The sequence below is a fragment of the Caenorhabditis remanei genome, chromosome II (genome assembly GCF_010183535.1).
Source record: "Caenorhabditis remanei strain PX506 chromosome II, whole genome shotgun sequence".
NCBI lineage: Eukaryota > Metazoa > Nematoda > Chromadorea > Rhabditida > Rhabditidae > Caenorhabditis > Caenorhabditis remanei.
Genome location: NC_071329.1, coordinates 6334379 through 6469561, shown reverse-complemented (window position 1 = coordinate 6469561; position 135183 = coordinate 6334379). Strand labels below are relative to the sequence as shown.

Genomic DNA, 135183 nt, shown 5'->3' with positions numbered 1-135183 from the left:
CAGTATCGGCTTTTTCCAGGAATACTCGCATTTATACGCCATCTGGAATCTCTGCTTGTTTTCTGGTCTACTCGAGCTGTGGCTGATGTGGAATCGAGGAGTAGAGAATAGTTCCTTCTATGATATTGCTAACAAACTTAAGAGTAGTGAAATGATCGAAGCGTGAGAGTTAATCAGTTAATATTTTGGAAACTAATAAAACATTTTTTATTGTTCTGATTGTCTGGAAACCGTAAAGTGCAAATAATTCACATCGATGACCGAAATTTCACAGTTGTCAGTCGCAAATACAGACAGTAAAAGCTCACAATTTTGTTATGAAATAGATCGACTCAAAGGGGAAATGACTTTGTCCATCCAAAACTTTCTTTGTTGTAAAGTGCGTAGAAAAAACTATTAATTACAGTACCGGTCAAAAAAGGCTGTTGATTTCTGTAGTTTTCAGTGGATAATAATCTACTTTGAGAATGTGTCTCGGCCTCACTTCTTCTCCCATGTTTAATAAGGTTGACGTGCGTGGTGTGGAATTATTCCTTATCCTTCCTCTTACTTAAATCCAACTCTCTAGAGAGTTATGGTTATTTTAAGAACACATCTCAAAAATCACTCTATTTTGCACGATTTGAGAAAGTAATTAATTTGTCAGTACGTAACTTGCTAGAGAGATCCCGTTCAAAAAAGTTGTCCATAAGAAAAATGAAGCTCTACTTTTGATCTGTATAATTCATTAAAAATCTTCTTGATGGGACAATCAGTATTATCATGACTCACTCTTAGAGTTGGACAATTTCAACTGAAAACGGCCAAAGTTTACAGCATGAAAATAGGAAAAAGTGAATAAAACCATAAGTTTTGGTAACTGAAAAATATGGAGCACATTTGCTGAATGTTGCCTAGGTGATGCTGGAGAGCAGCGGGTCTGCTGTTGCATCCTAGTTGCTGCACACGTGCTGCCGACACGTTTCAGAAAACGAAACGCGTTTGAATGATGCGTTCCTAATGCTGCAGTGCTGCGCGCCTATTGCTCCACGGGTAAATGTTGCGTGCCTGATTAGCGGTCATACAGTATTGACCATGAATAATGCGGCACTTACATTTTTTATTTATCAAAATGTGCTCAACTGAAAATTTCTCATATACAACTGAACACGATCCACATTTGCGAGAAATCAGTTTGACGATCGATAACTCTCTTATGGGTGTTCTTATAAAAATGTTCTTAACTGGAAAAATAAAGCTCTACTGTATACACAAATAGTTAGACAATCAGTGAGGCCACGGCCTCACTTACAAAGTTGATCAGTCTCATTCTATTCTTATGGCCTTGGCGATCTTCCTCTCTCTAGTTGTTCGCAAAGTTTTTTTTTCATATTTTTTTCCCACTTCTTGTTTCATTATCGGTGACCCTTTATATTTATGTTTTATCTTTGAAATTATTCCTCGATTTTCCTTCTCTTCTTGGATATGTATAGTAGCTTTAACTTGGATTTTCAGTTTCCCTGTAAAATGAATTAATCTCATTTCCTTTTCTCTCTAAATCTACAAACCGTATAGTATAGATGGAATAGAACAAATAAATTAATGAAACGAGAAGAGGAGAAATAAAATAATTATCTGTTTTAGGGAGCAAAAGAAAAGAGCACATTCATTTCCATTGAGAGCATTCAGAAAGGAGAAAATAATGCAATTGGTATAAGCAGGGGCACCATATTGCCGTTTTCACTAAATGGATTATTGGGAAGCCAGGGGAAGAAAGGGAGAAGACGATAAGCGGATGGATGATGGGCGTTGTCGAGAGCCATGGTTTTGTATTCGGAGGATTCTGAATTCTTTTTCATTCCCGAATCTGACTGGCAAGTTTCCCAATTGATTGTTAGTGGCGGAACCGGAGATGTTGCAGACTTGCCAAAAATCGGGCCGGTCAGGTCGGATTCAAAAGTGGGTACAAATTTTTTCACAAAATATTTTGAAATTTTTCGAAAATTTAGAGTAATAGTGGTTAAATTATCATACATACTTACCTTCTGATTGAATTTTTCAATTTTTTGTCGAAAAATATTAGCTCTGTAAAGTTCTTACAACTGCGCTCCACCGAAATCCCCCTTGAAAAATGTCTATTTTTTTCTTACCCCTCAATTTCGCACACTATTTTCTTTGGTTTCGGTGGAGCGCGGTTGTAAGAAGCGTGCTGTGCTAATAATTATTCGGACTGAAGTCAAATTTTTTTTAAATTTCAGATTATGATTTATTATACTTCAGACAATTCAAAGTAACTTTAATCATTGGAGTATATGCTGAAAATCGCTCTAAACGCTAAAACTCCCGTTCTCCTGACTCAAAAGGAGCTTTGGTGGAAGAGTTCTTCCACGCGGCCGTGTAGTTCTCTTCTGACAAGATTTCTGCTCAATTCCTCGTTTTTTGCTTTTCGTGTTTTCTCAATTTATATTTCAAAAAAAAAGAAGAACAAATTTGAGAACTTGTTGAAAAAAGCGAGGAAGAGATGAATTGAACATACATTCTGACTACACGGCCGCGTAGAAAAACTTTTCCACGAAGGCTTATTTTGAGCCAGGAGAACGATTATTGAAGCGATTTTTAGCATATGCGTCAATAATAAGTTTCTTAGAATTGTCTGAAGTATTGGAATCTGAAATAAAAAATATGGCTCCTCTAAATACAGTTTTTAAAATTTTCTTTGTCGCCCTTAGAAATTTTAATTTTTCCTTCCGTTTTCATCAAAGCCGACACCAGATATTTTCGTAAATGATTCCCCATGAGATGCTTTGTTATTCGATACGCGATATTTTGAAGATTTCCAAATTTCGTTCGTGTCAGTAGATAGTTGGTACCATTTTAGATAGTCAGACAGCTGAACTCATGATAGTTGAAATTTAGTTGAAGTCAGGAAAATATTCAGAAAGCTGTTCCCTATGGGTTCACATAAAACTCAAGCGTGCATAGGATATTTGACTATTTTCGAAAAAAATTTCAAAAATTTTGTGAAAAAATTGTGCACAGTTTTGACTCCGGGCCGAGCCGAGATTTTGCAAGTCTGACAGCTCCTACACTAACAAAAACTTAATCATTTTTGTAGCCTCCGTATCATTCTTGGTTTTTTGTTCATTCTTATCACAAAAAACACATTAAACTGACCCTCTGCCAGTCAACACCCATCTATTTCCAGCTCGTTCTAACAATTCCCTTCCTCTTCTCTCTCTCTTCTTCTCTTCCATTTAAAATCCTCCAGAGGTTAGAAAAGAGTTAAAACTAAATGAATTTGTTTCTCTTTTTCCATGTCATTTCCGTCTCTTTTTGTGAAGTCATTCAGTGATGAAGAGAGAAAACAAAAAAGGGTCCCCTATCCATCCATTTCAATTTTATCCATTTCCATCCATTTCTCTGAGAGAAAGAGGTTAAAAGTAAATGAATAGATAGATCGAAAATTGGAAGAAAACGGGGGGCTCGTTGCAATTTCCCGTTGTGACTCCAAATTGGTGAGAGAGTGTTGTGAAGTGAGAGACGCAGAGAGATACGAAAACAGACAGAGAGAGAGAGAGAAACGAATTAACATTTTGATAGGCGAGTAGTAGTGGTCCCCGAGATGCTCCGCCCACTTTTCCCCGCCATAATGAAGGAGTTGAAATCAGGCCACGCCCACTTTTGATGAGGGAGGGGGAGCAGGGGAGGGGGCAGCTAACAACAAGTTTAATGAAATTGTCATTTTCGTTTCTCGCTTTTCTTCCCTTTTTCTATCTCTTGGTTCCAATATGAGAAGGATGATGATACACTCGATTTGAGACTTGGGAGGATTCTGGAGCACTGAGATTCTGAAGGTGTCGTCAGATTCCGAGAAGGTGAGATTTGAAAAAAAAAAATTAAATCTTAGAAACTGTTGTGTCTTCTAGAATGGAGATTTCTGGATTTCGTGAATTTTTAATTTCAGAATTGTTCGAATTTTTGAATCCAGATGGCGACAAGTGGAATTTGAATCTTGGAACTCAATTCTATAAATTTGAGAATCTATTCAATCCCTTAACTTGAGTTTTGGAAAAATGAAATACCCTTGATTTATGGTTTTCATAAATTTAAGATTATCAAATCTTCGGATTTTAAATTTCTTGACTATAATATTCAGAAGATTTAAATTTCTGAGACTATGTGTTTTTTAAACCACTAAAGTTTAGGTTCCCAACATCAGAATTTATTGATCTTGGGGTTTTGGAATTTACAAAATTTATGTTTTTCGGATTTTTAAGTTTTAACAGATTTTCTAGTTTCTTGGATTTCTATTCTTCCGAATTTTCAAATTTCGGAATTTTTCAATTTCTAAATTCCAAGGTTTCCAAAGTTTTCGAGTTTCAAATTTTCTAAATTTCAGAATAATTAGAACACCATACTCTTTGGTTCCCAGTTTACCAAATTTCAACAATTTTTACGTTCTTAAATTTCAAAAACACTGGAACAGGTGTTATCCAGATGTTTTATATTTTCCAATTTTTCTCATATTAAGAATTTAGAACTTCGAAGTTCTGACGAACATTATTCGTATTTCAAGGAATCTTTCAAAGTTAAGGAATTTCAATTTCCCGCCGTGATAGTCTTTGTACAATAGAGCGTATTTTCCAACCGACATTCTCCAAAGAGTAACCTACTGTAAACCAAATTTTATGTTACTTCAAATTTCGGCTTCTCCATTTCTTCAGATTCCATATCCTTCGAAATCCCAACTATTTTCAATTAGTTCCTCCGCCTCCCCCTCCTTTCTCCGTCCAGATTTGACATTTCAGCTGTTTCATGATTTATTATGGAAGGTTGAATTAGAATTTGAGATTAAATGGAAAAGAAGACGGAGAAGAAGAAGAAGCAGATGGAAATTTAATCATCAAGAGTTTTAGGGTAGCCTAGGTTGGGGTTTCCTTAGTGGTATGTGTTTTGAGACAAATGCGCTCCACTGTACTCATTGTGTACCACCGAGCGCATTTGCTGTAAGAGCTAGAGTTTGAGTTTGAACTGTAAGTCACGTAAGATACCAAATATTTTCGAATCTTTACGATTTCCATGAGCACCATACTTGTCACGGGCCGGGCCGGGCCGATTTCCAAATTTTCACCGGCCCGGCCCGGCCCGGTCAATCCGGTCGGCCCGGGTGAAGTGACTTTTTTTTCGAAAAACATGTTTTTTTCAGCGTTAATTTTTGAAAAAGTGGTTTTTGGGGCATTTTCTGCAAAAATTCGACTGAATTGATGATTTTTATTAGTTCTAGAGTGAATTTAGTGATAAAAAAGCACTTGAAAATTATTTTTGGGGTGCAAAAATTTTAAAAAATTTTCCACCCGGGCTGGGCCGACAAAAAAAAAGAAAAAAAAAATTTTTCGGCTCAATTTAGAATGAAAAAACTCCTGAAAAATGGATTCCACCTGTCACACTTTGTCATATTTTTCTTAAGATTCATTTGAAATTTCATGCTGCTCTGAATTTGAGTCGTCCCCGGTGTAAATACTAAACTCAAATCAGATTCCTTCTCCTTCCTTTCCCAAATCGCTGATTCTTGTCATTGAGACGTTTCTTTGCATCCTTCCTTCTCCTCCTGCTTACCAAACTGAGATGTCAAACCGAGAGGAACAAATAAAGAAGGAAGTGCCAGGTCAGATTTCGTTTGATTTCGTATTTAGGAGGAGTCGTGTGTGTTGGGAGGAGCATGAACTTTTCTTTTCTTTTAGATATTGGTTTTGGAAATTCGCTTCAAAAAGTTCGCTCAAAAATATAAAGAAGTGGGCTCTATTAATAATAAAAAACTATAACCTGTAAGTTTTGATCTTTTTGAAATTGATATTAGCCCAAAACGGGATTTACAACTGTGCTCTACCGGAAGTTTAAAAATGAATCATACAGATCAAAAACAGAGCTTCATTTTTGTAGTTGACAATCTTTTTGTACGAGCACTCCCTAGGGAGTTACATATCGACAAAGTAATTTCTTCCTCAAATCGACCAATTTCAGTGCAAAATAATGTGATTATTGAGTTGTCGTCTTAAAATGAACATAACTCTGTGGAGGGTGCTCGTACAAAAAAGTTGTCAACTACAAAAATGAAGCTCTGTTTTTGACCTGTATAATTCATTAAAAATCTACTTGATGGGACAATCAGTATTACCATGACACACTCTCAAAGTTGGACAATTTCAACTGAAAACGGCCAAAGTTTACAACCTTTTGACCGATACTGTAAATATCCTTCAACCTTAGTTTTTTCACTTTCAACGGAAAGTTGGTCCTAATCTGTTCCATTGTTTTAGGTTTAAGTTTTTCAGGCTTAACAAATTAAGATCTTCATTTCTGTAGTTGACAACTGTGAATCCACCTTAGTGAGATCACCCTAAGTGGCCCATAGCTTTTAGGGTGCCTCTTCTTCAACCAACAGTAAGTGAGTAGGAAGGAACAGTACAAAAAAGTGGTCGACCACAAAAATGTAGATCTTGTCTTGTTCTATAACATACGTAAAAATCAAAATTTGTAATCACGGCACACTTTCAAACATGGTCAATTTCTGTCTAAATCCAATCTTTCAAAGTTTTAGAGTTCTGTTCTTAGAGTTTCAATTTCTATTTCACATTCAAAAAGTTAACTTATTAAAACTCTATCGTTTTGTGAGCTTCTAATATGCTTAACAACGCGCCAACGGCGCGCCAGTCTCAAAGTCTAGAAGTCTTCACAGCATGCACCTGTTCAGGATTACTTTATTTATTATCAATCTTTACAAAATTAGTGCCATAGAGCACTCTTTCAAATCTTACGACTTTCCAAATATCGGGAACCTTCTGTGCCCTTATAAAAGAAAGTCGAACAAAAAACGCTCCGAAAATTAGATGATGACACCACCACATAGTTCTTCTTCTTATTCGATTGCATGCAATAGTCTCATTAAATTATAGAGAGAGACGTGTCTTCTTCTCTTCTTTCCCCCTCTTTATATATGTCACCCCCACCCTATTATGGACTCTTTTCCATCTGATGCCATCTTCTCTTCTTTTACTCGAAAAATTTTGCGAATTTTTAATTTTTTTCTCTTTTCTTCCATTCCCCTCTGGAGCTGAACTCAAATTGAGCGAATATGTATTATAATTGCTCATTTTATGATGCTATACATTTATATCTAGATGGAAAAAGGGGTATTCGGAGAATGTTGGGAGAAAGTGGGCGGGGTTTGATCAATGAAAATGGAGTCAGAAGAATTAGAATTTTGGAATGGTGCAAATCTACTGGACTTTCAGTTTGTCAATATTCTGCTATGCTTATTCTCTATATTCCGATGAATGGTAAGTGGTGAACCAAGCTCAAACGGTATTCGACGGTGAATAATAAAAATGACATTGCGACTCGTTCTATTATTGCTCGAGAATACCCTTTGACACGGTTCACCTTTTTTTGTATTTGTCATTTTCAGAGTTTTGGGTCTAAAGTCAGACATAAAATGATACGAGATATTTCAGATGTGATTTGCCTAGTAGGAGTACGGTGTTTTTTGGCACCGTGCCAATTCTCCATCAGCTCTTCTTTGAGATCTCAAACAGGTTTTAATTAGAGCCACCTACATATCGTATTTTGATTGTCTGGATACCTGAAAGTTGGAATCACTCGAATATAGGAGACTTATTAATGCCCTACTGTGCATATACAAATCCCTCATATCTGCACTTATATTAATCTTCGCACGTATTATTTCGATGTCGACAAACTTACGAAGGCTCAAATTTTACATTCGGTGCTTCTTAAACAATGACATCTGATCAACGCTAGCAATTCATTGGAAATCGTACATTGCTGGAATGAACTTCCTGAACATGTTTTCCTCGTTAAAATTTCTTCCCGGTGTTTTAAATCTAATATTGCCAAACTAAATTTTACTAAATACCTTACCCTCAATGCCCATACCATCTAATTCTGTGACCCGGTCCAACTAAAATCTCACTAAATTTCTTTTCTGAATGTAACATGTCAGTGACTTGTTCCTTCGTTTCAAATAAATAAATAAATTTTTAAACCTACGGCTACGTCAGGAGATAATCATTAGAAACGGTTAAAGTACAAATGGTTGAGTTTGATCAAGCAAAACTCGGCGGAACAGGGGTGTAATAACAGAGTGGGTGATTTTAGTCTACCTATGAAGCAAGGAGAGGAAACATTGGCTCGTCTCCGATCTCTTTTCACCACCGATCTCCACAAAAAGTCAACTTCTACAATTGGTGACCCAGGCAGGCTTCAAACCTGCAATCTTCTGATTAGAACCAATTGTCAAGTATAGGATGATTGAAGATAAAATAATATTTTTTTTCTAAATATTTCATTTTGCATGTTTCCAATTGATTCTTATTTTATTTCTTGATTTTATTGTATCTTCATAGATACTTATTTAGTCTTATTTTTACTCAACTTGATCGGAAGATAAAATCATTTCAAAAGTAGTTCTGGCTTCATAAAGTTGAAGATGATCTGAAAAATTAGATCAACTTTGGAGGTTTCCGAGTGTGTATTGTTGTCCCGGAGACAATGAGAAGGATACGTACTATTTAGGGCAAAAATATTGGCGGTCCTGACGAAAATTCACCAAAACTGATTTTTTAAAACTTTTTAATCTTTTTTTTTTACTTTTTAAAAGCACTTTTTATCACAAAACTACTTTTTATCACAGATAAGAATGGTGGGGGAAGTCAATAGAAAAGAAATTATCCCATTTTTCGAAAGTTTTGATTATAAATTCCGTTTTTTTTGGAGTTTTGATTATAAATTCCGTTTTTTTGGAGTTTTGATTATAAATTCGTTATTTCTAACCCGGGAGGATTCAAACCCGCGTCTACTGAAGTAAACCTCAGCCCGGATAAGTATAGACTATTACAGCGCCATGCTCGATCAGTCTAACCGGAACCGACACAGATAAGAATGGTGGGGGAAGTCAATAAAAAAGAAATTATCTCATTTTTTGAAAGTTTTGATTATAAATTCCGTTTTTTGGAGTTTTGATTATAAATTCCGTTTTTTTGGAGTTTTGATTATAAATTCGTTATTTCTAACCCGGGAGGATTCAAACCCGCGTCTACTGAAGTAAACCTCAGCCCGGATAAGTATAGACTATTACAGCGCCATGCTCGATCAGTCTAACCGGAACCGACACAGATAAGAATGGTGGGGGAAGTCAATAGAAAAGAAATTATCCCATTTTTCGAAAGTTTTGATTATAAATTCCGTTTTTGGAAGTTTTGTATATAAATTCGGTTTTTTTGGAGTTTTGATTATAAATTCGTTATTTCTAACCCGGGAGGATTCAAACCCGCGTCTACTGAAGTAAACCTCAGCCCGGATAAGTATAGACTATTACAGCGCCATGCTCGATCAGTCTAACCGGAACCGACACAGATAAGAATGGTGGGGGAAGTCAATAGAAAAGAAATTATCCCATTTTTCGAAAGTTTTGATTATAAATTCCGTTTTTTGGAGTTTTGATTATAAATTCCGTTTTTTGGAGTTTTGATTATAAATTCGTTATTTCTAACCCGGGAGGATTCAAACCCGCGTCTACTGAAGGAAACCTCAGCCCGGATAAGTATAGACTATTACAGCGCCATGCTCGATCAGTCTAACCGGAACCGACACAGATAAGAATGGTGGGGGAAGTCAATAGAAAAGAAATTATCCCATTTTTCGAAAGTTTTGATTATAAATTCCGTTTTTTTGGAGTTTTGATTATAAATTTGTTATTTCTAACCCGGGAGGATTCAAACCCGCGTCTACTGAAGTAAACCTCAGCCCGGACAAGTATAGACTATTACAGCGCCATGCTCGATCAGTCTAACCGGAACCGACACAGATAAGAATGGTGGGGGAAGTCAATAAAAAAGAAATTATCTCATTTTTTGAAAGTTTTGATTATAAATTCCGTTTTTTGGAGTTTTGATTATAAATTCCGTTTTTTTGGAGTTTTGATTATAAATTCGTTATTTCTAACCCGGGAGGATTCAAACCCGCGTCTACTGAAGTAAACCTCAGCCCGGATAAGTATAGACTATTACAGCGCCATGCTCGATCAGTCTAACCGGAACCGACACAGATAAGAATGGTGGGGGAAGTCAATAGAAAAGAAATTATCCCATTTTTCGAAAGTTTTGATTATAAATTCCGTTTTTGGAAGTTTTGATTATAAATTCCGTTTTTTTGGAGTTTTGATTATAAATTCGTTATTTCTAACCCGGGAGGATTCAAACCCGCGTCTACTGAAGGAAACCTCAGCCCGGATAAGTATAGACTATTACAGCGCCATGCTCGATCAGTCTAACCGGAACCGAGACAGATAAGAATGGTGGGGGAAGTCAATAAAAAAGAAATTATCTCATTTTTTGAAAGTTTTGATTATAAATTCCGTTTTTTGGAGTTTTGATTATAAATTCCGTTTTTTTGGAGTTTTGATTATAAATTCGTTATTTCTAACCCGGGAGGATTCAAACCCGCGTCTACTGAAGTAAACCTCAGCCCGGATAAGTATAGACTATTACAGCGCCATGCTCGATCAGTCTAACCGGAACCGACACAGATAAGAATGGTGGGGGAAGTCAATAGAAAAGAAATTATCCCATTTTTCGAAAGTTTTGATTATAAATTCCGTTTTTGGAAGTTTTGATTATAAATTCCGTTTTTTTGGAGTTTTGATTATAAATTCGTTATTTCTAACCCGGGAGGATTCAAACCCGCGTCTACTGAAGGAAACCTCAGCCCGGATAAGTATAGACTATTACAGCGCCATGCTCGATCAGTCTAACCGGAACCGAGACAGATAAGAATGGTGGGGGAAGTCAATAAAAAAGAAATTATCTCATTTTTTGAAAGTTTTGATTATAAATTCCGTTTTTGGAAGTTTTGATTATAAATTCCGTTTTTTTGGAGTTTTGATTATAAATTCGTTATTTCTAACCCGGGAGGATTCAAACCCGCGTCTACTGAAGTAAACCTCAGCCCGGATAAGTATAGACTATTACAGCGCCATGCTCGATCAGTCTAACCGGAACCGACACAGATAAGAATGGTGGGGGAAGTCAATAAAAAAGAAATTATCTCATTTTTTGAAAGTTTTGATTATAAATTCCGTTTTTTGGAGTTTTGATTATAAATTCGGTTTTTTTGGAGTTTTGATTATAAATTCGTTGTTTCTAACCCGGGAGGATTCAAACCCGCGTCTACTGAAGTAAACCTCAGCCCGGATAAGTATAGACTATTACAGCGCCATGCTCGATCAGTCTAACCGGAACCGAGACAGATAAGAATGGTGGGGGAAGTCAATAAAAAAGAAATTATCTCATTTTTTGAAAGTTTTGATTATAAATTCCGTTTTTTGGAGTTTTGATTATAAATTCCGTTTTTTTGGAGTTTTGATTATAAATTCGTTATTTCTAACCCGGGAGGATTCAAACCCGCGTCTACTGAAGTAAACCTCAGCCCGGATAAGTATAGACTATTACAGCGCCATGCTCGATCAGTCTAACCGGAACCGACACAGATAAGAATGGTGGGGGAAGTCAATAGAAAAGAAATTATCCCATTTTTCGAAAGTTTTGATTATAAATTCCGTTTTTGGAAGTTTTGATTATAAATTCCGTTTTTTTGGAGTTTTGATTATAAATTCGTTATTTCTAACCCGGGAGGATTCAAACCCGCGTCTACTGAAGGAAACCTCAGCCCGGATAAGTATAGACTATTACAGCGCCATGCTCGATCAGTCTAACCGGAACCGAGACAGATAAGAATGGTGGGGGAAGTCAATAAAAAAGAAATTATCTCATTTTTTGAAAGTTTTGATTATAAATTCCGTTTTTTGGAGTTTTGATTATAAATTCCGTTTTTTTGGAGTTTTGATTATAAATTCGTTATTTCTAACCCGGGAGGATTCAAACCCGCGTCTACTGAAGTAAACCTCAGCCCGGATAAGTATAGACTATTACAGCGCCATGCTCGATCAGTCTAACCGGAACCGACACAGATAAGAATGGTGGGGGAAGTCAATAGAAAAGAAATTATCCCATTTTTCGAAAGTTTTGATTATAAATTCCGTTTTTGGAAGTTTTGATTATAAATTCCGTTTTTTTGGAGTTTTGATTATAAATTCGTTATTTCTAACCCGGGAGGATTCAAACCCGCGTCTACTGAAGGAAACCTCAGCCCGGATAAGTATAGACTATTACAGCGCCATGCTCGATCAGTCTAACCGGAACCGAGACAGATAAGAATGGTGGGGGAAGTCAATAAAAAAGAAATTATCTCATTTTTTGAAAGTTTTGATTATAAATTCCGTTTTTGGAAGTTTTGATTATAAATTCCGTTTTTTTGGAGTTTTGATTATAAATTCGTTATTTCTAACCCGGGAGGATTCAAACCCGCGTCTACTGAAGTAAACCTCAGCCCGGATAAGTATAGACTATTACAGCGCCATGCTCGATCAGTCTAACCGGAACCGACACAGATAAGAATGGTGGGGGAAGTCAATAAAAAAGAAATTATCTCATTTTTTGAAAGTTTTGATTATAAATTCCGTTTTTTGGAGTTTTGATTATAAATTCGGTTTTTTTGGAGTTTTGATTATAAATTCGTTGTTTCTAACCCGGGAGGATTCAAACCCGCGTCTACTGAAGGAAACCTCAGCCCGGATAAGTATAGACTATTACAGCGCCATGCTCGATCAGTCTAACCGGAACCGAGACAGATAAGAATGGTGGGGGAAGTCAATAAAAAAGAAATTATCTCATTTTTTGAAAGTTTTGATTATAAATTCCGTTTTTGGAAGTTTTGATTATAAATTCCGTTTTTTTTGGAGTTTTGATTATAAATTCGTTATTTCTAACCCGGGAGGATTCAAACCCGCGTCTACTGAAGTAAACCTCAGCCCGGATAAGTATAGACTATTACAGCGCCATGCTCGATCAGTCTAACCGGAACCGAGACAGATAAGAATGGTGGGGGAAGTCAATAAAAAAGAAATTATCTCATTTTTTGAAAGTTTTGATTATAAATTCCGTTTTTTGGAGTTTTGATTATAAATTCGGTTTTTTTGGAGTTTTGATTATAAATTCGTTATTTCTAACCCGGGAGGATTCAAACCCGCGTCTACTGAAGGAAACCTCAGCCCGGATAAGTATAGACTATTACAGCGCCATGCTCGATCAGTCTAACCGGAACCGAGACAGATAAGAATGGTGGGGGAAGTCAATAAAAAAGAAATTATCTCATTTTTTGAAAGTTTTGATTATAAATTCCGTTTTTGGAAGTTTTGATTATAAATTCCGTTTTTTTGGAGTTTTGATTATAAATTCGTTATTTCTAACCCGGGAGGATTCAAACCCGCGTCTACTGAAGTAAACCTCAGCCCGGATAAGTATAGACTATTACAGCGCCATGCTCGATCAGTCTAACCGGAACCGAGACAGATAAGAATGGTGGGGGAAGTCAATAAAAAAGAAATTATCTCATTTTTTGAAAGTTTTGATTATAAATTCCGTTTTTTGGAGTTTTGATTATAAATTCGGTTTTTTTGGAGTTTTGATTATAAATTCGTTGTTTCTAACCCGGGAGGATTCAAACCCGCGTCTACTGAAGTAAACCTCAGCCCGGATAAGTATAGACTATTACAGCGCCATGCTCGATCAGTCTAACCGGAACCGACACAGATAAGAATGGTGGGGGAAGTCAATAAAAAAGAAATTATCTCATTTTTTGAAAGTTTTGATTATAAATTCCGTTTTTTGGAGTTTTGATTATAAATTCGGTTTTTTTGGAGTTTTGATTATAAATTCGTTATTTCTAACCCGGGAGGATTCAAACCCGCGTCTACTGAAGTAAACCTCAGCCCGGATAAGTATAGACTATTACAGCGCCATGCTCGATCAGTCTAACCGGAACCGAGACAGATAAGAATGGTGGGGGAAGTCAATAGAAAAGAAATTATCCCATTTTTCGAAAGTTTTGATTATAAATTCCGTTTTTGGAAGTTTTGATTATAAATTCCGTTTTTTTGGAGTTTTGATTATAAATTCGTTATTTCTAACCCGGGAGGATTCAAACCCGCGTCTACTGAAGGAAACCTCAGCCCGGATAAGTATAGACTATTACAGCGCCATGCTCGATCAGTCTAACCGGAACCGAGACAGATAAGAATGGTGGGGGAAGTCAATAAAAAAGAAATTATCTCATTTTTTGAAAGTTTTGATTATAAATTCCGTTTTTGGAAGTTTTGATTATAAATTCCGTTTTTTTGGAGTTTTGATTATAAATTCGTTATTTCTAACCCGGGAGGATTCAAACCCGCGTCTACTGAAGTAAACCTCAGCCCGGATAAGTATAGACTATTACAGCGCCATGCTCGATCAGTCTAACCGGAACCGAGACAGATAAGAATGGTGGGGGAAGTCAATAAAAAAGAAATTATCCCATTTTTCGAAAGTTTTGATTATAAATTCCGTTTTTTGGAGTTTTGATTATAAATTCCGTTTTTTTGGAGTTTTGATTATAAATTCGTTATTTCTAACCCGGGAGGATTCAAACCCGCGTCTACTGAAGGAAACCTCAGCCCGGATAAGTATAGACTATTACAGCGCCATGCTCGATCAGTCTAACCGGAACCGACACAGATAAGAATGGTGAGGGAAGTCAATAGAAAAGAAATTATCCCATTTTTCGAAAGTTTTGATTATAAATTCCGTTTTTTTGGAGTTTTGATTATAAATTTGTTATTTCTAACCCGGGAGGATTCAAACCCGCGTCTACTGAAGTAAACCTCAGCCCGGATAAGTATAGACTATTACAGCGCCATGCTCGATCAGTCTAACCGGAACCGAGACAGATAAGAATGGTGGGGGAAGTCAATAGAAAAGAAATTATCCCATTTTTCGAAAGTTTTGATTATAAATTCCGTTTTTGGAAGTTTTGATTATAAATTCCGTTTTTTTGGAGTTTTGATTATAAATTTGTTATTTCTAACCCGGGAGGATTCAAACCCGCGTCTACTGAAGGAAACCTCAGCCCGGACAAGTATAGACTATTACAGCGCCATGCTCGATCAGTCTAACCGGAACCGACACAGATAAGAATGGTGGGGGAAGTCAATAAAAAAGAAATTATCTCATTTTTTGAAAGTTTTGATTATAAATTCCGTTTTTTGGAGTTTTGATTATAAATTCCGTTTTTTTGGAGTTTTGATTATAAATTTGTTATTTCTAACCCGGGAGGATTCAAACCCGCGTCTACTGAAGTAAACCTCAGCCCGGATAAGTATAGACTATTACAGCGCCATGCTCGATCAGTCTAACCGGAACCGAGACAGATAAGAATGGTGGGGGAAGTCAATAGAAAAGAAATTATCCCATTTTTCGAAAGTTTTGATTATAAATTCCGTTTTTGGAAGTTTTGATTATAAATTCCGTTTTTTTGGAGTTTTGATTATAAATTTGTTATTTCTAACCCGGGAGGATTCAAACCCGCGTCTACTGAAGTAAACCTCAGCCCGGACAAGTATAGACTATTACAGCGCCATGCTCGATCAGTCTAACCGGAACCGACACAGATAAGAATGGTGGGGGAAGTCAATAAAAAAGAAATTATCTCATTTTTTGAAAGTTTTGATTATAAATTCCGTTTTTTGGAGTTTTGATTATAAATTCCGTTTTTTTGGAGTTTTGATTATAAATTCGTTATTTCTAACCCGGGAGGATTCAAACCCGCGTCTACTGAAGTAAACCTCAGCCCGGATAAGTATAGACTATTACAGCGCCATGCTCGATCAGTCTAACCGGAACCGAGACAGATAAGAATGGTGGGGGAAGTCAATAGAAAAGAAATTATCCCATTTTTCGAAAGTTTTGATTATAAATTCCGTTTTTTGGAGTTTTGATTATAAATTCGTTATTTCTAACCCGGGAGGATTCAAACCCGCGTCTACTGAAGTAAACCTCAGCCCGGATAAGTATAGACTATTACAGCGCCATGCTCGATCAGTCTAACCGGAACCGAGACAGATAAGAATGGTGGGGGAAGTCAATAGAAAAGAAATTATCCCATTTTTCGAAAGTTTTGATTATAAATTCCGTTTTTTTGGAGTTTTGATTATAAATTCGTTATTTCTAACCCGGGAGGATTCAAACCCGCGTCTACTGAAGTAAACCTCAGCCCGGATAAGTATAGACTATTACAGCGCCATGCTCGATCAGTCTAACCGGAACCGACACAGATAAGAATGGTGGGGGAAGTCAATAGAAAAGAAATTATCCCATTTTTCGAAAGTTTTGATTATAAATTCCGTTTTTTGGAGTTTTGATTATAAATTCCGTTTTTTTGGAGTTTTGATTATAAATTTGTTATTTCTAACCCGGGAGGATTCAAACCCGCGTCTACTGAAGTAAACCTCAGCCCGGATAAGTATAGACTATTACAGCGCCATGCTCGATCAGTCTAACCGGAACCGACACAGATAAGAATGGTGGGGGAAGTCAATAGAAAAGAAATTATCCCATTTTTCGAAAGTTTTGATTATAAATTCCGTTTTTTGGAGTTTTGATTATAAATTCCGTTTTTTTGGAGTTTTGATTATAAATTCGTTATTTCTAACCCGGGAGGATTCAAACCCGCGTCTACTGAAGTAAACCTCAGCCCGGATAAGTATAGACTATTACAGCGCCATGCTCGATCAGTCTAACCGGAACCGACACAGATAAGAATGGTGGGGGAAGTCAATAGAAAAGAAATTATCCCATTTTTCGAAAGTTTTGATTATAAATTCCGTTTTTTGGAGTTTTGATTATAAATTCCGTTTTTTTGGAGTTTTGATTATAAATTTGTTATTTCTAACCCGGGAGGATTCAAACCCGCGTCTACTGAAGTAAACCTCAGCCCGGATAAGTATAGACTATTACAGCGCCATGCTCGATCAGTCTAACCGGAACCGACACAGATAAGAATGGTGGGGGAAGTCAATAAAAAGAAATTATCTCATTTTTTGAAAGTTTTGATTATAAATTCCGTTTTTTGGAGTTTTGATTATAAATTCCGTTTTTTTGGAGTTTTGATTATAAATTCGTTATTTCTAACCCGGGAGGATTCAAACCCGCGTCTACTGAAGTAAACCTCAGCCCGGATAAGTATAGACTATTACAGCGCCATGCTCGATCAGTCTAACCGGAACCGACATAGATAAGAATGGTGGGGGAAGTCAATAGAAAAGAAATTATCCCATTTTTTGAAAGTTTTGATTATAAATTCCGTTTTTTTGGAGTTTTGATTATAAATTCCGTTTTTTTGGAGTTTTGATTATAAATTCGTTATTTCTAACCCGGGAGGATTCAAACCCGCGTCTACTGAAGTAAACCTCAGCCCGGATAAGAATAGACTATTACAGCGCCATGCTCGATCAGTCTAACCGGAACCGACACAGATAAGAATGGTGGGGGAAGTCAATAGAAAAGAAATTATCCCATTTTTCGAAAGTTTTGATTATAAATTCCGTTTTTGGAAGTTTTGTATATAAATTCCGTTTTTTTGGAGTTTTGATTATAAATTCGTTATTTCTAACCCGGGAGGATTCAAACCCGCGTCTACTGAAGTAAACCTCAGCCCGGATGAGTATAGACTATTACAGCGCCATGCTCGATCAGTCTAACCGGAACCGACACAGATAAGAATGGTGGGGGAAGTCAATAGAAAAGAAATTATCCCATTTTTCGAAAGTTTTGATTATAAATTCCGTTTTTGGAAGTTTTGTATATAAATTCCGTTTTTTTTGGAGTTTTGATTATAAATTCGTTATTTCTAACCCGGGAGGATTCAAACCCGCGTCTACTGAAGTAAACCTCAGCCCGGACAAGTATAGACTATTACAGCGCCATGCTCGATCAGTCTAACCGGAACCGACACAGATAAGAATGGTGGGGGAAGTCAATAAAAAAGAAATTATCTCATTTTTTGAAAGTTTTGATTATAAATTCCGTTTTTTGGAGTTTTGATTATAAATTCCGTTTTTTTGGAGTTTTGATTATAAATTCGTTATTTCTAACCCGGGAGGATTCAAACCCGCGTCTACTGAAGTAAACCTCAGCCCGGATAAGTATAGACTATTACAGCGCCATGCTCGATCAGTCTAACCGGAACCGACACAGATAAGAATGGTGGGGGAAGTCAATAAAAAAGAAATTATCTCATTTTTTGAAAGTTTTGATTATAAATTCCGTTTTTTGGAGTTTTGATTATAAATTCCGTTTTTTTGGAGTTTTGATTATAAATTCGTTATTTCTAACCCGGGAGGATTCAAACCCGCGTCTACTGAAGTAAACCTCAGCCCGGACAAGTATAGACTATTACAGCGCCATGCTCGATCAGTCTAACCGGAACCGACACAGATAAGAATGGTGGGGGAAGTCAATAAAAAAGAAATTATCTCATTTTTTGAAAGTTTTGATTATAAATTCCGTTTTTGGAAGTTTTGTATATAAATTCCGTTTTTTTGGAGTTTTGATTATAAATTCGTTATTTCTAACCCGGGAGGATTCAAACCCGCGTCTACTGAAGTAAACCTCAGCCCGGACAAGTATAGACTATTACAGCGCCATGCTCGATCAGTCTAACCGGAACCGACACAGATAAGAATGGTGGGGGAAGTCAATAAAAAAGAAATTATCTCATTTTTTGAAAGTTTTGATTATAAATTCCGTTTTTTGGAGTTTTGATTATAAATTCCGTTTTTTTGGAGTTTTGATTATAAATTCGTTATTTCTAACCCGGGAGGATTCAAACCCGCGTCTACTGAAGTAAACCTCAGCCCGGACAAGTATAGACTATTACAGCGCCATGCTCGATCAGTCTAACCGGAACCGACACAGATAAGAATGGTGGGGGAAGTCAATAAAAAAAAAATTATCTCATTTTTTGAAAGTTTTGATTATAAATTCCGTTTTTGGAAGTTTTGTATATAAATTCCGTTTTTTTTGGAGTTTTGATTATAAATTCGTTATTTCTAACCCGGGAGGATTCAAACCCGCGTCTACTGAAGTAAACCTCAGCCCGGATAAGTATAGACTATTACAGCGCCATGCTCGATCAGTCTAACCGGAACCGACACAGATAAGAATGGTGGGGGAAGTCAATAAAAAAGAAATTATCTCATTTTTTGAAAGTTTTGATTATAAATTCCGTTTTTTGGAGTTTTGATTATAAATTCCGTTTTTTTGGAGTTTTGATTATAAATTCGTTATTTCTAACCCGGGAGGATTCAAACCCGCGTCTACTGAAGTAAACCTCAGCCCGGACAAGTATAGACTATTACAGCGCCATGCTCGATCAGTCTAACCGGAACCGACACAGATAAGAATGGTGGGGGAAGTCAATAAAAAAAAATTATCTCATTTTTTGAAAGTTTTGATTATAAATTCCGTTTTTTGGAGTTTTGATTATAAATTCCGTTTTTTTTGGAGTTTTGATTATAAATTCGTTATTTCTAACCCGGGAGGATTCAAACCCGCGTCTACTGAAGTAAACCTCAGCCCGGATAAGTATAGACTATTACAGCGCCATGCTCGATCAGTCTAACCGGAACCGACACAGATAAGAATGGTGGGGGAAGTCAATAAAAAGAAATTATCTCATTTTTGAAAGTTTTGATTATAAATTCCGTTTTTTGGAGTTTTGATTATAAATTCCGTTTTTTTGGAGTTTTGATTATAAATTCGTTATTTCTAACCCGGGAGGATTCAAACCCGCGTCTACTGAAGTAAACCTCAGCCCGGATAAGTATAGACTATTACAGCGCCATGCTCGATCAGTCTAACCGGAACCGACACAGATAAGAATGGTGGGGGAAGTCAATAGAAAAGAAATTATCCCATTTTTAGAAAGTTTTGATTATAAATTCCGTTTTTTTTGAAGTTTTGATTATAAATTCCGTTTTTTGGAGTTTTGATTATAAATTCCGTTTTTTTTGGAGTTTTGATTATAAATTCGTTATTTCTAACCCGGGAGGATTCAAACCCGCGTCTACTGAAGTAAACCTCAGCCCGGATAAGTATAGACTATTACAGCGCCATGCTCGATCAGTCTAACCGGAACCGACACAGATAAGAATGGTGGGGGAAGTCAATAAAAAAGAAATTATCTCATTTTTTGAAAGTTTTGATTATAAATTCCGTTTTTTGGAGTTTTGATTATAAATTCCGTTTTTTTGGAGTTTTGATTATAAATTCGTTATTTCTAACCCGGGAGGATTCAAACCCGCGTCTACTGAAGTAAACCTCAGCCCGGATAAGTATAGACTATTACAGCGCCATGCTCGATCAGTCTAACCGGAACCGACACAGATAAGAATGGTGGGGGAAGTCAATAAAAAAAAATTATCTCATTTTTTGAAAGTTTTGATTATAAATTCCGTTCTGGAAGTTTTGTATATAAATTCCGTTTTTTTTGGAGTTTTGATTATAAATTCGTTATTTCTAACCCGGGAGGATTCAAACCCGCGTCTACTGAAGTAAACCTCAGCCCGGATAAGTATAGACTATTACAGCGCCATGCTCGATCAGTCTAACCGGAACCGACACAGATAAGAATGGTGGGGGAAGTCAATAGAAAAGAAATTATCCCATTTTTTGAAAGTTTTGATTATAAATTCCGTTTTTTGGAGTTTTGATTATAAATTCCGTTTTTTTGGAGTTTTGATTATAAATTCGTTATTTCTAACCCGGGAGGATTCAAACCCGCGTCTACTGAAGTAAACCTCAGCCCGGACAAGTATAGACTATTACAGCGCCATGCTCGATCAGTCTAACCGGAACCGACACAGATAAGAATGGTGGGGGAAGTCAATAAAAAAAAATTATCTCATTTTTTGAAAGTTTTGATTATAAATTCCGTTTTTGGAAGTTTTGTATATAAATTCCGTTTTTTTGGAGTTTTGATTATAAATTCGTTATTTCTAACCCGGGAGGATTCAAACCCGCGTCTACTGAAGTAAACCTCAGCCCGGATAAGTATAGACTATTACAGCGCCATGCTCGATCAGTCTAACCGGAACCGACACAGATAAGAATGGTGGGGGAAGTCAATAAAAAGAAATTATCTCATTTTTTGAAAGTTTTGATTATAAATTCCGTTTTTTGGAGTTTTGATTATAAATTCCGTTTTTTTGGAGTTTTGATTATAAATTCGTTATTTCTAACCCGGGAGGATTCAAACCCGCGTCTACTGAAGTAAACCTCAGCCCGGATAAGTATAGACTATTACAGCGCCATGCTCGATCAGTCTAACCGGAACCGACACAGATAAGAATGGTGGGGGAAGTCAATAGAAAAGAAATTATCCCATTTTTAGAAAGTTTTGATTATAAATTCCGTTTTTTTTGAAAGTTTTGATTATAAATTCCGTTTTTTGGAGTTTTGATTATAAATTCCGTTTTTTTGGAGTTTTGATTATAAATTCGTTATTTCTAACCCGGGAGGATTCAAACCCGCGTCTACTGAAGTAAACCTCAGCCCGGATAAGTATAGACTATTACAGCGCCATGCTCGATCAGTCTAACCGGAACCGACACAGATAAGAATGGTGGGGGAAGTCAATAAAAAAAAAATTATCTCATTTTTTGAAAGTTTTGATTATAAATTCCGTTCTGGAAGTTTTGTATATAAATTCCGTTTTTTTGGAGTTTTGATTATAAATTCGTTATTTCTAACCCGGGAGGATTCAAACCCGCGTCTACTGAAGTAAACCTCAGCCCGGATAAGTATAGACTATTACAGCGCCATGCTCGATCAGTCTAACCGGAACCGACACAGATAAGAATGGTGGGGGAAGTCAATAGAAAAGAAATTATCCCATTTTTCGAAAGTTTTGATTATAAATTCCGTTTTTTGGAGTTTTGATTATAAATTCCGTTTTTTTGGAGTTTTGATTATAAATTCGTTATTTCTGACCCGGGAGGATTCAAACCCGCGTCTACTGAAGTAAACCTCAGCCCGGATAAGTATAGACTATTACAGCGCCATGCTCGATCAGTCTAACCGGAACCGACACAGATAAGAATGGTGGGGGAAGTCAATAAAAAAGAAATTATCTCATTTTTTGAAAGTTTTGATTATAAATTCCGTTTTTTGGAGTTTTGATTATAAATTCCGTTTTTTTGGAGTTTTGATTATAAATTCGTTATTTCTAACCCGGGAGGATTCAAACCCGCGTCTACTGAAGTAAACCTCAGCCCGGATAAGTATAGACTATTACAGCGCCATGCTCGATCAGTCTAACCGGAACCGACACAGATAAGAATGGTGGGGGAAGTCAATAAAAAAAAAATTATCTCATTTTTTGAAAGTTTTGATTATAAATTCCGTTCTGGAAGTTTTGTATATAAATTCCGTTTTTTTGGAGTTTTGATTATAAATTCGTTATTTCTAACCCGGGAGGATTCAAACCCGCGTCTACTGAAGTAAACCTCAGCCCGGATAAGTATAGACTATTACAGCGCCATGCTCGATCAGTCTAACCGGAACCGACACAGATAAGAATGGTGGGGGAAGTCAATAGAAAAGAAATTATCCCATTTTTCGAAAGTTTTGATTATAAATTCCGTTTTTTGGAGTTTTGATTATAAATTCCGTTTTTTTGGAGTTTTGATTATAAATTTGTTATTTCTAACCCGGGAGGATTCAAACCCGCGTCTACTGAAGTAAACCTCAGCCCGGATAAGTATAGACTATTACAGCGCCATGCTCGATCAGTCTAACCGGAACCGACACAGATAAGAATGGTGGGGGAAGTCAATAGAAAAGAAATTATCCCATTTTTCGAAAGTTTTGATTATAAATTCCGTTTTTTTGGAGTTTTGATTATAAATTCCGTTTTTTTGGAGTTTTGATTATAAATTCGTTATTTCTAACCCGGGAGGATTCAAACCCGCGTCTACTGAAGTAAACCTCAGCCCGGATAAGTATAGACTATTACAGCGCCATGCTCGATCAGTCTAACCGGAACCGACACAGATAAGAATGGTGGGGGAAGTCAATAGAAAAGAGGGATAAAGTGTTTTAATTCTAGCGGTCATAACTCACGTCTATCAAAGCGACCGTCGTTCCTGAATGATGAATCTTCTTGTTCCATTGCATATCTTCCACTGGTCTGTATCTCACTCTTCACGAAGGTTGGTTTCTTCTCTATTCGATCAGCACTGAAAAAGAAAAAAATAATTTGTGAACGCAGTGAACAATTACAAAATACAATTACGAGATAAATCATGGTCATTGGGATATCTCAATGATGGTCGTGAAAGAGAAGATAGAAAAGCCACCATCCAGTACGAAGAGATGGTGGACGACTGAGCTAAGAAGATGAGGTGAGGAGACTGGGGGTCAGTGGGCGGAGTCTAGTAGAAAGCAAGTGGTCTAATAGGATAGGTTATAAATAGTGATTTCTCATGAAGATAAGTGAGCAGGTGGTTTGTGTTAACAGTAATGAGACAATAGGAAAATTCAAACAAAGGATGAAATAGGATGGAATGAGACGACTGTCATCTGGAGAAGGACAGGTGCGTCCTTTAATCCGACCGTTCAAGGTTCCAAGTTTCCCACAAAGACCGATTTCCCAAGAAGATAATGAGGTAGATGGTAATATGTGAAGAAGAATGAGTTCGACAATAGACCGAGATAGAGAGAGAAAGAGATGTGTGAATTAGTTGAAATGTTTACCATAGTTGTACGGAATGCCATTTTCCGAAAAACCGGAATCCGGAATCCGGAACCGGAATCACATTTTTAATTTTCCGGAATCCGGAATCCGGAACCGGAATCAAATTTTTAATTTTCCGGAATCCGGAATCCGGAACCGGAATCACATTTTTCATTTTCCGGAATCCGGAACCGGAACCGGAATCAAATTTTTAATTTTCCGGAATCCGGAATCCGGAACCGGAATCACATTTTTCATTTTCCGGAATCCGGAACCGGAACCGGAATGTCAAAAAAACCCGGAATTCCGGAATCCGGAACTTCCGGAATCCGGATTCCGGACAACTATGATGTTTACGTTGGAATGATTAAAGGGGTCAGGAAAAACTTAAGTTATGTAAGACTATGTGGGTAACTAAAACAGAACTAAGACAATCGATTAGTTGTGAAATTTGATGCCGCGATTTGTAATGTTGAACATACCAGACCTAGACCGTCAGTCTCAAAATCTAAAAAATCGCGTAATTTTTTTTCTAGAAGAGTTATCGACAAACGGTAAAGCGTATCAGATTCTGCGTATTATAATCTATCTTTCTGCCAATTTTCAGAAAAAAAGTTACGAGAAATTAACAAAGATTCCTTAAAAGCGAAATTGACAAAAATAGCGACGAGAAATGTGCGCGCGCTCGTAGGTCAACGCGCGCAACACAGCGACATACAGAGTGAGTCTAGAAACTCAACCGAGTTTATGTTCAGCGACTAGAAAAGCTTGTTTAAGATTCAGAAAAGTTTGAAATAAAGAATCAGGTGCAGCATACCGGAAGACCTGTATTAGGAGCGCCCTTTTAATTGTGACGCTTCTTGACTAGTAGCTTTGAAAGATTGGCGCGCACCAACTGGTCTGAATTGAGGATTTCACAGTTATTTGCTCCGAGAAAATGTCATGGTACAAAACTGAAAACTTGAGAGGTTTCAAACACGTTTCTTCTTTTTCCCTATTTTTTCTCCCCTGGCCCCTATTAGTAATTAGAACAAACAAACAATAGATGTCGTAAGGAGCTATTGTCTGGGTCAATTTTCATCACAAACAAATACCACCTGTCATGTTATCTTCTTGAGAAATCCGGCCGTATACAGTGATTTTGCCACGCCCCCTGAATTATATGAGATTGGATGGATGGAATACATCAGTTGTCCCTTTCACTCACTCACCGATCAGTCCTCTCATTTTGGGCTCTCTCTGGCGCTACCATTTGACCTATCGGGGCTACCAGGCAATTTCTTTTCAAGTTTTCTTAAGTCTGAGTAGAAAATCCGTGGGAGAGATTACACTCGTATTCTTTAAAGTCGGTTGAGTTTCTAGACTCACTCTGTATGTCGCTGTGTTGCCGCGTTGACCTACGGGCGCGCGCACATTTTTCGTCGCTATTTATGTCAATTTCGCTTTTTAGGAATCTTTGTTAATTTCTCATAACTTTTTCTGAAAGTTGGCAGAAAGATAGATTAAAATACGCAGAATCTTATACGCTTTACCGTTGGTCGATCTCTCTTCTAGAAAAAAAAATTACGCGATTTTTTAGATTTTGAGACTGACGGTCTAGGTCTGGTATGTTCTATCTTTCAAACCGCGGCATCAAATTTCACAACTAATCGATTTTCTTAGTTCTGTTTTAGTTACCCACATAGTCTTACATAACTCAAGTTTTCCCTGACCCCTGTAATTATTCCAACTGCGATAGTTTCAGTAAATAGCAGATTTCTTTATCCAACGTAAACATGCCAACTAATTCACACATTATCTCTCTGTCTCTCTCTCTCTCTCTCTCTAGGCATATTGTCGAACTCATTCTTCTTCACATATTACCATCTACCTCCTTATCTTCTTGAGAAATCGGTCTTTGTGGGAAACTTGGAACCTTAAACGGTCGGATTAAAGGAAACACCTGTCCTCATTCAGATGACTGTCGTCTCATTCCATCCTATTTCATCCTTTGTTTGAATTTTCCTATTGTCTCATTACTGTTAACACAAACCACCTACTCACTTATCTTCATGAGAAATCACAATTTATAACCTATCCTATTAGACCACCTGCTTTCTACTAGACTCCGCCCACTGACCCCCAGTCTCCTCACCTCATCTTCTTGGCTCAGTCGTCCATCATTTTTCCGTACAGGATGGTGAATCTTCTATCTTCTCTTTTACGGCCATCATTGAGATATCCCCATGACCATGATTTATCTCGTACTTATATTCTCTAATTGTACACTGCGTTTACAAATTAGTGTTTTCTTTTTCAGTGCTGATCGAATAGAGAAGAAACCAACCTTCGTGAAGAGTGAGATTCGGTCGAGTGGAAGATATGCAATGGCACAAGAAGATTCATCATTCAGGAATGACGATCGGTTTAATAGACGTGAGTTATCACCCATAGAATTAAAATACTTTATCCCTCTTTTCTGTTGACTTCCCCCACCATTCTTATCTGTGTCGGTTCCGGTTAGACTGATCGAGCATGGCGCTGTAATAGTCTATACTTATCCGGGCTGAGGTTTACTTCAGTAGACGCGGGTTTGAATCCTCCCGGGTTAGAAATAACGAATTTATAATCAAAACTCCAAAAAAACGGAATTTATAATCAAAACTCCAAAAAAACGGAATTTATATTCAAAACTTTCAAAAAATGGGATAATTTCTTTTCTATTGACTTCCCCCACCATTCTTATCTGTGTCGGTTCCGGTTAGACTGATCGAGCATGGCGCTGTAATAGTCTATACTTATCCGGGCTGAGGTTTACTTCAGTAGACGCGGGTTTGAATCCTCCCGGGTTAGAAATAATGAATTTATAATCAAAACTCCAAAAAAACGGAATTTATAATCAAAACTCCAAAAAAACGGAATTTATAATCAAAACTCCAAAAAAAACGGAATTTATAATCAAAACTTTCTAAAAATGGGATAATTTCTTTTCTATTGACTTCCCCCACCATTCTTATCTGTGTCGGTTCCGGTTAGACTGATCGAGCATGGCGCTGTAATAGTCTATACTTATCCGGGCTGAGGTTTACTTCAGTAGACGCGGGTTTGAATCCTCCCGGGTTAGAAATAATGAATTTATAATCAAAACTCCAAAAAAACGGAATTTATAATCAAAACTTTCGAAAAATGGGATAATTTCTTTTCTATTGACTTCCCCCACCATTCTTATCTGTGTCGGTTCCGGTTAGACTGATCGAGCATGGCGCTGTAATAGTCTATACTTATCCGGGCTGAGGTTTACTTCAGTAGACGCGGGTTTGAATCCTCCCGGGTTAGAAATAACAAATTTATAATCAAAACTCCAAAAAAACGGAATTTATAATCAAAACTCCAAAAAAAAAACGGAATTTATATTCAAAACTCCAAAAAAACGGAATTTATAATCAAAACTTTCTAAAAATGGGATAATTTCTTTTCTATTGACTTCCCCCACCATTCTTATCTGTGTCGGTTCCGGTTAGACTGATCGAGCATGGCGCTGTAATAGTCTATACTTATCCGGGCTGAGGTTTACTTCAGTAGACGCGGGTTTGAATCCTCCCGATCTAGAATTTGAAGAATTTATTATCAAAACTCGATTCGAGGAATTCTGTGGTTAAAAATAGTTTTTTTTTTAAAATTCAAATCTTTATTGGCAATCTCATTAGGTGAGGAAAGATTTAGAAATTAACATGTTTTGTTGTGTTAAAAATGCAACTGCCCGTGTTTTTCAATTGGTAAGTAAAGGTTTTCAAGGCAGAGTTTGTTCAGAAAAAATTAATTTACAGTAACCATAATTAGTCATTAAAAATCTTAAAAATCAGTGGGTTGAGCCGAATTCGGACGAGTTGTCGCCGCGGATTTGTCGAAAAGTGGAGAACGAACGGAGGCCACTTCGACTGAGTTGGCTCGTTGGACGAGAGTTTTCGCGCCAGGATTCGGATGGGATTTGAGTGTTCCTTGACGGGTCGAGATGCCGGAATAGGAGACTCTGGAAATGGGAAAGAGTTAGTGACGATTCGGGATTGATTGAAGTATGGAAGCCATCTACACAATCAGATCCATAGGCAGACAAAATTGGAATTTGATATGTACCAGGGAAGTTGAATTCTTTAATTTCAGAGTCTTTTTTAGGTTTGGACGGTGATTTCTGTGTAGGTTTGTTTGTCCCGATGTCCAGATGTATGTCTGTCTGTCCCGATGTCCCTTTCAAATATCTTACCTTGTCAATGGCAACAAACTGAACAACGTCTGTCGATATCTGGACGATGTGAAACTGTACACCAAGAATGCCACGTAGCAATTGATAAGCGACAAAAGGTCCAAAACATCGGCGAGATTCAGATACACCATTTGATGGAATTGAGTGGTGAACAGTGCTGAAATTTGAATATTTCGAATTCTAAGAAGAATTCTTCAAATTTTTCGTGACCTACCATTCAATATAGCCATAATTCCTTGCGGGAGTTCTGTGAACAAGAATACAGTAACCATGAGGAGAAGCATGTAAGTGGTGAAGTCTCCACGCTTCTTGGCACGCTCCTCTTTGATTAGAATCTTTCGTTTTTCGTTATTCTCTCGGAGACGGTGGATGAGGGCGATGGTGAAGGTGAGCAGGAGGAGACACGGGACCGCCTGGAAATTATTTCATTGTATGTAAATGAGGAAGGTGGGATTTGTGATGAAGGAATATGTGGATAAAGAGATAAACAGACAGAAAAACAGGTGCTCAAGATGGGAAAACAGTTATGTAGCTTTAAAATTGTTTGCTGGATTGCTAGGTGATGAGTTCTAGGTTATTATAAGCGTTCGAAGCCAAAAGTCAATGAATTTTGTTGGTTTAGTATATCTGGACATTGGGACTACTAGACACATAAACTATACTTGCAAACCGGGTCAAAACGGGCAGGCACGTAACTCGCTAAAAACGCAATATTACGAGCTGAAAAATATACAAAAATGTAGATCTCGGCGAGTTCAATGTCTGTGGCCTTCTACGGGCCGGATGGCTATTCGTTAATGTGCCGCGGACCGGGGTATAATGATTTTTGATCGTTTTTACGTTTTTTAGTGGTTTTTCCCGGCCTGCGACACATTAACGAATAGCCATTAGACCACATACATAGAATTCGCCGAGATCTACATTTTGTTATATTTTTCAGCTCATAATATTGAGTTTGAAGCGAGTTACGCGCCGGCCCATATCGGCCCGGTTTGTATGATTTTAATGAGTCCTAGATACCTTCTAAGTTCCTCTGGACACTCGGAAACACGGACACACTGACAGACAGATAACGTCTCTCCTCTTTTCCACACAACTCTCATCTGCTTACCTTCAAACAAATCCCGGTCAACCACAAGTTGGCTTTCATCAACAAACATCCATTTTGCATCATCAGCGTCGAGAATCCAACACTATACTTGTAGTACATTCCGTTCACAGTCAATTCCCTGTTTGTTTCATCAATTTGATGGGCGAGAAGTGTTGGGACACACATTACAAAGACGAATAGGGCAATGAATATGGCTGATGTTCTGGAAACGAAAAAGGGGTTGGAGGTCAATGAATACAGGAAACTTACAATGCCCTTGTATGATCCAACCATCTTGACGTGGTTAGTTTCATCGCTGACAATCTGATAAACGCCATCAAAACTACCAAATAGAGTGTAATCGCGTGTAGAGCAATGGAAAGCATCGCATGACACTTTAGGAACAACGCCCAGAAATATGAGTAGCCCTCTTTATCGGTCATAAATTCGAATCGTGTTATGTACATCTGAAATTACAGAAATAAGTTGGGACTTAGTTGAAGGAACTGACCAAATAAGAAGTCATCGTTCCCATGTCTGAAATTGCGATGCATACTAGTACGGTATGTACAGAGGAGTGTCGCATTCGGGGACGGGTTAGCACTAGAATATGAACTCCATTGGCGAGAAGTCCCAGGACGCAGAGGATGAACGAGAGGAAGGGGTGGACGTTGGAGTAGAGGCTGGAAAATTTTTCTGCACATTCTAATAAAAATAGTTAGTGTTCCTATCCAAGAGAAACTGATTTTCCCTGATGGCCTAGAAACCGTGATTCGGGAAAGTTAGGCCAGCTTAGCTGGAGTTGGTTACACTGTGGTTTCATGACGTATTGAGGTTTACTAGACAGATTTTCGGACAGCTTAAAACCATTGGACACCTTGACACACAGATCTACGACGCCTAGCTTGAGTTTAGTTTCACTGGCCTAGAAAAACCTAGGCCACATAAAGCTCTTGACTAACAAATAGCTGGTGATACGGTGCTTTTCCGAAGAGATGAAAAAACAGCTGAAAAAGACATCCGAACTTCTAAACGCACTTTTGGACATCTGTACTACCTGACACAGCGACAGACCTAACCTTCTTGCCATGGCCTAACTTTCCTGGCCTAGAAAAACCTAGGTCACCACCTAAACTCACTATCGGAATCGATAAAACTGCTCGATAACAAAGTAGGTGACATTGTTCGTCGTGTCAAATAATCGGGAGTCGTTGCATTCCATATCTGCAAAAAATAATGAAAAATGAGTTTCTTTTGAAAGAACAAAGAGAAAAAAGATGAGACGGAGCAGAAAAAAGTGCAAAATAATTGATATAATACTGGGCAATTAGAGGAAAAGTGAGAAAAGTGTGACTTTTTTTGAGGATAATTTTTGAAAAGAATCCAGAATCTAGAATCCACTCGCGGACTGTGAGTAATTGAAAAATGAGAAAAAAACAGGGAGAGAAAGAAGCAAGAACTGTCAAAAAAACGTGCTCGGAGTGGGTGCTGGCGACACTTTTTTCTTTCGAAATGATGTGACATGGTCAGGAAAAAAATGAAGAAAAAGGGAATAGAGAAATTATAACAAAAAACAGGAACACTGGGGAAGAAATGACAAAAAATATTGTGGAATTGGAGAATTTGGAAAATTTTGGGGGAGGATTTTTGGGGATTTTTTGAATGGTTTTGACAGTTGGTGATCAATGGTTGAAATAGGGTGGGGACATCTGGACAGACATAAATACAGACAGGCACATACAGAGGCTGGATAATAGACAACATGAAAATCTGAGGAATCTTCTCAAGCTCTTTCGAAAGTTTCTTGTCTCACGGACATCTGGACATCTCGACACACAGACGGAATGACATCTGAATATCTGGGCTTATAGACCGCCACAAGATGATTTCAGAAGAGAGACATCCGGACATTAGGACACATAGAAAGACTGTGGAAATTGTAAAATCTGGATGATTGGGCACCGAGTCATCTGATCTAACTGTACAATTGGTAATAAGTTGTATATCCGGAGATACCGACACACAGACATACATACGAAAACCAAAAAACTAGCTGTCGGACATCTGGACATCCTGATATACAGATATACATAAGCTTTAGGTTTCTGAATACCGGAGGGTTCAGCTACGACGTTTGGTACTTCCCTCTGTGAATCTGTGTGTCCGGATGTCTCAGAAATGATGGTGTGTTAGAAGTTGCAGCTAGAGGACATTCATCATTTTCCGGATACATCTTCCATTAGACTTTTTAGTTATACACTTTTTTCACTTTTTAGTTATAAGAATGATTTTAACGATCCCTACAGTAATCCAGAACTTCCGGACATCCATAAAGACAAATAATTTAAACTAGACAACGAATACCTAGAATAAAGTTCAGGACATTCCAATATTTTGGGAGACACGAATTCTCTCACGAATGAAAATATGAAACCCTTTCTTAAAGCAAACACACGAACCGAAAAAGTTTATGAGTTCCATGAAATTGAATCTCACAGAAAATCATATGTATATATAGAAGAAGGGGAAGGAGAAGAAGTTCAATGAGTTCTGGGAAATTGAGTCTGAAAGTTGGAAGGAAGGGGGAAGTGGAAGTTGAAGTTTCAAAACACAAAGTTTATAAAGGGATTTATGTAGGAAAGGAGGATGGGGCATCTGGACAGAAAGACACACAGATAGACCTGGATATTCGAAATTCCAGACATTCGGACTTACAGACATACAACAATCCATTCGTCTGGAAATAGCGTTTATGTGATTTTCTGTATGAATGGACATCTGGACATTCGGATTCACAGACAGACAAAAAAAGAAAGAATTGTAAAAATGGCATGGGCAAATACTCAAGAATTTAATTTGAATCTTTGGACGTCATCTGGACATCCAAACAAAAAGACAGTGAAAAACTTCATGAATTTACAGAATAGAAGCAACTTTCCTATTTCAACTTTTTGACATCCGGATTCCGGACAAACAGAAATACAGACAGAGTTTTTTTGCTGCAAAATGTTCCTGGAATCCTCTAACCATCTGAAGTCATCATGAAAAAATGATGTAGGCGTCAGAAGACGGCGCTCTTCTTTATTTAAACAAGACGACTATTCCTCGACTCGTGTTGGAAAAGACAAAGAATTGAAGCGTGGCGTCAAGGCGGGACCCCGAGGTTGTTGAATAATTCCAAGTGAAAATATGAAATATTCCTCCTCTAGACTAAGGATTTTCAGGAGGAGAGGAAGTGACTATTCAACTGGAATAGAAAAGAAGAGTTGTTGAAAAGGAGCAAGCAAGACGAGAATAAGTGGTTAGCAGGAGGAGGAGGAGCACAAAATGTTTCGAAATTTTTTTAAAAGAATTATTTGGCTTTCGGTTTTTTGAAGGGGCCAGGGACGAAGTACGTCAGGTCTGGTTTGTCTGTGTGTCTGGCAGGTCCGAATGTCTTTAGTTTTGGTTGCTGGAGATTTTGTCTCTTCAGTAATCCTGAAGATGTCTGTCTGTCCCAATGTCTGAATCCACAAAGTTTCATGAATCGAGATGGTCTGTCTGTATATCTACATGTCCGGATGTCTGGGTGTAACAACTTCCAGATGTCCATTATTCGATCTACGCAGATTTAGACAACTGTATAGCCGGATGATTGTCTGTCTGTCTGTCTGTCTGTCTGTCTGTCTGTCTGTCCGTCTGTCTGTCTGTCCGCCTATCTGCCTGTCAGCCTGTCTGTCCGGATGTTCAGATACCCGTAATCTTTAAAATTAGATTCGTTTGTCCGAATGTCCAGTATCGAAAAAAATGACAATTTTAAAGAAGACTAATACACAGCTTTAGAAGTTAATAAACTCAAAATGAGCTCCGCTCACTTTTCTGCTTTTAATTCGAAAACCAAAATAAATTAACATACCAAGAAAAATGTGTTTAGGATAACGCAATGAGGAAAATATGCCAAAAAAGGTGTTTGGCTAAAAATGTGGGCTGAGTCTAAATGAGGAATCTCGAGTATGATAGAAACGCATTCCTGCAAGAAGGGGTGGAGTCAGAATTTCAAAATCAACTTTTTGAAAGTTCTGACAGAGAGAACTCAGCAAATGTGCGTCAAAGTAGCAAAAAGGGGCGGGCTAGAAAAACGATTGCACACGTTCTTCTGCAAAGACTTCCTTAGTACTTTAGCAGTTTCTTTGCCTTTTTCGAGATATCAAATTCCTCAAAAACAACTCCTATTAGACGGAATAAAAAATTTTAAAAATATGAAATCTGCAAATCAAAAAAATATACCAAATAGTTTGTTTTCCCCAATCCCTAATCTACTTATATACATCGTTTTTCTCTTTTTTTTTGGGAAATATCTAATCCATCATTACGTCGTTCCTTCTCCCTAATATCCGCTCGTTTTTAAGAGATGAATGAGAACAAAAGAGGAGAAAAAAGTGAAAAGTCTGAAAGGATCGAACGGACTGAGTCATGTTTTGGTATGTCACTTCGGTCGGAGATTGATCAAGAAATATTTTAGGTGAGAACTAACATGGTTGTGGTCTGAAAGACTGTCTAGAAATTTCAGCACAGTCTCGGCTCCCCCCTTTCAGCCCTCCTAGTCATTTTCCTATAACATTTATCTGAAATCACGTGACTTCTGACCATTTGAAAAACCAAAAGTATTAAAGAAAAACAAAAATATGGACAAATGAGAAAAAAGGCGAACGAACGGGGTCAGAGTAATGGGATGAGAAAAATTGGGCTTAGTTGAAGACGAAGGAAAAAAAAAGAATGAAAGACAAATATTTGCGTTTCGCTTGGTATTTTTTGTTTGAAAAAATAGAAAAATGGACATTTTTCAGAGAAGGAAGGTGTTAGTCTGTCTGTGTGTTCAGGTGTCCATGTGTCCGTCTGTACGGTATCTTCAGTTTCGTTGATATTCTATCTGTCTGTTTGTCTAGTTATCCGGATGTCCGGATGACAGGATTTTCACATGTATGAAAGAGACGTGTACATATGAATGTTGTATGTGTATCTGTTTGCCTGGATGTCCGCAATTTTCTATTAACTTTGAAAATTTGAACATTTGGCAAAAATGTTTAGTTTTAACGTATTTTTAAGAGAAAAATAATCAAATTCCTACTATTTTTGCTATAAATCAGAACTAGAATACATAAATGAAATTCATTTCAGGGGTAGTCAATAAATTTATCTTTCAAAAAAACAAGTTCTCGGAATATAAATGGAGAGATTTATAGTTCACCTTCATAAATCAGATTCGGAAAATATCCTGATTAGCTGAAGTTTTTCTCCAATTTTGTGATTATTTAAAGAGATCTAATAAGTCGGAGAACATGAATGGTGATCCTAAGCATTATAAGTTTCTTATGATTTGCATTAGAGCGCAGTTGCAGATATCAGACAAACATAGTAGAAGCAAAAAGAGATAAAAATGCGCTCTATTGTAATTAGCAATAGAGCGCGATAACCATACATGAACTTTCAAAATATAACCACCGAAAAGAGTTCAAGAAGTTTCCGATGTAATTTAGCCCCCTTCCTACAAGGCGTGGGAGTCTTGAGTAGTTTGTAAATAGAGTAAACAACTCGGTAGACCAACTACATGGAGGGCATGCAAACAGAACGCGGAAATTGGAAAAAGGGATTAAAACACAGTCAAAAAAATAGACAAAAACATGTGAAATTGGAGGTAAAAGGTGTGGAAAATAGAGAGGTGACAAGCACTTTTTGATTATGGGTGAACTTTGGTCTGTTTTTTTGTACCTGCGGGATATAAGAAAAACAAAAAATATACAATTAACATCTGCACGACTGAATATCTCGTAACCACCCGTGAGAGTGCATATTGTGACGCAATAATAATAAGAAGGGGATCAAGACAGACTGAGAGAAGAATACAATGATCCTAGTGGATGATCGAGGATTTGGGAGAGCAGGTGTGACGTTCTAGAAGGATTCTGCGGATGTAGAGAGGTTAGGGGTGGAGATGAGGAAAAGTTTGATGTTACAGGAAAGTGCAGGAGCTGAAAATAAGCACAATTCGCTGAGCATCGACTCCAAATAGTTAATACTATATTTCTTATGTTAGGAAATTTTAGATCCGGTACATACGGTATCAGAGATGACTGTGGTATATAAATACTAGCCAAATTATGAAAAATCATCAAAAATGTTAGCGTTTTCGATTAAAAAAATTTTAAAAATTCAAAAAAAAAATTTGAAAAAAACTGGTACAAGTATGGGTATATAGTGGATTTCGGTAGAGCGAGTCTGCCAAAGTCGCGACTTCGCAAATTTTTCTGGTTTCGCTTTTTTTCGATTTTATACCTGTCTCCTGAGAATTCACACGTTTTTTGCACTTGCATAGCTATCTACGGGTTTCGAATTTTTGTTTGGATTTTAGGCTCCACCCCCAAAAAAAAACTGAAATGAACGGTACACACCTTCAGCCCAATTCTAGAGACTCTGCGTTTTTGTTTTGGGGAGCGGAACCTAAAATTTGAATAAAAATATAAAGTCAGCAAACGATTTGCAGAACTGATATCCACCGTCATCTGCGGACGGAAATCTGGAACGATTCCCTAAACCGGATTGATCAAAAGTTCAAAAGAACATTCAATTTTTTTTTAAGTAAGGGCTCGTTCATTTTGAAATCAATCTGTCATCTCCTTGCAATTTTCAGAAATAGGGAGATATTCGACTTAACAATATATAATCTATGTTAAAACTATAATAACAGAGAACAATATCGGGTTGATCTGGAAATTTGGAAGCGAGTCAAGTACGTCAAGAGCAGATTTATTAGTAAGAAGGGGATGAGCGCCACGTGTATCTAGAAAAGAGAGAGAGAGAAAGTGGGGCTAAAAATGGATTGTGAGTCACTGATAAAACTTTGTCGGGAATGTAACAGTAACCTATGCAGAAGTACGGTAGCTAATAGCTACAGTATCCCAAAATCCAAACAATAACAAGTAGAAAAGAACTTCAAGTGTCCAAAAGTTTAAAAAATCTAACAACTGTTTACTCTATTTTTTTCTTCTAGACTCGTTTCTAGATTCTAGGTAAGTTACGGCAATTTTGCGTGCTAAACCCGTAAATTGGTCGTGAGAGAATCTCAGAAAAATCCAAAAGATCAAGAAAAGCAATCTTCATAAATTCCTAGACTGCTCTTCACAAATCTCGGCTCTTGACATACTATTACTCATATGTCAAAGTCTGCATGTATATGTAGTCAAGGGGTTAATCAGAAACGTACAATTCTCTGGAGGAAGTCGCTGTTGCTAGCCGGATTTCAGAGGATTTTACGACATACCTGACAAGGGGAGTGTTTGGAGACGCGGCTTTCAAACGATCTATAAATTTGGTTATAGGTACTTTCGACTACGGGGAGTCCATTTCTGCCAACAAAACCTGCTAAATGTCTCTGAGAGCCGAGTTAAGAGCCCTGAAACATTTCATTTGGTCAAGCTTTTTCACATGCAATTTCAAATCAGCCGCATTTACGCCACCACGCTGTTCCCCAGCGATTTACCTGTGCTCGTACACTGCAAAAATGAATATATCTTTCGTATACTATTCGCCGATTCGGAATTCCATGTGAAAAAGTTTAGCCATATGAAAAGTTTCAGGGCTCTTAACTCGGCTCTCAGAGACATTTAGCAGGTTTTGATGGCAGAAATGGACTCGCCGTGGCAGAAAGTATCTATTACCAAGTTTATAGAAACCTGTAGGGATCAAGTTGTTTCAGCCAGCGTCACTAACTCAGAGACAGAAGAAATATGATTACTTTCAGCAGGCGTGAATGAGTTCTTGTCCCCAACGGCCCCTCCCCCACCTTCTCGACCACAAACAAAAAACAACCAACAGGAGAAAAATAAGACAAAAACACAATGAGAAGTTGCATAGACGCAGCGATATTTTATGAGGTTTTCACACTGATAATTTATTGGTTCACCGAGCTGTTTGTGGTGTCATAATAGCAAAAGAGAGAGGTGATAAGGGGAAGAGGTTAATGGTAATGGAGAGATGATTGACGGATAAGTACCCACTTAAATGTAGGTTTTGGAGTTTGGATGGGGCAAAGTTTCAGAGGATTCTGATGTTTGTCGGCTAGAGATTACTGTAGATAAACGATCACTAGTTCAAATTTACATAAATATTGTAGGTCAAACATAGAGCTCCATTTTTTAGTTGACAAATGTTTGATATCTCATGAAGCTTCTGAGATATGCTTACTTGAAGACTAAAAACGAGAGAGTGAGAGAGCGCAGAGAAACTAGAGTGCCTGACTTCTCTGCGCCTCTCCCTATTAATTTAAAATCGTTGAAACGGAGAGACGCAACTCTCTCGCTATTCCGATACCTATCTTTGAAGCTTCATATCTCCAAAATTAGAAGAGCTATCAAAAAGTTGTCAACTACAAAAACTAGAAAGTCATTTCAAAATTCGACTAAAAGTGACTAAAATGACTCAACTAAACGTTCCACAAAAAAAAACGAAGGTGTTGAGTATCCGGTAACATGATACATATGGGCGGTACCAGACACTTCCTCAGGTGTCATACAATCCCGATGGGAACATTTTTGAAATAGTTACAAAACATTCAAAACGTCTAGTCCCGACTAATAGATGAATAACAGATCTATAATTATTTTTGTTACTTCTTGTTATTTTTTGTCCTTCTGAAAGCAAAAATATGTATATCATATTTTATAGCCATCGATGATTAAGTTTCCAGCATTATCATTAAAAATGTTTCATGAGACCTCTAAGAGATCAGAACGGAAAATGGCTTCTTATGGAGAAGAGTACAACAAGAAGTGAGGGAGATATTGTCTACTGGAAAAGGAAGTGAAAGCGGAAATGAATGAAACAGAAAAGGTTATGAATGAATTCTCATGAAAAAAAGTTTCTGCAATTAGAGGAGCCGGGATGGAAGTTTTTTTTTTGCAAAATGAAAAAAAGTTGGGTCGATGGACATTTTGAAACTGCCTCTTTATACGTTTAGGGAAATTTTTGTAATTTGAAAACTGGCTGGGGCGCCTGAGGCGCTTTCTAATGCACCTAGAACAGTTGCCACTGATTTTGAATTTCAGGACTGGAATCGATACCAAAATCCTATTTTCAAGACAGCAAGAGCATGGAATCCAGGGTACTGGGTAAATATAAAGATGGCTGGGGCGCCTGCGACGCTTCCAAACAGTAAAGAAGTTACACATCTTCATTTTCAGACCATATTCAGCGATTTCAAGCTAATAGGGAGAGAGACGCAGAGAGGTCAGAGGCTCTAACTTCTTTGCTCTCTCTCACTCTCTCGTTTACAGTATGATATCTTAAAAATACACATATCTCAAAACCCAGAAAAGATAGAACAAAGTTGTCAACTACAGAAATGAAGATCTAGGTTTGATCTACAAGAAAAGTTTGAATTTGAAAACAAAAACTGTTCTGTGACCCTGTTATAAGATCTCAAAGTTAATCGATGTTTCGAAAAATTTGCAAAATTTAAGTTAGCCAGTTTGTCTTGATGTCCAAAGTAACAACTTTTGCAACTAAAAATTACTAAAGTTTTTGCAAAAATAAGACATAGAGGAATATATCCAGTTAATTGAAAAAGAGTCTCCCAACACATGTCATTGGAAATGAAAAGATCAAGTCTAGGCGAAAAAAGAGAGATAGAAAGTAGAAACTTCTCGGAGAAATAGAGACAAGAAAAGTTCTTTCTTTACTCTAAAAGAGAAAAAAGGACGTGTTTTGTCTTCTCAATATCCTTTTCCAATAGATATATATTGAATATAAATGTATTCTATAAGATGTATTTCTTCGAGTAAATAGAGAGAAAAGAGACTTATGTTTGCTAATAATAATTGGAGCAAAAAGGACATGCATTTGACAAGAGAAAATAATAGAGAGGAAGACTAGGAGGGATTCAGATGAATTGGATGACGGAAATGACAGAAAAATGGAGGATGATTCTCTTACTTTTTAAGTCTCAGACACTAGCAGGCTCCGCCCACTCTTGCATTTTATGAGTACTCTGGTAAGAAGTTGGTACGCATTCGGATATTCCTAAAAGAGTGTGACTGGGATTTGAAAGATAACAAAGCCCCACCCACTTTTGCAGTTTTGCCGCATGACTGAGTTCAGTCGTATGTCTAAAAAGTAGAGAATCCCTGTGCCCAAGTGTCCGGATGTCCCCAAACAAAAAATTCGGGTTTAGAAGACACGCTCCGCCCATTTTAGTCCTAAATTAGCATTTTTAGACAAAAGTTTTATGATAAGAAGGCTGAGGATTCAGAACTTTTATTTGAATGTTTTCTAACACAAAAGCTAATAGGGTTACAGTATTTTCAGTTTGAATTTTTTTTAATTCGAAGAAAAGACTGACAATACTTTGACACTGAACAAAATTTTGAACCTGATTCAGAATCTTCTTTTTTTCAGCTATCTAGCCGTATCTAACTGCCTGGATGTGCGAATGTCCAGATGTCCGCAAAACTCTCCCAAAAAATGTCCAATATAGGTAGGATAGGAAGTGACTTTACACACGGAAGTTAAAATTTCATAAAAAAAAACGTCAAAAAATTCCAGCAATATTTCAAAATATGAGTAAAAGTGGGTGTCCCCCCCACTCATGTCTAAAAAACAAGTTAGGACATGCTTCATAAATTTTATTTTTGAAATGTGTTTCCATAATTTCCAGGAGGGGAGAAATTTATTACTCATGCTACTTCTCAGTTTCAAGTTAGAAGAAATTTAGCTGCGAGGGTCATGTGCTTGGATAGAAATAGAAAGATACGGATAAGAACCGATGGCTATAGAACTGAAACTAAAGCTATAGGCTCCGAATTCCTATAGTACCCTATCCTCGTATTTGTCTCAATCCAAAGGATCCTGAATGCGAATAGAAAAGAGACTAAATCGAAAGGACTAAACACATTCATTCTCATGTCACTCGTGCCCCTGAACTCCCCTCCACTTGAGACTTTTTTGACATGAAAATTATGGGAATCGGGAGAGAGTTTGACAGTGGAAAGAAGGAGGGAAGCACGTGAAACAAGGGGATGAATAGTTTGACATAGTGGGTTTAGACACGTGTCATCAGATAGATTCCAAAGGATACTTGAATAAATGGAGAATAAAGGAAAATTGTAGATTTTAAAAGTGTTCTTGAGGAAAGTAGGAAGTTTGGGAAATTAGGCCACAAGAAAGCTAGGTCATCAGAGTGATGCAGAGAGAGTGGCACGGAAGTTCGACCACCGAAAGAAAACCTAGGTCATCAAAATTTGGGTGGTCTGAAGTGCGGTAGTGAGAACTAGTTACAGTAAAGCTGCTGTTATCAAATATTGTGTCTTAGAAAGCTAGGCCATAATAAACTCTGTCATCAAAAAATCGGCCACGACAAAGTTAGGTCATAAAATTTTCAGACAGGAAGAGAAGTTAGGTCACAAAAGATCTAGGCCATCGAAACCTAGACACCAAAATTTGGGACGTTGAAATTCCAGTGGTAAAAGATTCTTACAAAAGAAGTACATTGGATTCTGGACAGTTAGGGCATATTCAAGTCATGGAAAAAGCTAGGTCATAGAAGTCAGGCCACTGCAAAGTGTTATGATCAAGTTAGGCGGCCAAGCTTTTGTTCATTAAAATCTGCATCACTTGATTTTGGAAGATCCAGTAGAAAACCTACTTGAAAGCTTGAACAGTCGCCTCAGAGAGCTACTAATATTTCAATCACAAATATTCCTTGCGTTGGCCTAACCATCCCAAGATTTCTCGGCCACCTCATTCTACAATAGATTTTTTTTCCGAATTTCCAGAATCATTGTAATGCCTTCTCCAGCACAGAAACCCCTTTCTGATCCAGGATCCACTAAACAAGTACAAAATATGTTCCATACTCAAGGAAGAACAAAATCGGAGCCAGACACACTCTACTCTACTAACAACGTTCCGTTTTCAAGTGGGGGTGAACATGTTTGACTTCCTTTTATTCTCCAGTCACCCAAAAAACCGAAAAACGAAATTTAATTCAATTTGCAATTAGAGAATGCGTAGGAGAGAAAAAGCGAAGAAGAAGAAGAAGACATCGAAAATTCAACTTTTTTGAAGAGCAGAAAAAAGTGATGTGGGTTAAGGATGTGGCCTTGCTTTGGATTCTAGGCCACCGAAACAATAAAAACTGGGCCATCACAAGGACTCACGTGAGGTTTTTGATTATCTCCTCCCTCTTAACCCACATTTAATCGAAAAACAGATATATAAAAAGCGGATTGATACCTGGGGGAGGGCGGGATGACAAGAGGTGTGGGGTCCCAATAAAAACGTGATTCAGATGAGGAAAAGCAATAAACCGTGGCGACACCTGACAAAACAAATGAGTTTCGAATGACTGGCTGGGGGTGGGGGACTTGAGGGACCGGGAGGGGGAATCTGTGTGTCCGAGGTGTCCGGATGTCCAAAATGCTCCATTTGGAAACAGTCGGTCTTTCAAATGCACAAGTAACCAGATTACTAGATTCACAGCTTTGTGACAAAACTTCGAAAAAAGTGAAAAACTTCAAAAAAAAAAAATTCAAAAAATTCCAAAAATTTTCAAAGGTCGGGCCTTGCCGGGCCGGGCCGGGTTTTGACTGATATGCGAAATTTGAATGCACAATCTTCCAGGTCAAGTCACTTCAAAAAAAGTCATTAGACTTAAATTTCCAAAATTTTCAAAAATGTGTCTTCTGTGTGTCCGAAAGCCCGGATATCTTGTTTTTTCACAATTTTAGGTTAAGAACACTATGCCACTGGTTCATGAACAGATTGAGAATGACAGATTCGCAAAATGTCTGTTAATCCGTCTGTACGTCCGGAATCCGGATGTCGACACATTGAAGGCCTAGAAACCCTAATCAAATCCACTACGACAATCCACACGATTTTTAATCTCTTCGTAACAGAAAAGCATTAGGGAAGTATTTCTCTGAAAAAAGTTGAATTCCCAGAGAGAGAGAAATAGAAAAAGAATGAACAGTGATGTACACATAGATGTACATTTTAAAAACAAGTTAGTCTCTCTCTTTGGAATTTCCAGAATTTTCAGACAAACTCATGTTTTCAGAGCCCAATTTATATTTCAAATTCATCATTTCCTTGATGGCAAATTATGGGGTTTCGAATAAGTTTATTTATTTAAAGTTTGAGGGTAATTAGGGGGTCTAGTGGCTGAAGAGTTTAGTTTATGATTAGAAGTATCAAAAATCACTACTTTCAGGGGGAAAATAATTGGAAGAATTAGAAAATGGGATACCAAATAGTCACACAGAATAGAAGAATCAGGATAAATCATACTTGTCAAATGACGGGCCGGCCCGGCCCGTCTTGTCAGGGATATGGGATTTTTGAGAAAAATTTTCAAATTTTTTTTCAATTTTCAACTTTTCATGCGGAAAAATTGACAAAAAGACACTCATATTATTCTATGAGAAAAGTCTGAGTTCATCTTAGTACACCTTTAATCAAATTTGGAAAAAAAATTGAAAAAAAAAATCTCTCCAAAAAGACGGGCCTGACGGGCCGGGCCGGGCTGGCCCGGGCTGGGCCGGACCTGAAGTTTTGAAAAAAAAGCCCGGCCCGGCCCTTTACAAGTATGGGATAAATCAGGGCGGTGCGAAAATTTGAAAAAAATCAGGAAAAATAGAAAAATCACGATTTTTGTTACCTAATTTTTGAAAATTTCAGCAGTAATTTCCGAAATGTTTCAAATTTTTTCAAATGTTGGTCGTTGACAATTGTTTTGTACGGGTATTCTAGTTAAATAAACGGGCAAAGGCGACACAGTGATACATGCTTAAAGCAGACTTGCAACGGGCCGACCATTTTTTCTTGAGACTAATTTTTGTAGATTTCGAAAGTTTTTGAGGAATATGTTTAAGAAAAAGTATGAAAATAAAGTTTCAGAAAAGGAATTTTGCAAAAAAAAGTTGTACCCGGAAGAGACCGGGAATTTTGCAAGTCTGCTTAAGAGTCTTTTAGTAAAAAACGCATATTTGTTTTTCACAAAATCTAAGTTCCAAATCTCTTCCCAGAAGATAACATCTATCCATTAGAGGTGTCCTTCCAGTACAAGATTCCCAAAATTTCCGACACGAACATGTTTACCCTAACCAACGAAGAAAAAGATAAACAAGGAAGAAGAAAAATTTAACTGAAAAGACATATTTTCAGATATCCAAACAAGAAAAAAACGAGAACTAACCCTCTCTCTCTGTCAACCAGCTAAACCCTCTTTTTTTTATCGCACTTTTACTTTTTTTTCTCTGGAAAAAAAGAGAGAAAAAGAAGGAGGTGCCAGAATATTTTTGGGGATAGGAAAAAAACTGAGAGAAAATAAAACTAAATGAAAATTTATCCGAGTTCAGTCTGGAAATTTCTATCTGGAGATTCTGGGAACTATTTTTGTTTTTTGGGGAAGTTCCATTCATTAAAATTTCTGTTTTCTGAGATAAGAAAGTTTCGATAAACAGAAGACAGCAGATGAATAATTGAAAAGTGTGGGGACTTTGGAATAGAGGAAATCTGGACAAACAGATAGACAGATAGACAGACAAAAAATGAGTAAAAATCTGATTCTGAGGATAGCTGGACACTTGGACACACAGACAGAACTAAGAGACATTCGGAAAAAGACAGACAGACAGACACAAATGTAGTAGATTTTTAGGTCTAAAAGTTCAGAAATGTGTCAGATGATGTGGACATCCAGACATCCAGACACACAGACAGACATACAAATGACTTTTAACTAAAATTATTTCAAATCTTGTGTGGAAATCAGGACATCCTAGCAAACAGACAGACCAAAAGAGCGAATCCGAGGACATCTGGACTCACAGACACCTAGATGAACCAAAAAGTACCGAAAAGGACTCATCCATGTCTTTTTTGACCAAAATACAAACAAGAAGGCGTGTGAAATGCACTCGAAATGTCTGAAAGGGCCAAGACAGAGGGGAAAGGCGTCGAATTTCAAATCACTGTGAGAATTCGAAACAGGAAGTGTCGTCGTTTGTAGATGAGGAGGATCCCTGAAAAATAACAGAATGATGATGTATGAGCAAACAGAGAGAACTGGAATGACTGGAAAGAATTTGAATTGAGAATTTATTTTTTGTTAGGTAAATAGAGAGAGAGATGAATCGATGGTACATGAAGTTTCTGGGGGAGAAGAGGGAATTTATGGAAATAGAGAATATGAAAAAAAAATGAGGGACTTTGAGAAGTAAAATCATAGAAATTAAAAAGTTGGAATGGTAAATGGTCATGGAACGGGTGACTGTAATTTAAGGAATTCGAAAAATCAGATCCCGGTCATCAGGAATCAAGAATCAAGCAAAAAACAAGAACGACTGTAAAAACTGAGATGGGTAGGGAAATTAGAAAAGATGGAATTCAGGCACTTCTCAAGGTAATGTGTCTATCATGGTTTTTTTTTGAAATTCGAAATGGATAGTGCGTCAAAAGTGCACTAGACGTGCCAAACTATCCATAATCTGAAAAATAGGGTTTACGGACACAACGGCAGACAAAATGCTATCAATTGTTACAGAATTGTTCTTCTAAACGCATTTTCAAAGAAATTCCAAACGCGTCAAAGTCACGCCAGACTTCACCGTGTTTCTAATCGCCCTAACATGTATACTTTTACGGACAGATTGTTCGTAATATCGAGAAGTCCGAAACATCCAGAATCTTTTAAACTACGAAAGAGGGAGAGAGAATTAATGAGACCGTGACACACTTTTAAAGTCAACTTTTTTGAGTGTTTTTTAGTTAATCTTGAAAACCTAGAAGGGACCTTATTGTCAGTAAATCACAGACTATTTTCCGACTTTCTTTCCCAAAAAATTGAGCAAAAAGACAAGTGGACAAGTAAGAGGAAGTTGTGAAAAAGAGAGATGGACCGGATATTGAGGCACTCGTAAAACAACCCAAAAAGTTTGTGGAACAAGAAAATAGAAGGGGAGAAGATAAGGAATGAAAGACCGGAAAAGAGTCGTAAATATAGAAAATTGAGAGAAAGAGAGAGAGGGGAGAGAGGGTACCAGGAAGGAGTTGATGGGGCTGAAAATTAGTTTTGGGAATGGATATGGATTACGGTATACGTATGAGCGAATAGAGATCAGAAGATATAGTGGTAGGGGGATACATAAAATACTGAAAATCTGTGTATCCATATTTCCAGATTTCCCCATAATTGCAAGAATAGGCGTGGCTTCAACTACTATCTATCCAAATCTAGCAAAAGTTCAGTGACCACGAAGTGTCGAAGAGTCCGTAAAAAGGGGGTGGAGCCTAATGAGGGATCTCCGAAAAAAGCTTGTTCAGAGATCATCGAAGGGTTTCTGATGTTCTGAGAATTTCTAGAAGGTAAATAGAAAATTGGGATTTTATAATAGTCTGTGGTATGATGAATAATTGAAAAATAGTTAAAATTTTAGTCGGTTTAGCTAGGTCAGCTATGATCTAAAATTTTCAAACATTAGGAAGCTCAGTAGAACGAACATAGATCTTCAATTTTGTAGTTGACAACTTTTCGATAGCTTCGCTAGATTTTGAAATATGCGGTTTTCAAGACAAGCTTCTGTACAGCGAGAGAGTACGAGAGGACAGAGAAGCTAGAGTGTCAGACTTCTCTGCGTCTCTCTCCATGCACTCTCTCACTCTCTCGTTTGCAGTATGATGTCTGAAAAAGACGCATATCTCGAAACCCAGAAAAGATAGAAAAAATTTGTAAACTACAAAAATGAAAATCTAGGTTTGATCTACCAGAAAAGTTTAAATTTTAAAACAAAAACTCTTCTGTGACTCTGTTATAAACGCTAACAGTTAATCTATGTTTCCTGAAAGTCTCTCCATCTCACTTTCAGTAAGTTGTCTTTAACGGTGCATATCTCAAAATCTTAAACAGATTAATAAAAGTTGTCAACTTCAAAATGAAGATCAAAGCTTGATCTACAATAATCTATAAAATTGTCAGTAATTTTAGCAATACCTGGCACCAGGACAGTCTCTTAAAATAAACACAATCTCTAAAAAACGTTCCGCTCAAACCAAAAAAAGTGCTAAAACAAAAAAAGGCCAAAAGATGAAAAGAGCAAAAATAGCCGTAACTTTTTATGGTGCATTTCAAACTTTTTCTTCTCGGCTTCCGTCTTTTTTTAGGCTTACTTCTTATCCTTTTCGTAAAAAAAGACTGAAGAAAATGATTCAAACCTGTTTTTCTTCTTGAAATTTAGTCTTAAAATGAGTTCCCTAAAATGAGAAAACTATGAACTTCTGACCTCAAAACATTTTTGTTGCTCTCTCTCTCTCTGAAACCCTTGTCTACCTCTAAATTTCTGTTACACTCACTTCTATTCGTTTTCTGTGTGTTTTCTTATGAGAAACGAATAAAAATGTTTGCAATAAAATGTATGTAATGTTTAGGTGTTGAACACATGTCTCAACCTAACAGAAAAGCAATTTCGAGCATTTTAGAAGGAGGGGGAGGCGAATGTGTCTAGGAATATAGAAGAGGTATTTTATAGTGGCAGAGGGTTTTGGGATTTTGGATTTTGTGTTTTGATTGTATCCGTGAACAAGAATATAAGATATTTTGAGGGATGAAATTTCTCGGTTAAAAGAGATATTCGGTAGTCGAAAATCGATGAGTTCTTGCTATTTTGAGTTACAGAAGGGATAACTGACAAACAGACAGATCGACAAAAGTTGGGGCATCCTAATCGAATAGGCCAAGATTCACGCATCTGGATATCTGGATAAACAGATATACAGAAAGACATGCAGGTTAGCGAATTGATTTACAGACAGCCAACTAGACATAAACCCAATAAATTTGACAACTTCAAAGAGCGAAATTGGGAAAAAAGCAAATTGTATTGATCTAACTAACTAGGGATGGAGTCCGTTTTGAGATATGGACGTGACCTATATCATTGGAAAGCTGAGAAAACGTTGATACCAAATATAAATTCAATTTTTGCGCTTGTGGCTGGGTGTTCGAGGGAAGGTCAAAGTTCAGAAAAATAGTGAGCGAACTTTGACCTTGTTTTTCTCGAATACCAGGTATCTACGGCAGAAACTGAATAAATATTCAGAAACAGAGTTTTCTCAGCATTCCGATGATAGGTGATGTGCAATATTTCCACACTGGCTCCATGTCCTTCCTTAGTAAGTCAAGATCCTTCTGAAAACTATGAAAAATACCGAAAAAACAGATACCTGGCTATCAGGACATCCGGACAAACAGACGGACAGAGAAACACACATGCGTACAGAAGAACGTTTAACTCACACTTTTATCGCATTTCATTGACTGTACTTTTTGGACTTCTGGACAAACAGACACACAGACAAACATCTAAACACCAAGGCATACTGAAAAACCGACACATTTACCAATGCCAATCCACCATCCCCCCAATAATAAAAATGCGAAAAGCTCACGTAGACTCTACCATAGTCCATATCTGTTTTTAGATGAGAAAAAGGATATCTCATCCTCAAGTTGAAGAAAAATGCTCAAAAATGCTCATATGTTGTGCTTTTGAGCAGGCTCAAGGGGCTTCACTTTTTCTCGTTGAACTTGGTTTCAAGGGAGAGAGTGAGAAACGAGATCAAATCGAGATGGAGATGCACAAAATTGTCGCCGCAGGCGTTAGTAGAAATAGAACTCTTGAGATTTTGAGATTGGAGGAAGTGATTCACAAATTGGAAGAGGGTTGTGAAGTAAGGAGAGGGACTGGAATAGGGAGAAATCTCTGTGTGTAGGAATGTCCGGATGTACAGTTCTCAGATGTCCGAAAATCTGTTCGTCCAGGTCAGGTGTATGAGCTAGTGTTTATGAATATCTGTCTGTCTATCCGGATGTCCACACTAACCACAAAATTCTTTTCAAGAATATGAAGACTAACTACCTGCTCATCAATTACAAAACAATAAGACGAGTGCCCGAGATCCTTCCGAAGGTAACTTGAGACATTTCAACTGAACAGAAATGGGCGGAGCCAGACACCTTTCGGATGTCAGGTGTTTAGACAAAGTATTTCTGATAGTAACTAAAGGATCATACATTAAACATTTAATTACAGAAAGTCTGAAGCATCTTAGCCGCGTTTTTCAGAAATTTCAAGCTTTTAAGATTGCGTCAAAGGCACGCCAGGTATCTGTTGACTAGGGAAGGTCATGGAGTCAGTTTAGAGTTATGGTACGTGACCTATATCATTGGAAAGCTGAGAAAACGCTGATTCTAAATATATATTTAGTTTTTGTCCTGAATTTATATTTGGAATCAGAGTTTTCTCAGTTTTCCAATGGTCACGTCCCATAGCTCCAGACTGACTCCATGACCTTTCACAGTGAGTTTGAAAGATTCAGAAATGATTTCGGTCATTTGGACATTTCAACACACAGACAGACAGCATAAAAACTTAATTTCTGAATTTCTGACGCTCGCGTTTTTGTATCAGAAAACTGGTAACAGGGAGAAAACTCTCAATAGGACATCTGGACACACACAGACAGACAAAAATTTGGCACACCAGTAGAAATTTGGTTACGGTAGCTTCAAAATTTGGGACCTAACAATACAAATTTTGGATTTCTAGGCTTGTTTTCCTGATTTTTCACTTTCTTTTTTAGCAAAAGCATATTTTGAAACACTTCCGAAACTTCAAAAAACTAAAAATGAGCACAAATGTTTATAACGAAAATAAACATAGACTTTTAACTACTGCTCTTCTAGAAAAATGTTTCAAAATCTGTCTCTTCTCAACAAAAAAGTGAAAGAAATCATAAGACACACAACAAAAAAGTAAACATAAATCCACTTTCTTCTCTATTGTCCCCATCGTTTTGGCGCCTTCTGATCCAATTTTAAAGCGTAAGACGTCTTCTCACAGAGCATGACATATTAGGAAGGTGCTGCTCAGCTACACAATACAGAGGCTTAGACGGGGGTCAAAAAATCAAAAAAATTGTGAAAAATGGAGACTAAAAGAAACAAAAAAAGGAGTAAGTTCTCGACTTGTCTTTTTCTAGACACACGAAGCCAATTGGATGAATAAGGGAACAATGGGAAATGAGGGGAGAGGGAGAAGTTATGAATGAATTGGGGAAAAGAGAAAACAATTTTTTGGAGGAATGAGAGAAACGAGAATTTAAAATGAGACGTTGAACTTTAGATCAACCTCGAATTTTTTTTTGGGAGGAAGTGAGTTGGCATTTCATTGTCCAGAAGAAGAGTTGGGGGGAGGGAATGAACTTATAGAGGAAAAAAACCTGCAGACTGGAAGCTTTATGTTATAAAAGAAAGATATCTCCATAATTAGTAGACTAGGGAGTTATTGAAAACACGGTTTTTTGAGAAATATTTGGAAAAAATGAAAGAAAAACTGAAAAGTTTCCAACTCAGTTCTATCGGCGAAATTGCAGAGTCTCCTAATATTAGCAGCCCACGCCTTCTTACAACAACGCCCCACCGCAAACGAGAGAATATCGGCGAGAGACGCAGAGTTTTTTCTCGCGCCGAAACAGATTTTCACAGTTTTTGACCTATTTCCGCTATTTTTCATAGTAATTCACATCAAATACTATGAAAAATAGCGAAAATGGATTAAAAACTGTGAAAATCTGTGTTGGCGCGAGGAAAAACTCTGCGTCTCTCGCCAATACTCTCTCGTTTGCGGTGGAGCGCAGTTGTAAGAAAAATGATATGCTAATAGTTGAACGTTATGAAAAGACCAAAACAACTGAATTTCCAATACAAACGTCCTCGGACAGAACGGTGTTGTCAAAAATCAGGATTATATTGACTCATACATTCTGAATATTTTGGCTCTTGAACAGTTTGAAGTTGTAATTTTTTTTTGATGAGCAGAACAAAAAGGCTAGGAGTCTCTAAATTGTTGATTTCGAGAAGTTTCAGTTTTAAAATATTCCGTTGCCACAAATTTTGAGACTTGATCGTCGGAAACCCATGTGTCTCAAAACATAGTTACTGTTACGTAGCTTCAAAAAAGCAAAGGATCTTAAGTTCTAGCATGATCCATAAAATAGAAACTCTAAGATTGGTTTTCTGGAATTCATAAAACTTCCGTTCAAGTGTTTCTTGTCCGGATGTCCAAAGTTGTGTTACTAAGGCGGAATTGAAAACCTCTTTAGTCGGAAATTTCGGAACCAAGATAGCTCTAAAACGGATAAATTTGAGTGAACCCCGGGAAAAGAATTATCACCAGAAATGAATGAAAAGCTGTTTGAAAATGAAGTTTGACCCATTTCAACATCACTTCGTAATCACGGTCAGCTTGGATTTGAACATTTTTTAAAGCTTACCAATTTTCACGATGGCTTTTTTTCACGGTAACAAAATGAAGAGAATTTGCAGATCTCAAAAGAAAAATTCTCTCTCAAATTCCAAACTTTGAACTAGTCAATCCCAAAAAAACTCACATGAAAAACATGGCTCCTATCTTCCCGAAATTTCTCTTTCTGAAACTCCATACACTGCTTTCATAAATAATTAATGACTGTTCCGATGTCATCCCACTCAAAATGTTTCAATTTTAATAGAACATTGAATCGAGATATTTCAAATGACTCACCCAACTTTTATTCCAAAAAAGCAAAGGAGTAAACTAGAACAGAAAAGGGAATAGAAATAGGATAATGAGCAGGAAAGAAAGTAGCAGAATAAGGAGGATGACAATAAATCAGACGGCTCGTTAGCATTCATGGATCGGAAATTGTCTGGGGGGTTTTTTTTGTTTTGCTTCTTAAACTGATGAGGGAGCTGGAATGGATAGGGAAATGTGGAAGTGGAAGGGATGGAGGAAATGGATAATGGATAGTAGAAGGAAGAGGTCTGGTGAGTTAGAAAAATGTTATAAACTGTGTTTTGGAAGTGGCTAGATACTGAATTTGGGTGAAACAGAGATTACGTAAATGTGGGGGATGGGAGTTTGCGGACTTCTGGGAACGCGGACAGGCCGCGTAGAAACACCGAAAAATGAAACTTTCAGACTATATTGTGTATGAAACATTGAAAACAGTAGAAACAGAGAATACTAAAATGTCCGATAAACTCCGTTTTGTATGGGTTGAGCAGAACAAAAATAGCACATCATTTTTGTAGTTGACCATTTTTTGTAGGGGCATTATCTTGAAAGTTACAGGTTGCCAAAGTAAAAAATCCAAATATTCGCTAATTTGCACTGAAATTAATCGCTTTCAGGGAGACATGGCTTTGATTACCTATAACTTTCAAGATATCGTCCCTACAAAAAAATGGTCAACTACAAAAAAGATATGCTATTTTTGCTCTGTTCAATCCATATAAAATTGATTTTATCTGACAATCAGGTGACACCGAAATATCCTGTCAAAGTTGGTCATTTTCCACTGAAAACAGCCAAAGTTGATAACATTTTGAGCAGTACTGTAAGCACATCATAAGCTTGTGAACGGCAATTTAAAAACATGAACACATTTTAAAGACCCTTTTGAAAAATAAAAGGCAATAGGTTTACAGACAAGTGACCTTCTAGAAAAATGAGATGTGATCCTATATTGAAACACTTTTACAACAACTGAATGTCTAGATATTCGGACACCTGGACAGGATCACTTCGCAGTCCCGTCTTACGTTTTTAGTTTCCAGTTTTTATTTCTATTCCTTCTATTATTTGTTCCACTTCATTCACTTCTTATCCATAATCCTCAATCAAAAAGAGTCAGTCATTCTTTATTTTTGTCTGTTCTAAATATTTTTGAATTGAAAAAATATCTACTACGATACCACGTCAAGATTTCTGGTCTGACAAGGGAATTGACTTTTGGTATGCGTTCAGAATTTTCTATAAATTTGTGAGTATTTTTTTTGAATCAGGGGATTACTTACAAACGCGCTCCACCGAAATTGCAAAATTAGTGTGTTGCGTTTGCGGGAAATGGAAATTGAATGAACGATTTAGAAAATTTTAAGAAAACAACGATCCCGTGATATTTCCAAATGTTTTTTCAAAGTGAAATTTGACCTCCCTTCGCGGAAATTGATAGGATCCACCAAATTTCTTCCATGAGCGGAGAAGAGAAAAGAATTTTCGAAGCTAAACGAAATTTGAGAAGGTGTTAAGAAATTTTGAGTAAAATAACAGGATCTTGTGTTTTGATGATACAACTTTTTAAAGAAGAAAACGCGGAAAAAATGAAGAGACAAAGTGGAAGAGAGGAGGACTCAATAATAAGATTTTTTGGGAAAAAGATATAAAAGGAAGGAGAATAAAAAAAGGAAAAAAAGAGAAATTAATTCATTCCTTGTAGTTAGCTTTCAGAATGAACTTTTTGAGCTCATTTTTGTGACGTTTTGAAGAAATGAATTATTATTCTTTGGAAGAGTTCCAAGATCTAGATGACGTTAAAGGTAAAATGGTCATCTGGAGGAGTGGAGGAACAGACAGATGGATTTGGACAAAAAGACAAATGGACCGACAAGTGAAGCTTAATAAAAGTGTGAATTTCCCTAGTAACACAGACAGATATCCCCGGAAAGATTTTTTCGAAATAAACTGAAAATACGTGGAAATTCGGAATATTAGCACGACACGCTTCTCACTACCGTGCTCTATCGAAACCGAAGAAAATTGTGTGCGAAATTAAGAGTCTCAGAGAAAAAAAGACATTTTTCAAAGGCATTTCGGTGAAGCGCAGTTGTAAGACCTGAACCGAGATAATAGATTTTCAAATTTTTAAAATATTGGGAGAAATCTGAAAAAAACACTATCAGAGGAGGATTTCCAAAACTTTTTCACTCAAAAATCCAAAGATACAGACATTCAGACAGACAGATACACATGAAACTTCTGGGAGACATTCGGACTTTCGGACTTGCGGACACACAGACAGACGTTCTTGACAGATGTTCATCACAAGGTGGCCAGAACCTAAATATACGTTAGAATAATCTTGGCCAACCGGACATATGGGTGCACAGAAAGAAATTTGGACAAACAGATACACAGACAGAATTATCATAATTTTACTGAAGATTTATTAGCTGGGCACAGTTCTTACCACTGCGCTCCACCGAAATGCTCTTAAAGTGTCGACATCCTTTACAAACAGGCTCGAGATATCTGGACATCCGGAGAGACAGATGCACAGACAGACAGAGTATCAGACGGACTCTCAAACTTTATGAAATTTTGAGATTTACATATCGGTTTTAATAATATTTTTGAGAATTCAAAAAAAAAATCAGCGGTGGAAGAAAAAGTCACCATAAATCACTGGAGTATGCAGAATGTTCTCTTCTCGAATTAAGAAAGAACCAGCACGATAAAAAGCAAGAAATTGATGCATCAAACACTCCTCTCACCCCACAAATATGAATGTCACAATTTTTTTTTGCGTGTCGAGGAGACTTGAAAAAAATATAATCTAATTCGATTAGAAAAAAATAAACTGAAGAAAAATAGACATATGTAGTAGTGGTAGTAGTGGAGTTAAAGAGAGGGCAAAGAATATGTGAGGAGATGACGTGGACATCTGGATGTGTGGAGGTACAGACAGATTTCTGGACATTTGGACACACGGATAAACAGACAGACATATGAATGAGCTGATACTCATGAGTTTACAGTAAGATTTACATACACACAGACAGATTTCTGGACATCTGGAAATCCGGAAAAACGGACAGACATACTCAGATATCTCCTTTTAACCCCTGACGGTTAACTCTCTCAACCAGAAAATAATAAATCTTTCACCTGATTGAAATCGACTAGACATGTTTTATGGGGGGTCTTAGTATTAGCACCGCCCATGTCTCCTAGAAATCTCAAAATAGAATTTAGATTAAAAGAGTATTGAGGGAGTGTTCCCCATAATTGAACATTTGATTGACACATTTATTCCGGTCTGTCTCTATTTCTATTTTCCCCACTATTTTTGGCCGCATACCGGGAAGAAAGGAATAAATAAAAAGCTCCGCCCCTTTTTGCAAGTTGCCGCACGAATCGCAAGAAAAGAGGCGTGGTTTAAACTATCGAACCCAGAAAATTACTCTTTGATCTCTTGATTTTCCTAATCTGCTTAAATTTTATTTTCAGCCGATTCGAATGACGTGTGAATTTCAGGGAGAGTGGGACACTAACATAAGGAAAATAGGGTTAATAGGAATAGAGAGGATGAGTACATTGAGAAGAATGGAGTAGGTCAGATGATTCTGGTTTTGAGAAAAAGGGAATGATGATGACGTTATTGTTGAAACAAACAAGGAAAAGGTAGTGTGAATATAAGGACATCTGGAAGCACAGGTTATCAAGAACATACTATCTGTACAATGTTGGGACATCCGGACACTCGTGCAGACAGACAGGTGACAGAATGAAAAGATGACTGCATTTTCCGGCCACCTATTAGCTCGGCACAGTTCTTACAACTGCGCTCCACCGAAATCCCCTTGAGAAATGTCTCTTTTTCTTCAAGTCTCTCTATTTTGTACACAATTTCCTTCGGTTTTCGGTAGAGCGCGGTTGTAAGATGTGTGCTGTGCTAATAAGAACGGGATATATTCATGCACAATAAATCTGTAGGCAAGCGGACATCTCGATACACGGAAGCACAGACAGACATAGAGATATCGAAAAGACTGAAAGTAGTTCAGGCACTCCTTAAATATCCTAATTGGTTGGCCTAGAATTCCAACATTCAAGAATCTCGGTCATCATCACAAACCCCCTAATTCTATGATTATATTGCATTCTTTATTGTTTTTCTCTTTACAAATGTATCCTGTTTCAGGATATTGAGACATCCGGATTCACAAACAGACAGAGAAGAATCTGGAAAACTGGACAAACAGAAACTCAGACAGACTGGATTCTGAAATGAATATCAGTGAACAAAAAGCATCTAGACATTCGGATGCACTGAAATCGGGAAAGTTTGAAAGTTAGGACATCCGGACTTGTGGACACACATACAGGTAATCATGACTGAACACAAGTGTACTGTCAAAAATCAAAAATCAAAAAAAAAAATCAGTTCGAAAAAAAAAATAATAATTCAGTTACTTAGAATGAGAAATCCGTCCGATCGCCTAGAATCGCAAAACTACTCTCTGCACCTCATTCAGCTTGTTGAGAGCTTTCAGAAAAGTACCCACACGCCTAGGTTTGATGGAAATCGGGTACTGACGCGAAAAATACAGTAACCCAAATTATCACTGGTGACTGTAGTATTCGCGTCGAGACCCCAATTGTTCAGAACCTAGGCTTGTGGGTTCTTTTCTGAAAGCTCTCACCTCACTGATTCTGAAAAGAACAAGAAATTGTGGAAAAAATGAATGTCGACACAGAAAACCTTGCGAAAATACAGACAAATATTTAAAACTGAAATGTATTTTGTCTGGAGTTCTGGACATCTGGACAAACGGATATACGGACAGTCAGAGAGACATGGAAATCGGGAGCCATGGATCTACAGTCATGCATTCAGAAATGTTAAACCCCCGGACATGAAGACATATTTCTAAACAAGCAGATGGACATTCGGACACACAGACAGAAATTCTGACAATCGGACGTGTAAATTTTCGCCTCAAAATTGTTCGAAAACCACCGAAAAAACCGAAAAAATTTTTCGTCCGAAAAATTTTTCGCACAGCCCTGATTCGGACATCCGGACACATAGACCAGAATCAGGATATTAGGAAAGGCAGTCATCCGGACATTTGGACACACAGACAGGCTTTCAGATTGTCAAAAGTTACGACAAGAAGTCTAAACTACCAAAATATTTGCAAATTTAGGACATCCGGACATTCCGGACACACAGACCGATACTCATCCATTCTAGTCTTTGCAAAACCAAGTCCAAAAGATCACTTTCCATCTGAACAACCAAAAAAACATTGAAAATGGATCAGCTTTCATTTTAACGTGTTTCGCCACACAAGCTCCGCCCACTTTTCTCTCCAAGTTTAGTAGAGTATGGAGGGAACAACTCGCCAAAATTTCATCTGTTTTTTTTTCAGCCCCACCGGAATGGGGGTATAGAAATGGGAGAGTATAGGAATGGGGGTCCTAAAACCAGATTGAATTGACGAATTGATGAAAATGTAGTGACCTAGAAAAACACTGGTTTAGTGTCGTGTTTTTTTTTGGAAGAAGAAAGAGAAGAAGTGGGAGCGGAATCTAGTATTCTGGAGCTGCTGAAAAGAGAAAACAGAAGCGCATTTGACTAATCAATCTGGTGGTGAGAGGGGGGCTCTCTGTGGAGAAGAAGGGACCGCCCGTTTTCAATTATAAAACATCTGAGCCGCCCCTTTTAGTAGCAGTAACTGGATAGGGGAATGATAGAGAAGGAGGAAATGGATTAGGGTAGGGGGGATTTGTGCAAAAAATATTCGGAAAAAATTTTGGAATGAAAATTGGTGGTTTGAGATTGGGATTCTGATACAGGGTTGACTTTATAATGGTAAATTCCTATACGTGTCAAGGTCCGGATAATTGGCGCTTGGTGTCTTTTTTTTACATCTTTTTGTACTTTTTCAATATTTTCATTATGAAATTTGAATTTAGCTCGTCGAGACGCTTTGAATGAGTATAATCATGACTAGGTTTACTTCAAGTTGGGTCTCATCCCGAAAAAACAACAGTAACTACAGTAACCCAGGTGTTTTCGTGGTGAGACCCAACTATCATCAAAACCTTGGCATGATTATATGCATTCGAAGCGTCTTGATGAGCTGAATTCGAATATTTGCAATTTTTGAATTTTTTTGTGAAATATTGGCTTAGTTACGGTAGTTTCAATAATTTAAATTCTTCGAAAATTTACGAAAATCTGTAACTTTGTTTATTTTTGTGCTATTTTCTTGGTTTTTGGCTTAAAATGGAGCTGGAAATCTGGACAAATCGTGAAACTGATTCCTTTCTTTCTTAACTCCGCCCATTTTCGCCAAAACCTTTTTTCCAAATTTCTTTCAAAAATACAATAAAATCCCCTTCGATATACAAAAAGTACTTTGACGTCGGCGGCATTCCTTCATAAATATCTCCCTTGGGTATCATCTCATTCAGATTTTTTCCAAAAGTGTTCGTTTATAGTTCGCTTTGATTGGTTTTCACCAAGATGAAATATGATTATTTTTTCCAGAAATAAATCATGAAAAGTGGAAAAGTTACAAAAGAAAGGCAATAAACTCGAATCAAAAGAGAAAATACACGTAACCAATACAACCTTTACAAAATGAATAAATCACCACCTAAAAGACAAAACAGGCTTATAGACAACTTTGATGGCTCCTTTTCGGAGAGTTCCTTGTTTGTCAGAGGAGTATTCTTCTGGCATCCAAGTACCGGATGGTCCACTGTAGATGACGGGGAGGTGGAGAATATAGTATCTGAAAATAAGGGGAAGGTTAGAGAAGTGAGTGTACATATGTCTGAATTTCCAGATATACGAATGTCCAGAACCCCCAATATCGAAATATCTGAATTTTCCTACTTAAAAAACCTGAATTTTCCCATACTGGGATATCCAGATACCGTAAATACTGTATTATAACGGCACATGTAATAGAGCGGCACCTGTATTATAACGGCACCCCATCTATACTCAGAATCCATGAATATGATTATTCGGCCAGTTGAAAAATAAAACTGCATGCCGTTATAATACAGTATTTACGGTAAGTAGAATTCCCAATACCCTTATTATCAGATTTATAGATGTTCAGACATTGAATGTCCGGATGTTCAGACTTCAAAAATTTTAAAATTGTAGATTCAAAACTTTTCTGATTTTCAGATATCGATTTCGGTATTCAAAGTTCCTACTATTCCAACTATAAGTGTCAGTTATTCGTCTGCCTGTATTTCTAAATCAGGATGTCCAGATTTAGGAATATCTGAAATTCCAAAACTTAATTTCCGATTTCCAGATTCCAGATAGCTAGACTTTCTTATATGCTTATTGTCAGATTTCTGGATTTTCAGACATTGAGTGTCCTGATATTCGGATGTCCAGATTTCCAAATTTTCAGGATTTTCAGATTCAAAAATTTTCAGATTACCAGATATCCCAATGTCCAGCTGTTTTACATTTCGAGATTCAAAGATTCCCAGATATGTAAGCATTAGTTTGTCCTATCATTCCAACTATAAGTGTCAGTTATATATGTCTGTCTGTATTTCCAACTATCCAGATGTCTAGATTTAGGAATAATCCAAATTTGTGATCTCCAAATTTCTAGATTTTCAAATTTCCAGATTTCCGATTTCCAGATTTCCAGATATCTGAGCATCAGATTGCCCGATTTTCATACAATTTAGGATATTTTCTGTCTGTATTTCTAGATATCCAGATGTCCAGACAACCTATCTATTCGTCTGTCTATCCAGATGTCCGCCCTCTTCCAACTACCCACTTTGAATGATGAAGTTCCAGTGGCTCCTGTCCAGTTCCATAAACTCCCTCGTGTCCCGGTACCAGCATTTTCGGATTAATACTGATATGAACCGGGGCTTTCGGCGTCACCACATGAATCTTCTGAAGCTGTGCCGATTTCAACGGCAGCTTCCGACAAGTACACGGTCGACGAAGAGGTAGATCAGAATCGAGAACGTCACCAAGTGATGCACGATGAGTGGATTCTCGAATGATGCTCGATCCTTTCGAATAAATAATCGGTTCTCCTCGATGATCGACAAAGAATCGATGACCACGAGAGCATTCGTATTCGAAACCAACAAACAATTTCACTCGTGGCACATCGTCCTTCTGCTCTTTTCCACACTTTCGACTCGAGTCTTCGCTTCGCATTTTGTTCACGTCACGGGCCCACACGTCGGGGTTCACCTGGAAAAAAAAGAGAAAATTGGAGTTTTGTTTGTGGATTTTCATTTATATCAGCACAGCACGGTTTTTCCAGTTTCAGTAGAGCGCGATTGTTAAAACCAGGATGTGCTAACTAATAACAAATACACTCAGAAGTCTCAAACTTATGAATTTTTTACATTCAGAAGTCATGTATGTATGTCTCTCTAAGATTCCAGATCTTTGTATGTCCGTCGAAAAAAAGTAACAAAAATGGTGATTTTTCGATTTTTTGATTTTTTTTTCTAATTTTATACTCAAAAACAGGTTTCTAAGGGTCTGTCCTTGAAATACGTACAGTTTTCATAAAAATTCAACATTTTGGCCTCCGAAAAACTCATTTTTTCAGACAGCTTTCCTGACTTTTTTTTTCGAATCTTTCGGTTTTTTCGGTTAAAATTTTTTCAATTTTTTTGTGTCTCGATGTCCGCATGTTCGAAAACAGTATTTTTTCTAATTTTTATCAATTACAGTCCTTTTTTTATCCAAAAGCAGAGTTTTTAACAACATTTTCTCGAAAAACGCTTCATCTTTAGTTCTAGAGGAATATTAAATTTTCAGCGCTATATTCACATTCAGGTCTATCTGTGTGTCTGTTTTTCCAAAAATTATGTGTGTCCAGATGTCCCCATTCCCTCCAAAACTCCCTTACATCCAAAAACACAACGGCCGGACTCAAATACTCTCCTCCCATTTTGAAATTCGGTTGATCTTTCAGTCCTCCGGCGTGTTTATAAATACTCGAATCACCGAGACAAGTCAAGAAAAACGACGGAAAAATCGGCAGTTTTCCAGCCGTCAACGAGTTGGGGACACCCATCAAGAACTCGTCCATTTTTCCCGATTTCTCCAGTTTTTGCATTCGTTTCGCGTGTTCCACCGCCAGATCTCTTTCAGTTTTCGCAGAAGACGTCAACTCTTCACGACGCGAATTCGGGCGAATGAATGAATCCGTGTCGGAGAGAGAATCAGATGCACTCTGCACTCGAATGTCTTCATCTTCATCAGAATCTGTGAATTCTGAAGAGGATTCTGATTCTCGGAGACTTTCAGGTATATCCAGATCATCTATCGTCTCTTCGGCCAATTCGTCTTCTCGTTGAGCCATTTTCTTGGCGGCTCGGAGGGAATTCGATTCACGGTCCGCCCACATTATGTCATCTTTCTCCTCGGCATCCTCCTGATACAACTGGAATTGATATCTCCACAAACGTTTGCAACACTTGAATTCTGGATTCTCATAAAAGTCGCAATTCGCTTCTTTTACTGAAAACGGCTCCTGTCGAACCATTTGTTTCTTTCCACAAATACACGTGCCAACTGAAGTATTCGATGCGTCGTGTGACGTCCATCTGGATTCTGGAGCAGTTTGATCACCGTACGTCGGATGGACTTTCTTGATACACGGATGACCCATCATTGAGATTGATTCGCACGCACGGAGGTCCGATTGCCACATTTCATTGCATTGGGCTTGCATTTCGGACAGAACTTGGGAAGAGTTCACTCCGACGACTGATTCGATGTAGAGAGTCGCTTCGTTGAACTGAAAAAAAAAGGAAAGTTTGAGGGATTTTGAAGCTTTTTGAAAAGAAAAATTTAAAATTTCGCTTAAAAGCCAGCGGAGTTATTTCTAGATTCCGTCCACTTTTCTGTTAAGGAGTCTATCTGTATGTCCCGATGTCCAGAAATAATGATTTTTAATAGGAAAGTGGGCGGAGCCTGTTTTAACAGGTCTGCACTTCTTCTTTTCTTTGTGATTCTCCGGTGTTTCTGGGGCAGAAACTTTCTGGCGTGCTTTTGACGCGTTTTAAACTTCAAAAAAGGAAATTTTCAGAAAAAATCTTATATTTTTGAGAAATTGTGAATGTAAAAAAGACGTGGATCTCATAAGAAAATGCGTCGAAGGTGCGCCAGGAAGTTCAGAAACATGTTGATATGAATCGAATGTTTTCTGGCGAGACTTCGACGCGTTTTTTGAAAACACAGATTTTTCTCTCAATTTTTACTGAAATTGTTTTTTTTATTAGGACGATGTCCAAGTATCTGTCTGCATGTCTCGATGCCCAGTATCTGGGGTGCTTTTGACGCGTTTGAGACTTCAAAAAAGGAGATTTTTAGAGACAAAAATCGATTAATATTTTCGTTGTTTTTCGAGAAATTTGGATGGAAAAATACGTGGATCTCATAAGAAAATGCGCAAAAGGTGCGCCAGTTTTCTCAATTTTCACTGGTTTCTCCCTACTCACCCTCATCTGATGCTCCTCCTTACTACGTATTCTAACCGGTTCCGTCACTTCCATATCAGTCATCCTGAATCCTCTTCTCTCACCAGATATCGGTCGTTTCTCATTCGTATAGAGCCTTCGTGCTTCTTCCAAATGATCCGTTTGGATTCTTTTGATGAAACTTTGCATTTGGGTTACTGTAGCATCGGGTTTCTCTTCGAGTGATCCATCAAGAACACATTGAAGTGTTGTCATCACTTTTATCACATTTTCCAATGTGATCTCATTTCGTTCCGATCGGAAATTGTCCTCGAGAAACTTGACAAATGAGTTATTACTCGCCAGTTTATGATTATTTCCAGTCAATTTCGTGTTTTCAGCTTCTGCCATGAAGATCTCAAACATCTCCGATACAATATCTCTTTTCACAATATTTGGATTCAGAAGATGAACGATTGGAATGGTTTCATTCAGTTGACACAAAGAATTCGCTCCACAATCTATCAGATCGTACAGTTTCAGAATATCCGTCAGCTGATTATCCAGATTCTTTTCCAGCTTTTCGTAGAGTTCTTGCTTAAATAACTTGGCGAAATTGCGAGCGGATCTCTTACTAATACCTTTTTATTAACATTAACATCCGGTCGAATATTATTCCTTTGGAATGCAACCAGAAGACGTGGAATCACCATTCGACCTTCGGATTCTGAATTTGTCATCGTCCGATTATTGAATGAGACATCACGAAGACCAGAGGAGACGAGCAGTTTGTTCACTTTTTTGCGAAGTTGAAGTCTGGAAAATCGAGAATTTTTGAGATTTAAAGGGGGAAAATTGGGGATTTTCGAGAAAAAATGTTTTCGAACAGTTTTTGAAGCAATTTTAGCAAGAATAGTGCATTTTTAAGCCAAAAGACTGAAATTTTGAGTGTGGAAACCAGGTTTTTGCTCCGCAAACTCGGATTTTTTTTTGATTTTTAGTTATTTTTTCTAGAAAACAATTTTATAAACTTGATTATCAACCTGATATTGTGATTTTTCAATAAAAACTCGGTTTGCATGCAAATTTGCAGCCATTTTTTTTTCGTATTTTCTCGCGAAAATAACTGGAAATTTTGATAGAATTCGACAGAAAAGTTATTCGTTTTGGTGAAAAATACAGTTTTTTAATCTTTAGAACAGATTTTTTCGATCATAAAACCGATTTCCAGCAGGGAATTATAATTCTGGTTAAAATTATTATTTTCAATCTGATGTCTTCTGTCTTTTCACATGTTCCGACTCTTAAATATATTCACCTCAACGAATTGACTTTCCTCAAAAATCGCATAAATTCCAAATCAATTCTCGACGTCTGCTCGAAAATGATGATAAAATGACAAGAAATGAACAAAAAATGCAACATTCTCATTTCTTGTGATTCACTTTCAGCCATCGCATCAAAGTAATTCGTCGTTTTTCGATTTTCTGAATTCAGGCATTTCCGAATATTTGCCACGTCATCAGCACCGTTCATAACCAGGAAAAGGATTTGCTCGTCGTCGGAAAAGTGGGCGGAGATCTGAAAAATATTTCTGTGAATTTTTGAAACAAAAAAGTCAATTTCTTACCGTGCAAGTCTCGTTTTCACCAGTAGTAACTGGAAACACATTCTCCCGCAAATAACAATTAATATTATCGCCTTTTCCGTGATCTGGATAATCTTTTCCTATCTGAAATTAATTATTTAATGAAGTTTTCCATCAAGTTTTGTTTTTAAACTTACAATTCCAATTACTTTGATTTTGGTGTCAAGTTGAGCTTTGTAAACAGTTTTTGATTGTTCGAGCCATTCCGATATATTCATTTTTTGCTGAAATATGAAGGGAAACTGGTTTATTTCGAGTGGAAAACAAGTGAAAAAAAAAGAAAAATTGTATTAAAAATAATAATGTAACTGCGCTCTATCTGCACGCATTAGAGAGCGGAGACGCAGAAAAATAGGAAGAAAAAATGCGCGGCAGTTTGAATTTAGAAAATTTGCTCATGCTAAAATTTGATTTTTTTAATTAGAAAGCATTTTTTCTAATAGTTTTCACAGTTCTTGACTTATTTTCTGTCGGTGCAGTTAAAAAATTTCTCAATTTCTATTCGCTTCTCAAATGTTTCCTGTTTTCTCGTGTTTTCCTTTTTCCCGTTCCTATTCCAACTTTCATATTTTTTCCAACTTTCCTCCAAACTGTTTCGAATGATGTTTCTCGCCTCCTCCACTCCGCTCACCTCTATTTTGCCAACGCATCTCTCTCGATTAAAAACGAGAGAAGGAACGGAGCGAAATAGTGTGTCGATTCGAGAGAGCGCGCAGAGAAAACAGGCGACGCGGAGGAAGGACGGAAAAACGAAGCGATTTGTTTCGTTTTCGAAAGGCGAAGGGCGAAGCGACGACCCACTCGTAGAGACACACACATTTCTTTCCTTCCATCCATCCCGTATCTTCTTCCGTAATATATGTGGGTTGATTGGGGCGCATGTCCCCTCGAAATTCGTTGCAAGACCCAAATGGTATCAAAAATAGACTAATTACCAAGTTGAAGAATCTTAATTAACAGTTTACTTGAAAAGAACAACGATACCATCTATGCTCCGCCTACTTTTACTGTAGTTAAAATTTTTTTAAAGTGCGGTGTAACGTTGAGAAATTTGTCAGTTTTCTGAAACTTTTTTGTTCTTCTTCATTTCTTTTCGGAATCCACGTCACTTTCTAGCATTACCCGGATTGAATAAGATGATCCCACCCCACGGAACATTGGGATTATTGGTGGGTGGAGCGTTCGGAAAGAGCAGGAAAACTAAACTTTCCTGCAAGAACTGACTAAAAGTGTCGTGGTTTTTCCAGTTTCTTGTCCCGTAGCTCGTGAAACTCCTCTTATCCTAGCCCCATCGTTTGACTACAGTAACCTCCAGAGAAATAGTAAAGCTTCTAAACTCGGGTTTAAAATGAACTGTGAATCAACCGGATTGCAAAAAATAGGTCTTGGTCTAGACGAACCCAGAGTTCATTAGTAGCTTAATTGGTTTTCGAATTCTTATTGACCTAGACTGATTTAGATTCACCTATCCAATTCTATAATAACCCATCTCATTATGACTTTTAATGCCGTGTCAACAAACAAACCTTTTTTGGTTTTTTGGTGGTTAGGGCATGCGCAATCGTTCGGCCGTTGCGCAACAACTTCTCTGCAAACATTCGATCAAGGAACGCGTTGGCTTTGATTGAAGAAAACCAACCTAGAAGGCACTTTCCTTGTGCGGTAATAGCGAAATGTCATGTTCTGTAAGAAAACTGTGACGTTGTACTATGGGTTCCGTTGCCGATTTCAACTTTTTTGTGATCGGACACCCGGTCAGCAATATCTACAGATATCATCTGATGATCCGACGCCCAAAAAGTCGCTTCATCGATCCATATCTTCTTTGTCGAAAATGAATTAATCGAAACCATTTCTTGTAGCTCCATTAAGTTTTTTTTTTCTGATGAGACCTTATTGAAGACTTAAGTGATCTTCAACAGCTAATCTGCCTTCAGACCCTTGGTGTTCATAGAGTATAACCTCATAACAGGGTCATGTTTTCATCTCTGTTCCATTCTGATTGTTTTTTGAAGACACCCTTAATCCCCTCTTCATATCCTCATCAATTTCCGCAATCTTATACATACTCCTAACTCATAAATAACAATATTTATGTTTTTTCCTTATTTTAGTGTCCCATATACTCTTCTCCTTCCCATTTTTAGTAATGCTCATCAATTTTTGGTTCCTCCAACTCGTTGACAACCCTCACTTGTTTTCTCATTTTTCAATCTGGTAGTTTTCTGTAGGGAGCATCCAGCTGCCTGCTCAAAAAGTTCGTCAATCAAAACCTCAACTTTTTAGTTGTCACCATGTTCGTACACACGGAGTTCGTTAATCAAAGGCTTGAACATGTAGGACTAAAAATATATATTAGTTTTTTTGCAGCTGCCTAGTACGGACTCTGTGTGTGAGTGACAGATCATTTGTAAAAAATTGGTGGTTGCAAGGAGGCGGAGTCGGGAGGTGCCTAAATAGTAGATATAAAGGCAATGGTAGAGAAACTTAGCTCATAGCTCATAAATGTTCTGAACATGCTGAGAGCCACGTCAAGGACCATAAAGTTTGAGAAAATAAGAGATAGTTTTCTCCGGTTCTTTGTCGACATTTTCATTTTGCAGAACCTCACGCGTTCGAATGTAGTGAGCTAGCAAGATGGTGGACTAGGATTCCAATTCCTGAGTTCGTAGGCCATAATCAGCTAAGCAGTTAGATGCGTAGATCTTTACTTCTGAATTTGGTACTTACACTTATCAGTCCCAGTTCTGACGAAACCTCTGAAAACTTTCATTTTGCAATCAGATCAAAGTAATGCAGGACTCCATTTCCTGAATAGGATACTTTTTTCTACGATTCTCACCTAGACACCTAGACCTGGGTCGTAATATATTGGAGTTACATTCTACAAAAAAGGTGTCAACAAAAAAATTGGTGCTCTCGATTTCATCGGATCTCTATCCACGACACCTTGCCACTTTTTTAAAGTTAGGTATCACAGGGTTGCCTTGTCCCTGTTTGTACTGTACTAGTACGCTACCTGAAATCATATAAGAATCTTTGTTTTCTAGACCATTTTAGAATCCAACTTTAATTTCTGAAAGTGGGCTAACTGCGACCCATTCATTATACCAGTACCAATAACTTTGGGATTACTAATCCTTCAAATTATTTCTATACCTCGGTGTCTAGCACCTGCCCACCAGATACCTTTCTTCAGACCTTCATACTCTACCTAACAAAAAGAAAGGCGGTGCCTAATTAGAACCACCACCTCCGCTCCGCCTCCCGTTTACTCATCACCAATTTTTCCTCCACCCAATAATTCCCGAAATTTCACATGTAATAATACATAATACACTCCCTCTCATTGCCCCTCTCTCTCTGTCTCTCCACCCAGCCATCCCGACCAATTCGTATACACACAAGTACCCCCCTAGACCCCCCTGTTATCAGTGCCTTCTCCTCTACTTTCGGTCCCGCGCTTGCCGCTTGCCGCCGCTCATCGTCCGCATCGCTCTCTCTTCCTTCTCTCGTTTTCTCCTCTCCTCTTCCCACATATCGGTATTTGCATTCATTCATATCGACCACACCAATCTGTGTCACCCTCTTCATTTGCATCATGTCCCATGTGTATCCCTCGTCCCTCTAGACGTCTGCGTCTCTGCAACGTGTGCGTCTCACTCGATTGTTTATACGCATCGTCGTGTCCACCCGGCGCGTCGTTTTGGACCCCCTCTCGCACTCTCTCATTTTCTCGTTTTCTCTCCTCAGCTATTGCCACGTCTTCCAGATGCTTACAGTTTAATTATCCTAAAATTGATTATTTTACAATTGTTCCAGGTCAAGACATGCAGCTGGATTGTCGCAGTGTCGCTTCTCGTCGCAATGAAAAATATCAGCATCAAATTCAGAAGAATCGAGAGGCAGCGGATCGAAGTCGGAATTCGTATCGATTTGAGCGTATGGTTAGTTGTGTCATAGCATATATTTTCAGTTTCCCTTTCTCTCTTATCATATTCTCCATCTTTTTCCCGCACAGTGCCGCCGTCTGCCCGCGCGCCTCCTTCGTCTTGCATTCCGCATTCCATTCATGCTTTTCTGTCTCTCTATCTCTCCTTTAGTAGCCACGCCTGTAAATGAGACATATGTTTAAGGAAAGTGGGGGAGGAGGTGATGAAAACTTGGATAGATAGGTGAATTGAATAGAGAAAAAAGTGACAGAATCCGATAGTTATTGCGCATGTTGCGCCGCGCGATCTGTGAGGAGAAGAAGGGAAAGGATCAGCTGATATGAACTTAGAAGGGATGAAAGGTGAATGAAGCTTCGATGGGAATCATAGTCTATCGACTTGCAATTTGATGTTTTCATTATCAATATCCAGGAGATTATAACCGGAAAATTGTGAGCTTTACTAAAATTACAGTTCCTCGGCTATCCTATTATCAGTTTTTGAGCTGATTAATGGAGTTTCAAAGGGGTACTTACTCCCTGTGTCAGCGCACCGTATTACCAAAGCAAATAGGAGTTCGCAACATGTATTAATCAAGTAGAAGCTACTGATTCCCGATTTAATCAGTTCACGGACCAAATTCGAAATTCACACCAAATGACATCATATTAGAATGATCCCAAAGAATTTCACTGTAAACGATAGTTCTAGAAAATGCCTCTTACTGCATCCTAAACCTTTCGGATTCTATAGTTCCCAAGGATGCTGCACATTCCAAAATCTTCCCTATCTCGTCTTCTGAAGTGTTCCAGCTTATCCTTAATGAAATCCAGTTCATCCATTCATCAACCTCAAAACAAAACAATTAGAAAGCCCACAGTTGCTCACTGAGCACACACTTGTTTGTCATAAGACCATCCCCTGTCTCTCTCTCCCTCTCTTTTCCCCTCACCAAAACCACCTATTATCGAGATAACAGTCCCCCTAACCGACCTTCTCTCTCTCTCTCTTCTTTTCCGGTAGCCGCCTCTCTCTGTGCCCACCTACCTCTCATCATCAATCTGTTCTTGTTATAATGTTCTATCTATGTACAAAAAGGAAAAAGGGGATTAGTGACACCGATCGGATAATGAAGAGGAAGATGGTCTCTCTTCACTCAACCTCTGGTTTTCTCTTCTCGAGATAATTGGTCAAGGGGATTAAGGGAAAGAGGGTGGACTAGTAGTACTGGTTGATTTCATTCTGATGAGGTGGAGACTACTGCAGGTGAAACATTGAAAGAAGGACGACGTAATGCCGACTAATTATATGTTTTTCGAATGTTCGATGTGGAGCAGGAACAGCTCATTAGGAAGAGCAAGGTGGACACGTGAGCGGACTAATTGAAAACTAATTGAAAACAAAGGTGGATTAAGCTTTGACGTTGGATATCATTAGTCGGAGGTCTACGTAGCTGATCCGGGCTCATTTTTGTAATTTCACTTACGGTTGAGCATTGGAGCCCGAAAAGAAAATCTGACCGCCCGTTTTCGTCAAAAATCTAGCAAAAAGCTCAGAAAAGTCTAAGGCCACACTCACATTGCAATTCTGCCGCACGGTTCACACACTTAGAAAGCTTCAACATTTGAGAGCTCACCTCATTGAGAATTTGTTCAATCTGATATGCATTGCGTTGCAAATTTACGAAGTGGGCAGATCCTATTTTTCCTTACCATAGAGTTTTTCTTGATTAAATAATGTTAGCTTGTAGCAATTTTCAGGCTACATTTCTTTATATTGTCTGCTTGTCCAGCTCGTTTAGCAAATAACGAAATCCTAGATCCCTTCCATCCCATGCCTCAGTACTCAACGTTCTCAGCTCTAGGCGCCAACGAGACTACTCCTTTCCATTTTTATGTCTATTCTCGAGCTCATCCATTCATTTTCACCGATTCACACTGCCTGTCACCAAGTCATAAATCTTGTCTCAACGTCTTCTAAAACGAGGAGTTGAAACGAGGAGACGAAACGAAGAGTCGAAATCCATGACAATTGCGCCGTAGCCTAGTTTCCATTCGGCGGCACATCTGCTCCTCGTTCCCCTTTAGATACACACTTTTTTGTCCTTCCCATTCCCATTTCCATTTCTACCTCACTATACTAAAAAGTATATTTTTCCAGATGAGCAATCGCCTGAAATCAATCGACGAAACGCTTCGCTCAATCGAATCTCGTATCAGTGCAGAAGTCGAACAACGTGTCGTCACTGCCGTCCAAGAGATCATTAACAGTGATCTGATCAGAGATGTGATCGATCAACGTGTTCGGGAAATCATTGGAACCAACACTCCAGCGACACCCGCCCCATCCCCATCATCGTCTTCTTCTGCCTCGTCATCCACGTCATCCAGCAACACATCCGGCACGTCATCAGATTCCGAGGAGTCTTCTTCCACGATATCGTGTGCTTCTTCAACATGCGCAGAGCCACCAACCAGCACTGTCGCCGAGGATGATACTGCATCTTGCTCGGGTATCGCTGAGCCAATTCCCAGTGTGAATGCACCACATTACCCGAGCAAATGGGAGTTCGTAACGTGTCTTAATCAAGGAGAAGTCACTGATTTCCGATTAGATCAGTTCACGGACCCAGTTCGAAATTCACTCAAAATGACATCGGATCAGGATATATTCCCGAGGATGTCACTGGAAGAAATGATTGAACGAGACCATCCAACGACGTCAGACAGCTCACTTTTCGACGAGAAGAAGATTTCATGCAAGAACCGTCCACAAGGAAAGACGCTGACAGACGAAGAATTCTTCTGTCTGGCTCCATGTTGCAGTGACATGAGACTATTCCAAGCAGCCTCGTGTCCGTTTCTACCAGCATTCGTCAGAAATCGGTTGAATAAGACAGAGGACTGCAAGGTGATTGTGCAGAGAACGGCGAATGGAGTGGAATTGATCACACCGATGAAATGGCAGAGACCGAAACCGATAGTGCCGGATCTGTGTGATTTGATGGCTGGAGTTTCGATGGAAGAGGAGGAGGCAGTGGATGAGACAGAGGAAGAGGAAGATCCGTTGTCGAACAGAGACGTTGTGGAGCAGTGTGAGTTCCAAAAAGGGCATCGGGATGTACAGGCGGACGGACTGCATCTAACTGAAAAATTCAGGACACTTTATATCCGGGTACATAGACACACAGACAGACTCTTCTGCCCTAATAGCCAATTCTAATAATAAACAAACACACATCCCCGCCAAAAACACATAAATCATAGACATCTCGTCCGTCCACTTCTCGTCAAGCTTTTAGTAGTCATAGTGACATTTTTCTCTTTACATATACGTCTCTAAAGTGTACGGTAGCCTTTAAATTCAACTTTCCATTTTCCAGTAATGCACGAGTACTTCATCCCGACACCGTCTGTTCCACTCGATGACTTCGTCTTTGGTCCGTATCTCGAACGAGTTCGAGACACCTCCGAAACTGTGCCGAAGAATTTGCTACATGATCTTGTGCGACGCGTCAACTGTGAGTTTGTCTCGTCTGTTACCTGCTACAGTAATCCTTAGTCAGCTTAGAGTAGGTGGTGATACAGTAATCCATGGTTAGTATCACAGTTAAAGCAAAATTTACAAAAATCGTTGCATTTTTTCATCTGAATTCAATTTTTCCCATTTTCAGCAAACTTGGACAACAGCTACAAAAGCCATCATGAGCTGGAGTTGTTCGCCGAATTGGATAAAGTGCCGATCGACGAGAAGTACGGTCGACTACCATTCGATTCGATGGGCAACTGAAAACCATATATTTAGACCTCCCCCCCCCCAAATTATTTTATATTCACTTTCTACCTCACTCACTTCATATACCCACCCCTGCCTCTCTTTCTCAAAGAAAAATCGAAAAAAACTCAAAAATTCTGAAAATCAAAAAAATAAGCAAAAAACTAAATACCAATAATTGAAACCTTCTCCAATCTGCTTTCTCCACTTTTTCTCTTTTCTTATAATTTCAGATTTTTATTTTTCTAATTCCCTTTTCATTAAGCTCATTTTTTCTGTCCGTTCAAAACCATTCTTCCCTGTAATTCTTCTCTTTTTGAAATCTGTGAAAACTAAAATCCCAAAAAAATCTTTCTTCTCTTTGTCCTCCCCCAAAAAAACATTCATCGGTTACTTTTTCTATTATTTGCTCCGGAAGTTTCTCCCTTCTTTTATTGTCAACCCCCCATAATTCCCTTTTAAAAAGGTTATTCTTTTATTTGCACCCCTGACTTTTGAAGTTTTAAGGTCCGAATTTTTTCTCTTCATTCATTCAAAATCCCGACTGATTCAAAGCTTCATAAGTGATCCATTTTTTGTTAAACACAATTAAAATTGTCCCCCATGTTCCCCTTCCCTCAAAAAAAACAATGTTGTGTAACTAATTACTGAAACTGGATATGACTGGAATTGACATTTCAATTCCAGCCAATTTGAAATCAGTAATAAAAAAGAAGTGAAAAAACGAACAAATAAATAGTTCACAACAAAAAAACCGTGTTTTTTTCTTTTCTTTTCAGATACAATAATCGAGAAAGTTATTAAACGATTGGATAAATCATAGAATATGATTAGTCTTGGAAGTTTTAGGTAGAAGTTCTCTAGATTCAACAGTATTTTTCTATAATAGATGTAACATTCGTAAAATTGAATATGGTAATGTTTGTTGAACCAATACTTTGATTTGACCGCTACCAAAGTTGAAAGGAAGAATGCCAGTAAACCAATCTATGTAACATCTGGGAAATCTTTAATCCAGCCAAAGTTTCAAAAGCAAAAAAAAATATTTGGACACAGTAGATACAGTACCGCTCAAAAATATCTTAAGTTTTGGTTTTTTTTTAGTTGAAATTGTCCAACTTTGAAAGTTTGTCATAGTAATACTGATAGTCCCATTAACTAGGTTTTTAATGGATCGTACAGATCAAAAATAGAGCTTCATTTTTGTAGTTGACAACTTTTTTGTAAAGGCACTCCCTAAAGAGTTATGCTCATTTTTAGACGACAGCTCAAAAATTGCACTATTTTGCACTGAAATTGGTCGATTTGAGAGAGATATTGCTTTGACGATATGTAACTTGCTAGGAAGTGCTCGCACAAAAAAGTTACCAACTACAAAAATAGAGTTCTACTCTTGGTCTGTTTCATCCATAAAAATTTGTTTTGTGGGACAGACAGTTTTACTTTGGCACACTCTCAAAGTTGGGTGGGGCGCTTTCAACTGAAAAATGCAAAACTTAATATACTTTTGAGCTGTACTGTATGTACATTAACGCGTATTGTATAATAGAGTTAAAATGCTGAACTTTGAGAGTGTGTTATAGTGTAATTAACAGTCCGACAGACTAATTTTTTGTGGATCGAGCAGACCAAAAGTAGAACTTTCTTTTTGTAGTTTTCAACGGTTTTGTACGGATGTTCCTTAGCAAGTTACCACTCGATAAAGTGTTTTTTCCTTTAAATCGACCCATTTCAGTGCAAAATAGTTCGATTTTCGAGATTTCGTCTTAAAATGACCATAACCCCATAACCCTCTGGGAAGTGTCCGTACAAAAAATTGTCAACTACAAAAATAGAACTCTACTTTTGATCTGTTTAATTCATAAAAAAGTTATTTTGTGAAATTGTTAAAATTGTTTTACTATGACACACTCTCAAAGTTTGGCATTTTCAACTGAAAAAGGCAAAATATGATATCATTTTGACCGGCACTGTAGTTAGTAGAATTTATAGATTAAATCGACTTCCTGATTCAGAGTTTCTTGTTCATTTTTGATTGTATGATACGCTAATAGTAAATCTGGAATCTAATTTTTCTCACCAGAACTCAACTGTACTAACTGACAGCTCACTCTTCCGACACGTCGTTAAGACCACTGCCCATTGTCAACTCAATATCAACTGCAACCTTCTGTGGGACCACGGTCATTAATTTCTTTTTTCTTTCAGATAGCGCTATCACCAGCTCATCCCTTAATGACCTTTTCCCTCCCTTATCATCCAATCCCCCTTATCACCACGGACCACCACTCACCCCGCCATCAACAGTTTCCCTCATACCTTCACTCTCCATTACCGGTCTATTACCTAACTAAACGTCTCCCAAATGATTTGTTATACCAGAAGTGACACATGCCTCTATAGTCGCCACCCCAGACCAATTGCCGTCGATTAAAGTAGCCAAATCGGGTTAGGAAGGCGAGTCCTGGCCATCCAGATGACCAGATTGGTGGAAATGATATATTGAAGGAGGCTGGTAGCAGGCAGGAAGAGGGCACAAACAATGTATGTGTCCGCAAAAATGCGCCAGATTGGTTTTGGATGAAGAAGGAGAAGAAGAAGGAGAAGGCTTCCTCTTATTTAATTGACGTATTTTGAGTAAAAGCCCTTCTCCACCCATTTCTCGTTTCACTTTGGCATTAAGGAGACAGTTATTAGCCAGATTTCCTCCTTTCTTCCTGCCAGTATTACTGTTTCAAGTGGGTTTAGTTTCACTTAAGTGTGACTGTTACCGCTTGAGAAAACTAATCTTCCTTGTTAGGAATTGGACACAGAATCAGAATCAATTCAGTTACCGTAACTGTTACCCCACCGTGCTGATGTATGTCCGGATGTCCCCCCTTGTCACTTCCACACTATTTCGTTTTTTGTTCTTCCATCAACATCTTCTTAGTATACATCTATATATTTTCGTTTTCTGTCTTCCGCCGACGACGCTCATCATCATGTACATGCCATCGCCAACATGCACACAGAAGACGGAAAAAAGGAGAAGGAGTCATAATTAGATTCATCTCTTGCCTTCTTTCACTCAATTGTGCTTAAAAACTAAAACACTATTCTTTTTCTCCTTTCCGCTTCTTTCTGTACCTTTATAGTTGGTATTCAGGTTACTGCTGGTTGTTGAATGGAGCTTGAGCTTGATCCCCTAGGAAAAATTAGTACATTTTAATCACTTTGTTCTTTATGAAGTTTTGCAGTGGATCATGAATAATAGCACTGGTTTTGCAGCATTAAGTGCTCTATACTAAAGTTGATAAATTCCAGATGGCGAAATGTAGCATTTGCAGAACACCGAACTTTTAGACTGTTTCCGTGTGGTCTGAAGTTTTGGAATTTAAAAATATTTCCATAAAAGGGGTGTCTTTGAAACTTTGGCTATCACACAATCTATAAATTTGGGCGTACACAATCGCGACTACATAAATCCCATTTTGTATTAAAAATCAGCGTGTTCTTTCGGTGAGAACAGAAAACGGTATCTACGTAATCAAAAACGCTCATTACCAAACAACTTATAGATAGTTTGAAAGCCATGCCCCTAAAAGTTCTTTCGGAGATCTTATGAATTCTGATTTCTTAAAATCTTAATTTTGGAAAACGTACAAGTCTATCAGTATTCCAAGACCAATAAATTTTGACGTTAGAATTCAGAAGACTTTTGTTGCTTACTGAATTTCACTTGTATTATCATTTTGAATGTCTAGTTTATGTCTAGTTAGATGTCTAGTTTGTAGTTTTAAAAGCTTTTCTCAGAAATGTAAAGCGAGCTTATGCATAGAAGCTCTGGCAAAATTTGAGTTGAAAAATTTATCTTTTACAGTTTCGAATCACAAGGCTATTCTATTTTCTCATTTTCATGTTTGTATCCCTTAAAACTTTTTACCATAGGTTTCCCTACGATAGCAAAATGGAAAATTGTAGTCTCATGGTTGTTCAACAAAAAATCATTCGTTACAAAATTGCCTCAAAGCCTGGAAGCTAGAGTTGCATGAGTTGCAAACCAGGTTCAAAATTTTCTTACTCACAAAATTAATTATTTGCGAAAGACAATCAGAATACTTACTTTCGGTTGATGTATCACTGAAACAGGGACACATAATAAATTAAATCGTCGTAAACCAGGAACTCAGTAGCAATGTACTGTATTCGAGTTTGTTTTAGATTTTTTTTTAAATTTAAAGACCACACAGAATTCCCACATTTTCATTCCTTTCAAGTTCCTCAATTATTGTATGAACTGAATATTGATCAGTAAAACTTTTCCATCTCAAAAGTTTCTCGAATCATTCCTTCAATTCCTCTCATTTGTCTTTGAACTCCCTCCCGTTCCATAGCAATTCATCTTAACAAACTCCCTCTCTCTCATTTCTGTTCCAACATTCTCGTACTTCTCTCCTCCTCTTTTCTTCAAGCATCCGTTAAGATTGAATGAAGAAGCTAATGAGATTCGGGTCGTTGATTGGAACAAATATTCCTCTCCTGCACCATTATGTTCCTCAAATGTTCCAAAAGTAATACACAAGAAATAAAAGTCTTATTGCCTCTCTGATGAATGATATACACGTTGACATAACATTTGACACCCTGGTGAGATGAGGGACGGACCGGGAGGGATGGGGTCGTAAAAGTGGCGCCGACAAGGTTTCATCTCTCTCTTTCCGTTCTCGTGTTGAATATAAACCTAGAAAGATTAACATCAATTTTTACCGTTTTTGGTATTATGTTATTTCACTTTGGATAGTCAGTTTAGTAGTCAGTTTCGTTTTCGAAATGGGAAAATTCTAGGTTTCTGGGGGTTCGATCGTTCTCTTCTGTTGTCTGTCTGTAAGTCTATGTGTCCAGATTACCGAAAGTTTTAATACCAGAAAATCTGGCTTTTCAAAGCATGAATTTCTGAGTTCTGTTGAATTCAGCTTTTGGGTGTTTGAAAACTTTTGCCCGTCTGTATCCCTGTGTGTCCGGATTTTCGAATATTCATATTTTCCATTTTGAAATTTAGAAATGAAAATTAGAAAATTGCGTTTTTTTTTCAAAAGAATCTGAGCATTTCAGCCAGATTCCCAGTTTTTCATACTTCCCATTTATTTGATCATACTGTAGATTTTTTTCGGTTATGGAATTCCTAAGTTTTAAAAAGATTTTAGTATTGGTTTTTTAGACATTAAACTAAAACAAAATTGTTTTCCATAATAATTAGTAGCACTCCTAAACTTTTTCTGTCAGTTTGTGTGTCTGTCGGTATTTCCTAATGACCGGATGTCCATTCTTGTTAAGATATTGATCTTCTGATTGTAGGTAGAAACTGTGAGATTTCATACTGTTTGCAAAGAGACAACCGACCCGGGTAGAATGTTAAAGTTTCCAGATTTCTAGACTTTTCCTTTCCAGTCTTACCAATATTTTCCAAAAACTTACTCTAGAAACGCTTCTTCTCCTCGTCATGTTTTCCAAAACCGCCGTATCTTCTTGTGTCACATCCGGTTACCATTCCTCATCCCTGACACCCCTTCGTCTTTTTAGAGAGGCTCTCCCATATGTCATTTTCTTTTACTAATATCACCCCTCCTTCGTCTTGAGCCCTGAAGATCCCTTTCACTCCAGAAGTGCCATCGTAAAACCAAAATCATCATTTTGGTGTTTAGAAGAATGGAAGAGGATGGATAAGAGATGAAATTGAACACATGATCCTTTTCTGGGAGACCGCTTCCTTTCAATTTCAAATAAAATTCGACGTCATTCAATACTCTTGTCAGTGTAGGAGTTCAATTAAACACTCGAAGTTTATAGGGCTTGGAGTCTGAGAGCTTGTCTGAGAGTCCGTGTGTCCGAACGTCCGGATGCCCGACTGGCTAGACGCTTAGCTTGTCAAGGGCCGAGTTCCAGATGTCAAGATGTCCGGATGCCCAAGGTGTTTGTGGGTTTCCGTGAATCTGTGCTTGGATGCAAGGATCAACTTTGAGGTATTTTTCTGAATTGAGTACGAGGATTCAGAAATTTCAAAAAAGTAGCGGACTTGCGGACAAACAAACGCGCTGACAGACATATAAAAATACAGGGAGAACACCACCTGCCTGCCAACCTAAATTTCTATGAGCAGGTCTGTATGGACATCCGGACAGACATGCCTACAGACAAATGGACAGAAAACTGGTCTTCCATTTTTATTGCTCCGCGATCCGGTAGAATACCTAATTCTGAAAATTCTGAACTTTTTCTAAATCCGAAATCCGATCTGAATCCATTTAACATACTTCCCGATGCTCCATCTCCTTAACTATTCGAAGCCCTTCTTTCTTCCCCTTTTATCCACCCACTTGAGACTCTCCGATTGTGAGAACACCCTTGCCATTTAGATCTTTTGGAGAGAAAGAGTAACTAAACCTACTCACACTGGGGTCATCCCTCCGCTTCTATTGTTTATGTAATATATTCCATTGAAGGCGGGAAGAGTGCAAAAGTGGAGGCTAGTGGGGAGGATGAGATACAAACACACACATTTGGCGCATTTGTGAGAGAGAGAGGAAAGGGACGGCAACACCATGGTGAAGAAGAGATGGAGGGGTGTCAAAAGCTATCCACTTATTGGGAGAAGAGCAGCGAGCACGTTCTTTTGTTTATGGTTTCATTTTGGAATCGGTTTCCGTTTTGATCTTAAATTATGTTCGATAGGTTGTTTATATTCCAACTTACTCCTACGTCAGTTTGTATCTCGGTATTTCCGGATCTCCCTAATTTCCAAACCTAAAAATTGTCACTGTACCTTTTTAAACTGACAACTTTTACACTGACCAGAACATTTGTGTGTCCGAATGTCCGAGCCTCTATTTTGACTCTCAAAACCCCTCTGATATCTTGCTTATTTATTTGCTGTATTCTTTTCTTCCCCATCCCTACCTCTATCTCTATCTCTATAACGGAAATCAAAAATATATAGGCTTCTGATTTTGATTGGTTTTGGCATGTTTTTGTTTTTCTTGATTTTTGTCAAAGCCTACTACATTACTTTGTATACTCAAGTGACGTGATAACTTTTTTTGCTCACGGATTTTTGCTCCAATTTCCGGCTCAAATGGCTCAAAAATCAGCAGTGGTACTTGAAATCTAAGTTGCCTTTTTTGAAGTACTTCCAAATCTTGCACTTTTTCTAGTTTCTTGTTTTTGGAAACATGTTTTTTTCTGGAAGTTACATACATAAATCCATGAAACATCAGAAATTGTTTGTACTACACAATACACACCTAATTCCGTCAACTTCTTCCTATTTCCGAAAATGTGATTTGGATATTTCTAAGTACTTCTTATCTCTTTTTATCTGGGTCTTTTTTGCAGTAAACACATGTTTTGTATAGATTTGACTTTAAAAATCACTGGAAAGACTAGTAGTAGGAGCCGTTGGCTTCTATTCTAAAAATTTTGAGATACTGATAATGAGAATCAGAGTTGCATGGAAGTAAACTCGGAAGTTAGACGGAAGTGTGTTTTATTTCGACAATATAAAACGAAATGCAAAAATATGAAGTGAATACGTTGTATTGATGGTATTACTACCCTTCGAGCATAAAAATTCCAACATTTTACGTATCCCCTACTTGAAAAAAGAGCTGATTTTGATACCCGAAATATCCCGGAAGTCGGAAGTCGGAAGTGAAGACTTTTTTAGGTCTACTGGTAGGGGATAGGTAAAATGTTGGAATTTTCTATGCTCGAAAGGTAGTAATACCATCAATACAACGTATTAACTTTATATTTTTGCAATTCGTTTTATACTGTCGAAATAAAACACACTTCCGTCTAACTTCTGAGTTTACTTCCATGCAACTCTGATGAGAATGTGACTTTCTTTCCAAATCGGTAAAAAATTGCGTTTTCTGATATCTAATAAAATTGCAGAATACAAATTCAGGATCCTTACGTTTTAACCTTTCCAACAAGCACAAATCCGTTTACCAACTATTACTATTACCCATCCGCCGGTGGCTGACCACTCGCTCAAAGTTCGGCCCGGGGACGCGGAGTGGGTCTCGTTGCGGAATTTCGATTTACGGCGGCTCTTGACCGTACTTTCGTCATAAAAAAGTTTTATACTACGGTAGTCGCGTCGAGACCCACTCCGCGTCCCCGGGCCGAACTTTGAGCGAGCGGTCAGCCACCGGCGGATGGGTAATATAATTGAATTATGTTATAACAGAACACAGTTATGTGTATATTTCTAATAACTTTATATTTAGAGCAATGACAAGGTTATGTTAGAGGTACGTAGCATTGGAACCTCAAAAACCACAGAAAATGACTAACCAGATTTCTGTGTGAACATTTATATCTAAATGAAATTGTATTGTATATACAGTACCGTCCAAAAGGTTGTAAATTTTGGCCGTTTCAGTTGAAATTGACAAAATTTGTGAGTGTGTCATGGTAATACTGATTACTCCACAAAGTAAATTATGCATAAACCCTACAGAACAAAGGTAGAGCTTCATTTTTGTGGTTGACAACTTTTTTGTACAAGCATTCCCTAGCAAGTTACGTATTAACAAAGTAATTTCTCCTTCATATTGACCAATTTCAGTGTAAAATAGTTCAATTTTTGAGCTGTCCGCTTAAAATGACCATAACTTTCTAGGGAGTGTCCGTACAAAAAAGTTGTCAACTGCAAAAATGAAGCTCTACTTTTGTTCCGTATAATTCATTAAAAATCTACTTAATGTGACAATCAGTGATACCATACCACACTCTCAAAGTTGACCAATATCAACTGAAAACGGCCAAAGTTTACAACCTTTTGGACGGTACTGTACCAGGTTCGGAAGTTTACAAATACCCGTCATGTTCCTGAAGACGTTTCAAGTTCTGAAATTTTTGAAACGTTAGGTTTGCAATCCCCTAGCCCAAGTCAAAATCCCATTCCCTCTTCACTCCAACCTCTTCCTCAAAAGTCAATTTGTCACCAAGTCATCATCAATTTCCCTCCTCTGCTCCTCGAATGTTTCACCCCTATTCTCTTTTGCATTATTTGCATTTTCATTTATTTTCCTTCAAAAATTCCAATTTCTTTTTCTCCTTCTCTTCAGAAACTCATCCATTTTGTTGTTCCCTCATATTCCTTTCGAAACACGCGAGGAGGGACCTCAAATATTATACAACATTGTCTCTTTTTGTCGCACATTCATTTGCATTTTTCTCGTTTAGAAGTCTTGTAAGACGTGGGGGATATGGGGGATTAGAAGATTCGGAGATCTTATAGAAATGCAAAAAGTTTCGGTTACTGTGAAAATTGTCAGTGTAATTGTCAGTGTAAATTGACAGCGAAGATTATATAATCCGGTGTATAGAAGATATTGAGTTTTGGGATTAGTGGACATCTGGACATCCCGACACACAGAAATACATCCCTCTTGTACCATATTCAAACCAATCCCCCTTTCCTAATCTCTACTAAACACTCTTGACCTTGTCACCTTTTTAGTACCCCTTCCCCCCAATCCCCCACCTACCTGTCTTATTTATCTGCTCTTTTATTCATTTTTACGACTCTCACCTTCTCCTCTCCATTTTTGTGTCAATTGCGTAATCTGGCATCTCATAATTTATGCATGCGCGCTTATTTTCTTGTGTCCGTTTTCTTTCTACCCTTACCTACTCGTTTAGATGTTTCTTATAGTTTGAATGGTTTTAAAAATGTTTTTGAGTTTTGAATTAATTCTATTTTTTTCAGGCAACCGAGAATTCGGGGATTGAACAGTTTCGTGGATTTTTCGGGGCGGATTATAGTTTTTTTCGGAAATTTTTCTGTCTAAAACACTGAATTCTCAGAAACACACGCGATTGATGAAAAACTAGTTTCTGAAAATACTGATTTTTGGCTCCGAATCGTTCTGAAACCAGACGGGAAACCATGGCATTGTGAAAAAAATCAAAACAAAAACAAAAAATTGAGCACCAGGTGAGCTCGAACCTTGGTACCTCTGCTGGGGAAGTTGTTTCTTTTAGTTGATTTTTATGGGTTTTTGAATAAATTTTTATGTTATTTAAAACCTTTTTACGTCTGGAGCCTCTAAAATTGGAGTTTTTGGTACAAACTTGAAGTCGATGCACCATGTTGCCATATGGTGCATTTTTCGAACTTTGCTAGCTTATATCTCCCTTTAGCAACCTTGGCATTGGGAAAAATATACTGGAATAAGGCTTTTTCATCGCGATTCGCATGAAATGGAACAGAAGAAGTTTCACTTTTCAGTGTATTTATTACCGTTTAGTGTTGAAACGTCCCGGAGCCAAGGTTTCTGACATCCTCAATCTTTACCCTTCATGATTTTCACACATTTCGAATCTCCCCCTCCTCTCCTCATTTCAAAAAATATCTATTCCCCCTTCCCGTCTCTCTGCCTATCCGGATCAAATTTCAAATCGCAATTAAAGAAATGAACCAAAAGTGAATATCTCCTCCTTCTCTCGTCTCTGCAACATCCACGATGAGTAGACCCCACTTCCTGTCCTTCATGCTTCCATGACTTTTTGATGTTCTCTAATGAGTATTGTGCCTCCCCCTTTATTTCTTCCTCTCTTCCCCCAACAACCCGTCTCTTCAAATTTAATTCTCATTTCACGTTTCCCGCTACTACTATGTATATAAGCTTAGTTTGGGATGATGAGAATTAGATTGGTTTTGACATATAGATTTGTGTATAGATGTACTTTTTAATTGGAAGTGAAAAAAAAAAACGGACGATGTTGCTTTTAACGGGAGAGTATACTAGTTTTGAAGTGAAAGCTTACAGCTTGTCTTTTTAGATCTCCGTGTGTTGGCACCTTTGTCTGAATACCAGGAAATACAGTATTTGCTGGATTTTGTGACATCTTATCGCAGATCGGCACTAGAAACTTTCAAGTACTTGGGTGACATTCGCGCTTTTGACGCTTTCATGTTTTTGTGGATATTTGGACAAACACACAGACAGACATACATACTCATTTATCGTGTAGTATCATTTTGGAATGATAGAGACATCAGCTGTTGAAAACCCCATTTTAATGGAATTTTAGAAAGTACCAATCAGAAAATAATTGAGACTTTCAGATTGTGTTGTTATCCTATCTTTTTTCTCAATTTCGGAGTAAATATGCCAATTTGACTCAATTTCTGTCTGTCTGTTTATCGGTTTGTCCAAAAAATCATAATCTAAAACTTTCGTTCCCCTCCAAACTTTTATTACAGTTTTTGTATAAATTCCTGATTGTTTGATTTTTATCTTCCTGTGTTCCTTGTCTGTCATTCCGTCTGTGTGTCCTGATGTCAAGAGATTTGTGAAAGCCAAAACTTTTTTGAGTCAAAAATTACAAGAACTAGTGAAAACGGTCAAATTTTGTTAGCATTAATTGGTGCCGATTTACGAAACTCCGCATTCCTATTCAAATTCAAGACGGAACCTCGTAAATGATATCAGTCTCATTATGTGACAGCGTCTCAATATAATGGCGACTTCGCTCTACCGAAATCTATTTTTTAACAGTTGTCGGTAGAGCACATTTTCACTTTAGTCATTCCGTCCCCTAAACCAACTTTCTCCTTCTTTCCCTCACCCTTACAAACAAAAACCCCTCTTCCCCTCCCTCATTTTCTACCCCCCCCCCCCCCCCCCCTTCCAACACAATGAGTCAAAATGAGAATTGATGAAATACGAGTTAGTCCCCAACACTTCTATTCCCCCTAAAGCCTTCTTTTCCTTCAATTTACTTCTCTTACGGGCGGTGCGAATAAAAAGAAAAAAGAAACAAAAGAGGAGGAAAACGGTTAATTGAATTTAGTTATCCCCTTGAGAGCAAGAAAGAAATACTCACTTTTTCTTGACTTTTTTTTCTTGCTGTTAGCTAAGCTTGGCAACATTTGTCACGTTGGGTTCTCGAAAAATCATGAAACTAATTTTGCCGAGTGCATGCCCATTTCTTGCCCAGCACTTGTGCAAAATGAGTCTGGCGCATCTCGGACGCCTTTTTCTCCCAAACTATATGAATGTTGTTGTAAACTGTAAAAACGTAAAGAACTCAAAAAATGTCACATTTGACCACCAGAAGAGCGTCGGCGGTGCATCCTTTACCACATTCGTTCCCTCCGCTCCTTCCCAACGTATACCTCTCGTAAAGTGTAGTAAAGTGATGCATCATCATCATCATATTCTTATTCTTATTCTTCTTTTACTTTGCATTTTTGTGATTTGGGGAGGTTAGGTTGGTATTGTGCTTTGGGCTTTCTTTGCAACTAAAAAATTTTAAATTTTAAACAAATCAGTGATTTTTGTACCAAATTTACGCAAGCACCACCGCGCTCTAATGTAATTTTCTTTAATCGTCTGTCTCTCTGCGTCTCTCTATCGCCATCAATTTTTTTGTCCGTTTCGATGGAGCACGGTTGCAGAAACCGGACTGTAATGATAGAGAAAACCAGAATGTCTGAAATTTCAATGATTCTGATTGGAAGAGTTACGATCAGTACTTCCATGCTTAATTTCAAAAAAATTTTTTGGAAATATTTATTTAGCATTCTTGAAAAAATATAGCTCATTATAATTTCAGCTGTCCCGTTCTTACACTCTCCAAGAGTAGTGAACGAGATAGACTAATTTTCCTTTGTACACATATTTTCTCACGCTCCGTTTTCTTGTTTTTAGGCTTTTCTCACTTGACAACGTTTTGTTCTGGAAGAAATTACGAATTACTTATTGGTTTTCAAGCCAGTTTAGGTGGGTTTTCAGAAATAGCTTAATTTTTTATAATAATACGGGTGTGACCAGGGTTTTAATAATGAATTCGATATGATTAGAAAACTGAGATTGTGTGAATTCTGAATCTGTTTAAAAAAATTTTCAGGAATAAAAATATGTTGAGATACAAGGGTTAAAGATTTTACTCAACTGAAAAATTTAGTAGATTCAACATCATACCACTCAAGTTCTAGAATCAGATTCAAAATTTTCACGTCTTCATCTTTTCGATTATATATTTTCTGTTCTAAGAACTCCGAGTAGACACTTCCCTTGTTAGTATCAAAATAACGGTCTGCCTGGCGTGCCTTAGACGCTTCTCTTCTAGGTTCAGTGATTTTCTTCCCCCTCCTTCCCCGTTTTTCTTATTTTATTCATAATTATTCCCGATTCATAACTCTAATTACTCCCCCTTCCTTCCTGTCATCATAAAGCTAATGTTTAGGCAGCTCCTTCGTGCCAGCTGTCTCTATATATACTAGTTGTTGTACCTCCTCCTCCTCCTCCCTTCATCATCCCATCCATTTCTATCCAGCTATTTGCATATATACGGTCATTATTGTTCTCTACTGACTCCTTGTGCTCCCACTGTGCTCTTTCTCTATGGTCACACATAACCAATTATCTCATTGTTCTTGAGAATTTACGGTGAAGTCGAGGGTGTCATCATTATGCTATTGTGGTGGGGTGAAATTAGATATAGAGAAGGTTTTTTTCAAGAAGGTAATTTAGATTTTGAGGTTGGAAGGATGTTTTTTTTAATGTTTTGGGTAGAGTTGGTATGACTAGAAAGTTAAAGTCGTGATAATTTTTAATGATTTTTCAAGTTTTGGAAATTGTCCTGCTGAGCCAAGTTACAACGTTTTTAGAGTATATTAAAGATTTTACATAACATTTGCTGTAAATGGGCTCATTTTGGTGCTACGAAAATTTTGAAAACAGATTCAGAATCCTCACGTCTTCAGCTTTCTTACATCTTCTATAGTTACTCGAACTTTTTACATGATAGCCTAGAAATTTCAGAACTTGTAAAAAAAAATGTAGTTCCTCACAAATTATCATGCAACCTTTATTAATCTTGAAAATCATAGTATGCGCTTTATCTATGAAATACTTTTTGGGAAATTAGTCTTAACTGGGAGAATTTTGGAGCTACGAAAATTCTGAAAACAGATTCAGAATCCTTGCGTTTTCAGCTTTCCGGCCACATAAATTACTCTAGACAGCTCAACCTCGATGGTGTGTCTCATGTACTCCATGTTACCTGTCCCAAATGCATTTTTCGAATATTTGACTTCCCCACAATATTGTAAACCGTACCTCGTCCAATTTTCCTAGCTATTCGGTTTCCTAGACCACAGCTAAAATCAAAAAATCTCTCCCCATAACTCTCATAATAGTACTTCAAACCCAATCAACCTGATTTACATAAACCTCTCTTTCTCTCTGTTCTGACCACCTTCAACTAGCCAGTATAATATTTACACATGTTACAACCAACACTTGATTGCACAACACCGCCATGAATTGTAATCAAATCATAAAACATTACTTTATGGCTTTTTAGATTTATTACATATTGCATAGTTGGTGATCGTAGTAATGGGACGTGATAAGAGTTTCTTATGATTTGAACAGAGTTTAGAATAATTTTTTCTCGAATTTCTTATTCGTGTTACTGCCACTTCTGACCTACCACCACTTTCCTCCACACCCATGTTTGTTTTTGACACCCGGTCCCCCGTCCCGTCCATTTCCGTTTGTCGTCTCCCTTTCCCGTCATCATCACCTGCTACTAGCAGCTCATTAGCTTATGTCCATTTTTCTTATTGGGGCTTTATGTGTGTACCTTTCCTTATCCGTCATGTTTCTTATGCCTAGGTTGGTGGTGACTAATGAGGTTCTTTGGGTTGTTGTTTTGTTGTGGAGGGTTCAATGAGACTAATAAACTACCCGTTGAATATTCATAGCTCTCAATGAACCTCAAGATTTTGGACAGCAAGAGGTAGTTCTGTACTATTGCATACGTTTTGTTACGAAAATACGAATTTTTTAATTTCAAAGGCGTTGATATTCAGGAAAGTGTACTTTCGTTGTCTATCAAATCTAGATTTGCTTTTTTGTAGTTGACAACTTTTTTGTTCAAGACTTTTCTAGCGAGCTAACTTTTAGCTGAAATCGAGCGACATTTTGAAAGTGTGTTCTGGTATGAAACGTTGCTGAAATTTTTGAAAATCTAATTTGTTACTGATCAAACTTTCCCGAACATAAACTTCAAACTTCTCTCCTACTTCCCACAGACCATCAAACACATTACACCTATTGTCAAATGAACTATCAGAGTCTTCCCTCGAGAGAGAACTACACCTCTGAGCAACTACCATGTGTCAACTCGCCCCGTTTGATCGATCTATTTATCTCCCGGGCAAATCAAGCTCATTAATCATTTTCTACTGACAATATTCTCGGGTCTACGTGAAGAGAGAAGGGGAGGATTTTTGACTTTTCGCAAATATTAAAAGAAGGAACAAGTGTTCATGTGATAATCAAATTGCATGAAGTTTTCGTGTTTCTGATTTTTTCAAAAAATCTTTAAAACTGGACATTTGATATTCCCATGTCATGTCAGTCTTTGCATCAGTTTGTCTGAATGTCCAGAATTTCAAGAACATTGTACTTTCATTGACTAACTGTTTGTGTGTCTGTGTATCGGGATGTCCTCATATCGTAACTTCGATCTGCTAACTGTCCGTAATCTCAAAATGATTTTTGAAGTCAGTTTGTGTTTCCAAGATTCCAGATGTCCGGATTTCAAGACTTCTTTATTTTTCAACGTCCTGATATCATTTAGCCTGTAATTCGATCTGATTTCCTTCTTTTTTTTTTCAATTTTTGATATATTTGACCTGTTTACGTGTCTGCGTGTCTGAGAGCTTGTCTGTCTGTCGGTTTGTCTGTGTGTCCAGATGTCCGGGTGTCCAAACTTTTCATTTTCCATAAAATGACCTACCTGTTCGTCTAGGGTGCCCAAAATAGAAAGATTTCATATTTTTCTTCATTTTCAACCCATTTTTCTAAAACATTTCATTTTTCCAACCATTCCACTCTCTTCCCATTTCCACACCGCCCTTTCCATCTTTCATCTTCTTCTTCTTATTCCCGACACCCTCTAGGACATGTACCCTCCCCCCCTTGTTTCCCATTTTTCGCCCTCTATCCATCCATCTATTTTCATTGTGTATTTTCCTTTTCTCTCTTTCTCTTTCTTTTTTTGTTAAAAAATCTTTTTTTGGTTGTTTCATGTTCCCTTCATGTACCCATGAAACTCTCCGGAAGGAAAACGAAAAAGAACCCATTTGGGGATTACATTTATGTCATTTTTCTTCATTCTTTTACTCGTTTTCTATCGTCTCGACTTTTTGTTTTATGAGTTTTGTGATATGTAGGGGGAAGGGAATGAGAAAATGTGGGCATAGTGATTTCTTGTGGTCTCATAGTTTTCGAACAAATTTTGTTGAGAAGTATTTGTCTGTCCGGTTGTCCGAATGTCCAGATGTCTGAGCGTTTCTGTTTGACAAATTTTCAGTGAGGTATAATACCGTCCTGTAATCTCACCTCGCTTACCAAGTCTTAAATTGTTTAAGTCTATGAGTGTGCTATATTAAGCTGCGTATCATCACTAACACAGCAGTGATTACCTTGGAGCCGATACGCAGTGAATTCTGCAAAATAAAATGAAAAAAACTCGTTTATCGACTCTAAGAAACGTAGGGATTGAAAAGTTTAATTTTTAATAGTCCGAAACTGGGAAAAAGTAAAAATGAAGTATAAAACACCCAGTTTTGAAATATCTCATATCGGTTCAGAATTATCGAACCTGTACCTACAAATTCCCTAAACCCAATTTCACCCGACCTTCCTTATTTCCACTCATTCATCTTCTTCCTTAACCACCATCACCTTCTCCTCCCCAATCCACATAACCTATAAATCATTTGAAACGTGAACGAATTCGACAATGTGTAATTGTAATTCAATACAATACTTCTCTTTTTTTAATGTAGAGAGGAGGGGGTTGACCATTTTTCCTCTCATGATCATCAATTACATATTGCATTGTATTGGGGAAAAAAAGTGAACCGAATCGTTGACCATGCGAAACGGTTTTTGGGGAACGCTTGTCTTTTTGGATGATAGTTTTTTGATAAGTAACCACTTTGAGGTTTCACAAATGAAATCTCTTTGCCGTCTTATCATTTTGCTATTTTCCGTTTTGAAACTTTTGCCATTTTCACGATCTTGTCAAATATGTTTTTGTAATGAACTTATTTTTAGTTTGGAGATAAGAAATACCTATACTTTTTTAGTTAACAACTTTTTTGTACGAACTCTTCCTGGTAAGTCAGAACCTGTTCAATCGAGATACCCAACAAAAGTTGTCAACTACAAAAATTTAAATGATTTAGATTTGTTTCATAACAAATTAAAAAATTTTGTCATATTGAGTATTGGTACAAATTTTCATTTTTTATCAATTTCCACTTTTTTCCGAACTCAACAGCTCCAAACCGTTTCAACCATTTTCCCGATTCTTTTCTTATTCTCATCCTCCGTATCTTTTCTGCAAACTCTTCGTTCCCATATTTCTCAAACATTTCGTTTTTTTTCCCAGAAATGCGATTATGCTCCTCGTTCGATCGGCGTTACTACTCTTAATAAGCCCAATTCTATGGGCGAGAGCAGCCGATGCGGCGGCGGCATCTCTTGAAGTATCAGAAGGCGTCAAACAAAAAATATTCCATTCCGCCGGACACATTGACGACTTCATTGTCTCCAGGGACCAACAGACGGTAAGAATAATCTTTGATTGACGTATTCATTTTTGAAAATTGGCGTACAAATCATGAAAGTGTAACAACTTGGGCAAAAAATATTTCCAGATCTACGTTGCATCTGTAAACCGAATAACATCGTTACACCTCTCAAACTTTTCGATTCAAAATGAAGTCTCGTTGGGTCCGGTTCAGGATTCTCCGTGGTGTTCGGCGGATGGAAAGTCTTGTTTGAAGTGAGTTATGAAATTTTGCAGAAAAACACGAAAAACGCAAGATTTCAATTGAAAAACTTGATTTTTTAAGAAAAATCGCAATTTTTACAAAAATTTTAACAAAAATACAACCTACAACTTCATACAAAACATCCCCTCAAAATCTATTAACCCTTTTCTCATTGTTCCAGAGACAATCGTCCATTCTCCACCGACGTCCACACCAAGATCCTCGAAATCCTTCCATCTGACCAACTCCTGCAATGTGGCTCCGTCAAACTAGGGTCCTGTTCCACCTACAATTCAAAACTCTCACTTCTAACCGAATCAAGTATCCCCGTGGCAGCCAACTCTCCCGATGCCTCTACAGTATCCCAAATAATTGATAACCGGTTGATTGTCGCAGCGAGTCCCACAAAAGAATCCCCCTATCGAGATCCATTTCCGGCAGTTGCCATTCGAAATCTACCTGGACTGAATGTAGAAAATGCAGGAGATCTGGAAGGAGAGGCTGCCGTGTTTCTGAGAGCTGCTTATCGGAGTTCTTTTCGATTTCTCCACACTTTTTCACATCAACATTTCATTTTTGTGGTGGCTACAGTGACGCCAAGAGAGACAAGGTTGCCGGTTACAACGAGATTGATAAGGTTTTGCAGGAATGATACGAAGTGAGTTTTTAACACAAATAGGCCAACCGTTTTGTAATAATTGACCTAATGAAGTAAAACATTAATCCGAGATTTTCTTATTCGTGAACTTTGCGACGGGACCCGCCATAAGCCTATTAGAACGCCCGGACAGATATGGACGGTATCTTAGGAATATTACGATTTCCAAATTATAATAAAACCTCTATGTTTGATTATGGGGACTATTTCCAGATTCGTCTCTTACTCTGAAATCGAACTGCAATGTCGTGGAGAAGACAACACCAACTACCCGATCATCAACGCCGTCGTCCAAACAGGCGATAAACTGATCGCCTCATTTGCCACGTCACCCACCTCCAGAAAAAGTTCGATTTGTGTTTTTTCGATGCAAAAAGTGAAATTAACGTTTTGGTATAATGTGGACAGGTGTCGAAGTGGAACTGATTCGATCAAGTTGCCACATATCGGAAGGGATACCAAGTGTGTTAATGTGAGTATAGAAAGATGGGACCAATTTCAAGTATCCTTAATTTTCCAGAAAGCCCACATCCCACTTGACGAAGATAGCTGTGAACTGGGAGTTGGTGGATCGATTGAACTTGTGGAAATGGCTACGAAAGAGATTCACGCAAGGGTTACAAGTTTGATGGCAGTAGATCAGAAAGCCATCTTTGCAGGGACCTCATCGTCGCAGATTGTCATGGTTAGTTAGGGGATTCAATTTTTATACTTCTTGGTTTGTTCGATTTGTAGAAATGGAATCAGAACGGCCTGAAATAAATCTGATACGACTCATTACCGACAAAAATATGGCTAAAAGTTGTATTTCGTCCATTAGATCAAGCTTTGTCGGTTCGCACCTGTTCTGATCTGGGCGGTTCTGATTAGGTCATACTAGTGGTGAATTTTGAGCATGTAGAAGGTGTCGTTATAATACAAGTGCCTTTTATTGCAGGTGCCGTTATAATACATTTTTTATGGTAGTTTAAATGTGTAGATCGAAATACCCATATTGTTTTCTTTTTTCTCACCCAATTCATCATTGTCAAGTGTTAGACAGATGTATCAAACATTGACACACTAATCTTCATTTGAGAAGTTAAACAAATGTCAATCAAACAATAGTGTGGTATTTTAGTAGCTGGGAAAAATAACAGAAAAGTATATATTTGATGAATCACCCAAAATACTTAAAAATAGAGTTTTCATTTTCAGCTAAAATGGGACGAACAAAACACTAACAAGCTTGAGGAATATGGAAGGAAAGAAGTTGGTGATGGAAGAACTGGAAGTGAAATTTCAAAGATGGTCAGATTTGGAGATTTTGTGTTGGTGCAGATGCCGTATGGGGTGAGAGTAAAACTACAGTATGATCTTGAAAAATGAAGTGTATTTCAGATAATCATGGAAGAGCTCTCCACCTGTTCCCATCATGACTCCTGCACCGAATGCCTGGTTTCAGTGGACCCACTCTGTCAGTGGTGTCATCCAACACAGTCTTGTACTACGTCGACAAGGTGTACTGGACCGGTGGTAAGTTTTTTGTGGCTTGCGATAAATACTCACTGATTAATTACAGACCACGCAATGCCCGATTGTCGATGGTGACCCAATTCCTTCTATGGTGTCTGTCAACTCCTCTACCTCCATCGCCTTCAATATCCACCATCTTCCTCCTCCTGTCGGTTTCACTTACAAATGTCAATTCGGCATGAAATCCCACTCAAAATCTACCAAAGCCAACTGGACGTCATCTGGAATTTCTTGTCCGTCGGAGGTCTTTGAATCGCCAAAAACATTTGAAATTTCATTGATGACTTCCATTTCGAAGAATCCTATCAGTCGTCACAACTTCACTGTTTACGACTGCTCGGGTTACGGTACATGTTCCACGTGTATGTCATCTGAGTTCGGATGTGCATGGTGCTCGGGAACACACAAATGCTCCAACTCTTGCGGTTCCACTCCTGCAAAAGCATGCGTCAAGATTCAACCAATGAAAGTTCCGATTGCAATAGGATCCCAACAGGAAATAGTTCTAGAGGCGTTGAACTTGGACACATTGGACAAGAAAACGGAACATTTTTGTAAAGTGAACGGACAAGTGGCTCCTGCGAAGATAGCCAGTGACAGTATCAGATGTGGAAAGTTGAAATTGGCTTCGGAGAATCAGACAAGTGCAAATATGGTTGTACCGTTGAGTTTGATGGCAAAAGATGTTGTGGTGGATATCGCGATTGGTAAGTTCACAGCACTTTTTCACACTTTAATTTACCCGAGATTTATTGGAATTAGTCCAAATCATTCCTGTCTTTCTATAGTTTGTGATAATCTGACCTGTAGCCAACCCAGCAACTCAAATTGTCCGTATTACAGTATCTCTCTACTCCTGCTCGAACCTGGCGGCCGACTGCTCCAGCTGTCTCGCCTTATCCCCATCCCTCTCCTGCGGTTGGTGCAATCGGAAATGCTCCCACGAATGTCATGAAGCCAAGGCCACTGCTGTTTGCGACCCGCCGAGGATTGATAGATTCGAGCCATCCAGCGGACCGATCGAAGGAGGAACTATCATCAAAATCTATGGAAACGACCTGGGAATGTCAGTGGAAGATGTTCGTGGGAAAGTCTACGTGGCTGGATCAAGATGCAACATTGTGGAATATCATGTCTCGAATATGATAGCTTGTCAAGTTGACAAAGGAGTTAGTTCTGGACCGATTCGGATTTCAGTGGGACGAGCTACAATGGCAGTGGCGGAGAGTACTGATTTGTTTTCGTTCGTCAGAATCTCCATTTTCTCTGCCTACCCGTTATACGGTCCGATATCAGGAGGTACCCGGATCACACTATACGGTCAGAATCTGTCAAGTGGATCTCGGATAAGTGTGACAGTCGGAGGGAACCCTTGTCCGATAGACAAGGTGAACTCATCCGCAGTGCTGACTTGCCTCACTCCACCTGGATCGAATGTTGGAAAATCTGCAAAAGTTGTTGTACATGTCGACCACTCTCAAATCCAACTCGACCAACCATTTGAGTATCGATCGGATCCATCTGTCAATGGGATCTTTCCACTTTCCTCGTTCAAAGCTGGTGGACGAATCATCTCAGTCCATGGATCATCATTAAATACAGTCCAATCTGCTAGAATGTTCCTCATCTCCTCACCAACACCTCCATTTGATGTGATCTCTGATCTGGCACCGTGCCATATCATCAACTCCACTCTGATGACTTGCATGACACCGAAAATTTTGGAGACTATCACAAGACGAGTGGAGTATACAAGGCAGCCAGTGGGGTTCTTGATGGATAACGTGACAGCAGTAGCGAATCTTGGACGACGGATTCAGATGGGTGTCTACCCAAATCCAAGTTTGTCGGCGTTCAAGGGAATCCGGTATCACCAAGGAGAACAGTCACTGATACTCGAGGGCCACAACTTGAACTTAGCCGCGGAGCCCAATGACTTCAAGATTTTCATTGGGAATGAGAGATGTTATGTGACTCTTGTAGACGTGAGACAACTGGTGTGCTCCGGACCGATCAAACAACCAAAGGCTACTGATGAGAGAGGAGTTCCAATCAATGGAGACAACCCACTGGTCACTGTGATAGTTGGATCGCTGAGAATGGAGTTGGGTTTAATTGAATACTCGGATCATGCTCTACCATCCAGACTGTCTTTGTTAATTCTCGGACTCTGTTTATTCATTGTCATCACTCTTATCATAATGTGTCTAATTTTCAAACGAAGACGACAAGAACGTGAAAAAGAATACCGGAAGATTCAGTTACAAATGGAGAATTTGGAGAACAATGTGAGGAAGGAATGTAAGCAAGCGTTTGCGGAACTTCAAACAAATCTAGTGCTATCTCCTAAATCTACGGGTACAATAACTTCCCCGGAGCTCATTAACTTCCCCCATTTTGTGGAGAACTTGTTGTGGGCGGATAACAATTTGAATTCGGCGCCAAGTCTTGCCAAAACTCTCCCGGTTACTCTTGCTCAATTCCATGCACTTCTCAGTTTCAAAGGATTCATATTCACAATAGTGGACGCTGCGGAGTCAGATGTTTCTATTTCGACGTCGGAGAAATCTACATTGGCATCACTCCTCATTTCAGTTCTACTCAGAAATTTCTCATATTGCACTGAAATTGTGGTGGACCTCCTTAGAGCTCATATCGCTAAATCAGTGCAAGCGAAACGTGCTGAGTTACTGTTCCGTAATAGTGATTCGGTAGTGGAGAAAATGTTTTCAAAATGGATGAGTATTTGCTTGTATGGACATTTGACACCCCAGCTGAATTCATATTTCTATTTGTACAAAGCATTGCAATATCAAACGGATAAAGGACCGGTGGACGCGGTGACTGGAGACGCGAGATATACGATAAATGAAGCGAAGTTGTTGAGGGAAAGTGTCGAGACGAAGACTTTGGTGAGTTGGAGGCATACTTGCAACGGGTCGGGCCGGGCCGGGCTGATTTGAGAATTTTCACCGGCCCGGCCCGGCCCGGTCGGCCCGGGTCACAGTACAAAAATTTGAAATTTTGAATTTTTTGAAATTTTTTTTGATTTTTTCGCAAAAAAGTCGAATTTTCGACTATGTTTTTACATATCGATAAAACTCAAGTGTACATAGGATTTTTGACTATTTTTGATGAAATTTTCAAAAAATTTCGAAAAATTTTGTGAAAAAATTGTGCTCATTTTTTGACTCCGGGCCGACCGGGCCGGGCCGATATTTTGCAAGTATGGTTGGAGGGACATCCGGATGTATAGATAATCAGACATAAAGATAAACAAGCTCACTATGAATTTACCTCTTTTCCAGAAAATCAACATTATTCCATTCGAAAAATGCGACGAGTCTATCCAACTGGAAGTTCATGCCTGTGACGCTATTTGCCAACTGAAACAAAAAGTTGCATCAGCAGTCTACAAGGAAACTCCATACTCGCAACGACCGAGGATAACCCAATTTGAATTGAGTAGGTATTTCAATTGGACGCTCTTTCTCATTATTCTGATTCCAGAATTCAAATGCCCCCGCCGTGGAGATGTGAAGCTCACCGATGTGTCCGCCGTGGAAACGTTGTCACAGAAAAAGTTACCGGTGAAGTTGTTAACTCTGGCGGATTACGGTATACAGGATGGGTCGACGTTGGAGATGTCGCCAGCGACGTATACAGCGGAGAGTTATAGAAGTGAGTTTTTATGCTGGATGCTATGTATATCAGAACCATCCGCATTGAAACTGAAACAAACACCGAATGATTTTTTTCAGATTCTCTCGCCGACTCCGGTCAATCCTCCTGGTCATCTTTGGACCGGTGCTCTCCAATCTACTCATCATCCAAGTACTACCATCTCACCAACCCCACATCTGGAACTATGACATTCAAGAAGAAGACATCACCATCTGAAATTCCCAAATCCATTCCAGAAGTCTATCTGACGCGCCTACTAACCAGCAAGGGAACTGTAGAGACCTACGTGGAAGACTTCCTTGAATCGGTTCTCTACATGCATGACTCCACTTATCCTCCGATTCTCAAATTCTTCTTCGATATACTGGATAGAGAGGCGTCGATAAACGGAGTGTCAGAGAATATCTGTCAACAGTGGAAAGCAAATGGATATGTACTGAGAGTTTGGGCGAACTTTGTGAGAAATCCGCAGCTAGTGTTTGATGTTCCCCATTCGGTGTCGATGGACGCGAATCTGAGTACGGTGGCGCAGACTATGGTGAGTATTAAAGATGTCTAGACAAACTGAAATCTTCTTTTCCAGATGGATTGCTTCTCATTCTCTGAACCAGTTCTGGGAGCTCACTCCCCCTCGTCTCGTCTTCTATTTGCAAAGGATGTTGCCAGGCTCCGCCCACTTTCAGTCGACTTGTTCAAACGTGTCAAAAATAGTCCGCCTTTGAGAATGGATGAGTTGCAGACGGAATTGGTTAATATGGCTAATGTGAGTTTCTGGGAGACTACTTCAGCGCCCAAACTTTTAAAATTATTGTTTTGATTATACTTATTCGAACCTCAATTCAAAAATATTCAAATTCCAGGACGTCTCCACCTGCAAAGGGTCTTCCCTCGCCCTATCCGAACTCCTTTCGTGGGTCCGAGGCAATGGAATTCGAATATCCCAACTATTATCCTCAAACGAGGAGACAAGTCAACAACGTCTTCCACAAAAACTCTCACAAGTACTTCATGTTTGTTTGGAGACTGATAATCATATCTATTCTACTATTTCTGATTACGAATGATTTTTAATTGAAAAAATATAAAAAATCATCTTTACAAAATTTCCATCTCGATTCTCATACGGTTCCCCCCTCGATTTGTTCCTGTCAGGTTTGCATTGTCTTTCGTTTACATTATCATGTTACCTTGTTTGTACTAAATAAAGTTTTGAACATACGGCTGGACAATTTGATACAAAGACACACAGATGACTCGAACGTTCAACTTTTTCTGAAGCAATAATTTCAATTCTCGATTTTTTACCTATCTCACTGGAATTTGCAACGTAAACATACTTCGCTGAAGGCTTATTTTTTTCTCAATGCACTAATCTGTTCTTATCTTTTTTGGGATTACTAATCAATACATATTGCGCTTCCCTCAACTTATCAGGAAGACACTTGTTTCGTTTTCATCACCTGTCATATGTACAGTGCAGAGCATATGTGAATATTTCCGTTTTCTTTTGCGTGGATCTCTCTTGAAACCAATTTTTAAATTAATGTTTTCGAACTTTTTGAAACAAAAAGCTCGAAAATCTGAGCAGTACAGTTGAAGCTGTTTTCGATTTTCAAATTGTGATCAGGAGCAATAAATTACTTAAAAACCACAAAATCCATAGACCATTTTGTAAAACTGACATGCTTAAAATGAGATACACACAAAAGTATTTAGGTATTTTCACCGGTACAGTTGGATTTCAGTGTCATAAATTATTATTTGTAGAAAGACTTCAGAAACCTATCCGACCATCTCTCCCTTAATTTCGACGTTACAGTATCGAAGATGACAGAAAAACAAGAAATGTAAGTTTTTGTATAATGTATTTGTGATAATCAATCAGCTTTTTCAGAACATTCGATTGCAAAATCTGTAACGATGATTTTGATGATGAAACACCCGATTTGATCCCTCGAATTCTGACAAATTGTGGTCATACGATTTGTGATAAATGTGCAAACCAAATGCTGATTAAATCGAGAATAATTTGTCCTTTTGATAGAAAAGTTACTGTTTTAGTCGGCGGTGAGTTTCTTTTATCGGTGAGTAAAAGCTACTTCACTATTTTTACAGACCATGCTAGCGGTCTTCCGAAAAACTTCTTTTTGGTGGGACTGATTCAAGAACGCAAAAAACTTACTGAGTATACCGAATATGTCCCAAAGCCTGGTGATTTTGAAAGAAAAAAAGAAACATGCATCGAGAATCCGTGCTTTCAAAATTATAAACATAAAGCTGTTTTCTTTTGCGAACAATGTGATGAGGACTTTTGTGAAAGGTTTCGCTTTTCGGCATGATTTTGTGAATTGATGTTAATTTCAGTTGCTTCATCTCACTTCACCGCCCTAAAACGTTCGCCACTCACAAAAAAACTCTGATCACAGAGAAACCGTTGAAATTGCCACAATGTCCTGAACACCCTTACAATATTGCAGACCTTTGGTGTAAAGTGAGTTTCAGTCACTTAAAGACCCAATAAGAATCAGAAGACATCCTTCAAGTTTCAGGACTCGAACTGTAAAGTTGTCGAGAAAAGGATGTGTCACACATGTTTATTGGCCGGTGAGCACAAATCTCATGAGTACGAACTGTTGAGGGATCGGATCAGGAGTAATGTAGAAAAACTGAAGACTGAAATAAAAAAGTCAAAAGAACACATTGAGACTTACAAAGCCAAGAAGAGGCGTCTCGAAAACTGTATGGAAACGTACAATGAAAAGAACCCCTTATATTTGGAATTAGTACAGATGATATCAAACCAGTTCGAAGTCAAAAAAGTGAATGCTTTGGAACAACTGAGACTATTTTCACTCAGAAGGCAGAAATGGTTTTTGAAGGATATCGATTTTACTAAGGATAAAATAGAGGGATTTGAAAACACCATTTCGGAAGCTGTCAAGAAACTGAGAAAAAACCTTCATGAGGTTGCAAACTTGAATTTACCAGAAAAGTTGCCCACATTCGGTATATTCCAAAAGAGTTGACTTTCAGAAAATAATTATTACTTTATTTCAGATTTATTGGAATTAAAGGACTTTCACTATTCACTAACAAAGGAAATGGAGCTGACCATATCGATAAAGGGAAATAAAATTTTGTAACAATGCTATATTAATTTGACTTGTAACCAAGTAAAATTTCCTCACAAAGAATTTGGTGAACATTTCCGATAACAGCGATATAAAGACACACTGATGACTCGAATTCATATCATCAAGAATCTCAACACGATCAAGTTTTTCATGAAGCGATAATTTCATTTTTCCTTATCTCTCTGAAACTTTCAACGTAAACAATTTTTTCTGGCGGCTTGTTTTTCTTTCAATGGGTTAATTTGTTTTCATCTTTTTGGAATTACCAACCGTTGAAAATTATCTTGCGTAAACGTTGGATTTGGTCTGATTCGTGAGAAATAGTAAACATTCTGACCTATCCATCTGTATATTCCGAAATAATCACCAAAAACATGAGCTCTCATACTTATCAGCCAGCCTGTATGTGGCTGATGACACAACTAGCATGAAGACAATCTTCGGTTTTTAACAAAATTAGTTTATAGAGTCGACCATAATAACCAACCCAATGATGATAATAATATGACAAAATTTTAAAGTGAATAAAACGTTTTATTGGAGCATAAACTGCTCGAAAACGTCATGACGCATCAAGACAATCTACAAAGGTTTCGACAACATAATGTTTTGGTTTTTAAACAATTGTGGACATTCATTCTTTTTTTGTCCATCCATGTATAGGTTATCAATCAAAATAATATTTTCCATTTTTCTCCAATTAATTCATAGTTAGTCTAAACGAACTAGACAAGGTCATGTCCCGTTCCGGTCAATCCCCGTTTCGATTCATTTCACTCTTGTCCACTGATATTCACTAAACAAACATTTATTGTTGACGGTAATATTCTTTTACTACACATTCAATGAAATTATTCTTATCTTTTGGAAATTGTCATTTATCAGGAAGAAACTTGTTTCATTTTCTTTAAGTGTCATATTTACAGTGCAGATTCTCGTTTTCTTTTGTGATGTTTTTGATTTTTTTCTCGAAAACTACTAACATGTTTTAGCTGAGATACACACAAAAGTATTTAGGTACATTCACGACTTCACAAACCTAATCGAACATATTTTCCTTAATTTTGACGTTACAGTTTCGAAGATGACAGAAAAACAAGAAGTGTAAATTTTTGAAAGATGTATTCGTGATAATCAATCATCTTTTTCAGAACATTCGATTGCAACATCTGTAACGATGATTTTGATGATGAAATACCCGATTTGGTCCCTCGAATTCTGACTAATTGTGGGCATACGATTTGTGAGAAATGTGCAAACCGGCTGCTAAGTCAATCGGAAATAGTTTGTCCATTTGACAGAAAAATTACTGTTCTTGTCGGTTGTGAGTTTTTTTTTATCAGTGAGTAAAAGCTATTTCACTATTTTTACAGGTGATGCTAGTGGTTTGGCAAAAAATTTCTTTTTGGTAGGACAGATTCAAGAACGCAAAAAATGCGCTGAATCTGAATATGTCCGAAAATCTGATGATTCTGAGACAGACGAAGAAAAATGCATCGAGAATCCATGTTTTGAAAATTCCAATCATGAAGCTGTATTCTTTTGTGAACAATGTGATGAGGACTTTTGTGAAAGGTTTCGCTTGTCGACATGATTTTGTGAACTGACGTTAATTTCAGTTGCTTTATTTCACTTCACCGCCCTAAAACGTTTGCCGCTCACAAAAAAACTCTGATCACAGAGAAACCGTTGAAATTGCCATAATGTCCTGAACACCCTTACAATATTGCAGACCTTTGGTGTAAAGTGAGTTTCAGTCACTTCCCAAGAAGTATCAAGGAGCATTCTTCCAATTTCAGGACTCCAACTGTGAAGTTGTCGAGAAAAGGATGTGTCACACTTGTTTATTGGTCGGTGAGCACAAATCTCATGAATATAACCTGTTGATAGATCAGATCAGCAGTATTATAGAAAAACTAGACACCAAATGGGAGGAGTCAAAAGAAAAAATTGAAACTTACGAAGTCATGAATGAGTGTCTCAGAAACTGTTTAGAAACGTTCGATGATAAAAACCCCTCATATTTGGAATTAGTACAGAGGATATCGAACCAGTTTGAACTCAAAAAAGTGTATGCATTGGAACAACTGAAACAGTTTTTAAAAGATCAAAAAATATTGTTGTTGACGGAAATTAATAATAATACCGACAGAATGTCTCGACTTGTGAAGACCAGATTGGAAATTTGCAAGAATAGGGAGAACCGAAAGAACTTGCTTGAGGATCCATACGAGAATTCACTAGATAATGCGTTCATGCTTGGTAATAGTATACAATATGGTATATTCTAAAAGAGCTGAATTTCCAAAGATAATTATGAATTTATTTCAGATTTTTTGGAATTCAATGACTATGACTATTCACTATCGGATGAAATGGAGCTTAACATAATGAAAAAGGAGGAATAACATTTTTAACGTTGCTTTATATTAATTTTATCTGTAACCAAATATAATTTCCCCACAAAGAATTAGATGAATATTTCCGATAATTGCGTTGGATTGAATTTATTTTTGAGGCTGTCTTCCGATTCTCACATACACTACTAACAAGGGAACCTTTTTCATACACCGGTTGAGAATTTGGTAAAACTTGGCACACATATACTTTCGACTAGGCTCAATTTAATGATGTTGTCGGAATTTGAAGAGTTATGCTCATTGGCTAGAAATCTCGATCTGAAAATTCTGAAAATTCAAGTCTCATTTTGTCCGCGTGGCATCCCTCTCTTGATTCTCTTTTTCTCAATAGAGAAAACAGCGAAAATGGGCAGTGAGGGGGAGTGGTGTTGGGAAGGTGATAGGTACGGTTCAGGCTGGAATGCTCTACCAAAACTAATCATCATTTTTCCAGGTAGAGCATTCCAGCCTTCACCTCCTCGGTTCAATTTTTTCAAAACATACCAAAAAAATCCGACAAAAATGAAAACATGACCTCGACGTGTTCATTTTTTTCCTCCTCAAATTGAAAAAAAAACTCAACAAAAAACGTCAACAACCAGAAAAATATCATTTCACATTTTATACGCCTGCGAAGGGGCGAACGGATTTCCGCATTAAAAAAGCGACATTGCGATAGGGACTCAAATTAAAAACAGTAGACACTCGAAAAATGGAGTCTGATAGCAAAGATGTAATTAAAACTGGAAGTGATGGACAACTAAAAGAGTGAGTTAACGTGGGGGGAAAAGGGGAGATCTGGCGCGTCGGTGGCGCTTTTCGGGGGAATCAGAAACGACCGCAATTACATCATGATATCGTTACGAGATTCATATTTTGAAATTTAATGGAAAGATAATGTTGCTACAGTGTTGATTTCAACATATTCACCAGTTTTGCTTGAAAATTTTCAGAGTTTAAAAAAATTCAAAAAATAGCTAAAACTTGAATTTTTATCAAGTTTTGAGATAACGTCACAGTGTGCGTAATTGTGCTAATGGGTTGAATTTGGGTTTTTTAAAATAGAAAAAGTATTGCTCTTTATTCTTGTGGTTGATAACTTTTTGTGCGAGCTGTCCCTGTTGAAGTACACAGCCTAGAACATAGCCTCCCAAAATGCTCAGGACGAGTTTTAGATATCCCATTTCCGGAGCCTATGACTCTATTGGTTGGCCACGAACAAAAAAAATTGTTAATTACAAAACGATAGATCGAAACTTGTTCTACATAGTTATTATAAATTCTAGCTTGAAAAATAACATGGCTCACTATTCCGGGCTCTAGAAGTGCATCATCTCGATTAACTGCTCTCCTTTAATCTTTTCTTCCAGTGACCCAAAAGGTCCGTCAAAAAGTAAACGATCAAATCGTAAGAAAAAAAGCGAATTACCACCAATTCTTCTTCCAAAGTTTCCATCTCAAAAACAAGTGAAAAAGAACAATTCGGATGATAAAATGGAGAGGAGAGAGGATGACGAGTCGACACCAATGTGTCCGTCGGATAAAGCGATAGAAGATGGAGATGATATGGAAAAACCACCGGATGAACAAGAAGAAGAACAAATCGATGATACGCAGGAGAATGCTCCACCGGAACAACCGATTGTGGTGAGTATGCAAGCGCGCTTCATTGATATTCCACTATAAGTGGCATTTACGAGTTCTCCTATGCTCCGATAGAGCGCATTTGCAACATATTAGAAACTTGAACATCCGGACTCACAAACCCACAGAAAAACACAATTTTTTTAGGAAGAGAATCCGAAGAAGCCTGCACCCGAGAAGCCTCCTATCGCCTCTGATAAAAAGGTTCGTACCGATAGATCCCAAATGAAGCCACGTGTGAAAGAAGGTCTTAGTGGGCGGAGCGAAGACAGAAAAACAAGAAAATTGGCGCCTCCGACGGACAAAGCGGACAGTAAACGGAGAAGTGGGCTGAATAAACGACCGTCTGCAGAGGATTTGTTCTCGGAAGAAGGGAAGAAGAGTTATAGGAGGTCGAAAAAAATTAATACGAAAAAAAGGACAATTCAACAGGTAGGCTATTCTCCGTACTCTCCTCTCATCACCTCCTTCCCGACCTCCCCCCTTTCTCTACACACTCCCGTTGCACCTCTCTCACCGCACGGATGGCCGAGTGGTCTAAGGCGCCAGACTCAAGTGTGAAATCGCTTGCCTCGAGTTCGAGGTCGACTGGGTGTTCTGGTACTCGTATGGGTGCGTGGGTTCGAATCCCACTTCGTGCAGATCTTTTTGCATTTTTTTGACGAATTTTTATTTCAGAAACATCCTCCGGACCCCCAGAATGTGAATCAGGCAGCTTCACCTGACGGTAAGCGGGAACGTTCTCTCATAATGGCTGTTCCGGAGAGGTCGATGGATGAAAAGGGGAGAAAAGCGGCAGCAACGGGAGCACAGCCTATTGCTCAAACTCCGCCTGGTCATACAACGACTTTGCCACCACCGATCCAAACTCCGCCACCACCAGGAGGGTTTCCACCGTTGAAAAAGGAACAGAAAGATCAAGGATCTGGTGGACAGAGATCGAATATGGGAATGTTGTCGTCGAAGGGATTCGATCCGGCGGCGAAGAAAAGGAAGAAGAGGGGATTTCTGAAGAATGTATACAAAAAGACAAAGTTTTGGGGAAGAAAGTCAGATTGTGTGGCCGATCCGTAAGTTGTGGGTTTGGATGGTTGTCCGACTAAGACTGTAGGGCTAGATTTATGACCACCCTAAGATTCGCCGCCGAGCTTGCCTCAAGTAGTGTAGTGGCGAAGAAGGGCGACTATCGTTCAAAGGGTCCTGGTTCGATTCCCATTGCAGTGAAATTTTTTCTTTTCTATTCCTATCGAATTCCACCATCTTCAGAACTACCGAACAGCTCGGAAAATCATATGTTCCACCAGAATACGATATGAAAAACAAAGCCGATTTTCTACCGGATATTAGAAAATGGTTTTCTGTATACAAGGATGATCAACTGGCAATGCGATTAAAAATGAATCCGTGTACCACTGAAAAAGAGATTTTTCTGAACAACCGCCCGTTCTGGCTGACACCTCAACCCGGAGATGAAGCACCTCCGAAGGTTCGGATTCAATTGCACCGCCCCTTGAAACTACTATACGCCAAAAACTCACTGGATCTTCTTCCCAAACTCACAAGAACTGAAGAAGGATTTTTCGACCCAAAAACAGCGGAATTTAAAGCGTTGAAACAGATTGATAAAGTGATTGGAGTGGAGGATGCGGACTCAGCGAGATTGAAGGAACGGGACAGAGAAGCAAAGGAGAAGGCGAAAGAGAAAGAATTGAAGAGAATCACGACGAACACATTCTATTCCACGATAATGTTTGAGGAGGAGAAGTTGAGATATGACGAGAAAAAGGTGGGTATTGTCATCTGTTTTTTTCCGTAAACGAGAGAAAATTGCAGAAAGAACTCGATCCGAACCAGGGGATAAAGGAAACAGACCCTCCGAAACCTCCTCCCAATGAGCCACGAGTATGGTGGAAACCGCATGTAGAACCAAGTAATGAAGAGAAGAAGAAACTGAAACCGGGAGAGTATATTCAGAAACTTAACATCTATGATAGGTGAGTCTATTCTCGCTCTTTAGATAATTTAATATTTTCTTTCTCAGAAAAGGTCGGCCGACTCCCGTCTTAAAGCCCAAAGAAAATCCCAATCATATTCCTAATCATATTCCCAATCATATTCCCAATCCTAATCCCAATCCTAATCCCAATCCCAATCCCAATCTCAAGGAGAAACCTACGAACATTATCAAGGAAAATCAAAAGGAAGATCCAAAGGACAAAGATCCTAAGAGAAAATTCAAAGAGGTCAGTTATACGATGGGAAAAGCGAGAATTCTGAGAAAGCCGACGGTGACGCCGACCCAATCGCCTTCTGGAACCTCGGTCTCGACGAAGTCGGCCACGGTGTCCTCGTCGATGGAGGATAATAAGAAGTGAACTTGTTCTAGTTATCGAGATAAATAAATTGTTTAGTAAGGTTTTGAAGATTGACTGAGTTTAGTAGATTGATTGAGTTTAGTAGTTCATTTTGTAGTTGACAACTTTTTTGTACGGACACTCCCTAGCAAGTTGCATATCGACAAAGTAATTTCTCCCTCAAATCATCCCATTTCAGTGCAAAATAAAGTTATTTTTGAGATGTCCTCTTAAACTCACCATAACTCACTAGGGAGTGCTTGTACAAAAAAGTTGTCAACTACAAAAATGAAGCTCTCCCTTTGTTCTTTATGGTTTATACATAATTTACTTTGTGGGACAATCAGTGATACCGTAACAACCTCTCAAAGTAGGTCATTATCAACAGATAAAGGCCAAAATGTATATCTTACTGCAGGGTACTGTAACTCTCTAGGGAAAGTCTGTAGAAAAAAGTTGTCTACTATAAAAATGAAGTTCTCATATTTCTTGATTCATCAAATGTAAATTCAGTCCGGTTGCATTTGTTTATGACCCCCATGATGTAATCTCAAAATTATCATGTTTCTCGCTAATCTAGCGGCAGAGATTATTAGATAGTGAGGCATCAGACTAGTTCGATTTGGTTTTTCGACAGTTTGACGTTTTAAAACTATTTAGTTTAAAATTGAGATGATTCTGAATAGAGCCGATTTGAAGCCATGCATTTCGAAACCGCCCGGTTTCGAACTATCTCTGGTGTCGAGATGTCTACTTTCCAACGCTACGACATCCTACTCCCTCGGAGCCATTATTCCTCAATTCCCTCTCTATATACATCCATTTCAAAAATGAACTGGAACCAATGATCAAATAAATCGTCTTATTGTTGTTCTTGCCATTGTCCATTTCCTCCCCCCTTCTCTTCTCCTATTTTTCGGCAACAACTGACCTCTAAATCTGTTATCAGTGTAAAGAATGATTTGTTCCCTCTCTATTATCTCTCGTTTTTCTTTTTTCTTTCTTCCAAATGACCGTTGTCATCATCTCGAAACAATGGAATCGGGGGAGGTTAGCATGTTTACACTGCTTTGAATTCTGCATATAAGGGGATTCAAGGTAAGTGATAACTTCATTTTTCTGATGTATTAAGAAATGACGATTTGCAAATTATTACTGCTTTGTACGGTGTTTGGTGCTGTCGCCGCGAGTGAGTTGATTTTTTTCTTACGTTGGTTGACTGGGAGGTAAAGAGAGTTTTGAAAGGCTGTTATAGCGTCATGAAGGATAGGAGAGTACCTGATTTTGGTAGGAGTGTAGATCAAAACTAGATTATCATTTTCTTAAGCGACAACTGTTTTGTACAACCTCTCCGAAGAAAGTTAAAACTGATTTTAAGAATTTATTTGTTGAAATCATTCTCCTATTTCCAGCATGGTCGATGAGTGGATATGCCTGCAACCAACCCCAATTATACTCCCAATGTAATTGCCCCTCATTCTGTAGTAGTTATATGCAACAACCCCAGTATTCCCCATGTGGATACTCTAATGGATGCTCAGGAGGTGGTGGGGGATACTATCCAAGAAGACGTCATCATCACCGTAAACACAAGAAGCCACGTCGCAAGTTCCGTTTTGATTCGGATGAAGATGAAGACATGGCACTACCACCAAGGAAGCAGGTTTCGAGAGTGTTGAGTGAGGAACAAGGATTCATTGAGGAGAAATCGTCGAGAGTGACTTCTGGAGGAGGAGCCAGTGGGAAGACTGACAGCTCGTGGGAGAATGAGGTAAGACCATGGGGATAAACAGGAGTGCGACAGGTACAGTACCGTCCAAATGGTTATAAACTTAGGTCGTTTTCAGCTGAAATTGGGCAACTTTGAGAGTGTGTCATGGTAATGCTGATTGTCCCATCGAGTAGATTTTTAATGAATTATACAGAACAAAGGTAGAGCTTCATTTTTGTAGTTGACAACTTTTTTGTACGGACATTCCCTAGAGAGTTATGGTTATTCGTCTTACGACAGCTCAAAAATCACACTTGTTTACACTAAAATTGGTCGATTTGAGGGAGAAATTACTTTGTCAGTACGTAACTTGCTAGGGAGTGCCCATGCAAAAAAGTTGTCAACTACAAAAATGAAGCTCTACCTTTGTTCTGTATAATTCATTAAAAATCTACTTGATGGGACAATCAGTATTACCATGATACACTCTCAAAGTTGGCCAATTTCAACTGAACACGGCCAAAGTTTACAACCTTTTGGACGGTACTGTAAATACGTTTTGAACGGTTTTACTTCGTCAGTACTGAGTAGATTTACTAGTTGACGGTAATTAACAAAATTCAATGAATATTTCAACAGCTCATGTGTTAATTTACGAGATCAGGTGTAGATTTACGAAATAGATGTAGATTTACAAGTTCGAATCTCGGTTTACAAACTCACCCTATTGTAGGTTCACCCATTCAAGTGTTGATTTACCAGGTTGGCTTTACCAATTATACCATTTTCAGGACCTCTGGGAGAAGAAATTCGTGACTGAACGTACCCGAACCACTCCAGAAGAGAAGCTAGACTCCGAAGAGTTCCCTGAGATTACAAGTGAAGAAATTGCAGAATCTGAACGCCGAATGCGAATGAGAACATCCACCATGCCACCACAAGTTGTCCAACCTCAACCACAACCAATGGGTGGTGGAGGACTCGGTGGATTGGGACTCGGAAATGGAGGACTATTCGGAATAAGTAGTGGAGTTGGAGTGGGTGTTCCAGGTGTCGGACCGATTGGAGTGTCCAGTGGTCTTGGTATTGGAAAATAGATTAATTGTGTGTCTTCCTCGTCCTTCAAGTACATTTTGATTGATCTCACATTGTTACTTCTTGTATTTTTCGCTACTATTTTTTTGTTTTCCATGAAAACAATGAAGATGTTTTTGTTCTTTTTTTGTGGTTTGACCTTATGACCCGAGTATAAAAGAGAAAAAGTGAAAATTTTTGGAAATAAGGTCAAAAAGTAGTGGAAGACAGTCCTGGAAATGACAACGCATCGGATAGCTCTCGTATTATTTGTTCTGGTTATTCCGGTGGTTTGTAGTAAGTTTTTGTACCTTTCAACTTTGTTAAAGAAATTTAGCAGGTTTTTGAGATCTTGAAACCGATACGATATGATAGCTCCAAGGTAGAGTAATTTATGTGCGAAGAGGTGAACTCCTGAGGATTCGGAATGACAACCAAAGATTTCAGTGGCTGGCATGTGATTCTTGGAGACACCATACATAGTTAATTTCAGTGTTAGGCAAGAGTTGAAACCGGTTGAGCAATGTTTGCCTCACAATGAACTAATTTTTTGAATAAGACTTCAGACACATTTACGTGTTCTATGTATAGATTTCCTATCCTAAGTTTCCGATTTTCTACAGTACTACAGTGCGCGAAATATCTTTAGGACCCCCCTCAAATTTGGGGGTTCTGGAAAACCCAGAAGAGATATCAAATATCTGTGAATGCCAATCGATTCCAAATCCAAAATAACCCTCGGACACAAATTTTCATGAACCTATCACTTTTCATACCCTCGTACCACCAAAAAGTCACTTTTTTGGCCGCGAAATATCTTTAGGACCACCTGAGAAAGTCAATTTTCAGTTGATTTTCAGAAAAATTATTTAGGTGGAAATAGTTTTGGGTAATACAAAATCACATTTTAATGTGTTTTTACATGTTTTAACATCAATTTCTGCTTGTTTTATCTTCAAAAACAAAACTCCAATATCACGCGAAATCACTTTTTGTGCATTTTTCGACTTTGATGGTTTATTTCTCTGAAATAGAATTGACTACTATTCTGAAACGTTATCGGTCATTTGACTCATTTATTTGTGACTCTAATGGAAAAAAGATTTCGGAAAAATACCGACTTTGAGCGGAGTTACATGTCATCCATTCAAAATGACTCCATTTACAACTGAAAACGTGGAAAAAAAACTGTTTGGATTCAATTGCAAGTAACTCCGCTCAAAGTCAGTATTTTTCCGAAATCTTTTTTTGCAATAGGCTCACAAATAAGTGAGTCAAATGACCGATAACGTTTTAGAATAGTAGTCAATTCTATTTCAGAGAAATAAACCATCAAAGTCGAAAAATGCACAAAAAGTGATTTCGCGTGATATTGGAGTTTTGTTTTTGAAGATAAAACAAGCAGAAATTGATGTTAAAACATGTAAAAACACAATAAAATGTGATTTTGTATTACCCAAAACTATTTCCACCTAAATAATTTTTCTGAAAATCAACTGAAAATTGGTTTTTTCAGGTGGTCCTAAAGATATTTCGCGGCCAAAAAAGTGACTTTTTGGTGGTACGAGGGTATGAAAAGTGATAGGTTCATGAAAATTTGTGTCCGGGGGTTATTTTGGATTTGGAATCGATAGGCATTCACAGATTTTTGATATCTCTTCTGGGTTTTCCAGAACCCCCAAATTTGAGGGGGGTCCTAAAGATATTTCGCGCACTGTAGTATTCCCAGTTTCCAGACTTCTACGGATCAATGACTGGATATGCTTGCAACCAACAAAGCATGTATCAAGGATGTAATTGTCACAGCTTGTGCCAGTGAGTTTCGAAAAAATTTCTAATGTATTGGAAATGTGAAAAATATTGCTCTACTGCAAAAGACATTTGAAAACCAAAAAACGCGTCTATCGCGCACCAGACTATTCCTTTCTTTCCAAACCCTAAACTTCTTCCAAATTCAATTTTTCCTTTTCAGACCGTACACGGACCCGCATGAAATGTATTATCACCATGGATATGGTTGTCAGGGACACTGCTCTGGTGGGTGTGGAGAAGAAGGGGAGGTTGATGAATGTGGAATGAAGAAGAAGAAGAGAAAGCATAAGAAGAAGAAGAAGAATAAGAAGAAGTTTAGGTTTTCAGAGGAAGAAGAAGCGAGTGTCGTGGATAATGGTGAGTTAAAGGGTATGGGGCTACGTGAGGACTCTGAATCTGCTCCATTTTTTCGTCGGAAAACTTGAAATTTGATTCTGAATCCTCACGTCTTCAGATTCCCAGTTATTCAACCTTTGTATTCTGAAAACTCTAACCTACATGTTTCAACCACCTGGTTTTCCAGAATCCTATAAAAAGAAGAAACCAGTAGCTGAAGACGACGATGATGAACTCCCCCTTCCTCCGACTTCCGAAGAAGAGGCAGCCGCCGCAAGAAACTCGAAAAAAGAGGACAAAGACTGGGAGGACGATGAGAAATGGGAAAGGAAATTTGTGAGCAGGACGACGACTCCTGCTCCGAGACCTGCTGCTCCGAGTGGAGGACTCGGTGGATTGGGACTCGGAAATGGAGGTCTATTCGGAATAAGTAGTGGAATTGGAGTGGGTGTTCCAGGTGTCGGACCGATTGGAGTGTCTAGTGGTCTTGGCATTGGATAGTGATGGATTTTTGGGTCCGGTAATAGGTATTAGAGGTTTTTTTTGTATATTTTTTTAATAAAATTTTCAATTTTTGCTTAATTTTTTCACTTTCAACGTGACATCCCGCAGACCAAAAAACCAGTAATTTCACGTGTCTTTCGCTAGAAGCCACGTCTCTTCTCCCTCCACTATGAATTCATTATTTCCGTGGTTTCCCTCTTGCCTAGGATAACAAAAATGACAACGATAACTGTCACCGCTAACACTTTCGGAGAAGAGGAGGAAGACGACGAACAGGTGGAGCAACAGGAACCGGAACAACTTGTGCTCCGTCTCAGAGCACCTCAACCACCGCCGAGTCCGCCGCATGTCACGTGGGCAGCTGATGTTGTTGGTGAGTTGGGGAAGGGGGACATCGGGACATCTGGAAGTATGGATAGACAGACAGACGTTGGAAATTTTGTGTTAGATTTAGAAAGTTGATCACATTAGGATACCTGGAACAAAGAAATTATTAATTTGTTTTAAAATGTCACGGTTTCGAAACGTCCCAGTTTCAAAAAATTTGGCTTTTTAATGTTTGAAATGGAAAAGTTTAAAAACCGGGACTTTTCTAGACCGAGTCATTTCAAAACTGAAAATTTATGAAACGAGACATTTGAGATGTTTCAAAACTAATACATTTAGAAATCCAGACGTTTTGAAACCAAATGAATTTTACCTTTTACTAGTTTTATTTTTTATTTTTGGGATATCACGGTTTTTAAATGTCCCTTTTAAAAACATCCAACTGTTTTATGATTACTGTAGAACTTTTGAGGGCAGACACAGTATCCGGACATTTTGACACACACAGATTTTTCTTTTCCAGACAACGAACACATGGGACGTCTGAAATCCAACTGCTGTTGTATCTACGTGCCACCCCGTCGCTGGGATGATCCTTCGACTTGGGAACCAGATGAGCACGAGACAGAACATTGTAGAGGACACACTCTTCCGGAGAAGAAGAAGAAGAATTCAAGTGGAGGTGGAGATGAGGATAAGGAAGATGAAGGAGAGGAGAAGAAGAAAGAGGAAGGAGGATGTGGATGTGATCACTGCTGATGGGATGACGGTATGGAAGTGAACGAACGGTCAAAATGTTTGATAAAACTCGCAAATAAAACTCTCGTTTGATTGAAACTCTTGTCGTTTTGTAACTGTTTTTTCTCTATTGCAGTGTGTGCCTTTGGAAAGTAGTTAAGAAAATTTTTCGAAGATTCTTCGAAAACTTTGAAAAATTTTGAAAAAATCTGAGATGTTTGGAAATTTCTTCTTCTAGGAGATTTTGGAAATTTCGAGAAAAATCTTGAAACAATGATTTCCCTTATGAATATGCAGTTTAGGTTTCTAGAGCACATTTGTGTTCGTCCTCGCATAAAATGTTTGCCAGTTGTTTCCTAGAAACTTCCAGAAATTTCTGAAAATCCCACAATTCTTCAAAAAATCATCGAAAAATCGTCGAAACATTTCTTCCGAAAAATTAAAAAAAAAAGATTTCGCAATAAATTTTTCTAAGAATTTTCGAAAAATCATCCGAAAAATCTTACGGAAAATCTTTTGAAAATCTTTCAAAGTCACACAGTGCTCTATTGTGAGCAAAGCTCGTAAATCCACAAACAGCTCGTAAATCGACAAAAACTTTGTAAATCGACATAAGAGCACGTAAATCTACACGTAAACTTGCAAACTAAAACTCAAGCTGTTTCCTTAAAACTCTCGATAGAGCGCACTTCCTGTCCCCCCGAATTGCCCACTTTTCACTCTTTGCCCTACTCATATTGCAACTCGAAAAACTGTCAAAACATAAGGAGCTCTCTACCACTTAACAACTGTTTTCTCTGCGTCTCCTCAATCCACGTGCTATCTATGCAGAGTGGGCGGAGCTTGTGTGAGAGCACATAAATGAGCACACACGGAAAGAGACGAAACAAAACAAACGATACGAGTAAAAGAGGAGAAGAGAGAGGGGCAACTAATACCTTTGGGATAGTTCAGTTAGTTATTGACATTACTGATTTGTAAAAGGAAAGAAAGAGAGCTTCTGGTGGTTCGCATCAAGATTTTTGTTTCTTTTTATTTGATCTACCTTTGTTTCGAAAATTCCGTTCAACCCGGCTGCCGTTATCATGGTGCTCATTTATGCAATCAATTTTTATTTTTTACTTCTTATTTTGATACCGTCCACACCTACGGTTAGTGGACAGGATACTGCACCGAGTGAGTTTTTATCAAGTTGTTTGCTTGTTTTCGTTATTGATTAAATGCATCGTTTTTTTTGAATTCCGAGGTTCAGGAGCATGTATACAGTGCCGGACAAAAAGCTATCAACTTTGGCTGTTTTCAGTGGAAAATGACCAACTTTGAGAGTGCGCCAAAGTAATTCTGATTGTCACACCAAGAGCATTTTTTATGAATCATATAGATTGAACGTAGAGCTCCATTTTTGTAGTTGACAACTTTTTTGCACGAACGCTCCCTAGGGAGTTATGGTCATTTTAAGACGACAGCTCAAAAATCGCATTAATTTGCATCGAAATGTGTCGATTTGAGGGAGAAATTATTTTGTCGATATGCAACTTTCTAGGAAGTGTCCGTACAAAAAAGTTGTCAACTACAAAAGTGGAGCCCTACCCTTGATCTGTATGATCGATTAAAATGCTCTTGATGTGACAATCAGAATTACTATGGCGCACTCTCAAAGTTGGTCATTTTCCACTGAAAACAGACAAAGTTGATAGCTTTGTGTCCGTTACTTTAGATTGATAGTAGGACATCACAGGTTTTACAATTTCGCTCTACCGAAGTATCATTTTTCTCTGTGTCTCTCAATTTTACATGCAATTTTTATCGGTATCGGTAGAGAGTGGTTGTGGAAAGTATAAGATGTTAATAGAAAACTTCCAGCTGCCCAGATTTTTAGAAATTGAGTTTTTTTTTTTCGAAATTTCATTTTTACAAAATGCATCGACCAATTTTTGGGGTTTTCGAAGAAAAATAATTGTAAAGGAGTTTGAAAAATCCTCATGTTGACTAAAAATCTATCAATGAGGGAGACGGGATTTTCAAGTTTTTGAAGTCTAGAAAGCAACTTTTTTTGTAAATTTGAGACTAGGCTGGACATCTGGACAAACACAACCTTATAGACTTTTAAAAATAAAAAATTCGGACATTCGGATATCCGAATACACAGACAGACACTCTCATAACCCCCAAATTTCCCAATTTCCAGACAGTCTCTGGTGTGTTGAGGGCGAGAAAAAACTGTATTCTCCAGTTCAATGTCCTGCAGAAACAACGGAATGTTTCAAGTTCACATGCGACGGAATTGAAGGTTGGTGGCCTAGAAAACTTCTAGTCCCTCATTATTATAATAGAATGAGATAACCATAACCAGATAACACTCCACTATAATCACAGTTTTTTTTCCACAGAGTACACATGGCTCCAGCGGGTCCAGAAGGCTAATGCCGCGGTGCGGCTCAAGTCTTTTGGTATTTTACATTTGAAAAAGTGCAAACGCGCTCTAAAGATAATTTATCAATAGAGCGCGTTTTCATTATTCCATCACCCGTTTTTTATTCATATCATTCTTTTTCAGAGCCATTCGTTGCTCGTGGTTGTGGTCTCTCTGTTCTGAAATCCGCCGCAGGTCTACCCAATGAATCCTGCCATCAAGCTCAATCAATTTGTGAGCAAGTGGGCGGAGTCTCGAGTTGTCATACGTGTAATAACAAACATATGTGTAATATATCATTTCCTAATTTCTCAGTGTTAATTGTTGCCCTGTTGAGTTGTTTAATTTTTATTGCCGGTGTACTGTAGTTTTTTATTTATTTAATTAAAATTAAAATTAAATAAAGAATTTTCTATTGAAAAAAAAAACAACAAAAACGTGTCCGACCTCCCAGAATATTGTATTGTTTCGTGGCCGCAAAGGTCAAAACAAATTAATCATTTTCCGCGTTGCCAAGAAAAACTTTCGAAAATTAATATTTCTGGAATTTTCTGACCACTCCTCTCTCTCTTCTCTCTCGAAAACACATACAGTATTGAACAATGAATGTCGATAATTATGGATGGGAAAGCAGCTTATCAATGGTGGCGAACGAGCAGACTAGGACCGCCCGTCCACGTCACGGTGGTACGATTCCGATTCTGTTGAGACCGGTTTTTATGAATGCGGTGGAAGTAGGATATTCGTGAGTTTTTTTTTTGAGAACTCAAAGAGTGGCCTAGGAACCCTAACGATGGCCTAGAAATCCAACATTTCCAGATACGCCCACTGCGACCGTGACAAGAAGCTCAACGTACGCGGTGTCACCATCGCCCTCTGGCACTTCATCTGTCGTGGTCATCAAGCCATCGCTCTCCTACCGTACTGCTTCAAAAACTATGCCGAAAAGTCATCAAGATACTCGGAGCTCATGATGCTCTACCGTTTGAATCTCATCGAGTTCACGCCGGGATTCGGAAGTGAAAAATATGCGGAAGTCAATCGAATCATGGTCAACAGAGCTTATGAGACGGGCGGTTGTTTGGTGGCGAGATCTCAGATGCAGGGGATTACGGATAACAAGACGAATCTGGTGGATGTTGTGGAGCAGAGGTAAGTGCACTCTAGCAAACTCGCTTCACCGCACATAAAAATTTCAGACTTCTGATGCCAACATTCAATGGTGATGATATCATGTTCCCGATCGACGGTCCACTCGGAAGAAACGGTCCATCTCTGGAACAAACTCTCCAATGCGAACAGGGATCTCCCGATTGGAGACTCTGCTCGGAACATCAACTTCTCCTTTCGGATCAACGTCATTGGTTGGAGAAGTTGGCTCTTTTGGTACCGGAGAAAGTCGGATGGACCCGGATGGTTCAGATTATGCAGGCAGGTGGCGGAGCGACGGAGGATAGGAATGAGATGGAGAATGAGTGAGTTGGGCGGAGGGAGAGGGGACATCTGGACAAACAGATTGGCAGTCGGCGCATCCGCACATTTTGTGAATTATGTAGACATTCGGGCATCCTGATCAACATACCGACGTACGGGAAAAATGTCTAAAAGTAGAAATTTCGGTCAAAAATTGACATTTATCAAATCTTCGACCTTTTTTTTTTGAAAAATCAATGTTTTTTATTCTGATGTGCAGGCCACGGCTGCTTTCTAACTTTTCTGACCGAAAAAACCGAAAAACTCAAAAGAGTTTTTTGAAGGCAAATGTCTTGAATTTGTATGAAAACTTGAAAGTATTTTAGGACAGACCCCCAGAAACGTGTTTTTGTGCACAAAATTAGAAAAAAATCAATCACAAAATCACTATTTTTGTTACTAAATTTTTGAAAATCACTGTAGAAGTTTTCAAAATTTTTCGAACAGCCCTGGTACAGACAGAAATGCATTCATCTAGATATCTGAGCAATCAGACATTCGGACAAACAGACTAACAGACGGACAGACAGGTCAAACTGAGCCTGAGACCAATGGATAGCTATCATTAATCGGGCAGTTCTAGTTCGTGGACATCCGGACAGACCGAAATCTACATAGAACTATAAAATCTGACTGACCTACATCTTCCACCTTTTCCTACAGTAATCCTTTCCTACCGTAACCCAATCTCCTTTTCCAGACCACCAATGATTCCATCCCCACCACTGGAGAATCCATTCCAACGGCCAACTCTGAAACATGCTCAACCATTGATGCTCATGAATCACGAGAACACTCCAATGGCTCATCATAATGCTGGTCCTCCAACTCAAGATCAATATCATCACAATCATCATTTTCCGACTCACCATCTTCCGAACCCTCATCAATTCTATCAACATCGTCGTCGTTTCTCTGCTGGTGGAGGGCCTCAACACTATCATATGACTCACGTCAATCCACATCATCCTCATAACATCGGAGGAGGAGGAATGGGAGCAGGCAGACCGTCGTTGAATCGTGCGAGAATGACTGAGCAGGAGATGAAACACGAACGTCGTCGTGTTCTGAAGCACTCGGCCGCCACAGATTCGGTGGTTTCGACGGATAGCACACAGTCCGGGGAGCAGGAGGTAGGAGTTTGGGATTATGAGCGTCTGAATTCAACGATTTGGAATATTTCAGAGCCCAACGCCGTCGATCGATGCGAGTCAAGGAGAGTTCCCGGCTCGTCAAGATATTGAAAATTTGGAGAATGAAGAGGTGGAGCAGAAGAGAAAGGATGAGATTCTGGCACAGTTGTCGCAGATTTTTGGGTACTCTAAGGTAAGATTGAGAGTCGGAACTGTGGGTTAAGAGGGTCTGAAAATCAAAAGTCACTTTGTTTTGATCATCATCCGATCCTGATTCCTTCCCAACATCTATTATTGCTATCCCCTCCTAACCATCTCCTATTTTCAGTCAATTCGTGTCATGTCCAAATTTCCATCGATCCACGAATTCCCCCTTCTCGTTGAGAAGTGTATCCATGAACCAGATCAAGATGGTGACCACCAAGAATTCCACGACACCCTTGCTCATCCAACCTCATCTGGAGACAACCAAGAAGATGTCCTTGTGACTGAAGCAGCCAGTGAAGTTATTGCGGAAGTGGATGATCTGATTGATTTCTCGGATGAACCATTGCCTGTATTGAACTCATCAACTGACCAAGACAATGGGGAAATTAACTCGAATGACGCAATGCAACAAATTATTGATTTGATGTTTTGATGGAGAGAAGAAACTAACTTTTTTAATAGGAAAAGAAGTTAATATTATGTGTATTGATTATTGAAATTATAGGATTATTCGAAATAAAGCAAGTTTTATTGAACGTTTTTTTGTATTGTTCTAAGAAAAGTACAGCAGAGTTGCCGGTGGCAAGGTACCCTCATAACCCTGTATTCTCCGAGTCCTCACAATAAATACGCAACGACACTCCGCCAAAAGCTCACGCGCCTACCGTAACCTCAGCGCGTCAGTTCACGTGGACACGTGTACTCCACGTGGCAAAAGTAGTTTTCTGAAGTCGGTTGGCTTTCAGAGTTTAGTTCTAGTTTTAGCGTTGGTTGTTTTAGCTATTGTTTTGTAAGTTTACGCTCTCTTATTATAATTTCTTGCAATAAACCTTATTTATTGTAAGAAACTGTGTATTTGTCGTCATATTTATCCGGAACCTATCACCCCGTATTCGTACGCGGGCAACTTGGGGGCCGAATCGTGTCTATCGTATTCTCGTTATTCTTCCTTGTTTTCTGTAATTTTCTGGTTTATTTTTCTTCGGTTTGAATAAACGGAGGAATTATTTACTGGTTTTTGGCAGTTTCTTTCGTTGGATAACGTGGAAACTTGGAGGATTTCTCCGAAGAATCGAAGTAATCTTCGTCGATTGAAAATCAACGAAAAGTAGACAGTTTTTGGATAAAAACTTTGTTTACGGACGACAACGCAGCGCACTAAACTTATCGCTAGCATCGTCAAAGTGGAGGACGAAACAAGGTTGCAACTCGGGGAGTTGACAGCAAAATGCAGCGAACAGGAGGCGGATGCGATTCTGGAGCCGATGAGAAGTTTCCACAGAGAGTTGTTGGAAAAGTTCGAAGAAATCGGAGGAGATGAATGGCCGCGATCGGTGATTCGAGTTATGAGAGAGTTCAAGCTCGAATCGGTGGAAGAGTTGAGAGAAGCGTGTGCGAAGGCAGCGCAAGTGCAAGTCGAGGAGAACTTGTTGACGGAGTGCTGGAAGGAGGAAAAGGAGATGCTCGGGGAGCAAATCCGAGAAATCCAGAGAGAAAAGGAAATGCTCGGGGAGCAAATCCGGAAAAGTCAGAGAGAAAAGGAGGTGGCTGAGGCTCAGGTCAGGAAGCTGGAGAAGGCGCTGACGAAACCGAGGAAGAAGCTGGATCCGGAGGAGCGTAAGCCGAATGGCTTGCGGGATGAATCCCAGGAAATCGCTGTGGAAACAGTGGCGGGTGACGAAAAAACGAGTGAGGAGAAGAAGGTTTTCATGGTAGGAAATCTGGGAATCCGTGTGGAAAACAGGAATCCGTACAGGGAAACGGCGGAGAAGAGCAAGGAAATCGCTGTGGATACAGTGACGGATGAGGAAAAAGAAGGGATGAAGCCAAAGAAGACGGTGATTAGAGAATCGAAGATTCTCATAACTCCGAAAATCGGCGTGAAGGGAAAATCCATCTTTGAGTATCGGAAAAGTGCGCTGAACACGTGGAAGGATAAATTCGATTTTGCGAATGTAGAATCGGTCGTATTCTTGGTAAATCTCACGGAAGACGAGGAGACTAACCAAAAGTTGGGTGCACTGGTGCTGGAGTTAGCTGAGGAGGTGAAGGAGATCACGATCATTCCATACATGATGGAGTGTGCAAAATCGGGATTGGTGGAAAGTTGGAAACGGAGTTGGATAACTGCCGGTAATGTGAAGTGGAACGATTCGTCTGCGAGTGGCAAAACAGGCGAGAAATTCAAAACGGTGGAACAACTGCTGGAGTTCCTGGAGGAGAGTACGACGGAGAATTTGGTGGTGGCCAAGCTGAGAAAGGAGTCGGTGACTTCGGAGGCACGGACAAAGGAGAACAAATGGAGTCATCATTGATGTCATCTTGATGGACAATCCAAATTGTTAATTGTTTTGTTGTTTTAGTAGTAGTGCAAAATTAGGGTAGCATTTTGTATTGAGGTCTCCTAAAGACAACTTTTTGATTATTTTGATGTTAGGGTGGTGTGACTGAGTTTAGGCTAGGTGGTGTGAGATAAGGGGAGAAGAATGTAAGTCGTATCTGTGAGAGTACTCGAACCGGTCGGGGCCCGGTTTCTGTAAAGGGGGGGAAGTTGCCGGTGGCAAGGTACCCTCATAACCCTGTATTCTCCGAGTCCTCACAATAAATACGCAACGACACTCCGCCAAAAGCTCACGCGCCTACCGTAACCTCAGCGCGTCAGTTCACGTGGACACGTGTACTCCACGTGGCAAAAGTAGTTTTCTGAAGTCGGTTGGCTTTCAGAGTTTAGTTCTAGTTTTAGCGTTGGTTGTTTTAGCTATTGTTTTGTAAGTTACGCTCTCTTATTTTATTTTCTTGCAATAAAGTAAATTTATTGTAAGAAACTGTGTTCTTTGTCGTCTTATTTTATCCGGAACCTACACCCCGTATTCGTACGCGGGCAACTTGGGGGCCGAACCGGGGATTGAACCCGGGACCTCTCGCAGGCGCTGACGAAACTGAGGAAGAAGCTGGATCAGGAGGAACGTAAGCCGAATGGCTTGCGGGATGAAGCCCAGGAAATCGCTGTGGAAACAGTGACGGGTGGCGAAAAAACGAGTAGTGAGGAGAAGAAGGTTTTCATGGTAGGAAATTTGGGAATCCGTGTGGAAAACAGGAATCCGTACAGGGAAACGGCGGAGAAGAGCAAGGAAATCGCTGTGGATACAGGGATGGAGGAGAAAAAAGAAGGGATGAAGCCAAAGAAGACGGTGATTAGAGAATCGAAGATTCTCATAACTCCGAGAATCGGCGTGAAGGGAAAATCCATCTTTGAGTATCGGAAAAGTGCGCTGGACACGTGGAAGAATAGATTCGATTTTGCGAATGTGGAAGCGATCGTATTCTTGGTAAATCTCACGGAAGACGAGGAGACTAACCAAAAGTTGGGTGCACTGGTGCTAGAGTTAGCTGAGGAGGTGAAGGAGATCACGATCATTCCATATCAAATGGATTGTGCAAAATCGGGATTTGTGGAATGTTGGATACGGAGTTGGATAACTGCCGGTAATGTGGAGTGGATCGATTCGTCTGCGAGTGGCAAAACGGTCGAGAAGTTCAAAACGTGGGAACAACTACTGGAGTTCCTGGAGGCGAGGACGACGGAGAATGTGGTGGTGGCCCAATTGAGAAAGGAGTCGGTGACTTCGGAGCCACGGACAAAGGAGAACAAATGGAGTCATCAGTGATGTCATCTTGGTGGACAATCCAAATTGTTTATTAATTGTTGTGTTGTTTTAGTAGTAGTGTAAAATTAGGGTAGCATTTTGCATTGAGGTCTCCTAAAGACAACTTTTTGATTATTTTGATGTTAGGGTGGTGTGACTGAGTTTAGGCTAGGTGGTGTGAGATAAGGGGAGAAGAATGTAAGTCGTATCTGTGACAGTACTCGAACCGGTCGGGGCCCGGTTTCTGTAAAGGGGGGGAAGTTGCCGGTGGCAAGGTACCCTCATAACCCTGTATTCTCCGAGTCCTCACAATAAATACGCAACGACACTCCGCCAAAAGCTCACGCGCCTACCGTAACCTCAGCGCGTCAGTTCACGTGGACACGTGTACTCCACGTGGCAAAAGTAGTTTTCTGAAGTCGGTTGGCTTTCAGAGTTTAGTTCTAGTTTTAGCGTTGGTTGTTTTAGCTATTGTTTTGTAAGTTTACGCTCTCTTATTATAATTTCTTGCAATAAACCTTATTTATTGTAAGAAACTGTGTATTTGTCGTCATATTTATCCGGAACCTATCACCCCGTATTCGTACGCGGGCAACTGCAGGCAAACTCAATGAGATGTGTGTCATGTACACACCCGTTCCCAAATAGAACAACTCGAAATTATGCTCATAAATTACAATTTTGCTCAGGAATTGGGTCACGTAGAAGTTATGACGAGTTTTATAAAAAGTCTGAAATAACTTAATCCACCTGTAACTTGGTTGATAGGTCGAATATTAGAAACCTGTTCGGTGGATATGAAAGACGGGGACTATCTCTATAAATGTGTTACGTTTGTGTGTGGGTATTACCCATTTTCGACATTTTCGACATTTTCTGAGTACAGATTTCTTGTTTCGTTTTGAAAATGGGTACTACCCATTTTCACAGACTTCTTGTTTCGATTTGAAAATGGGTACTACCCATTTTCACAGACTTCTTGTTTCGATTTGAAAATGGGTAGTACCCATTTTCAAATCGAAACAAGAAATCTGTGAAAATGGGTACTACCCATTTTCCAATCGAAACAAGAAGTTTGTGAAAATGGGTAGTACCCATTTTCAAATCGAAACAAGAAATCTGTGAAAATGGGTAGTACCCATTTTCAAAACGAAACAAGAAATCTGTGAAAATGGGTAGTACCCATTTTCAAATCGAAACAAGAAATCTGTGAAAATGGGTAGTACCCATTTTCAAATCGAAACAAGAAATCTGTGAAAATGGGTAGTACCCATTTTCAAATCGAAACAAGAAGTCTGTGAAAATGGGTACTTCGAAACAAAAAGTCTGTGAAAATGGGTAGTACCCATTTTCAAAACGAAACAAGAAATCTGTGAAAATGGGTAGTACCCATTTTCAAATCGAAACAAGAAGTCTGTGAAAATGGGTAGTACCCATTTTCAAATCGAAACAAGAAATCTGTGAAAATGGGTAGTACCCATTTTCAAATCGAAACAAGAAATCTGTGAAAATGGGTAGTACCCATTTTCAAATCGAAACAAGAAGTCTGTGAAAATGGGTACTTCGAAACAAAAAGTCTGTGAAAATGGGTAGTACCCATTTTCAAATCGAAACAAGAAATCTGTGAAAATGGGTAGTACCCATTTTCAAATCGAAACAAGAAGTCTGTGAAAATGGGTAGTACCCATTTTCAAATCGAAACAAGAAATCTGTGAAAATGGGTAGTACCCATTTTCAAAACGAAACAAGAAATCTGTGAAAATGGGTAGTACCCATTTTCAAATCGAAACAAGAAATCTGTGAAAATGGGTAGTACCCATTTTCAAATCGAAACAAGAAATCTGTGAAAATGGGTAGTACCCATTTTCAAATCGAAACAAGAAGTCTGTGAAAATGGGTAGTACCCATTTTCAAATCGAAACAAGAAATCTGTGAAAATGGGTAGTACCCATTTTCAAAACGAAACAAGAAATCTGTGAAAATGGGTAATACCCATTTTCGAATCGAAACGAAAAATCTCTGAAAATGGGTAATACCCATTTTCAAATCGGAACGAGAAATCTCTGAAAATGGGTAATATCCATTTTCAAATCGAAACGAGAAGTCTGTGAAAATGGGTAATACCCATTTTCGAATCGAAACGAGAAATCTGTGAAAATGGGTAATACCCATTTTCGAATCGAAACGAGAAATCTGTGAAAATGGGTAACACCCATTTTCGAATCGAAACGAGAAATCTCTGAAAATGGGTAATACCCATTTTCGAATCGAAACGAAAAATCTCTGAAAATGGGTAATACCCATTACGAATCGAAACGAGAAATCTCTGAAAATGGGTAATACCCATTTTCGAATCGAAACGAAAAATCTCTGAAAATGGGTAATACCCATTTTCAAATCAAAACGAGAAATCTGTGAAAATGGGTAATACCCATTTTCGAATCGAAACGAGAAATCTGTGAAAATGGGTAACACCCATTTTCGAATCGAAACGAGAAATCTCTGAAAATGGGTACTTCGAAACAAGAAGTCTGTGAAAATGGGTAGTACCCATTTTCAAATCGAAACAAGAAATCTGTGAAAATGGGTAGTACCCATTTTCAAATCGAAACAAGAAATCTGTGAAAATGGGTAGTACCCATTTTCCAATCGAAACAAGAAGTCTGTGAAAATGGGTAGTACCCATTTTCAAATCGAAACAAGAAATCAAGAAATCTGTGAAAATGGGTAGTACCCATTTTCAAAACGAAACAAGAAATCTGTGAAAATGGGTAGTACCCATTTTCCAATCGAAACAAGAAATCTGTGAAAATGGGTAGTACCCATTTTCCAATCGAAACAAGAAGTCTGTGAAAATGGGTAGTACCCATTTTCAAATCGAAACAAGAAATCAAGAAATCTGTGAAAATGGGTAGTACCCATTTTCAAATCGAAACAAGAAATCTGTGAAAATGGGTAGTACCCATTTTCAAATCGAAACGAGAAGTCTGTGAAAATGGGTAGTACCCATTTTCAAATCGAAACAAGAAATCTGTCAAAATGGGTAGTACCCATTTTCCAATCGAAACAAGAAGTCTGTGAAAATGGGTACTTCGAAACAAGAAGTCTGTGAAAATGGGTAGTACCCATTTTCAAATCGAAACAAGAAATCTGTCAAAATGGGTAGTACTCATTTTCCAATCGAAACAAGAAGTTTGTGAAAATGGGTACTTCGAAACAAGAAGTCTGTGAAAATGGGTAGTACCCATTTTCCAATCGGAACGAGAAATCTGTGAAAATGGGTAATACCCATTTTCGAATCGAAACGAGAAATCTGTGAAAATGGGTAATACCCATTTTCCAATCGAAACAAGAAATCTGTGAAAATGGGTAGTACCCATTTTCAAATCGAAACAAGAAATCTGTGAAAATGGGTAGTACCCATTTTCAAATCGAAACGAGAAGTCTGTGAAAATGGGTAGTACCCATTTTCAAATCGAAACAAGAAATCTGTCAAAATGGGTAGTACCCATTTTCCAATCGAAACAAGAAGTCTGTGAAAATGGGTACTTCGAAACAAGAAGTCTGTGAAAATGGGTAGTACCCATTTTCGAATCGAAACGAGAAATCTCTGAAAATGGGTAATACCCATTTTCGAATCGAAACGAGAAATCTCTGAAAATGAGTAATACCCATTTTCGAATCGAAACGAGAAATCTCTGAAAATGGGTAATACCCATTTTCGAATCGAAACGAGAAATCTCTGAAAATGGGTAATACCCATTTTCCAATCGAAACAAGAAGTCTGTGAAAATGGGTAGTACCCATTTTCAAATCGAAACGAGAAGTCTGTGAAAATGGGTAATACCCATTTTCCAATCGAAACAAGAAATCTGTGAAAATGGGTAATACCCATTTTCGAATCGAAACGAGAAATCTCTGAAAATGGGTAATACCCATTTTCGAATCGAAACGAGAAATCTCTGAAAATGGGTAATACCCATTTTCGAATCGAAACGAGAAATCTCTGAAAATGGGTAATACCCATTTTCGAATCGAAACGAGAAATCTCTGAAAATGGGTAGTACCCATTTTCCAATCGAAACAAGAAGTCTGTGAAAATGGGTAGTACCCATTTTCAAATCGAAACGAGAAATCTGTGAAAATGGGTAATACCCATTTTCCAATCGAAACAAGAAATCTGTGAAAATGGGTAGTACCCATTTTCAAATCGAAACAAGAAGTCTGTGAAAATGGGTAGTACCCATTTTCAAATCGAAACGAGAAGTCTGTGAAAATGGGTAGTACCCATTTTCAAATCGAAACAAGAAATCTGTCAAAATGGGTAGTACCCATTTTCCAATCGAAACAAGAAGTCTGTGAAAATGGGTACTTCGAAACAAGAAGTCTGTGAAAATGGGTAGTACCCATTTTCAAATCGAAACAAGAAATCTGTCAAAATGGGTAGTACTCATTTTCCAATCGAAACAAGAAGTTTGTGAAAATGGGTACTTCGAAACAAGAAGTCTGTGAAAATGGGTAGTACCCATTTTCCAATCGGAACGAGAAATCTGTGAAAATGGGTAATACCCATTTTCGAATCGAAACGAGAAATCTGTGAAAATGGGTAATACCCATTTTCCAATCGAAACAAGAAATCTGTGAAAATGGGTAGTACCCATTTTCAAATCGAAACAAGAAATCTGTGAAAATGGGTAGTACCCATTTTCAAATCGAAACGAGAAGTCTGTGAAAATGGGTAGTACCCATTTTCAAATCGAAACAAGAAATCTGTCAAAATGGGTAGTACTCATTTTCCAATCGAAACAAGAAGTCTGTGAAAATGGGTACTTCGAAACAAGAAGTCTGTGAAAATGGGTAGTACCCATTTTCGAATCGAAACGAGAAATCTCTGAAAATGGGTAATACCCATTTTCGAATCGAAACGAGAAATCTCTGAAAATGAGTAATACCCATTTTCGAATCGAAACGAGAAATCTCTGAAAATGGGTAATACCCATTTTCGAATCGAAACGAGAAATCTCTGAAAATGGGTAATACCCATTTTCCAATCGAAACAAGAAGTCTGTGAAAATGGGTAGTACCCATTTTCAAATCGAAACAAGAAATCTGTGAAAATGGGTAGTACCCGTTTTCCAATCGAAACAAGAAGTCTGTGAAAATGGGTACTTCGAAACAAGAAGTCTGTGAAAATGGGTAGTACCCATTTTTAAATGGAAACAAGAAGTCTGTGAAAATGGGTAGTACCCATTTTCAAAACGAAACAAGAAATCTGTGAAAATGGGTAGTACCCATTTTCCAATCGAAACAAGAAATCTGTGAAAATGGGTACTTCGAAACAAGGAGTCTGTGAAAATGGGTAGTACCCATTATCAAATCGAAACAAGAAATCTGTGAAAATGGGTAGTACCCATTTTCAAAACGAAACAAGAAATCTGTGAAAATGGGTAGTACCCATTTTCCAATCGAAACAAGAAATCTGTGAAAATGGGTAGTACCCATTTTCCAATCGAAACAAGAAGTCTGTGAAAATGGGTAGTACCCATTTTCAAATCGAAACAAGAAGTCTGTGAAAATGGGTAGTACCCATTTTCAAAACGAAACAAGAAATCTGTGAAAATGGGTAGTACCCATTTTCAAATCGAAACAAGAAATCTGTGAAAATGGGTAGTACCCATTTTCAAATCGAAACAAGAAATCTGTGAAAATGGGTAGTACCCATTTTCAAATCGAAACAAGAAGTCTGTGAAAATGGGTAGTACCCATTTTCAAATCGAAACAAGAAATCTGTGAAAATGGGTAGTACCCATTTTCAAATCGAAACAAGAAGTCTGTGAAAATGGGTAGTACCCATTTTCAAATCGAAACAAGAAGTCTGTGAAAATGGGTAGTACCCATTTTCAAATCGAAACAAGAAGTCTGTGAAAATGGGTAGTACCCATTTTCAAATCGAAACAAGAAGTCTGTGAAAATGGGTAGTACCCATTTTCAAATCGAAACAAGAAATCTGTGAAAATGGGTAGTACCCATTTTCAAAACGAAACAAGAAATCTGTGAAAATGGGTAGTACCCATTTTCCAATCGAAACAAGAAATCTGTGAAAATGGGTAGTACCCATTTTCCAATCGAAACAAGAAGTCTGTGAAAATGGGTAGTACCCATTTTCAAATCGAAACAAGAAATCTGTGAAAATGGGTAGTACCCATTTTCAAATCGAAACAAGAAATCTGTGAAAATGGGTAGTACCCATTTTCAAATCGAAACAAGAAGTCTGTGAAAATGGGTAGTACCCATTTTCAAATCGAAACAAGAAGTCTGTGAAAATGGGTAGTACCCATTTTCAAATCGAAACAAGAAGTCTGTGAAAATGGGTAGTACCCATTTTCAAATCGAAACAAGAAATCTGTGAAAATGGGTAGTACCCATTTTCAAAACGAAACAAGAAATCTGTGAAAATGGGTAGTACCCATTTTCCAATCGAAACAAGAAATCTGTGAAAATGGGTAGTACCCATTTTCCAATCGAAACAAGAAGTCTGTGAAAATGGGTAGTACCCATTTTCCAATCGAAACAAGAAATCTGTGAAAATGGGTAGTACCCATTTTCAAATCGAAACAAGAAATCTGTGAAAATGGGTAGTACCCATTTTCAAATCGAAACAAGAAGTCTGTGAAAATGGGTAGTACCCATTTTCAAATCGAAACAAGAAGTCTGTGAAAATGGGTAGTACCCATTTTCAAATCGAAACAAGAAGTCTGTGAAAATGGGTAGTACCCATTTTCAAATCGAAACAAGAAGTCTGTGAAAATGGGTAGTACCCATTTTCAAATCGAAACAAGAAGTCTGTGAAAATGGGTAGTACCCATTTTCAAATCGAAACAAGAAGTCTGTGAAAATGGGTAGTACCCATTTTCAAATCGAAACAAGAAGTCTGTGAAAATGGGTAGTACCCATTTTCAAATCGAAACAAGAAGTCTGTGAAAATGGGTACTTCGAAACAAGAAGTCTGTGAAAATGGGTAGTACCCATTTTCCAATCGAAACAAGAAGTCTGTGAAAATGGGTACTTCGAAACAAGAAGTCTGTGAAAATGGGTAGTACCCATTTTCAAATCGAAACAAGAAGTCTGTGAAAATGGGTAGTACCCATTTTCAAATCGAAACAAGAAGTCTGTGAAAATGGGTAGTACCCATTTTCAAATCGAAACAAGAAATCTGTGAAAATGGGTAGTACCCATTTTCAAATCGAAACAAGAAATCTGTGAAAATGGGTAGTACCCATTTTCAAATCGAAACAAGAAATCTGTGAAAATGGGTAGTACCCATTTTCAAATCGAAACAAGAAATCTGTGAAAATGGGTAGTACCCATTTTCAAATCGAAACAAGAAATCTGTGAAAATGGGTAGTACCCATTTTCAAATCGAAACAAGAAGTCTGTGAAAATGGGTAGTACCCATTTTCAAATCGAAACAAGAAGTCTGTGAAAATGGGTAGTACCCATTTTCCAATCGAAACAAGAAGTCTGTGAAAATGGGTACTTCGAAACAAGAAGTCTGTGAAAATGGGTAGTACCCATTTTCAAATCGAAACAAGAAGTCTGTGAAAATGGGTACTTCGAAACAAGAAGTCTGTGAAAATGGGTAGTACCCATTTTCAAATCGAAACAAGAAGTCTGTGAAAATGGGTACTTCGAAACAAGAAGTCTGTGAAAATGGGTAGTACCCATTTTCAAATCGAAACAAGAAGTCTGTGAAAATGGGTAGTACCCATTTTCCAATCGAAACAAGAAGTCTGTGAAAATGGGTACTTCGAAACAAGAAGTCTGTGAGAATGGGTAGTACCCATTTTCAAATCGAAACAAGAAGTCTGTGAAAATGGGTACTTCGAAACAAGAAGTCTGTGAAAATGGGTAGTACCCATTTTCCAATCGAAACAAGAAATCTGTGAAAATGGGTAGTACCCATTTTCCAATCGAAACAAGAAGTCTGTGAAAATGGGTAGTACCCATTTTCAAATCGAAACAAGAAGTCTGTGAAAATGGGTAGTACCCATTTTCAAAACGAAACAAGAAATCTGTGAAAATGGGTAGTACCCATTTTCAAATCGAAACAAGAAATCTGTGAAAATGGGTAGTACCCATTTTCAAATCGAAACAAGAAATCTGTGAAAATGGGTAGTACCCATTTTCAAATCGAAACAAGAAGTCTGTGAAAATGGGTAGTACCCATTTTCAAATCGAAACAAGAAATCTGTGAAAATGGGTAGTACCCATTTTCAAATCGAAACAAGAAATCTGTGAAAATGGGTAGTACCCATTTTCAAAACGAAACAAGAAATCTGTGAAAATGGGTAATACCCATTTTCGAATCGAAACGAAAAATCTCTGAAAATGGGTAATACCCATTTTCAAATCGGAACGAGAAATCTCTGAAAATGGGTAATACCCATTTTCAAATCGAAACGAGAAGTCTGTGAAAATGGGTAATACCCATTTTCGAATCGAAACGAGAAATCTGTGAAAATGGGTAATACCCATTTTCGAATCGAAACGAGAAATCTCTGAAAATGGGTAATACCCATTTTTGAATCGAAACGAGAAATCTCTGAAAATGGGTAATACCCATTACGAATCGAAACGAGAAATCTCTGAAAATGGGTAATACCCATTTTCGAATCAAAACGAAAAATCTCTGAAAATGGGTAATACCCATTTTCGAATCGAAACGAGAAATCTCTGAAAATGGGTAATACCCATTTTCAAATCAAAACGAGAAATCTGTGAAAATGGGTAATACCCATTTTCGAATCGAAACGAGAAATCTGTGAAAATGGGTAATACCCATTTTCGAATCGAAACGAAAAGTCTCTGAAAATGGGTAATACCCATTTTCGAATCGAAACGAGAAATCTCTGAAAATGAGTAATACCCATTTTCGAATCGAAACGAGAAATCTCTGAAAATGGGTAATACCCATTTTCGAATCGAAACGAGAAATCTCTGAAAATGGGTAATACCCATTTTCAAATCGAAACGAGAAATCTCTGAAAATGGGTAATACCCATTTTCGAATCAAAACGAAAAATCTCTGAAAATGGGTAATACCCATTTTTGAATCGAAACGAGAAATCTGTGAAAATGGGTAATACCCATTTTCAAATCAAAACGAGAAATCTGTGAAAATGGGTAATACCCATTTTCGAATCGAAACGAGAAATCTGTGAAAATGGGTAATACCCATTTTCGAATCGAAACGAGAAATCTGTGAAAATGGGTAATACCCATTTTCGAATCGAAACGAGAAATCTCTGAAAATGGGTAATACCCATTTTCGAATCGAAACGAAAAGTCTCTGAAAATGGGTAATACCCATTTTCGAATCGAAACGAGAAATCTCTGAAAATGAGTAATACCCATTTTCGAATCGAAACGAGAAATCTCTGAAAATGGGTAATACCCATTTTCGAATCGAAACGAGAAATCTCTGAAAATGAGTAATACCCATTTTCGAATCGAAACGAGAAATCTCTGAAAATGGGTAATACCCATTTTCCAATCGAAACAAGAAGTCTGTGAAAATGGGTAGTACCCATTTTCAAATCGAAACAAGAAATCTGTGAAAATGGGTAGTACCCATTTTCCAATCGAAACAAGAAATCTGTGAAAATGGGTAGTACCCATTTTCCAATCGAAACAAGAAATCTGTAAAAATGGGTACTTCGAAACAAGAAGTCTGTGAAAATGGGTAGTACCCATTTTTAAATGGAAACAAGAAGTCTGTGAAAATGGGTAGTACCCATTTTCAAAACGAGACAAGAAATCTGTGAAAATGGGTAGTACCCATTTTCCAATCGAAACAAGAAATCTGTGAAAATGGGTAGTACCCATTTTCAAATCGAAACAAGAAATCTGCGAAAATGGGTAGTACCCATTTTCCAATCGAAACAAGAAATCTGTGAAAATGGGTAGTACCCATTTTCAAATCGAAACAAGAAATCAAGAAATCTGTGAAAATGGGTAGTACCCATATTCAAATCGAAACAAGAAGTCTGTGAAAATGGGTACTTCGAAACAAGAAGTCTGTGAAAATGGGTAGTACCCATTTTCCAATCGAAACAAGAAGTCTGTGAAAATGGGTACTTCGAAACAAGAAGTCTGTGAAAATGGGTAGTACCCATTTTCAAAACGAAACAAGAAATCTGTGAAAATGGGTAGTACCCATTTTCAAATCGAAACAAGAAATCTGTGAAAATGGGTAGTACCCATTTTCAAATCGAAACAAGAAATCTGCGAAAATGGGTAGTACCCATTTTCCAATCGAAACAAGAAATCTGTGAAAATGGGTAGTACCCATTTTCAAATCGAAACAAGAAATCAAGAAATCTGTGAAAATGGGTAGTACCCATATTCAAATCGAAACAAGAAGTCTGTGAAAATGGGTACTTCGAAACAAGAAGTCTGTGAAAATGGGTAGTACCCATTTTCAAATCGAAACAAGAAATCTGTCAAAATGGGTAATACTCATTTTCCAATCGAAACAAGAAGTCTGTGAAAATGGGTACTTCGAAACAAGAAGCCTGTGAAAATGGGTAGTACCCATTTTCAAATCGAAACAAGAAATCTGTGAAAATGGGTACTACCCATTTTCCAATCGAAACAAGAAGTTTGTGAAAATGGGTAGTACCCATTTTCAAATCGAAACAAGAAATCTGTGAAAATGGGTAGTACCCATTTTCCAATCGAAATAAGAAGTCTGTGAAAATGGGTACTTCGAAACAAAAAGTCTGTGAAAATGGGTAGTACCCATTTTCAAATCGAAACAAGAAATCTGTGAAAATGGGTAGTACCCATTTTCAAATCGAAAAAAAAAATCTGTGAAAATGGGTAGTACCCATTTTCAAAACGAAACAAGAAATCTGTGAAAATGGGTAGTACCCATTTTCAAATCGAAACAAGAAATCTGTGAAAATGGGTAGTACCCATTTTCAAATCGAAACAAGAAATCTGTGAAAATGGGTAGTACCCATTTTCAAATCGAAACAAGAAATCTGTGAAAATGGGTAGTACCCATTTTCAAATCGAAACAAGAAATCTGTGAAAATGGGTAGTACCCATTTTCAAATCGAAACAAGAAATCTGTGAAAATGGGTAATATCCATTTTCAAATCGAAACAAGAAATCTGTGAAAATGGGTAGTACCCATTTTCAAATCGAAACAAGAAATCTGTGAAAATGGGTAGTACCCATTTTCAAAACGAAACAAGAAATCTGTGAAAATGGGTAATACCCATTTTCGAATCGAAACGAAAAATCTCTGAAAATGGGTAATACCCATTTTCAAATCGGAACGAGAAATCTCTGAAAATGGGTAATATCCATTTTCAAATCGAAACAAGAAATCTGTGAAAATGGGTAGTACCCATTTTCAAATCGAAACAAGAAATCTGTGAAAATGGGTAGTACCCATTTTCAAAACGAAACAAGAAATCTGTGAAAATGGGTAGTACCCATTTTCAAATCGAAACAAGAAATCTGTGAAAATGGGTAGTACCCATTTTCAAATCGAAACAAGAAATCTGTGAAAATGGGTAGTACCCATTTTCAAAACGAAACAAGAAATCTGTGAAAATGGGTAGTACCCATTTTCAAATCGAAACAAGAAGTCTGTGAAAATGGGTAGTACCCATTTTCAAATCGAAACAAGAAATCTGTGAAAATGGGTAGTACCCATTTTCAAAACGAAACAAGAAATCTGTGAAAATGGGTAATATCCATTTTCAAATCGAAACAAGAAATCTGTGAAAATGGGTAGTACCCATTTTCAAATCGAAACAAGAAATCTGTGAAAATGGGTAGTACCCATTTTCAAAACGAAACAAGAAATCTGTGAAAATGGGTAGTACCCATTTTCAAATCGAAACAAGAAATCTGTGAAAATGGGTAGTACCCATTTTCAAATCGAAACAAGAAATCTGTGAAAATGGGTAGTACCCATTTTCAAATCGAAACAAGAAATCTGTGAAAATGGGTAGTACCCATTTTCAAATCGGAACAAGAAATCTGTGAAAATGGGTAGTACCCATTTTCAAATCGAAACAAGAAATCTGTGAAAATGGGTAGTACCCATTTTCAAATCGAAACAAGAAATCTGTGAAAATGGGTAGTACCCATTTTCAAATCGAAACAAGAAATCTGTGAAAATGGGTAGTACCCATTTTCAAAACGAAACAAGAAATCTGTGAAAATGGGTAGTACCCATTTTCAAATCGAAACAAGAAATCTGTGAAAATGGGTAGTACCCATTTTCAAATCGAAACAAGAAATCTGTGAAAATGGGTAGTACCCATTTTCAAATCGAAACAAGAAATCTGTGAAAATGGGTAGTACCCATTTTCAAAACGAAACAAGAAATCTGTGAAAATGGGTAGTACCCATTTTCAAATCGAAACAAGAAGTCTGTGAAAATGGGTAGTACCCATTTTCAAATCGAAACAAGAAATCTGTGAAAATGGGTAGTACCCATTTTCAAAACGAAACAAGAAATCTGTGAAAATGGGTAGTACCCATTTTCAAATCGAAACAAGAAATCTGTGAAAATGGGTAGTACCCATTTTCAAATCGAAACAAGAAATCTGTGAAAATGGGTAGTACCCATTTTCAAATCGAAACAAGAAGTCTGTGAAAATGGGTAGTACCCATTTTCAAATCGAAACAAGAAATCTGTGAAAATGGGTAGTACCCATTTTCAAAACGAAACAAGAAATCTGTGAAAATGGGTAATACCCATTTTCGAATCGAAACGAAAAATCTCTGAAAATGGGTAATACCCATTTTCAAATCGGAACGAGAAATCTCTGAAAATGGGTAATATCCATTTTCAAATCGAAACAAGAAATCTGTGAAAATGGGTAGTACCCATTTTCAAATCGAAACAAGAAATCTGTGAAAATGGGTAGTACCCATTTTCAAATCGAAACAAGAAGTCTGTGAAAATGGGTAGTACCCATTTTCAAATCGAAACAAGAAATCTGTGAAAATGGGTAGTACCCATTTTCAAAACGAAACAAGAAATCTGTGAAAATGGGTAATACCCATTTTCGAATCGAAACGAAAAATCTCTGAAAATGGGTAATACCCATTTTCAAATCGGAACGAGAAATCTCTGAAAATGGGTAATATCCATTTTCAAATCGAAACGAGAAATCTCTGAAAATGGGTAATACCCATTTTCAAATCGGAACGAGAAATCTCTGAAAATGGGTAATACCCATTTTCAAATCGAAAAGAGAAGTCTGTGAAAATGGGTAATACCCATTTTCGAATCGAAACGAGAAATCTCTGAAAATGGGTAATACCCATTACGAATCGAAACGAGAAATCTCTGAAAATGGGTAATACCCATTTTCGAATCGAAACGAAAAATCTCTGAAAATGGGATACCCATTTTCAAATCGAAACGAGAAATCTCTGAAAATGGGTAATACCCATTTTCGAATCGAAACGAGAAATCTCTGAAAATGGGTAATACCCATTTTCCAATCGAAACAAGAAATCTGTGAAAATGGGTAGTACCCATTTTCAAATCGAAACAAGAAATCTGTGAAAATGGGTAGTACCCATTTTCAAATCGAAACAAGAAATCTGTGAAAATGGGTAATACCCATTTTCGAATCGAAACGAAAAATCTCTGAAAATGGGTAATACCCATTTTCAAATCGGAACGAGAAATCTCTGAAAATGGGTAATATCCATTTTCAAATCGAAACAAGAAATCTGTGAAAATGGGTAGTACCCATTTTCAAATCGAAACAAGAAATCTGTGAAAATGGGTAGTACCCATTTTCAAATCGAAACAAGAAATCTGTGAAAATGGGTAGTACCCATTTTCAAAACGAAACAAGAAATCTGTGAAAATGGGTAATACCCATTTTCGAATCGAAACGAAAAATCTCTGAAAATGGGTAATACCCATTTTCAAATCGGAACGAGAAATCTCTGAAAATGGGTAATATCCATTTTCAAATCGAAACGAGAAGTCTGTGAAAATGGGTAATACCCATTTTCGAATCGAAACGAGAAATCTCTGAAAATGGGTAATACCCATTACGAATCGAAACGAGAAATCTCTGAAAATGGGTAATACCCATTACGAATCGAAACGAGAAATCTGTGAAAATGGGTAATACCCATTTTCGAATCGAAACGAGAAATCTGTGAAAATGGGTAACACCCATTTTCGAATCGAAACGAGAAATCTCTGAAAATGGGTACTTCGAAACAAGAAGTCTGTGAAAATGGGTAGTACCCATTTTCAAATCGAAACAAGAAATCTGTGAAAATGGGTAGTACCCATTTTCAAAACGAAACAAGAAATCTGTGAAAATGGGTAGTACCCATTTTCAAATCGAAACGAGAAATCTCTGAAAATGGGTAATACCCATTTTCGAATCGAAACGAGAAATCTCTGAAAATGGGTAATACCCATTTTCCAATCGAAACAAGAAATCTGTGAAAATGGGTAGTACCCATTTTCAAATCGAAACGAGAAATCTCTGAAAATGGGTAATACCCATTTTCCAATCGAAACAAGAAATCTGTGAAAATGGGTAGTACCCATTTTCAAATCGAAACAAGAAATCTGTGAAAATGGGTAGTACCCATTTTCCAATCGAAACAAGAAGTCTGTGAAAATGGGTACTTCGAAACAAGAAGTCTGTGAAAATGGGTAGTACCCATTTTCAAATCGAAACAAGAAGTCTGTGAAAATGGGTAGTACCCATTTTCAAATCGAAACAAGAAATCTGTGAAAATGGGTAGTACCCATTTTCAAAACGAAACAAGAAATCTGTGAAAATGGGTAATACCCATTTTCGAATCGAAACGAAAAATCTCTGAAAATGGGTAATACCCATTTTCAAATCGGAACGAGAAATCTCTGAAAATGGGTAATATCCATTTTCAAATCGAAACGAGAAGTCTGTGAAAATGGGTAATACCCATTTTCGAATCGAAACGAAAAATCTCTGAAAATGGGTAATACCCATTTTCAAATCGGAACGAGAAATCTCTGAAAATGGGTAATATCCATTTTCAAATCGAAACGAGAAGTCTGTGAAAATGGGTAATACCCATTTTCGAATCGAAACGAGAAATCTCTGAAAATGGGTAATACCCATTACGAATCGAAACGAGAAATCTGTGAAAATGGGTAATACCCATTTTCGAATCGAAACGAGAAATCTGTGAAAATGGGTAACACCCATTTTCGAATCGAAACGAGAAATCTCTGAAAATGGGTACTTCGAAACAAGAAGTCTGTGAAAATGGGTAGTACCCATTTTCAAATCGAAACAAGAAATCTGTGAAAATGGGTAGTACCCATTTTCAAAACGAAACAAGAAATCTGTGAAAATGGGTAGTACCCATTTTCCAATCGAAACAAGAAATCTGTGAAAATGGGTAGTACCCATTTTCCAATCGAAACAAGAAGTCTGTGAAAATGGGTACTTCGAAACAAGAATCTGTGAAAATGGGTAGTACCCATTTTCAAATCGAAACAAGAATCTGTGAAAATGGGTAGTACCCATTTTCAAATCGAAACAAGAAGTCTGTGAAAATGGGTACTTCGAAACAAGAAGTCTGTGAAAATGGGTAGTACCCATTTTCAAATCGAAACAAAGAAATCTGTAAAATGGGTAGTACCCATTTTCAAATCGAAACAAGAAGTCTGTGAAAATGGGTACTTCGAAACAAGAAGTCTGTGAAAATGGGTAGTACCCATTTCAAATCGAAACAAGAAAAAGAAATCTGTGAAAATGGGTAGTACCCATTTCAATCGAAACAAGAGTCTGTGAAATGGGTACTTCGAAACAAGAAGTCTGTGAAAATGGGTAGTACCCATTTTCAAATCGAAACAAGAATAGAAATCTGTGAAAATGGTAGTACCCATTTCAATCGAAACAAGAAGTTGTGAAAATGGGTACTTCGAAACAAGAAGTCTGTGAAAATGGGTAGTACCCATTTTCAAATCAACAAGAAATCAAG

At 38.1% G+C, this 135183-nt stretch overlaps 15 protein-coding genes across 15 annotated transcripts; 13 read left to right on the top strand and 2 right to left on the bottom strand.

The window, feature by feature from the left end:
- Positions 1–27549: 27549 nt before the first annotated feature.
- On the bottom strand, positions 27550–30270 carry GCK72_004867 (uncharacterized protein; the record flags this gene model as incomplete). Its single annotated transcript, XM_003093065.2, has 7 exons — positions 27550–27727; positions 27959–28115; positions 28173–28371; positions 29070–29271; positions 29319–29515; positions 29560–29731; positions 30188–30270. The coding sequence occupies 7 exons, from the start codon at positions 30268–30270 to the stop codon at positions 27550–27552; spliced, it is 1188 nt and encodes a 395-aa protein (XP_003093113.2).
- Positions 30271–57341: 27071 nt separating this feature from the next.
- GCK72_004866 (uncharacterized protein) lies at positions 57342–63034 on the bottom strand (the record flags this gene model as incomplete). Its single annotated transcript, XM_053724921.1, has 8 exons — positions 57342–57486; positions 58513–58943; positions 59614–60507; positions 61211–61765; positions 61810–61984; positions 62487–62749; positions 62799–62900; positions 62954–63034. 8 exons carry the CDS (start codon positions 63032–63034, stop codon positions 57342–57344), a joined length of 2646 nt encoding a protein of 881 aa, XP_053589115.1.
- Positions 63035–66646: 3612 nt separating this feature from the next.
- Positions 66647–70537, top strand: GCK72_004865 (uncharacterized protein; the record flags this gene model as incomplete). Its single annotated transcript, XM_003093069.2, has 4 exons — positions 66647–66763; positions 68909–69842; positions 70131–70268; positions 70422–70537. The coding sequence occupies 4 exons, from the start codon at positions 66647–66649 to the stop codon at positions 70535–70537; spliced, it is 1305 nt and encodes a 434-aa protein (XP_003093117.2).
- A 17467-nt stretch (positions 70538–88004) lies between these two features.
- Positions 88005–95300, top strand: GCK72_004864 (uncharacterized protein; the record flags this gene model as incomplete). Its single annotated transcript, XM_053724920.1, has 14 exons — positions 88005–88172; positions 88263–88390; positions 88561–89037; positions 89251–89509; positions 89558–89722; positions 90235–90369; positions 90418–90552; positions 90599–91259; positions 91396–93464; positions 93861–94017; positions 94063–94233; positions 94314–94774; positions 94820–94999; positions 95097–95300. The coding sequence occupies 14 exons, from the start codon at positions 88005–88007 to the stop codon at positions 95298–95300; spliced, it is 5370 nt and encodes a 1789-aa protein (XP_053589114.1).
- Positions 95301–96063: 763 nt separating this feature from the next.
- On the top strand, positions 96064–97379 carry GCK72_004863 (uncharacterized protein; the record flags this gene model as incomplete). Its single annotated transcript, XM_053724919.1, has 6 exons — positions 96064–96083; positions 96131–96303; positions 96352–96556; positions 96601–96727; positions 96786–97242; positions 97294–97379. 6 exons carry the CDS (start codon positions 96064–96066, stop codon positions 97377–97379), a joined length of 1068 nt encoding a protein of 355 aa, XP_053589113.1.
- Positions 97380–98454: 1075 nt separating this feature from the next.
- GCK72_004862 (uncharacterized protein) lies at positions 98455–99074 on the top strand (the record flags this gene model as incomplete). The annotated part of the gene is made up of 4 exons (XM_053724918.1): positions 98455–98474; positions 98522–98694; positions 98744–98945; positions 98990–99074. 4 exons carry the CDS (start codon positions 98455–98457, stop codon positions 99072–99074), a joined length of 480 nt encoding a protein of 159 aa, XP_053589112.1.
- A 449-nt stretch (positions 99075–99523) lies between these two features.
- On the top strand, positions 99524–99778 carry GCK72_004861 (uncharacterized protein; the record flags this gene model as incomplete). Its single annotated transcript, XM_003093067.2, has 2 exons — positions 99524–99650; positions 99702–99778. The coding sequence occupies 2 exons, from the start codon at positions 99524–99526 to the stop codon at positions 99776–99778; spliced, it is 204 nt and encodes a 67-aa protein (XP_003093115.2).
- Positions 99779–100481: 703 nt separating this feature from the next.
- On the top strand, positions 100482–103788 carry GCK72_004860 (uncharacterized protein; the record flags this gene model as incomplete). Its single annotated transcript, XM_003093068.2, has 7 exons — positions 100482–100537; positions 101140–101416; positions 101561–101845; positions 102092–102483; positions 102680–103199; positions 103247–103407; positions 103455–103788. The coding sequence occupies 7 exons, from the start codon at positions 100482–100484 to the stop codon at positions 103786–103788; spliced, it is 2025 nt and encodes a 674-aa protein (XP_003093116.2).
- A 1113-nt stretch (positions 103789–104901) lies between these two features.
- Positions 104902–106575, top strand: GCK72_004859 (uncharacterized protein; the record flags this gene model as incomplete). Its single annotated transcript, XM_003093062.2, has 3 exons — positions 104902–104956; positions 105180–105538; positions 106270–106575. The coding sequence occupies 3 exons, from the start codon at positions 104902–104904 to the stop codon at positions 106573–106575; spliced, it is 720 nt and encodes a 239-aa protein (XP_003093110.2).
- Positions 106576–108302: 1727 nt separating this feature from the next.
- GCK72_004858 (uncharacterized protein) lies at positions 108303–109201 on the top strand (the record flags this gene model as incomplete). The annotated part of the gene is made up of 3 exons (XM_053724917.1): positions 108303–108367; positions 108525–108721; positions 108819–109201. The coding sequence occupies 3 exons, from the start codon at positions 108303–108305 to the stop codon at positions 109199–109201; spliced, it is 645 nt and encodes a 214-aa protein (XP_053589111.1).
- A 219-nt stretch (positions 109202–109420) lies between these two features.
- On the top strand, positions 109421–110290 carry GCK72_004857 (uncharacterized protein; the record flags this gene model as incomplete). Its single annotated transcript, XM_003093066.2, has 2 exons — positions 109421–109577; positions 110055–110290. The coding sequence occupies 2 exons, from the start codon at positions 109421–109423 to the stop codon at positions 110288–110290; spliced, it is 393 nt and encodes a 130-aa protein (XP_003093114.2).
- Positions 110291–111354: 1064 nt separating this feature from the next.
- Positions 111355–113050, top strand: GCK72_004856 (uncharacterized protein; the record flags this gene model as incomplete). The annotated part of the gene is made up of 3 exons (XM_003093070.1): positions 111355–111445; positions 112458–112559; positions 112827–113050. 3 exons carry the CDS (start codon positions 111355–111357, stop codon positions 113048–113050), a joined length of 417 nt encoding a protein of 138 aa, XP_003093118.1.
- A 234-nt stretch (positions 113051–113284) lies between these two features.
- On the top strand, positions 113285–115928 carry GCK72_004855 (uncharacterized protein; the record flags this gene model as incomplete). The annotated part of the gene is made up of 6 exons (XM_003093060.1): positions 113285–113427; positions 113502–113834; positions 113882–114157; positions 114856–115288; positions 115341–115481; positions 115617–115928. 6 exons carry the CDS (start codon positions 113285–113287, stop codon positions 115926–115928), a joined length of 1638 nt encoding a protein of 545 aa, XP_003093108.1.
- An 832-nt stretch (positions 115929–116760) lies between these two features.
- Positions 116761–117810, top strand: GCK72_004854 (uncharacterized protein; the record flags this gene model as incomplete). The annotated part of the gene is made up of 1 exon (XM_003116184.2): positions 116761–117810. One exon carries the CDS (start codon positions 116761–116763, stop codon positions 117808–117810), a length of 1050 nt encoding a protein of 349 aa, XP_003116232.2.
- Positions 117811–118557: 747 nt separating this feature from the next.
- GCK72_004853 (uncharacterized protein) lies at positions 118558–119163 on the top strand (the record flags this gene model as incomplete). Its single annotated transcript, XM_053724916.1, has 1 exon — positions 118558–119163. One exon carries the CDS (start codon positions 118558–118560, stop codon positions 119161–119163), a length of 606 nt encoding a protein of 201 aa, XP_053589110.1.
- Positions 119164–135183: the final 16020 nt, after the last annotated feature.